The following is a 102,989-nucleotide window of genomic DNA, read 5'->3' on the forward strand; positions in this document are numbered from 1 at the left end:
AAGCTGGTGGGGCCTAGTGTGGAACTGCCTCAGGGTCTCTGGACATGAGGGTTAGAGGCCCAAGCCCAAAGGGAGGCCAGGGCCTCCAGTAAGCAGCCACCCCCCACTTCCTGGACTTGACGGTCTCCTACTCCAGTCTGACCTGCCTTGGCTTACTTCTTGAGGTGCAGGCCAGTTCTTGGGGTGCAGCCGCCACATGCCCTCACATTTACACCTGTGATTCCAGGAAGACCTAGGCAGGCGCAGCAGTCGGGAGGCAGCCCTCCCAGAACCGGTTTCATAGATGACCAGGCTGCTACAACAGGGCTCCTGGCCTGTTACCACTGGTGCCTGCTGCAAAGGCCTAGCCATGGCAGGAGCTGGATGCACGGCCACAGCCAGGGCGGAAGAGGTCCTCCAGAGGCTGGGAAAAAGCACACAAGCACTTGGAATTTCAGAAGACGGTTTTATCCAAACCAGATCCTCTCAAACAGAACACAGAGGAAGTTACGCACCAGTTATTAAAATACACACTCACCGATGATTTGACGTCAGAACACAGCAGGGAGCAGGAAATATGAGGCAGTATGGCCCATCAACCACAGGGCCAAAGTCAGACCCTGCCCCCAACACTGCCCTGCTGGGCCAGAGACTGTGGGAGGGCACCCAGATGCTGGCAAAGCTGACTGCCCGCCTCCCATCCATTGCCTGCCCACCGCTCCTTCTGCAGGCACCAGGGCATGGGCTGGGTATGGGGCATCCTGGAGCAATAGTGACCCAGCAGGCCACTGCAGGCAGGCAGGGCCCCCTGGCCAGTCCAGGGACCAGAGAAAAAAGGCAGCTGTAGGCAGGCCAGCCAGGAGGCCCTCAGCACATATAGGGGCCCCTCTGCCCTCATGCCAACCCTCACCCTGTTGGACATCAGTGGGCACAGCAGAAGCTGCCAGGGCAGTGTGGTAGGCTCAGAGCAAGGCCCCAGGAGACGAGACCACACTGGTCCAAACCTCTGAGAAGACACCAGCCAGTAGAAGATCCAAGGGAAATGAACCCCGGAGGTGCACACCAAGCACGGTGGGGCATGAAGAGGCAGCTTGGAACGCAGTGTTGGCACAAGGGAGCCAGCATGTTTCAGGTCCATGGCTCCAGTAGCTGCCCTGCGGGAAGGGCACCCCTACAGCTACATGTGACCACAGGTGAGTACAGGAGCTCCAACTGCAGGTGCTGAAGGCAAGACCCATGGGCTCAGACCCCCATGGCAGCCACAGTAGCTCCAAGAGCAGCTGCTGCTCCTTCTATATGCCAGTCCAAAGTCAAGTCCAAGTCAAGGCAGCTGAATGCACCTGTGGTGAGATCGCCCCTTGAGAGACAACCCCAGCCGACCATGTCCCGCTCCAGGGCTGACAACGGAACTCCCCATCCCCTAAGAACACATCTGAGGTCTGGATGAGGCCCTCAGCACACGCAGGCCCGGGTGCTGGCCCCTGGCAAGGCTCCAGCTACCATGCTCGGCTGCCTCACCCCTACAACGGCTTTCACAGGCATTGAGACTCAGCCCCGTCCCCAGCCCATCCCAGGATGCTCCTGCCCCCCACCCCACTTCCCGCAGAGTTAGTGTTATTAATGCACAAATGAAATGCAGACATTCCCGGATCAAACAAGAGCTGGCCCTGGACGTCATGGGCAGCCGAGAACCAGCCCTTCAGGATCTGCAGGAGCCACTCAGTTTATGGTTTCATTTGCCCAAAATACACCATGAGGGACCTCAATTCTCCCCGCCACAGAAAAACCCACCAGACATGTGAATGAATGTTTCCCACCCTTCCACCTTCCCTTGGGTCCTTTTGGAAACTCCAGAAAAACAATGGCCAGGCTGCCATGACGCAGCCTCTCCCAGGCCGTCTTGTCCCATCCGGGCTGTGGTCCTGACGTGCTGAAGGCGGGATCCAGCACGGCCGCGTGCTGCGTCACATGATGGCACAGCACGAATTCTGCTTCCGGGCCTTGAAAGAAACAAGAGGAGCTGCTGAAGGGCCCCGTCCTTTCCCACCCACCCCATCAGTGCACTCAACATGAGTACAGCTCCTGCTGCGCCAGTCCTCAGCCACTCACCCTGACACCACCTGCGCTGCCTACTCCCGTAAGGCGGTTTCCACACGACAGACATGCCTGCCCAGGGCTGCAGGGCAGCTACCACCTCCTCTCCCCTTTCTGGTCAGACTCTCCTTTTCACCCCACCTAGCCACCTTGTTCTGACTCACACACAAAAGCTGCTGTGTAGAAACAAACAGGGTCTGTGGTCCCCACCAACAGCCAACAACAAACACAGGTGAACACTGGCCCAAGATGGGGCAGCAGGCAGGAAGCTCTGCGCCAAGGTAAACAGGAAGTTAACTGAAGGTCTGAGGGCCTTTCTAAATAGAAAGGTGAACAGCCGGCATCGTAAGCCAAATACTCACAGACAGAAAAACAGGGGTGAACCCTGATGATTAGACCTTAACTCAACCTTGCCTACCTGGGGCAGGGGAGTGCTGGTGGACTCCATGTCTGCCAGATAAAGTGGCAGGCCTGGGGCTGGGCTGGGGGAGGGCTGGAGCAGGGCTGGGGGAGGGCTGGGGGAGGGCTGGGGCTGGGCTGGAGCAGGGCTGGGGGAGGGCTGGGGCTGGGCTGGGGCTCAGTTGGCACAGGGTTAGCGGAGGGAGGCTTCTCACAGCTCAGGCGGGCCTGAGTGAAGCAATCTCATTGTGTGGGTCTGGGCTTTGGTCTCCACTGCATGAGCAGGGCAGCTCACCTCCCCTGACACAAAGCTGGGAGGATCTGTGTGCAGCACCCTCTGGAGGCCAGCGCGGGACTCACAGTTTTGTAGAAGGCCTTGGACTGAGTTCCCAGCACTTCTGACTTGGACACTAGGTCATCGAGCTTCTCGCCTCGCTCCAGCAGCGATTCCATGGTGTTGTGCTGGACAGAGAGAGAACAGAACTGCTCACTCTGCTTGGTGACTGCTGACCCGAGCTGCTCGAAGCAGTTCCATGTCAGGGCAAGCACCCACACTGCTTCCTTCAAAAGAAATTACCTCTACAGGTCAGACCCACTCCCAGGAGGGCCAGCATCCCAGCAGGTGCAGGACTGAGGGCACTCCCACGACACAGCGCATGCCCTCGTACCTGTGCACTGCCCCTGATTTGGGAGTGTTGTGTGGTGTATGACAGTTTCTGGGAAGAGAAAGCTGCAGCCAAGCATGGCATGGCTATACTGGCCTACACAGTGGCTTCCCAAAATGCACAGCCATCCAGAACCCATAAATGTGACCTTATGCAAATGAAACCTGAGGACAGAGACACAGCCCCACGTGGTGACGGGAGAACAGGAGGGAGGCCCGGGACTTGGGGACGAGCTTCCCAACCCCGGTTTCACCCGCGGCGGCCTCCAGCCTGCGAGGAAGCTGGTGCTGTGTCAGTCACCAAGGGCATGAGTGCCTGGGCATGGCCACATGAAGCCAATGCAGTGGGTGCTCAGCCGTGACCAAGAGTACACCCAAACATGTCAGGCGCAAATATGTTGGGCTTCAGACACTGAGATCCAGCACATGGCAAGCACCAGGACTTCAATACCACCTACCACGGTGAGAAGACCACAGGAGACACAGCAGGCCAGATGCAATCCCATTATTTTCCCTTTACTGTGTTGGATTATGGTTGCTACAAAATTTAGTCTCTCTCTCTCTCTCTCTCTCTCTCTCTCTCTCTCTCTCTCTCACACACACACACACACACTCAAGCGTGTGCCACACTGATACGGACAGCACTGTCTCTGCTTCCCTATGGGGCTCCAGCCTAAGCACTAGTGCCACTAGTCCCAAGCCTGGGCTCAGGGTGGAGGCCTGAGGAAAGTTCCACTGTCAGAGTCGGGGTGGCAGTGGCAGCTCACAGCTACCCCTGGGCGGCCAGGCCAGAGCAGCTGCTCCTGGGTAAAATGGCACAGAAGTAGTTACCCTCGAATGGGGGGCTTCCATGTCCAGCGTGAAGTGAACCAGGTAAGAGACATTCGGGCAGAGTCTCCTGCGGCAGTGAGGCCACGCTGCCAGCCGGCACCAACGCTCACCTGGTGCTAAGGCAGGGCCAGGGCCTGAGCTGCTCACAGCCACACTGCAGCAGCAGACACAGGCCGGGGCCTGGGCAGAACACGCGCAGTCACAGCACCCCAGCGGCCAAGAGCTCCTCAGGTATGGAGGAGACAGACACAGCAGCTCAGCACTGTCCCTTCTGCTGTTTGCTCCTAAGTCACACCGTTCAGGCAAGGTCCGCAGACCTCAGGGTAGATGCCCGAGAAGCTTCTGCAGCATGCAGACTCCCAGGCCCCACCTCAGGAGTGCGGACGCACACAGGGTCCTCTCCTGCTTACCAGAATGATTTTGGTCTCATCGAGTTCAGCTTGCACCTTAGTCATAGGGTCTGCTTCTCGAGGGTTCTAGAAAAGAGCCAAGAATAACAAAGTCAGACCTGGAGTGGCTCCCTGGAAACAAGGCTCACACCCAGGACGCCAGTCAGGCCTGCATGGAGCCCGGCTCCCAGACCTGAGGAAGGCAGACTTGGCTCTCTGCACCCAGGGTTCAAGGGCAAACACTGGCCTGAGGACGTCCCGAGCAGGCAGCCCACTGTCCAGTCTCCCTACCTGGTATTTGCTCAGGTGAGCATCCAGCGCTGTGTATTCTATTGTGGCAGGGGACCCCACCGGCCATTGGATCCTCTCGACCTCCTTGGAGAATTCATCCAGTACCTGCAAGACAAAGGGGCCTCTGGCATCTGAGTCACTTGGACAGCTCTGCTAGGGGCCCTCACTTGGCCAATGAGAAAGGTGCTTCCATTTTAAACTAGCTTGACCAGAGAAAGGGTGCTGGCTGGTTAATGTTCCCAAGTCGTTCTTCCCCAAGGGGACGGGTCCTGTGAATTTAAGTGCCACCCACCCTCCTGCCAAGGCTCTAGTGCCTCAGGGCAGGTGGAAGCCTGCCTTGGACCAGCTTTTATCAGCTGCACAAGGAGGACCTAATGACACATAGACACTGAGCCCACGGCATGCCAGGCCACGGCTGGGAGCTGCAGCACTTGGGGAGGGGCCATCCCAGAAGGGAAGCTGCAGCTGACAGCCTGGACACAGGTGTAAGGGCCACAACCGCTCTGGACAGGGAGCCCAGGGACAAGGATGACAGCCAGGGCCTCAGGCACTGTGCACTAAGTCCCAGGCTCGCCTTCAGGGCCAAACTGGCCAAAGCACACACTCACCTTCTCCAGCAAGGTGAAGGCTACCCGAGACGGGTACTCACTGTCAGCAATGACCACCCCCGCAAGACTGTCACTCCGCACATAGACATGACACAGGTACTCTGAAGACAGAATAGTACACACAGATCAAAGTGTCACATAGCGGCTCTTGCCTATGGAAACAAAGTCACCACAAAGCTCCAAAAGCACCAAGTGAGGCCGGCCACTGGCACCCTGGCACAGTACCAGGAAGTACTCGGCAGTCTCACATACATGCCAGTTCCAGAGCTACAGAAGGCACAGCCTACAGCATGACCTTGAGAGCAGCACGGCACCATGCCCTGGAGCTCCAGTCAAGCCTGGCCCCAGCCTCCTTCCCCAATGGGGCAGACCCTGGGCAGGCTGGGCAGCCTCCCAGGCCTCTGCGTAGCCCACTCCACCCTGGGCAGGGGACCAGGAAGGCAGGTCCTGGGTGCCAGGGCCTCGTTCCTAAGGACCAAGGTCTCAGCATGACCTAGATGCCGCGGCTGTCAGTCATCAGCCAGGAGGGGCTGCACCAGGGCACATGATGCTGTGTGGTGGCGCAGCGGCTAACACCGCCACCTGCAACAGTAGTAACATACAGGGGCACTGCTTCATGTCCCAGCTGCTCCACTTCTAATCCAGCTTTCTGCTAATGTGCCTGGGAAAAAACAAGTGACCCAAACATCTGGGCTCCTGCCACTCATGTGGGAGACTTGGAAGAAACTCCTGGCTCCAGTTTGGCCAGGCCCCAACTACTGTGCCCATCTGGGGAGTAAACCAACCAGCAGATGGAAACTTTTTCTGTCTCTTCCTCTCCCTGTACTTCCTCAAATAAAAAACAACCCTTTAGGGGCTGGTGCGAAGGCTCAAACGGATAATCCTCCACCTTTAAGTGCTGCATCCAACACGGGTGCTGGTTTATGTTTACGTTCTGACTACACCACTTCCAACCCAGCTCCCTGCTTGTGGCCTGGGAGGGCAGCAGAAGATGGGCCCAGGTCCTTGGGCCCCTGCACCCACGTGGGAGACCTCAAGGAGGCTCCTGGCTGTGGATCAGAGCCAAATGGAGAGTGAACGAGTAGATGGAAGATCCTTCTGTCTATCCACCTGTCTCTGTAAATCTGCCTTTCCAATGAAAATTAACTAAAAGCAACAAAAAGCCTTTAAAACAACTCTTACACAGAACCTAAATTATGAAAAATAGAACACAGTGGGTGTTGAGGTTTCTGGTCAGAACCCCAAGCAGCTCAGCATGCAGCCTCCTGTCTGTAGGCCCACTGCTCCGCAGGGGCTGGGACCAGGGTGACACACGGACTGTGCCTGCACCTCGAGACAGGGACCCTCTTCTGCATGAAGCCATCCCCCTCCAAGCTGAGCTTCAGGGGCTCTGTGGGGCACAGACTCCTGTACAGGGAGGACAACAGAGCGGCCAGCAGCCAGGGCGGGGTGGGGCGACGACAACCATGACCTACCTTGTTCCTTGACGGAAGCTCTGCTGCCTGGGGCCGAGCGCTCCACAATCAGCTGACTCGTGAAGGTCATGAATTCCTGAACACTGAGGAGACAGCACAGTCACTCTCTTCTCCTGCGACCTCGTCCCCAACAATGGAAGGTGACTGCTTCAACACCAAGAAGCCACTGCCGCCGCTTTCCTTCCTTTCGCTCCCAAGCCCAGTCTCTCCTGCACACACACCTTGCATGAACACAAACTCAGAACATCTCAAACCGCAGCAACACACAGGCCTGCCTATGGCCCGGCACACCCGACAAGCACTCGCAGACTTTTGGGGCGTGTTCTGCAGGCTTGGAGCAAGTGAGCTCTTGGTTAACGAAGCACAATGTGGCTCCTTCCCTTAGGGACCCATTAACTTCCCAAACTGCACTAGACAGACACAGCAGCATGGCCAGGGACAACGGTGCCCCACAACAGGCACTGTGGTATCATACAGCTGCCCATGGGGAGCCAGGCCTGCTCTGCAGCTCCTCCTGGGATGAGGAGTAGAAGGGAAAGGGCTGGCCATGGTAAGACGGTGGGAGGCAGCTCAATGGCTGAGGGAGACAGGAACGTGTGTCCCAGGGATCTAGAGGGAGGGAACTGGCTCGGGAGCAGCCCAGGAGAGGGACAGGGGCGCCCCAGCTGGCCTTGACAGCCCACACGGGCTCCTGTGGAGCCTTGGGGAGGTCTGGCCCAAGGCTGGGAACCATCCTGCTGCCCAGGACCACGGGGGAACGTAGAACATCACTCATGGCCAGATAAGAGCATCATCATCTGCAGAGACCTGCTGAAGGTTTACTGAATTCCCACTCGTGCCTGCGGTTGCCTTGGCAGGGCCAGGCTACAAGACTTCATGGCAATTACAGCCACAGGCCAGCGTACCCCACCCACGCCTTACAAGGCATGTGAGGGCACCACACAGAGTGCACTCAGAGCACTCTGCTCTGTGCTCAAGGGTAAAATCAGGACTCCGTGGCAGTTCAAGGAGTTAGTACCCAAAGAGCACTCGGCATAACACTTGGCACACTGCTCTTACGAAGTAATATTCCCTTACAAAAAAAACCTTTTTGTAAAATCAGACAGGCCACACTCATAGCAGGGCCGTCATTAAACCAAGAGAGAACTGTGGTAAACCCTGGGCAGGCTGCCCATCCAGGGCAGGGAGGACAGAGTGAGGGGTTTGTGTGAGATGGCCCTCAGCAGTGAACCTGCATGGCTGCGCCCAGCAGCAGAGGGCCTAGGCCACGGAAAGCCCAGGGAATCTCCAGGCCGAACAAAGAGGAAGTGGATCTAAGTCAGTCGGCACCTCTGCCAAGTTCCAGCACAGAAAAACACTGGCTTGGGGACCCGACCCAAGGCCACCCCGCAAGTGTTGAGAAGGACCTGTAGGGAGCCAAGAAATGATGCAACAGGTCCAGCAGTGACAAAGCAGTGGGGTTCTGAGGTGGCATGCACACCACACCCAGGCACAGGTGTTGCCCCCGCCAGCAGTGTGGGAGAAACAGAACACTGTATAGGCAATAGCAGAATCAGGAGGCACAAAGTTCTGCATGTGGGACAGCATGGAAAACCCTGAGGACAACTGTGTCACTGAAAGGCGCCAGGCCCTGTAGAATTCACTGAGCCAAGTCCCTCGGGCAGTCAGCTTTGCAGAGGAGGAGGGAGCGGGAGGGAGCTCCAATGCCGCTGAATGCGGACTTAGAAACAGTTAACATATCCACCTCTTACTGTGTGCACTTTACCACAGTAGAAAATTAACAAAAAGGAGCAGAAAGTTCCAACACGACAATGGCTACTTGCACAGATGCAGCCAGCAGTGCCAACAGTCCCAGGGCTCAGTCCTCCAGCCCTGGAAGATCCTGCACCAGCTCACGAGGTGATGCCTCCACCGCTGGGCTTCCGGGAGCGACGCTCCAAGACAAGTGAGATGATTTTGTTGTCTAGTCCAAGGGGCAATTTCTTGCCATAAGCAAGAAGCACCCCGACTGAAATAATCGTGGGGTTTTATAGTAAAAGAATCAAAAGCTACATGACAGTAAGCAAGTACATGATTGGGGCTAGCAGTGACACAAAACAGAAAGCATGTGACAGGAATTTACAATGTATAGGCTTGGGGGTCTTGATCTTATCACTTCAACACACACAGTAACAAAATAGTATCCCTGGAAAGTTATGTTTTCCCGAAAATCCAAAAACTCAAAGGTTTTCCCTGTCTCCTGCCTGCCTCCCGGTCTTTCAGGAAGCAGGATGCAGGTGTCTCTTTGGAGATTCCAGACTTCCAGGACTACAGCCACCTGTACAGGTAACCCTGACACCATCCTCACTGCCAAGCCTGGCAGGAGCCACATCCCCCGGGGGCTCAGGATCAGGTGCTCTTGGACTCTCAGGATTTAAGTCCTGGTGGCTACAGTGTCACCTCTTGGGGCCTCAAGGATGTGGTTTATGGAAGCCACTACACCCCAATGGCCCTCACCGTCCACTGCGGAGTGGCAGCCATGGTGGCCAACAAGGTGTGGCTTTACACACGTTTGTGGACCTCCGCCCACTGGGTCAGAGCATCTGACTAAACACACTACGGACGATGGGCACCAACAATGAGGACCCCAAACAGGGCAGGGCCATGCTCTAGGACCAAACAGGAAGAGGCCTGGGCTGGGGGAAGGGGCTGAGCTCCGGATTAGGACCCTGGGCCACGAGAACCCTCACCTGCCCCCTGCCACTTGCCCCTCAGGGCCCGCCACCTCCCTGTCCCTCCCCTCCGCGCCCACCACCCACTACCCCCTCACTGCCCGCCGACCCCGTCCTTCCTGGACCCCCGCCCCTCCCGGACCCCCGTCCTTCCTGGACCCCTGTCCCTCCTGGACCCCCGTCCTTCCTGGACCCCTGTCCCTCTCCTGCCCCCTGCCTCTCCCCATCCCTGCCCCTGCCGCCCCTCCCAGACCCCCGTCCCTCCTGGACCCCCGCTCCGCCCCTCCCGGCCCTCTTCCAGAGCTGGCGGCATCCCCAAGACCTCCAGCACCCGGGTCCCGGCTTCTCCGCGTAGCCGGTGGTCGGCCCGCTCACCTGGACCTCTGGAAGAAGCTGAAGGAGGACACGTCGTACGCAGCTTTGAGCAGCACCACCTTAGGCGCGCCTTTATACAGGACGCTGAGGCTGTACAGCTTCATGGCGGCGCGGCCGCAGGGCCGGCTCCCACGGAGCCGTGCGGCCACCCCCGGCCTGCCCGCCCCCGGCCTGCCCGCCGCCCACCACGGCCAGCTGCTGTCCGAGCCGTCGCCGCCGCTTCCGCCTCCGGGATCAGGCCGCTTCCGGTTCCGGGCAGGGACCGTGCCGCAGCCCCGCAGGCGGAGGCCAGCGGGGCGGGTACCTGTACCCCGGATGCAGAACGCCGCGGCCGGAAATGCGACGTAGCGAAAGGAGCCGCGGGGCCCATGGGAGCACTTCCGGCGCGGTAGGCAGTCGGCCACCCTCATCCCCGGGAGCCACGTGGGCGCCAGCACCGCCCAAGCTCCGCCCGCGTTGCCCCGGCCGCCTCCGCTCCCTTCTAGCTCATCCCGCGTCGCAGGGCCTGGGGCCAGCTTCCTGCCAGGTGGCAGGGATGGCTCAGGTGTGGGAGACCCGACGTGAGCTGCGGGTGCCCGGCGGCGGGCAACGGAGTAGGAAGCAGCAGGGGAAGTGTGGCACACAGGCCAGGTTTGAGAAGACACTGTGGGTGCTTTAGGCAAGAAAAACCTGGGGCGGGAGTGGGGAGGCAGCACCCCGGGCCGGGCTTCCACCGGAGGCCTTGGGGAGAACCAAACCGTTGCCCTAAGCACTCCCGCAGCCACAGCCGCTGCGACCACCTGCGGGCTTCGTGGGCGTTCCCAAGAGCAGAGGATGGAAGGAGATTCCCCTTCTGTCTTGGTGGTACCCAGGCCACGTACGGGACAGGGGAGAACCGTTTCTGAGGGTAACCTCAGGGACAACATGCGGTCAGCTGGCTGTCCCTCACACCTGGCACGGCCTCTGGCCTGCCTCCTTCAGGCCCCCTGAGCCAGGGGCAGGTGGCGCCAGCACTTCACACATAGGCTTCAGATGTCTGCAGCGGTCTCCTGCGGCTCAGACCGCAAGACCTGTCGCCCAAGGTGCACTCAGCCTCGCAAACCACAGAAGAGGGAAAGTCCTGACCTTCTCAATCCGGCCGTGTAGCTTTCCCCCAGGCATGCGGCTGAGATTGATCCAGCACAGTGTATGGCTCAGGCCATTGTCACAGGGACAGTCCGTGCTGAGACGGGATCCTCTTGCGGTGAAGGCAGGGAGGGGGAGTTGCAGCTGTGCTGAGAGCTAAGTGTGCACCACTGGACAAGGCTCCAGCAGACCCCAGGGACCAAGGGCAGAACCAAGGAGTCCTGGTCCAGGTGGGAGCTTGGCCACCTGTGTCACTGTAAACCGTGGGCCTCCACAGTTGCCATGGGAATGAGGACCTGAAAATGGCCATCAACATGATGGTTGGTCCCCAAGCCTCAGGTACAGATGTGGTGCTATGGCAGAGTATCTCCACAGCCCCCCTGCCGGGCCCAGTTCCCATGGGGTTCTCCAGGCCCCCCCCCATGATTCACCAGCCCTCAGATGAGTGGGGACTGGCTCCCTGCAGGGCATCCCAGAAGCTGTGATGATTTTAGCTAGGGGCGGATACATACCTGGAGCAGGCTGGGACAGGTGGCCCTTGGGCTGATGGCTTTTCCTGTTCATGACTGCCCTGCACAGAAGGTAGGAGGTCTGTGGAGTAGGCAAAGAGGGATCGAGGGGACTAGGGGTGTCCCTGCTCCAACCCCTCGTCCCCACCCTGCCCAGTCATCTCCCATGGCCATGTGAGGGCAGAAAGGGAGAAGGGTGAGAACTGCCGGAGAAGCCTGACAAACCGTGCGGTGGCTACCAAGGCAAGTCCTTGCAAGGAGCGTGTGCTGGACACCAGGACCCGCCTCCCAGCTGACAAAAGCAGCATGCTGGAGCATCCAGGCCTGGACTGATCAAGCAGCACCTTTATTGCTGCAGCCCTTGGTTCACAGATGATAGTAGCTTCAGCCAGTCAGCACTGGTCATTCAGCAAGCCGTCCAATCAGGACAAAACCCAGGAAAGAAGCGTAGTGACAGTGTGATTGGCAGAAAGCTAAGGAAGTCAGCAAGCCCCAGACAGGACCAGTACAAACTGGGTCCATCGTGGAGCAGTGTGGATGATTGTGTAGGTGAACTCCCTCTGCCCCTCCCCTTTGGCGGAAGGGTTGAAACAGGAGGCGACCTGCGCCCCCAATTCTCCGGCAAAGCCCGGAGTGTTTTCTTGGACACTAGTTACAATGACCCCTGTCCCTTCTCCGAACGAATGTGGTGCTGGTGGAGAAAGTTGCAGCACCTGAGGCAGAGGCAGGCCAAGTGCCACGTTGCTTTGGCATCAGATTGTTCCCGATAGGCAGAGGAGGAGCCCTGCAGACCCGTAGCATGGAACGGCGAAGAGGGAGCAGACACACAGCTAGATGCAGGAATGAAATAGAAGACAAAAATCATAAGGCGGGGCTGGAAGAAGCCAGTGGAGCTCTTCTCGGCAGTTCTTGTTTTCTTATTCAGGGTGTCAGGTTGCCCTGCTGACGTGGCCATCTCTGCTGCTAGGCAGCCGCTGAGGCCGGCAGGAGGGAGGTGACAGCAGGCTTCCTCCGTGAGCACCCCAGTTCCTGAGCTGGCCATCTTAGGGCCGATGTCTGCAGCCTCGGACAGCTGCCTTGTGCACAGACCGCCCAGTTCCCTAAAGCTTCTTCCAGACTTGATGACCACCCCAAACGTCTTGGGCAGAGCCCAAACCATGGCCCTTGTCTCCCCACCCTGCAGCTTAGAAGGGAGTACCCCAGAGGAAAAGGGGCGTGATGCATGGGAGCCCACTGCAGCTGCAGCCATCTCCCCACCCACCAACGGAAGGGTTGGGATTCTCCCATCCATCTCAGCAGAACCTGGGGCCAACCAGGAGCTCCCCCAGGCTCCCAGCAGACCATGATGGGTGGGAGGTGGCCTGCATGCCTCACCCATCCGTCTGTCTCCTTGTGGCCACAGTATCACAGTGTCCTGACTCAGCCGGGACACTCTGGTCTGGCTCACAGGCACCCAGAGCAGAACCTTCACTTTACCATGGAGAAATCCAGCAGTGGAATACAAATTGGGTGTGTGGTGCATGTTACAGATTGGGGAAAAGAGCAGGGTGCCTGGCGAGCAGCCCCGCGAGACTCATGCCTCGTGCTATACCTGGTAACCAGCGTCAGGATCCCGAGCGCATCAGCGTGGCCGGGGGGCAGGTGAGGACAGGTGTGCCATGGGGAAGGGGGGCTGAGTGCACCAAACAGTCCCAGGAAGGTAGAGACCAGGGAACAGATCAGGTACTTGGAGTCGGGGAAGAGGGATATTAGAAGGAAATGTGGGAGAACAGTTTTACAATTTTGGAGTGAAATAATTTTATTGAGATTCCCAAAGCAAGAAAGTAAAATGAAATTCATAGAAGTAGAATTTCTGTTTGATGAAGGGAGCTGTTATCAAGTCTTTAAAAAAAAAAAGGTTTATTTATTTTTATTGGAAAATCAGATATAAAGAGATGAAGAGAGACAAAGAGGAAGATCCGTCCACTGGTTCACTCCCCAAGCTGCCGCAATGGCCAGTGCTGAGCCAATCAGAAGCCAGGAGTCAGGAACCTCCTCCAGGTCTCCCATGCAGGTACAGGGTCCCAAGGCTTTGGACTGTCCTTGACTGCTTTCCAGACTACAAGCAGGGAGCTGGATGGGAAGCAGGGCCACCAGGATTAGAACAGGTGCATATGGGATCCCAGCATTTGCAAGGCAATGACTTTAGCTGCTAGGCTATCAAGCCGGGCCCATCTACAAATCTATATGTAGAGAAGAGTTTAATGGAAACAATTGTAGCAGTTAAGAAGAAAGGCAGCAAACCATACACATGAGGAAAAGTGTGTGGTACAATCCAAACAGCACTAAAAAGATCTATGAGCCATGCCACGACGCTCCAGCTCCGGGACTGGACAGGAGGCCACCAGGACCTAACAGTGACAAGGTGTCAGGGCCGGCATTGCGGTGCAGTAGATTCACTGTGGCTGGTGTCATCGGCACCCTAGAAGAGAATGTCAGCCCAGCTCCGGCCACGAGAGTGCCGGTCCAGCTCTGCTGATGTGCCCGGGGAAGCAGCTGACAATGGCCCAAAGGCTTGGGCCCCTGGCACCAACATGGGAGACCCAGATGGAGTTCCAGGCTCCTGGCTCCAACCTGGGCCAGTCCCACCTGTTGTGGCCATTTCGTGAGTGGACTGGCAGATGCAGGATTATGTGTATATGTGTGTCCTCTCTGTCACTCTGCCTTTGAGTCTTTTTAAAAACAGAAATCAGGAGATGTGATTACATTGGTGAAGCTGTCTGAGGAGGCAGCACCACCTGTAAGCTGTGTGCAGCACTGGCCCTGGCAGAGCAGCCTGCAGATGCCCCTTATGTTCCCTTGCCCAGGGGCGGCCGTCCCCACCACAGCTGTGCTGGCAAGGGTCAAATGGGAAACTGCCTCAGTGAGAGCAGCGTGTGGTGTGTCCATTTGGAGCAGCTCACAGGTGCTTCTCGCTCCGTGGGCTGGACCCTGCGATCCCGGGGCCCACGGCTGCCTTCAGAGCCCTCCTCGTTCCGCACTAATCCCAGCCCGTCTGGTGGTCGCCAGCCATGCTATAAAGGTACCAGTCCCAACTGAGAAGTGCTGTGAGTGTGAGACACCATCCCTTCCCCCCGCCCTGAGCCAGCTCCACTGTCTGCAGGGTCTCCCCAACCCAAGAGTGTGGGTGGCTGTGCAATCCCATCCCAGAGCAGGAACAGCTGGCCCCCTCAAGCCCCTGGTCTACATGTTGGTCTCAGCGTGGGCTCCAGGAGGAAGGCCCACTCTGTCCATGCGGGGTGTGAAGCAGCAGGAAGGGTGCTGGTAGTCTTGCCCCTACCCCCACCCCCGCCGCCGTGGCGACCCTAGTGACCCAGCCGTCTACTCCTCTGTTCCCGGAATGTCTGCTCCACTCTGAGACAACAGCCTTGAAGCTGAGCAGGTGGCAAGGTCTAATAGGCTGCCGGGAAGCAGGTGCAGTTGCGGTCGTCTTGGCGATGGGGCTGGAGGCCTGGGCATCAACTCTGGCTTTCCGCATGGCAGCGCTAATGACAGGAGGGTCACCATGGCAGCCGCAGGCCCTCTCAGGAGCACAGAGGCCGTGGCAGGCGCGTTCCCCACTCCATACCTGCTTGGAGCAGGAAGTGTGGAACGTGACAGTACCCAGGAAGCAGGCCGGGCGTAAGGGACACAGTGGCCCGCAGCCTCATTACTCAGGAGCCATTGTGCACCCCGGGAGGGAAGAGGACCCTGGTGGCTGGGTGTGCTCCCCCGGCTACGTAGAAGCCAGCAGGCGACTGGTGCTGCAGACACTGTCCCCTCCCCCTTCCCAGAGCTGCCATGGCCCCAGCCGCAGGACACCCGGCCTGATGGGCCTCAGGAGAACGATGAAAAGAAGGAAACCGTGACTGACTGGACCCCGGACTGCAACACAGCCTCAGCCGGTCCACAGCCTCCGAGGGCCCGCACCGGCCGTGACCCCAGTGGGGAGAGCCTGGGGCTCAGGGGTCCCAGTGCCGGGTGACAGGCTGCTGTGCAGATGCTGGACAACAGAGCCAGGATGGAGGCCGCCAAGAAGGAGAAGGTAACCATGTCCTGGGTTTGCAGCTGCCACCTCACGTCTGGGGAGAAGCTGTGGGCAGGGGACCTGGGGACAACCCTTGATGGATGGATGTCAGGTGGGTCACAGATGCAGGGAGTGCAGGCATGGGGAAGAGAGGCTGTGACTTTCTCCCTAAACAGCGTCATGCAAGTATGCTCAGAGCCAGCCGTGGCCAGCAGTGAGCCAGGAAAGGGCTGGAGATGGGTTGGGGGCCAGGGCATGCCCACACCTCTTTCTTGTGGAGTACCCTGAAGGCAGCAAGGCTTCTGGGGTGGTGGGGATTTGGGGCAGCAGGGGTTTGGGGGCACCAGGGCACATGTTCCCTTTGCCTCTTCCATCTGTGTGAAGTGCGAGCTCAGCACAAATGCCAGCTTATCTGAGCTGGGCATGGCTAATGGTTTTGGAAAGAGAGCAGCCAGCCTGAGTCAGAGGGTGTATGTGCCTGTCTCTGGTGCTGTGGCTGACAGGTCCTGCCTGAGGGTCACTTCAGGCATCCTGGGAGACGGCCACTGGTGTCCTGAGAGACATAAGCAGACAGATGTCCAGAAAGCCGAAAAGGGGTCATGTGGGCTGCAACCACGCAGATGAAGCTGGAGGTGTGAGGTGTGCCTGTGTGAGCACATGCACATATGTACGCATGCATGTGTGTGTACATAGCCAGGGGTCACTTCAGTGAAAGCTGAGCTGGGGTTCCCAAGCCGCTGTGCTCACAGCAGGCTTGGACTCCTAGCCACATCAGGGCCCAAACAGAGGCAAGGGATGCGGCTAGCCTGGCTACCACAGATAGCTCTGTGTCCCCTGGAAGGCACTGCCTCTCTTGAGCCAGGTCTGACTTTGGAGCCCAGGCAGGTGGGTCAGCTACCCACTCACTGACCGTGGCCTTGGCCGTGCAGACTTCTGGGGGAGCAGACTCCTTTGTGCTCTGGCTGTGCTATGCAGAAGGGATGCTGGTTTGCTGGTGTCTTTTGGCGGCAGGTAAGCACAGTCCCCCGCCTGTGCCAGCTTTCCAGATCTCACTGGGGGGCTGGCTCCAGGATCCATAGGAGCTCTGTCCCAGGTCCAGGCTTCCTCTGGTCTGGGTACCCCAACCCCCTGCGAGCAAGACCAGGTCCATGGGCAGCACCCTCTGTCCCCTGCCATGGCCCCCTCCTACTGGCGGGGGCTCCCAGGCATCCCCCCAGGGCTGACCCACCCCTCCAGTATAGAGTTCTGCCCCCTGGGTGGGCCCTGGGCACCTTTCCCTCATGATGCTTCTTCTGCTGTCCAGTAAACAATCAATGGGGCTTACTCCGCTCACGGAGCACCTGGTGCACAGAGGCTGTAGCCGCAGCAGGTGTCGTGAGCTTTGGCCTAGTGGCCGGTGAGCGCCATTCCTAAAGGGGGCAGGGAGGGCAGGCTTGCAGGTGCAGTCTGGGTCATGGCAGACAGACACTGGGAAGTGCAGCCCCAGGTGCTGGCCAGGCTCCGGCTGGGCTCTTCCCACTGCATCTTCTAGGTGGCAAGCCGCTGGCCCAAGCTCTCTGGTGTAGGTTCTCCTGAGTGAGCTGCTCCCACACTGCAGCTCCACCCTCTCTCCCCCCCAGCGTAACTAACTGATCTAAACCGGTCACTACTGGCATAGTGCGGGATTAGAACTTCTGCGCAGGACACCAGAGAGGGCAGCCCGGGGGCATTGGACTCCACCCAGTGCCTTAGCTGTCCTGGGCACCTTGGCCCACTGAAAGTAGTGCGTGAGGTTGCAGGATCAACATTTTCCAGTTTGCGTGGGGCACGGCAGCTGGGGCCACCCAAGCAAGTGGGCCAGGGACCAAACAGAATGGGGAGGAACAGGTGGGTCCTGAGCCTTGAAGGAGAAGAGGGTGGAGGTGGCCTGTGGGTTCTGGACCATGGCCACTCTCATCAGAAACTGCAGCAGTGTTGGGCAGGCGAAAGGCCACGCTAGGCAGGGCAGGCTGGGCAGAGAGGAAGAGCTGGCCCTTGGTTCGTGTTCTCAGCAGCCTGTAAGGGAGGAGTGCTCAAAGAGTGTCTCACTAGGGAACATGTCCCTAAGGAGGCCCCAGAGCAGGCACAGGTGTGGAGACAGAGACAGGAGCGAGAAGTGTGTGCCGCTGATAGGGAGCTGCAGGGAGGGGTGTCCGTCCCTGGGCCGAGAAGGGATGAGGGAGGAGCAGGGCCAGAAAGCAGGGGTGGGGTGAAGAGGAATGCTGCCATGCTGCAGAGGAGCCCACGGGAGCGCCAGGGCCGCCTGCCCAGGCTGCCGCTCTTCTCAGCCTAGGCGTGAGACTCCAAGCTGTGGCTCTCCCAGAGCCCTCAGGCCAGCGTGTTCCTGGCCAGCCTTGCACACCATCTCGGACCCCTCCTGCCCTGCACTGGCCTTAAGGCCAAACTCACCAGTGCCCTATAGCCCTCTCCGTGTGCCTCCATATGCGTTCTTCAGGTCCCACTAGGGCCTGCCGTGGGTCTGCCCATGAGATCCGAGAAACTGTCGTGGCCCTTGACCCCTGCCATCACTGCTGATGCCCCATCTGCCCATGGGCTTCAGCTTTGTGAAGGCACGGAGTGGTGACATTATGTGACAGGGGAGAGAGGCTGTGGCAGCAAGAAGGGTGTTTATGCTCGATGAGCCTGGGGTCTGGGCCCACACTGCTTGGCGGCAAGCAGGCATGACCCGGCAGCATCACATGGAGGCAGGACACACAGTGCTGCCCCGCCCTTCCATACAGGGTAGTTAGAGGTGACAGAGCACTGCCCACCACGTCCATGGTGAGTCCTGTCGAACATGAGCACGTGACCTTATATAAGCCGCCTAGGACAGACAGCCAGGTCTGGCAGGGGCGGAGGTCAGGCTAAGCGCTTAAGTCATCACCTACTATCTCCCAGGAAACATCAGCAGGAAGCTGGATCCGAAGCAGAGCAGCTGCGTGGGTTTGAAATTCTTGTTGGTAAAAGGTTTTTCTAGGCTGTTGTGACCTATCTTAAGTCTTCCTCTCTTCCTGAAGCGATTTGGATCATCACCTACCTGCTCCGGGTTTCTGAGTGATGTGCAGGGGATTCTTAGCTGTAACGGGCTCTGGTCTGTGTCCAGGTCCTTTCTCATTTCTGAGTTGTTCATCAGTGGCTTGGTGTCATCACCAAGCGTTGGTCTGCTGCCGTGGTCTTTTTGAAGAGCCAGGTTTGGGATTATTCAACACGTTTACTATTGTCGGGTTTGGATGCTTTCTGCACGATTGGTTTCCGTTTTCCTTGTCACCAAGTCCGTTATTCTGATTCCACTTGGTCGCCAGCACGGGCTGCCTTCGCACCTGGAGATGGACGCGCTGTTCCCTGGCTTCCCCTTACTCCTTAGGAGGTGTCTGGGGGTGGAACATGCCCCTATGTACTGCTCCGGCCGCTAAGCCAAGCCCGTTTTCTCTCAGCCCCCAGTGCAGTTTACAGCATTTTCCCTCCCGAGTGGACAGAGTGGCTGCTCGCTGTAGCCTCCAGCCCTGACACGTGCAGGCAAACCCTCCGTGCACCTCGTTCGGAGCCACTTGAGTATTTGTTTCTCTGACCCACTCTGTCCTGAGCCAGGCCCCAGGAAGGGCAGGAGTGGGGGAAAGCAGCTCCGGCTGTGGGTTCAGCTGGCTGGCTGCCTGTTTCTGTGCTCTGTTACTGACGAGTCACTGTCCTTCGTGGGGGAGGGGACAAGGGCAGACATCCTCGTAGAATGTCCTGCTTGGGAAGAGGAAGGATGGAAAACAACGGTGGCTGGTCTGTGGTGCTGACCAAATCTTGCCCAGCAGGAACCGTGCTTTCTTTGCTGGGAGCGTGCACCTGCATAGGGCCCTGGGGTGACAGCATCACCCGCTGTGCCTCATGCTTCCGAGGACCCTTCCTTGGCCACCATCCAAGTAGGCTCCCGAAACTGCCTCCCACACACAGGGCCCTCTGCTTCTGCAAGGCTGGCTACTGGAATTTCTCCTTATAAACCTTGGGGACCTCTCCCAGAGTTGCAGAGGCGCCAGGTCATCTGCTGCCCATGGCATTTGTATCTGCTTTCTGTGGATCAGTTTATTGGAGAGAGACAAATACAGAGAGCGCTCCCGTCCACTGGTTCCCTCCGCACACTGCCCACGCTGACCTGGGATGGGGCAGGGGGGAAGCTTAGTCCTGGTTCCCCACGCAGATCAGCAAGCCAGTCACTTGGACAACATCACTACCTGCTGCCATCTGTTTGCAGCAGCCTGACCTGGGGATGGAGCCGGCGCTCTGAGGGGATCGCAGGCATTCTTGCATGCCTCCCGCCCTACTTCCCTCCTCCTTCCCTCTCTCCATCCTTCCTTCCCTCCTCCCTCCCTGTTTCCCTCCTTCTCTTCCTCCTTCCTTTCTTCCTCTCCTTTTCCCTCCCTCCCTCCCTTCCTGCATCCCTCTTTACACTGTCTCCCTCCTACCAGTTAGGACTTAGGAACACCAAAAACAGCAGTCCCGCCGGGCCGGGTGAACCTGTGCCCCGTCCGTCTATTGAGATGTCTAGATGGTCTTGGGGGACTCCGCTTTGCTCGGCCACTTTGGAGGAGCCTGAACTGTGCGTAGCTTCTCCAGCGCTGTGTGTAGTCAGTGTGGTGCCCAGCCTGATGTCTGCCATTGAGCAGGACACCTGCTGGAAAGAGTGTCATGGGAATGGATGCATGGGCGTGGCTGGGCGGCGATTGCCTTTAAGAAAGAAAGCTTGCTTTTTCTTTTTACCATGAAAATAGATGAGTTTGTCAGTTGCTCTTTCTTTCCACCATGGCCCAATATGTCGGAGGTAAAGTTGGTCATTTCTACCACTGGTATAGGTGCAAGGCAGTGGCGGTGTTTCCAACCCCCAGCCCCAGGCACCCATTGTCTGTTTCCAAAGCCTTTCTGTCACCTGGTCAGAAACTCGTAGCGCTGTGTCCCACTCAGACCTGCTTTTCTTCCTGTCTCTGTAAATTGTGCTGTTTTGATATTTAATGTAAGTAGGATTATCCGTATTTGTTCTTGTATGTAGGGACTCCCTTACTGTGTGGTCAGGGTTTGTTCACGTGTCATCTGTGACGCAGTAGCAGCATTTTCTTGAGGACGGCGTGTCTGAAGTAGAGCGACGCGCTGACTGCCGCTATCTGCCCGTCGGCTCCTCTCGCTTGGCTGGCACTCGGCTGCAGCAGTGGCTGCTCAGTGGCGCAGTGGCTTTTCAAAACTACTTTTGCTTTCTGCATTCTGCATTTGATGTGACACAAGTTTCTCTTCTTTGGTCTCTGCAAGAGCCTGTGACCCTAAAGAGAAACCCTTAAATGTGTCAATCAAAAACAACCAGGGCCCGGCACGGTGGCCTAGCGGCTAAAGTCCTTGCCTTGCATGCCTGGGATGCCATATGGGTGCCGGTTCATGTCCCACCTGCCTCACTTCCTATCTAGCGCCATGCTTGTGGCCTGGGAAGGCAGTCAGGGATGGCCCAAAACTTTGGGACCCCACGCCAGTATGGGGGACCCGGAGAAAGCTCCTGATTTGGGATTGGCTCAGCTCTGGCCATTGCGGCCACTTGGGGGGTGAGTCGGCGGACAGAAGATCTCTGTCTCTCCTTCTGTCTGCAAACCCGACTTTCCAATAAATAAATAACAACCAAAAAACAACTAACCCCCCAAAGTCCAGCGGGCATGCTTCTCTAAATGTCCAGAGATGCCACCAACGGGGCTGCTGGAGCTGGAAGGAGCACCTGTCCTGGGTCTCCAGGGAGCAACTAGCTCAACCAAAACCCACAGCCACAGTGGACCTGCCTTTTCCCCACTCATGCTGCAGCCAGCTGCTCTAGGACTTTAGGCATCTGTCCCAGGGCCCAGCGACGGCTGGGGAAGGATGGGACCCTTCACCAAGCACTCCTGTATGTGCCTGGGCAGGTTGCAACAGCAGGTCCAGGCAGGTTCTTGCTTGTTTTTATTGCTTTTTTTAAAAAAAAAAAAAGATTTATTTATTGTTATTTGAAAGGTAGTTTTGATAGATCTTGCACTACTGAGTCACTCGCCAAATGGTGCAACAGCCAGAGCTGAGTTGATCTGAAACCGGGATCTAGGAGCTTCTTCCAGATCTCCCATGTAGGGAAAGACCTAAGCACTTGGGCCATCCTCCACGGTTTTCCTAGGTGCATTAGATGGGAGCTGGACGGGAAGTACAGCAGCAGAGACACAAACTGTTACCCATATGGAATGTTGCCGTTGCAGACAGTGGCTTACACCACTACACCACAACACCGGCCCCCAGGTTCCAGAGTTCTGAAGTAGTTGCTTCTCAGGGTTTCTCCCCTAACTTCCTGAACAGTTGAGTAGAGAGGGCCCAGCAATGGAGCTTTCTGCTCTCCCATGTTGCATCATTCCCCAGTCATCCTGGACAAAAGCTTCATTGACTCAGTGCAGGACTCATGCCTGTAGGTGAGGCTGTGCTGCCTGATCTTTCTCCTTAGAATGTTCTGGAATAGTCAGCAGGCTCTGGGGTAGGATTCTGACATTGTACCTGCCATGGATTAAAGGCTTGGGCAGCCTGAGTGCCGACTGCCCCCTCCTCCCCTAGAGCAGGTCTGTCTTTGGATGCCGACTGGGATCTCGCATTACCTAGGGGTGTGCAATCCTGGGTCTCTACGGGTCCTAGCTGACCCTCTGCCCCTACCCCTTTCTCAGCCAGTCCTCGGATTCACAGTGCCCCTCAGCCAATCTCAGCGCTTGTCCCCCACCTGGGGCTGCCTTCACCCTGACGTTGCCTCAGGCCTCCAGCCCTGTCTGCTGTTGAAGTCAAACATAGGAGCAGAGCAGGCAGAAACAGAGGCACTCCGTGTGCAGGCAGGAGCCAGAGGCTCTGGCATCTCCAGCAGCAAAGCAGCTGCGGAAGATGCTTCCGGCTCCCAGCACCTACCTGGTCCTGCACTCTCAGGAACAACCCGGAGGCAGCAGCCCTGGTGGATCCCAACCACCTCCCCAGGTGCAATCGCATCCTCCAAAGTCCCCTCTCCTGAGGGCCTCCCCCACCTCACAGGCCGGTCGCCACCAGTGACGGGTCTGACCCGGGTACATGCCAGCTGTTGCAACCGGCTCTGGCATGCTCCACTGCCCCTCCACTCTCATTCACTGTGTCCCTGGCCTGCCGCCTAGCATGAGGGCACAGCCAGTCTGGAGTCCATCCTGCAGTGAGCAAACACTTGCAACACCAAGCTGGCCTCCGGAGCCATTGCATCAGCAGACCCGCACCTGGCCAGGAACAGGCTGGGGGTGGTGGTGGCATGGTGCTGCCAGGGGCTCTCTGGCCTCCTGCGCCCACTGGTTTCCCACCTGCACTGGGGTCTCCAGAATTGCCCACTGAAACGTGGACCTTCATCTTGGGGGTCCAGGCTTTGGGGCTTCTGTGTAAGAAAAGCGGAGAACTCCCTTTGCGATTTTTTTTAACTTGAATTTGAGAAATTTCTACATGAATTCATAGTTCATTACATAAGAATGTAGGAGACGGAAAAGCACAAAGAGACATGTTAAAATCACTCAAGTTTCTACCACTGAGGTCATCACTGCCCTAGGTGGGTAGATCTGGCTCACAGATGCCTCTCTTGGACAAAAGAGGCTATGTTGGGTTTCCTAGCTGTGTCCCCTGGGCCACTGCTGCGGCCCCACTGCCTTGAATCCTAGTGGCTCCTATCAACAAAGCTTTTCTTTCTTGTACACTTTGGGCAGGGCAGTGGAGTGGTCTGAGACAGTTGTCCAACAGAGAAGACTAGGGAGGAAGACCTGGCGTTTCTGGGGTGGTCACCCACCTGCGTGGCCAGCGGGAGTTGTCCACTGGTGGGAGGACCTTCCTGGGATGTCAGGCAGTTGGCGTTCCCCAGGGGGAGTCACCCAAGTGAACACAGGCTGGAAGCTATCATGTCCTGAGCAGCCTGGCCTCCACAGCCAGCCTCCCTTGGGCCCGGCATCCTGCACCATGTCCATATGGCGGCCCTTACTGACCCAGGAGCTGCGTGTGTGGGCAACATCCCAGCTTGTGCTATTGGAGTGGGCAAATACCCAACACTGGTACCTTGTCTTAAGCTTGTCCCTCAGCCCATGAGTGGCAACGGACACAGAGCAGCCTCTTCTCCTGCTCCATTATCTCCCCTTCCTCTGGGTGCTCGCCGTGCTGAGCCACCCTGCCGTCGGTGCGCTGGTCAGAGTGCACATCCTCACATCTTCCTTGGGCCACCCTGGAGACCCGGGCATGTCCTGGTCGCCCCTCCCTTCCTGCTCCCGCCCTGAACAATTTTAGTACCAAAGAGCCCGTGAGGGCAGGAACGGTCCTTGCTTGCTGCCATTGGCTTGCAGTGTGTGCTGGCCCAGCGCAGAAGGCATTGAGGCAGGACCAGGTGGTGTGGGGTATCAGGGATGCTGGACCCCTCTCTGCCTCACAGGTGCCAGTAGGGGGCAAGGAATAGCCCCCAGGAAAAGGCACCTGGGAATCAGCCTGAGGGGAAGGAAGGGCAATGTGACCAAGGCAGCCTGCTCTACACCCTGCACGCCCACCTCCCACAGAGCAGGAATGCAGGGTGCAGGTCATCCCTGTGGGTGCCGCATGAGGCCAGCAGAAGTGAAACCCAGGGACAGCTGCCGCTTGGCCTGGCTGGTCCTGGAGTCCAACCCCAGCACAAACCCACCCCCATGAGCAAACAGGGTTCCAGAGCCAGGGCTGGGTGGCCTGTGGCCAGTGGCCAGTCACCGGGACTCTGGTGAGGCCATCTTTGCTCTATTTTGAGAAAGAGATTGATTGGATCCAGGCCTTCCTCGGGTTGATAATCAGGCCAGTGGTGCTGACATGACCCCCACAGACCCTGACCTGCCTCCAGTTCGGGCTAATTTTAGCAGAGTTTGGCAGGGACAAGCTGGCCCAGCCCACATCAGGGTCACTCCCAGGTGAGCCCAAACTTGGGCCTGGGAAGATGTTAGCTGCCTCGTAGTTGTACGCAGGCACACCGACTTCCGGGCCTGTGTGGCCTTGCATGGCTGCCGTGATGGGCAGTTGAAGAATCCCAGCTGGGAGATGGGCTGCTGCTCAGCTGTGTCTCTGTGTGGCCTACTGGGGGGTGCTCTGCACTGGCCTGAGCAGTCTGAGTCCCTTGGCCCCGTGCCCCCCACATCCAGCCCCCTCACGGGCCAACTTCTGTGGAAGCCCTAGACCTGGCCTTCCAGCCACTGGCCTGCCCCTCATCCCCAAGCATTGTGCAGGTGCCCAACTCCAGGAAAGGCAGGGCATTCCCCCAGCTGCATGGCTACCAGGAACCCCTGTCGGCATTGGTACAGGCTGGGCCCCTCAGACAGCCCCTCTGTGTTTCCCTGAGCATGCCTGCCTCCAATACAGCTCTTGGCACTCCACCTTCCCTCACGAGTACAGGATGACTAGGCTACCCGCTGCCCCTTCTGCCCTCAGGAAGCGATGCCCAACCTGTGCTAGGAGGGCACAGTAGCCTGCCCTTGGCCCTGACCCTTCTGGCCCCTCCCACCCCATAGCAGTGAGCACAGCTCTTTTAGCAGCCACTTGCTGGCCCTTGGCACACAAGCCCTGGGCTGCCCACTGCGGGTGACTGGGGGCCAGGCCTTACCTACATTGGTGACCACGGGCAGGAGCATCTTTCTCCCTTCTGCTGCACCCAGAAGTATGACCATGGATGCCACCAGTGGGCAGGCCCAGTCCACTGCAACTCTGGTGAGGCTTCCCCTACCACCCCAGGAACCCTGAGTGGGCAAACCCCAGGTTTTACGGAGTCCAAGGTTAGGGGTGGGGATGACAAGCGGACACTAAGGCGCTGCATCACTGGGGGGTCCTGGCTAAGGCAGTGGGGCCTGTGCTGGCTACTCTCCCCACCCGTACCCCCGCTCCTGCCCTTATGGTGCTGCGGCTTACCCCGGTGCAACCCTGGGGCCCAGAGTGCCCAGCTTAGTGCCTTAGTCCCTGAGGATGTTGCATCTCCTGGCTCTCAGGCCACTCCACTCTGGGTGAGTCAGAAGTTTTCCCCATGGGCCCGGTGCGGTGGTGCAGTGGTTAAGGTCCTCGCCTTGCACTCCCGGGATCCCATATGGGCGCCGGTTCTAATCCCGGCAGCTCCACTTCCCCTCCAGCTCCCTGCCTGTGGCCCGGGAAAGCAGTTGAGGACGGCCCAAAGCTTTGGGACCCTGCACCCACGTGGGAGACCCGGAAGAGGCTCCTGGCTTCGGATTGGCATAATATCGGCCGTTGCGCTCACTTGGGGAGTGAGTCATCAGATGGAAGATCTTCCTCTCTGTCTCTCCTCTGTATATCCGCCTTTCCAATAAAAAAAAAATAATAATAAAAATAAATCTTTTAAAATCTTTAAAAAAAAAAAAAAAAGAAGTCTTCCCCAGTAGCTGGTGGGCAGCCAGGGTCACTCAGACAGTGGCAGGACTTATGGCTCTGGGGCAGGCAGCTCTGGCCCTTGGCCATGTCCTTTGGGGGCTACTGGGAAGCTCATTCAGGCCAACTGTAGTCAGCTTGTCTTGGGGGCATGGCCCTCGGCGCCCTGCCTGTTGACTGCTCTGGACAAGGGTTGGGAGGCCTGCTCAAAGGAGCACTGCCTGCCTGGCTAGCCAGGCCCCACCTGAACGATGACATCAGCCAGGCCTGTGGCCTCTAAGGAGGTCTCTTTCTTGACAGGTTCCAAAGCTGGCAGTGTGGCACCCTACTCTGCCCCCTTTCCTCCCCACTCTACCATCAGTTCCCCTCTCTGCCCCCTCACTGGTCATACTATATCTTTGTGAATGCATGGAACCACCTGGCCAAGAGCTCAGCCTTCTAGCCTTCCTGCCTGCCCTCCTGGGCTCATCTCCTCACCTGTCCTGTCTCCTGTGTGACTCTATTCTCCCCACCACTCCTGGGATTGGGACCTGGCTGCCTGCCTCCTACAAGCCACACGGCGCCAGGCTTACAGAGTGTGGGGCCTCAGCAGGTCTCGTTGTGTCCATGGGTCCCGATGATGTGACCCTGGTCAAGGTCTGCGGGGAAGAAGGTCCCTGAGCCCCAGGTTGGGGGCTCCTGTGAGGTCGGCAGCTTCCTGGGGGGCAGCACCTCCCTTTTCCAGGCTGCTGGGGAGGTTGACAAGGTTAGCACGAAAAAGCCATAAATGTCGCTCAGTTGTGTCTCTGAACAAATGCATCTTGGAAAACCCCCATCAGCAGCATGTAGGTTGTGTGCACCTGCACACCGGGCTCCTGTAAACCTCACAGCAGGTGCGGCTGCTTCCTCCCCAGCATGGCCGGGAGAGGGCTGTGTACCCCTGGAGAAGTTCCAGCTCACGGCAGGACAACCAGGGCTGAGCCCATGCTCACTGTCTCACCTGCTAGGACATGGCTGCTGTGGAGGACATTGCTGCTGTTTGAGGTCAGCCTGCACCTGGGCAGGGCCGTGTACCCCCAGGTCACCATGGGGCCATTGTATTGTTCATTTCTGTCTTGTGACACACCAGCCCTCCCACTGTCTGACTTTACTGGGTTTACATTTTAAGTCTGTGGCCTCATTAAGAATTGGCTCTCCACTAAGGATCTGTTTGTTGGGATGCTTTGGGCTGCAGGAGGTGATGCCACAACATGGCCTTGGGTGGTGAGGAGTGCTCCTCGGCCATCGTGTGTGTGTATGTGTGTGTGTGTAGCTGGGGGTCTAGCATTGACCCCTCTTCCCTACCCCAGCCTGTCTGAAGCCTGTGGAACACTTAAGGGCCTTCCTCGTGTTAATGTCAGCTTTCCATAGAGCAGCTCCATGGCATAGTGATCAAGCCACTGTCTGCAAAGCCAGCGTCCCACATGGGTGGCGGTTTAAGTCCCGGCTGCTTCACTTCCTTGCTAATGTGCCTGTGGAAAGCAGTGGGGGATGGCTTAAGTCCTTGGACCACTGCACCTCTGTGGGGGACCAGGAAGAAGCTCCAGGCTCCTGGCTTCAGACTGGCCCAGCTCTTGCCTTTGCAGCCACTTGGGGAGTGAGCTAGTGCTTGAAAGATTCTCAGTCTCTATGTAATTGCCTTTCATATAAAATAAATATTTTAAAAAGTTTTTTTAATACAAAAGTTAAGTCAGGCAATGAGAACTATCTCCCCTGCTCTTTCTAAAGCGATCACTGACAAATGTCAGAGTCTGGCTCGGGCCAGGCTGGGCTCAACATGCAGATTCTAAAAACCGAGGGAAAAAGGGCAAGTGTTGCTGCCACCCAGCTGGAGTTGAAAGCTTGTGTGCGGCATGGAGTAACAACAGTCTGCATGATCGTGTCTGTTGGAGCGGCGGAGAGCGAGCGCACGGTCCTCTCCCCCACACTGCTCCACTTCCCAGGCCCAAGCTGGAGCCCAGCCAGGAGCTGGGAGCTCAAGGCACATCCATACCTGGGCTGCAGGTGCTTGGCCCCGGCCTCCCAGAGCCTGCAGTAGCCACCACCGAGTCTCTCCAGCCCAGGCCCTCAGGTGTGAGACTCGGTCTCAGGATGTGGCTTCTGTAGAGATCAGACCCATGGTGTTTCTCGGTCTGTCTTCCTCCTTTATGGTTCACTATTAAAAGAGAGGACACAATGTCAAAATGACATGCATGTTTTCCACAAGGGACAGACATACTGCTGGACAGATGCAGGGTCCAGTTCCCTGAGGCTACTTGGCCTGAGCCGAGTCCTCATGCCACTGAGATTGGGGGACAGTGACCACACCACAGGCCACCTCTGTGCCCAGGAGCGGATCAATGGAACTCAAGCTGCAGGTGTGCAGGCTCCTGGGCCACATTCACCTGCTTCCCATGTGGCCCACACCTCTGCTCTAAGAGTCCTGCCTTGGGCCAGATAGCCAGTCACCATCAAGGTCACCTCTGAGAGCCCTGGACATGGCTCCTGCCATGCACACAGGCACAAGCTGGCTCAAGGAGCTCTGCCTGTGACATCCCAGAAGCGGAATGACCAGGTGTTCACACAGCGATGCCACTGCTTGCTGCCTTGCACTGCCTCCAGTCAGCATCGCCCACCTCCCCTTGCCCAGTCTGAGGGACCACGGGCAAATACACCAGACAGCGCCACAGAGGCATCCTCTGGGACCAAGGCCCCTGTCCCTGCCACACCCGTGCCAGCCCAGCACGCTTTGCTAACTGTTCAAAGTCTGGGCTGGAGCTCATCTAAATCATGCATAGGAGTCTGACACAGCAGCTACCCTGGACTCTGGGTATACCAGGAGCCCCTGGTGACAGCGCCTCCTGCCCCATTCAGGTGGAGCAGATCCTGGCGGAATTCCAGCTGCAGGAGGAGGACCTGAAGAAGGTGATGCGGCGCATGCAGAAGGAAATGGCCCGAGGCCTGAGGCTGGAGACCCATGAGGAGGCCAGCGTGAAGATGCTGCCCACCTACGTGCGCTCCACCCCTGAAGGCTCGGGTAAGCAGGCCCGTAGGGGCTGCCTCCCGCCCTGGGAAAGCTGTGGGTCATGTGTAGCCCAGAGCAGCACCCACTCTGGGCTCAGCAGCTTCCACTGCCTGGGGCAGGGTGCCCTAGGCAGCAAGAAGTCCCTGCCCAGCGGGGTGGCAATCACTCTGGCTCCCCTGGCCCACCCTGGAGTCCTCAAGCCCCAGGAGAACTGGCATCCCTTCATCTCACAGTCCTGACCTTTTTCACCAGCCCACTCAGGAGGCCCAAGCCCAGCCATGAGTCTGTCCCTTGACCCTGGAACTCAATTGCTCCTTGGGCTCTGGGTGACCTTGCCAAGGCAGGCTCTCCCATAAGTTCCTCAGGTCATTTTAGCCTATCGCAGAACTCACTAAGGTGTCCCGCAACAACATCTGAGCAGTGTCAAGAACTGAGGGTTTCTCCCCGTCTCTGCAGAAGTCGGGGACTTCCTCTCCCTGGACCTGGGTGGCACCAACTTCCGGGTGATGCTGGTGAAGGTGGGGGAGGGCGAAGTGGGGCAGTGGAGCGTGAAGACCAAGCACCAGATGTACTCCATCCCCGAAGATGCCATGACTGGCACCGCTGAGATGGTGAGCAGCCAGGCCGGCTGGGTAAGGTGCGGCCTCCCAGATCCAGGGGCTCAGCAGGTCCCAATTGGAGGGCCCACCTGCCCAGCACCCTAGGCCTGCCAGGAAGCAAGGCCCCTTGCGAGAAATGGGGGGTTGAGGGGGACACAGCAGCAGCAAGGGCCCTGGAGGCAGCTGGCAAAGCTGGAGCTCCTAGACCCAGCCAGGCAGAGGCCGCTGGCCTCCAGGACCTGGGGCAGGGGACAGTGGCCCTCACCACATCTGTTGCTTGCTGTCTGCTTTGCTTCATGATGGGGGTGGGACTTGGGACACCTTCCCTGGGCCCCGGTGCTCACCACAGGACTCTGACCAATGCCCAGCATGTGGACAGGACAGCCAGGACACCTGCAAGTCAGAGATAACAGGTGCCAGTTAAGGCCAGGGGCATGGGGCATGCCTCTGTCCACAGTCTGAGCTGGACCCTAGTGGGCTGGAGCATAGCTCCAAGGGCTGCACCAGCAGGTCAGGGAGTCCAGGGGAGGCCAGGCTGGATGCAGGGTGGCTGGGACCATGTGGCCTGTGGCCAGCCCTGTGCTTGCCTCCCAGCTCTTTGACTACATTTCCGAGTGCATCTCTGACTTCCTGGATAAGCATCAGCTCAAGCACAAGAAGCTGCCACTAGGCTTCACCTTCTCCTTTCCTGTCCGGCACGAAGACATCGACAAGGTGGGCAGGGCGGGGAAGTGTCCCCGTCGGAGCTCTGCTTCTGCTGCCCTGCAGTAGGCCCCAGCCATGAGGGGAATGGCCATGTCCGTGGATGGGAATGATGGCGAAATGGCAGCCGACTCCTTTGTGCCTGAGTGCCCCCCACCCCCCACTAGATATGCTGCCACTCGCTGCCCGGGGTGTCTGAGGGGCCCCAGCTGACCACAGACTCCCTCCTGCCAGGAGCTTGCAGGTTAGCCAGCAGCTACAGTTGCACAGGTAAACTACACACAAACAAGTGGCACGGCAGTTAGGATGGCCTGGGGATGCCTGCGCCTCGTGCGCAAGCCTTGGGCTGGAGCTTCCACTCTGCTGCAGGTTTCACTTCCCACTCATTAGCGCCCTGGAAGGCAGCAGGGATGGCTTGGCCCCCTGCTACCCCATGGGAGAGCCGGACTGAGTGTCCAGCTCCTGGCTCGGGCCTGGCATTTGGAGAGCAAGCCAACAGGTGGGAGCGCTCAGTTGGGTGCTTTTCAGATAGAGGAAATGTGCGCATCAAGTTTGAGTGCTCTGGGTGAGGTGCAGTGCCAGTTCATAGCTCAAGGTGGCGGCAGCCTGGCAGGGAGGCCATGCGGGGCCTTGAGGCAGCTGCTGGTCAGGGCTGCTGTGCAGGAGGCCTGGCCTGTCTCTGGGCTTCGCAGCACCAACACTGTCAGGCTGGTGGGGATCCAGCACCACTCTGCTCCACTCACAAAGCCATGTGGCTGCTGGGGCCCTGGCCAGCATGCTGTCTCCACAGGGCATCCTCCTCAACTGGACCAAGGGCTTCAAGGCCTCAGGGGCAGAAGGGAACAACATCGTGGGCCTCCTAAGAGATGCCATCAAGCGGAGAGGGGTGAGCGCCCAGCCCCAGCTGCCCTTTCCCACAGCTACTCACAGCCCCTGACACGACCCTGTGCTTCTCCACAGGACTTTGAGATGGACGTGGTGGCAATGGTGAATGACACAGTGGCCACCATGATCTCCTGCTACTATGAGGACCGCCAGTGTGAGGTTGGCATGATTGTAGGTAAGGCTCCCATGGGCCAGGGTCATGGCTGGACAGACGGGCCCAGACAAAAATGAATGACAGTGATTGAGTCATTGCTTCCAGGAAGACTCTAGGGAGGGTCTGCCTGGGTCCCAGCTCCCCAGTGCCTACCCAGGCCCTACCCTGCCCTGAGTGGGAGTGGCAGGCCCTCCAAGTGGAACTCCCCATCAGCCTTTCCAGCCTTTCTCAGAAGTCACTGGGGTGGTCATGAGCCGACCAGCTCAGCCATGTGCAGTGCACACAGGATGGGAGGCCTGGTCACCAGGGAGTCATGTCATGGTTCTCTGGCTGTATAGCGTATGGAAGGCCACACGTATGTGCTCCTGGCTCCCATCTGATTACACCCCCGGGACAGCATGGACATGCACACATCCCAGGCCTGACAAAGAGGCACCCAGCCTGTCATGTGTGTTCCAGCTCCAGCCCAGCCTTGCAGGTCCCTTTCACCTCCTCACCTGCATGGTTGGGGGTTGGACTGCCTTCAAGTTCAACTTCTGGATAGGGCCACAGCCCCATTCCCCTGCCAGGGAGTCCCGGCAGGCTGCCCCTTGCCAGCAGGGATGGCCAGCAGCTCACTGCTGCTCACTGACGTGGGCCTCTGTACAATATGTGGCACTGTCAATCACCAGATCTGGACATGGAGAATACTCATAGGCTAGTTTTCCACCTTTTCAGAAAAACTGGGTAGCTGATGGACGCCAGCCATGTACCTGCACCCCTCGGTGCACAGCCTGGGCAGTGTCCCCTACAGGATGCCAGCTGTGGCCCCACTCACATGTCAAGGACGTCATGTTGCTCTTCCCCCAGGCCTACATGTCAGAAGTTCTGCAGTGTGCAGTAGCGTCTGGCCTGCTCCAAGGCCCACACGGACTTTGCTAATTTTGGGATGCCCCCAAACACTGCCCAGGACAAGACACTAAAACATGAGCTTGGAAAGGGCCAGAAAATATAGACAATGCACAGACAAGACCAAACACCCCACAGCCATCTCACTAACAGCCCACTCTAACATAATTGATTCTTCCCACCACCCAGTCATGGGTTGGGGTGCTGTCACTATCCCCTCTTCGAGAGGAGGACAACCCCAAGACTTGCCCTTCCAGCCAGCGCAGCCTACTTAGCCTGGGGGAGCAGCGCAGGAAACCACCCCCCCTGGCCTGGGAGGCCTCCTGTGCGGGGGGCACCTGCTGGGGCTCCCTGGAGATTGCCTGTCCCTGGTAGGAGCTGACCCCCACCCTGTGTCTTCCCCAGGCACCGGCTGCAACGCCTGTTACATGGAGGAGATGCAAAATGTGGAGCTGGTGGAAGGAGACGAGGGCCGCATGTGCGTCAACACCGAGTGGGGTGCCTTCGGGGACTCGGGCGAGCTGGACGAGTTCCTGCTGGAGTACGACCGCATGGTGGACGAGAGCTCCGCGAACCCCGGTCAGCAGCTGTAAGGATGTGCCCCCGGCTGCCTCGGGCTGCTCTCACCAGGGTGCCCGGCCCGCCCACAATTTTCGGGCTGTGTGCAGACAACACGGGGGAGAAGTTCAGTATGACCCTGTGTCCTGGGGCCCCCAGGGAACAGGTGAATGCGGGGTGTGTCGGCAACTGTGCTTAGAGAATGTGGTCTTCCCTTTCCCATGAGCAAGCACAGCCCCTAGACGCCCCCGGCATAGCCCCTAGACGCTCCTGGCACAGCCCTGGACCCCCCCTCCCGGCACAGCCCCTAGACGCTCCTGGCACAGCCCTAGACCGCCCCCCCGGCACAGCCCCTAGACGCTCCTGGCATAGTCCCTAGACACCCCTGGCATAGCACCTAGATGCCTCTGGCTAAGTGCAAGCTGTGCTTGTGCAGAGTGGACAGTGGCATTTTGTGGGACACTGGGGGTGATCGTCAGCCACAGCTGTCGTGGGTCAGCACTGGTGACTTCACTTCCTGCGGCACTGCAGCTCACGGCACTGTCGGTGAGAAGTGGGCAGGACTCACAGGGCGTAGTAACTGTGGGGCCAGCAGCTCAGAAGGCTTATCCTCCCCTGGCTGAGCTGAACATACAAGTTCCCAATGCTCCCTGTTCCTGGGGTCCCAAAGGCTGCCAGCACTGCCCCGCGGTCTTCCAGTGACCAGAGCGGGGCAGTTCAGCCTCCCTTGTGGTGGGCCAACCTGTGTGACTGGGGCGCCTGGTGTTCAGGTACGAAAAGCTCATCAGTGGCAAGTACATGGGCGAGCTGGTGCGGCTGGTGCTGCTCAGGCTGGTGGACGAAAACCTGCTCTTCAGCGGGGAGGCGTCGGAACAGCTGCGGACGCGTGGTGCCTTCGAGACACGCTTCGTGTCGCAGGTGGAGAGGTGTGCAGGGCGCATGGGTGGGGGCGGGGCTGCCGTGGGCCTCACCGTGCCTCAAGGCACCATCCCCGGTGCTCCCGGGAGGGCAGACACCCTGCTCTTGGAGGGGGCTGACGTGGGCAGGAGGCTGCTGGCCTCTGGCGCAGACGGGCTGCGACCCGCTCCGCTCCAGAGGCCAAGCCCCCCAAACCCTGCCTTGGGCAACCCTCAGCTGCCCTCCCACCCCGCAGCGACTCCGGCGACCGTAAGCAGACTTACAACATCTTGAGCACGCTCGGTCTGCGGCCTTCAGCCACCGACTGCGACATTGTGCGCCGAGCCTGTGAGAGCGTCTCCACACGCGCTGCGCACATGTGCTCGGCTGGGCTGGCAGGCGTCATCAACCGCATGCGCGAAAGCCGCTGTGTGGACGTGATGCGCATCACCGTGGGCGTGGACGGTTCAGTGTACAAACTGCACCCGAGGTGAGTCCCCCATCCCGCCACCTGTGCCTGATCCTGGAGTTGTTGTCCTGGGTAGGGGGACACCATGGGCACAAGGAGCCATGCAGACCTGCTTCTGGCCTTGCAGCTTCAAGGAGCGGTTCCACGCCAGCGTGCGCAGGCTGACGCCCAGCTGCGAGATCACATTCATTGAGTCGGAGGAGGGCAGTGGCCGGGGCGCAGCGCTGATCTCAGCTGTGGCCTGTAAAAAGGCCTGCATGCTGGGCCATTGAGGACGGCAGTGTGTGCAAGGCACCCCTGGCTCGGTAGGGGACAGTTCTCCCAGCAAGAGACCTGGCCTGGAGAGGCCCCAGCCCCCCACAACTAGCCTGGGGGGATGCAGTATATGTCCGGTGGAGTCCATTGGAGGGGCAGCCGAGAGGCCCTGCCACATCAAGGAGTGTGGCTCTCCCAGGACCTCATCAGTACACTGCCTGCCTCCCACAGCAGGGAGCTCACCCTACGTGGGCACCAGGTCCAGCGGCTGATCACAGAGTGGCTCTGGGGCCAGCTGAGGCTTGTGTGGGGTTTAAGCTGCTGGGAAGGGCAGGGGGAGGGTGGTGGTACTCCCTAGAGGATACTCCCAGGCGTCACCCTGAGTAGCTGTGTTCTAGAATGGACGTGTGGGGGCAATGCCTGGGGGAAGGGCCTACCTGCTCCCCCAGGCAGGATGGCCCGGGACTCAGCACCCTCCCCTGCCCTGGAACCATCCAAGCCCCTCTCCAGAGCCCCCTGCCCTTTCCATGCCCATTGTGGGGCTGTGTGGAGTTTTTAATTAAAAATGTGAAAGACTGGGACTTGGCCTGGGCACTGTTCTTTGGCTACTGCGCATCAGGACAATATGGGAAGAGCCAACACTGCGTGCCCTCAGATGCCCCTGCAGGCCCTGTACGTCCGAGCACATCTGGCCTTTGCAAAGAGCATGAAGAGTGACGGAACGACCATGGGAACAGGATGCAGTGATGTGGCGAGGGGCAGAGGCAATGGCAGGACACAGGAAGGCCTGGGTGCACACAAGAAGCAGAGGAGAAGTGGCATGCCAGGCACTGCTCTGCTGGGGGTGGGGGCGCTCTCTCAGAAGGGTCCTCTCCCCCAGAGCCACTTGGGAGGTGGTAGTCAGTGGGGGTCAGGGACTGGAGGCCCCGTCCGTGAGGCAGCCCTAGAGCCCATGCTGGCTGTGCGTCGCATCTCCCATGGGAATCAAAAGCAACGCTGTGGCTCCCCTTGGTTCAGGTGCTTCTCCCATGGGATTACTTGGGATGTCTGCTTAGCTCATCGGAACTGAGTGTTCGCGTGGTAGACACTTCAGTGTCAGTGGCTTCCCCCTTTACATGGTAGTGTGGAGCACTGCACTGATTGGTGAAGATGTGTGGGTAGGGCCAGCACTGAGCCCTGGCAGGTTAAACCACTGTCCGTGACATTGGCATCTCACATGGGGAGTGCTGGTTTGAGTCCTGGCTATTTCTGCTTCCTATCCAGCTTCCTTGTATGGGTCTGGGGAGGCAGTGGCCAAAGGCCTCAAGTGCTTAGTCCCCTGCCCGCTCATGTGGGAGACCCAGGTGGAGGTGCAGGCTCCTGGCTTTAACCTGGCTCCCACCTGACTGTTGTGACCATTTCTGGAGTGAATTAACAAATGGAAGATCCCCGTCTGTCTGTCTGTCTCTCCCTATCACTCTGCCTTTCAAATGTATAATAAAAACACAATTCCTCGGGCCCAGCGTGGTAGCCTAGAGGCTGAAGTCCTCACCTTGCATGCACTGGGATCCCATATGGACACCAGTTCGTGTCCCTGCTGCTTCATTTCCCACCCAGCTCCCTTCTTGTGGCCTGGGAAAGCAGTAAATGACAGCCTAAAGCCTTGGGATCCTGCACCCGCATAGGAGACCCGAAGGAAGCTCCTGGCTCCTGGCTTTGGATTGGCTCAGTTCCGACTGTTACAGCTACTTGGGGAGTGAATCATTGGATGGAAGATCTTTCTGTCTGTCTCTCCTCTCTGTATAATCTGACTTTCCAATAAAAATAAATCTTTAAAAAACAAAACCACCACAATTCCTGGTGGGTTACACATCTGAATGGAATGATCTCCATCTGCAACCAGTAAAGATGTTACAAAACACCACACAAGGGGCCTGGCAGCGTGGCCTAGTGGCTAAAGTCCTCACCTTGAACACGCCAGGATCCCATATGGGCACCGGTTCTAATCCCTGCAGCTCCACTTCCCATCCAGCTTCCTGCTTGTGGCCTGGGAAAGCAGTTGAGGACGGCCAAAAGCTTTGGGACCCTGCACCCATGTGGGAAACCTGGAAGAAGTTCCTGGATCCTGGCTTCGGGTCGGCATAGCATTGGCTGTTGCACTCACTTGGGGAGTGAATCATTGGACGGAAGATCTTCCTGTCTGTCTCTCCTCCTCCTCTCTGTATATCTGACTTTGTAATAAAAATAAATAAATCTTAAAAAACACACACACAGAATAAGGCTGGGGTCTGAGGGGTACAGGCACTGATGCCCCCCACCAGGGATCCCCCCACTGCCTGCCCTGCTTCTCAGCCCTCTGCCTAGCCAGATTGCCTAGCCCCGAGGTTGCTGCTCTGAGACACCTGAGGGCCCTGGGCTCCCCCACGGTCCAGAGGCACCCAAGGGCTCCAGGACCCAACTGGGGTGGTTCCTTGGGATACTTGGAGCCTGGGCACCATGCTCCATGGCTCCATGCAAACAGCATCACAGGTTGCAGGTGTCCAGAGGCCATCCTCAGAACCACTGCCTCCACCTAGAGGGCCCTGGGCCGGCCTTCACCCAGTCATCCTGGTGGGCCAGCCAGATTGTACCACATGGGCACAGCCACAGGGGGTGACACGTACCCTTGGTTCAGCACTTTGGGCTGGGCTGCTCTGCTCAGGGAGGCAGAGCTTGGCTCTGCAGGCCAGGCAGGCCCCAAGGTGTCATACACTGGGCGGAGGGGAAGAGCACCAGGAATGTGGCTGGAATCTGCTGGGCCCCTCATTCTCTCCCAGCTCCAGCGGGGGCTGCCAAGTTTGGGCCTGTCCTCTGGACCTCGCCTTATTTGGAACTCCAGGTGATAAGGCTGGGACATAAAGGGGGCTGGGCCCTGCAGCTGGGGGAACAGCCGTATCCCCTGAGCGAGGATGGTGAGTGCCTGGCCCCGGGGTCAGGGCCTTGGGGTGGGGGTGGGGTTCTCCTGGGAATGCAGAAGACAGAATGGGAACCCCCCCACACACACCCCTATGGCGTTGCAGGCCAGCAGGAAGGCGAGCACCCGAGGCAAGGCCGCGGCCACCAAGCAAGCCCAACGTGGCTCCTCCAATGTTTTCTCCATGTTTGAGCAAGCACAGATCCAGGAGTTCAAGGAAGTGAGTGTCATGGGCACTGCCACCTATTCCCGCAAGTCCCCTGCTCTGTGCCCTCACAGTGCCCCCCGCCATCCACCTGTTGTCCTTGGGCTGGGAACTGTCCCTACTGAAGGTCCCTTCCTCACAGGCCTTTAGCTGCATCGACCAGAACCGCGACGGCATCATCTGCAAGTCAGACCTGAGGGAGACCTACTCGCAGCTGGGTGAGCGCAGCCCCTCCGTGCCCCCATCCTAGCTTCCACCTCCCCTGCCCCTGCTCTGGGCTCTCTGTTCCCTGTGCTCACCACCTCTGCCCCCCACCCCCAGGGAAGGTGAATGTCCCTGATGAGGAGCTGGACGCCATGCTGCAGGAGGGGAAGGGCCCCATCAACTTTACTGTCTTCCTCTCGCTCTTCGGGGAGAAGCTCAACGGTGAGCCTGGGCCCGGTCTGGGCTGCCTTAGCCAGGTGGCCAGTGTGCACCACAGGGACCCCCTGCCCCAGCACACACCCCCTGTATCCCACAGATGCCCAGTGTGCACCACAGGGACCCCCTGCCCCAGCACGCACCCCCTGTATCCCACAGATGCCCAGTGTGCACCACAGGGACCCCCTGCCCCAGCACGCACCCCTTCATCCCACAGATGCCCAGTGTGCACCACAGGGACCCCCTGCCCCAGCACGCACCCCTTCATCCCACAGATGCCCAGTGTGCACCACAGGGACCCCCTGCCCCAGCACGTACCCCTTCATCCCACAGATGCCCAGTGTGCACCACAGGGACCCCCTGCCCCAGCACGTACCCCTTCATCCCACAGATGGCCAGTGTGTACCACAGGGACCCCCTGCCCCAGCACGCACCCCTTCATCCCACAGATGGCCAGTGTGTACCACAGGGACCCCCTGCCCCAGCACGCACCCCCTGCACTAGGCCTAGCCCACCCAGAGCACATGGACTACCCCTGTACATTATGCTCATATGGGGTCCAGGAAAATATCCCCTCCAAAACACCCATTCCCAGTATCTTAGCCAGGCCCCCCTGGAGGACAGCAAGGAGTGCCCCCACTCCCGCCCCAGGACAAGTGTCAGGGTTCACTCTGGGTGGGCCTAGTAGGCTGGCTCACCGGGTTGCCTGTGCCTCCCCAGGGACAGACCCCGAGGAAGCCATCCTGAGTGCCTTCCGCATGTTCGACCCCAGCGGCCAAGGGGTGGTGAACAAAGACGAGTGAGTGTGAATCCCCGCCCAGGCAGTGTGCTGGGGTGGGGTGCAGCCCTTGGGGAGCCCCCATCTGCTCACACACCCCTGAACCCCAGGTTCACGCAGCTTCTCCTGACGCAGGCGGACAAGTTCTCCCCGGCCGAGGTGAGGCTCCCTGGCAATCCATCAACACTGACCCTGGCACCTTGTCTGGGACCTGCCCTGACCCCCAGTGAAAGGGTGTGAGGGTACACACAAGGCCCCATGCTCAGGGCTGCACGTGTCCCTCGACCCCGGCCCTCTTCCAGACCACTCTCCAGGGTGTTAGGGCCTGGGGCTGAACAGGTGGAGGGCGCGCAGCTGGAAGGCCCCGGAGCCAAGTCTCAGCAAGCTGCTACCTCTCCAGGTGGAGCAGATGTTTGCGCTGACACCCATGGACCTGGCCGGCAACATCGACTACAAGTCCCTGTGCTACATCATCACCCACGGCGATGAGAAGGAGGAGTAGGGCTCATGCTCAATAAACAGCTGCTGAACCACAGCTGTGTGCTGGCTCCTTTGGGACAGGTGGGCTGGGAACGGGAGAGGTGGCCAGGGGCCCAGTGCGGGGCTCATCCCATGCTGACCCCACAGAGCCCCAGGGAGGGTGAGTGCCTTCTTTTGCCAGGCCAACCCCTGTTCCACCTCTACCTGGCCCAGGGACAAGTACAAGGTAGGCACAGCCCAGCTCCTCAGGGCCATGCAGAGAGGCCCAGCTGCCCACCTGGTGGTCCTAGGGACCCTGCCGGCACAGCCTCCACTTCCCTGGCACGTGGGCTCAGGGGACCTGCACTCCAGCCTGCAGTTTGCTGGGTTCTGCGTGAAGAGCCTGTCTGAAGAACACCCAGACTTCATGCTGGAAGTCCAGGCAGGGACCGGTTCTGAGGACAGTGGACCCTAGAGGTGGCCAGAGCAGGTGCCCCTGTTCAGCCTTGTGGGTGGAGGGGAGGGAATTGTCCCTGTCCCGTTCATGGCTCACCTGCAGAAACCTGGGCTGATGAGGAGGGGCCCCATCCTGAGAACTGAGGGGCACAGAGGAGCCCTGAGAGTGACAGAGAGAAGGGGCCAGACCACACACCCTACTCCTTCCTCACAAGGGCCGTGGGGATGCAGTCACAGCCACTGCGGAGTGGGAGGCGCAGAGGCCCCTTCCTGGAGGTCCCAGAGCAGGTTCAGTGCGGGTGCTTGTGATTCAACCATCTGATGCTTGCATCGACATCAGGTCTTGTAAGGGAACGCATCAGGCTCCCATCCCAATGGCGGCCAACGCAGCCCCTCTGGTAGGAAGTGTGAGGCTGTGGCTGTCACACATCCGCACATCAGGCCCATAGCAGCCACATGGCTGCTGGCTCTGCAGCCTGCACCAGGAAAAGAACCAGCTGACCCACAAACACTTGTACCTGGACTCACGTGACCACAGGTGTGAAGGGTGGGGGATGCTGGAGCCAGCCGCAGCACCTTCACTCCTCTGAGCTGCAGACTAGGCAGGGAAGCAGTGGCCTCAGTGACACTGGGGCCAGTGCCTGCCACCTACCATGGGCATGCTGGCTGTCCCTTTCCCAGGGCCCAGCCCACCCTGCACCCACCAAACTTGCCTGTCCTGACTACACCCGCTCCCTCAACAAGCACAACATCCTGCTGGTTCCCACAGCAGTCAGCAAAATCAATAAAGCCTTTGATGAGTGTTCCGTAGTATTTGTATGTGAGTCAAGATTCTGCTTTTTTAGAATTTCCTTTCACACTTCCAGTAGAGTTAGCTGGTGAGGCTGGACCTGTCTGTGCCCACACTGCCTGTGTTGGTGTTAGGTTGGGGGTAAAGCAAGGACCATGCATGTAAAATGCAGTGTGTGGTATATGTGGTATGTGCAGTGTGCATGGCATGTAGCACGTGGTATATGTGGATGTCCGTGTGGCAACAGAGAAATGGACCAAGATGGGGACTTGGGAGATCCTACTGAGGCAGCCACCTACTCCTGTGGCTCCAGGAATCCTAGGCTCCTGGTGTGACTTGGGTTATGAGGCAAGTGTGTCATGCACACCCAATCTTGAAGATTTAGTACAAAGCTGCAACACTTCATTAATAACATTCATATTGAATATATGGTGAAACAATATATTTTTGAGAGTGGATTAAGGTATTGCTAAATAAAACAACATGGCTTTGGATGTGAACTACTGCTAAAATTAATTTCATCTACTTTTTTCCCTTTCAAACGCGGTGAGCAGGGAGTTTTGAATTCCTGGGAGTCCCATGTGGCCCAGGCTAGATCTCATGAGCCTGTCCATGGACACAGCGCTCGGGCCACTCAGGGTCCCACCTTAGCCTGGAAAGTTTCCGTGAGGATGTGGGGGTCAGCATCTCTACCCTGGGGTGCTGAGTGCCAGAGTGTTGCTTACTTCCCCCTTTGGGGAAAAGCAGTCAGCAGGCCCAGGTGGCCACCCTGAGCATGTTGTCACCAGACTTCCCTGGAGAATGGGGTGGCAGAGGCAGAGCACGCACGTCCAGGCCAAGACAGGCTGCCTGCGACATACTCCACAGCCTGCTCAGCCAGTGCTGTTGCTAGCCCTTCTCCCTTCCTAGAAAGGATGGCTGGGCTGGTGGGAGCTTGTACAAATGGGGCCTCATCTTCCCTCCTGTGGACTCCCAGCCCTGTAACACCAACAGCCCCCAGCATGGCAGTGGTCCTGCCCTACCCCCATCCTGCATTCTTTTCTTCTCGGAGCTGATAAGAGAGCAGACAGGCGCCCCTCCCCGGCTCCTGCTTGGCATGAGGAGCATGCAACCCTGAGGCTCTGGTGGGGTGAAGTGGGGCAGAGGGGAGGCGTCCCAGGCACAGCCTGTGCTCCGGCTTGGGTTTCCCTGCACAGAAGCACAGGCTCCAGTCCTGCTGGGGGTGGGGAGGAAGGTCCTGCAGCCCTGGGAGGTTGCTGGGCTGCAAACTGCCCCTGCACGCTCAAAAGCTCAGTCGGGGCTTGAGCCCAGACTTAGCCTTCAGCCGCACTCACCTGCAGGTACAGCCCTGGTGTGGTAGTTTTCCCTTAAGAGACAAATGTCACACTGCCCTTCGCTCTGCCGCCTGCCGCACGTCCCCCTGGGACTATGAGGGGGGATACGGCTCAGTGCATGCGGGCCTCGCACACCACCCCCCTCCTCTGTCCACTTGGGTTGCACCTGCAGCAGCCACTGTTTGCAGCCTTGCATTCTCACAGCAGAACACAGTCCTAACCTGTGACTGCCAGGACCACCACCCGGCCACCAGATGGGCAGGAGGCGGCAGAGCAGTGCACAGGCTTCAGGAGCCCAAGTGTGGTTAGATGCCCTCTCCTGCCAATGCTTCCCCCACTCCTGCAGGGCTCCCAGCCCAGTCTCTGCCACCCTGGGCGCCTAGAACGACCTCTCCACTCTGTGGCTCATCCTCCAGGATGCGCCGCTGACATGCAAAGCCAAGCGGCTCCAAAATAGACCCTTATCTCCCCTCTTGCCCTTTCTCCGTCAGCAGCACCCTCCCCACCCTTCCGCCAGGAGCCCCTGACCTCCTACCCTCCACCACACTCTGACACACTCTCTCGGCATCCTCTGCATCTCTGCCCCTCCCAGCCGTCAGGTCGGCATGCATGGCCTGGTTGCCCCCGCCTCAGGGCAGCCATAGGTAGCTGCCTGAGGACCACACCCCTGCCAGTGGCCCAGCATAGGCTGTCATCAGCTGAGAGTCCTGCACATACCAAACTGTCCTTTTGAAGTAAGCACAAAGAGAATCCCAGGCCCTGACTTACAGACCCGCCCTATACAAGAGGCTATCATGTGCTTGTGGACAAGATGGGCTTGGCAGACCCAGGGAACTGCGGCTCATGGCCAGGGGAGCTGCCAGTATGTCAGAAGTCCCTGGGGGTGAAATTCTTGGGTGGTATTATTCTCCCAACACCCCACAACACAGACACTGATGTAAAATTAGTAACACTGCCAGAAAAGCCAGTGAACAGCCAATGATTTTATTTTACAAGATAAAGAGAATGAAAACAAAGGCACTGCTTAGTATACATATACACACAGACGCGAGGGCATTCCTCACGTAAGGGCTCTGCTCCGGACAGCTGTCTTGTGCTGTGAGTGGCCCCTATCCTACTCCGTCTCCAGCGAACACCTCACCTGACCCTGGTCCTCCGCCTCCGGGGGTGACCTGCACCTTTGCTCTGGAACAGTCCGGCTGTTCCGCTGCCCACCAGCCGTGGTCAGGGACACAGCACTATAACAGAAGAGCAGTGCTAAGCGGTCTCCTGCTTGCCACATCTGTTCTTCTCACCTCCTCTGGGGAGTGCTGGCCCAGGTCGGTCACCCAAGCCAACCCTGGCCGCCGATTCAGAGGCACCAGTCTCCCTGGGCTGGATGAAAACACGCTGGCTGCAGGCTGAAGTGTCAGCAGAACATGGAGTCACAGGAAGAGGCCAACATCTCACGAGAGGACAGCTGTGTGATGGCCAGCATCACTCCCGGCCCTAATTCCTGGACGCATAAGTGCTGGCCACAGGAGACAACACTGGCTGGAAGCATACACAGCCTTCTGGAGGACCCTGCCCAGCCGGCGCCGTAACTGAAAGCTGCTGGCTGGTGAGGCTGTCACGTCTGTAAACTGTGACACGAGTTTCCTGCTCACATGCTGCTGGGTGGAGTGACGTGGCGCCGTTAAGTCCACAGAAGGCAGGTCTGGGAAATCGGTGCCTGGGTGAGGGAGGAGAGTTGCAGCAGAATGCTCTTCCGGGAAGGACCAAATGCTGTGCACCCACGGCGAGGGCAGCCCAAAGGACACAGCTACCCACAGGGCGCTGAATGCTCACCTCGGGCAGTGGTGCTGGTCTCTGCTGCTGGCAGGCTGGGCACACAGCACTGGCTTGGTCAGATATGTCTTTGTTAAAGAAGCCCTTACAGCTGAGCCCACACACAACCTCTGTCTCAGCCAAGACGACTTCCTCCAGGCAATGACATGGGTGATTAGAGTGACAGATGCCTACAACAGGTCACTGAGGTCACCCTTGGTGGGCGTCCACACGTGATACAGACATCGTTATGTCCTCTGCCCACTTGGAGAGTTCACCCACAACACCTCCTGCCCTAACTGACCATTAAGTTTCCAATCTTGTTCCAAGTCCCTGACCAGCTGAGCTGCTGGCCACAGTTCACCGGCTGACGCTCAAGCACACATCCGGCTATTCTTGGGTACACCGGCCTGCAGCTGGCCCTGTCCTTCAGGGATGTCCCAGAGGGGCTGCCTGTGAGGTACCCCTCTCTAGGATGCAGAACCCCAGGTGCAACTGTACATCCTTCCATTTCCTGCTCTGCTCAATCAGGACAAGAACTGCAGGGAAAACGAGACCCTGCAAGCTGCCGTGACACGGGCCAGGGAGCGGGTACACCCCTCAGGCAGGACAGTGAAGGCGTACCACTGGCCTTGCCAGGCAACAGGAGATGCTCAAGGAGCAAACTGTGTCAGGTACAGCAATTCCTACTGCAATCACCACAGTTCATAAAAGTTCCAGATAACCCACTGTCATTCTCCAGGTCAGACAGGAGAACTGAATGGCGAGCGAGTGTGGGGACAGCCCTGCTGCCTGCGTATTCCAAGTTCACTTTTACAGCCCCTACAGGCATGCAGCTCTGGTTCCAGGCTACCGGCAGCAATCCTGCCAGCCGCTCGGCCTGTCCCGTCATGCTAGGCTCACACCACAAGTGAGCAGACCGACAGAGGGATTCTGCCAGCTGCAATTACACCTGTTCCAGGAACGCATCCCGGCATCCGGCAAATGGTCACAGAGCAGTGGAGGGCACTGCTACCACGAGGCAGACCTGAGCTGAAATCTTCTCATCCCATGGCCCTCGCACTAACTGAAGGCCACAGCAACTTTTTGGGTCTCCAGAAAGCGACGTCAGCTCAGAGCCAGAGCTGAGTCCCCGGAGGAGTTGACCACTGCCTTCTCCGTGCACTTAGTCTGGTTCAAGGCCGCAGGTCCCTTTGCAGGAAGGACAGAAGGATTATCATCATGTTTTCAGCATTGATCTGGGAGGACCTGCCTCAAACGGCCAGGCCTACTCTCCATTCTCTCCATTCGGTTTTAGGAACTGCTAAGGGCTATGTTTTCATGACCCAAGAGAGTCTTTTGTTTACTTGACCTGAAAAAGTTTTCTGCTTAGATTAAGATACAATCTGGGCTCTTTCTGGAACATCATGATCTATCTACACACAACAACGCTGACTGCTTCTTTGTCTCTACTGCTTATAGTGGCAGCTATACCCAGCTGGGGCTCCACACGGCCCAGGGCAAGCTGGTGGCCCCTGGCACGTCACAGCATGCCCACGGCGCTCAGGCTTTCCAGCTGTGCGATGGCAGTTCCCACAGTGAGGCCCGGCCCGCAGAGCAGAGCCACCACACAGCTCTTCAGGGACGCGGGGGCCGCCCTCACGAAGCGCTTTCTCACAGCAGCGCTCAGGAGCGCATCTTCGGGCCCCTCCCAGGGGAGGGGAGTCGAGCGTAAGTGACAAAGCCACTCGACCATTCCGATCTCCCTCAGCCTCTGGATGCCCTCCTCCACGGTGAGCCACGGGAGGTCGGGCATCTCCAGCTCACTGGCCGTGGGCCACCTCTTGACCCACGCCTCGGCCAACCAGCCAAACAAACTGTCAGAGCCCTTCTTGACGTCCTGGGCGGCGGCGTTGAAAGCAGGATCTTGGCTTAGGGCGCCCATGTCCACAAACTCGGCACGTGTCAAGTGGACGTCTTTCCCACCGCTCTCCCACACCCTGAGCATCCACTCCCAGGCTGGCTCCTCAGACTTCTGCTTGTACCCATCAGAAAGCTCCAGCAAGTCCTGGGGGCTGCGGCCTCCCAGCTCCGGGCTCACACTGTCGGCCTCCACCTCTGGGGCCAGCTGCGAAATGCGTCTGGCCACTGGTCTGGCCACTGGTCTGGCCGGAGAGACGGGTGCCGCTGGGGGGTCTGGAGGGGCGTCGCCCGAGCCCTGCCTGACCCCCGCTGCCCGGAAGGCCGGGACCACCTCCTCGGGGGAAGTGGAGTGAAGCTCCCGTGACAGAGGCGGGAAGGCCCACAGGGGCACAGTCGGGGAACCCGTGAGCGGGAACACAGCTGTCGCCGTCCCGTGGCCAGTGGGGATGATTCTGGGGGGCGGGAGGCCCATTTCCAGGGACACTCCGGCCTCGTCGAAGTTCAGGAGCTCGGCGTCCCCTGCTCCGGGGTCCTCCCACACGTCCCCGTCCCAGCTCGCCGGATCCCACTCTTTGCCGACCAGCGACCTCACCTTGGCCGCGGACACCCTGCGCGGCCGGGCGCTCAGCTTCCGCTGCAGCTCGGCCAAGCGAATGGCCAGGGCCTGTGTCTGGTTTTCGGCCACCTCGGCCCTGCGGCTGCACGCGAGCAGACTCTCCCCCAGGACGCTCTTGGAGACGCGGAGGTCGCTGAGGCGCAGCTGCAGCCGGGCCACCATCTCGCGGAGCTCCTCTTTCTCCTTCAGCACCTTGTCCAGGGACGCCAGGAGCAGCCAGCCGGCTTCGCTGTGCTCCCTGCTCCTGCACAAGTGCTCGAACGTGCCGTGGACGGAGTCACCCACGTCCTTGCCTCTCACGAGGGGCGAGTCGGGAGCATCGAACGCGTTGATCTTGCAAATCTCTGAGAACAGCTCCTGCCACGGGCTCCTGGGGCCTTCGGCACTCCCGGAAGTAGAGTCCTTAACACTTTTAGGTGTTGTCACCGGAAAAAGCCAAGTCCAGAGACCCCAAAACCAGTTAAGGAAACCCATGCTGAAAATTCGGGTTCCCCTAGAGCCCGTGGTACCAAAACGGATGTTGCGGCTCTGCAGAGAGAGCGAAACAGCAGCCGGCGCAGGTGCTGGGAGGAGACCGCCCAGCACGCGGACTCACGTGGAGGCGGCAGCCGGCACTCAAGGTCTGCAGGCCTGGGCTCTGAGCTCAAGGCCGGAGGCCTGAGGGCGGGGGAGGGGGCTGCGAGAGCCCCAAGGTCGGCGGGCTGGAGTTCTGGAGTCCCACGCAGCAGCCCTGGGGGATGGAGGGAGGGAGAGGAGTCGGCGCGTGTCCAGCGCTGGCGCCCCACCGATCGGCCAGGGCCACGCCGGGGGCGACCCTTCCCCACTGGAGGTCCACCCGGACTCACGCCAGCTCCTCTGAAACTTCCGCGCTCACCCCCCCATAGACGCCTCACCAAGGCATTCCCCAAGGAGCCCTAGCGGACGCCTGAACCACCACCACGACCTTCCAAGAGCCCGCCATGGCTCCGGGCAGGGGCTGGCGGGAGAAGCCGAAGGGATGGACCCTGCACCACGCCTCTCGCCCAGCTCGCCACCGCCCCACAGAGCAACCGCCCCGTTCCAGACCCTCCTCACTTTACCGTCGCCTGGGCTCCGGTGAGCCGGTCTGCACAGACGCCAGGGAGTCAGTCGCGCGCCTCTCCAGCACTACGACCTGCCCGGGGACCAGCACGCTGCCCAACGTGCACGGGGTCGCTCCGGCTCCCGGGCCCAGCCCCCTTCCGGGTTTCCAGGCATGCGCACGGGGTAAACTCGGGCCCGTCCCGCCCTTCCCCGCCTCGCGTTGCCCGGGAAACTGGCGGGGGCGTGGCTTCGCGTGGCTCCCGGGGCGTGAAGCGCGGGGACCGGCGGGATCCGGCGCACGATGACGCACGGACCCGGGCGAGAGGCGATTGGAGAACGGGGCGGAGCTGGCGGCGATTGGCGGGACACGCCAGGGGCGGGGTGGGCGCGCGGGGATCGGCGGGATGCGGCGCGCGGCGCGAGGAGCGCGTCCGGCGGGGTCGTGGCGGCCGTGAGGGAGGGTCGCGCTCGTGATCCCAAGGGTCGGAGTGTCCCGCCGCTGCCGCGTGGGGCTGCCGCGTGGGGCTGCGCTCGGAGCCGGCCGCGGGAGTTCTGAGCCCGCGGGCAGAAAGCGCAAGCAGACGGGAGGACGCCGTGAGTAGCCGGGGGACCTCACTGCGGCCCTCGGCCGTGGGCGCCTCGTCCTCCGAGAATCGGCGGGGCTGCGCGCGGGAGCCCGCCCGAGCTCACGGCCTGGGCAGAGGAGACGCGCGGGAAGCCACAGCTCACGGCCGTGGGCGACGTCCCCAGACGCCGCGGTGGGCGGCGGAGAGGCCAGATCTGAAGTGGGGCGCGGAAGGGAACCCCAGGCAGGGAGCTGTCAGCCCTGGGCGCTCTGCTCCACGGGGTGGGGTGACGTGGAGACCTGCAAAGTCCTGAGCAGCTCAGTGGGGACCCCAGGCAGGGAGCCGGCGGCCTTGGGCGCTCCGTGGGGTGACGTGAGACCTGGCCGGTTCGCTCTACTGTGGTTTTGGCTTTGATTACTTAGCAGAAGTTGACACTCTTACGATAGGCTCATTGCTTAAAGAAAGGCTGCTCTAGTGCCAGACAAGGGACAGGTGCAGGGGAGGTGGGGGGCCTGGGGCTCCCCTTTGCATTCCCCTTCTCTCCCCTTTGAGGGCACCGTGGCAGGGATCCCTCTGTGTGCCCACAGTGCCCTCCACCGCTGGCCAGACGCAGCCATGTTTTCCGAGCAGGCCGCCCAGCGTGCCCACACTCTGCTGGCCCCTCCATCGGCCTCCAATGCCACCTTCGCCCGTGTGCCTGTGGCCACCTACACCAATGCCTCACAGCCCTTCCGGCTGGGCGAGCGCAGCTTCGGCCGGCAGTACGCCCACATCTATGCCACGCGCCTTGGTCAGATGAGACCCTTTCTGGTGGCACGGGCGCGCCAGCATTGGGGTGAGTGAGTGGGGGGTGCCCCGGCTCAGCTACCCTGGCAGCCTGACCACTGCCCACGTAGGGCTTTCCTGTGTGTGGCAAGGGACACTGGAGTCATCTGTGGGTTTCCTGGACGCTGCCCACTGCTGCAATGACAGAGTGGCCCTCCTTGTCCTCTTGCGGGTTACCCCATCTTTTGGCCGGGGGGCAGGCATGGTTCGCGAGCACCCCTCTGTTGCTGCTGCCTTCTTCCTGTATTGGGGCTGTGAACCTGCTGTCCCCAGGCAGTGCAGGCCACTGTCTTGTCCCCGTCTTCCTGTGGTCCCAACTGCAGTTAGACACTGTGAGGTGTGCAGTGGGACCCCCGTGTCCTCCTGGTAGCACTGGGTGATCCCCCATGTTCTAGCCTTGGGATTTGTACACAGGGCCTTTCCATGTTGGGTTTATTTAAGATTTGTTTATTTGTTTGAAAGTCAGAGTCACAGAAGAGCGTGCAGTTCATTCCGCAATGGCTGTAACAGCTAGGGTGGAGCCAGACCCAAGCAGGGTCCGGCAGTTTCTGCCGGGTCTCCCATGTGTGCGGGGACCCAAGTCCTTGGTTCATCTGCTGCTTTCCCAGACCTTGAATAAGGAGCTGGGTGAGAATTGGAGCAGCCAGGACTCCAGCTGACCCTCACGGCGTGCTGACACCGCAGATGGAGGCTTGATGTGCTGCACCTTAGCGCCAGCCCTTCCAACCCTCTAGTCATTTTTTAATTCCTCTCCTGCCTGTCCCATTGCCTAGTGAGGTTGTTGTCGCTGAAGCTTAGCTTACTCACTGGCCCCTGTCCAAGCACCAGGCAGGTGGAGCTCAGCGCAGCTTTCACATTGGTACCCCCTCCTGGGGGCTCTAGGGGCTCTCGGCCCACCCACTCCATCCCAGGCTAGTGTCTGAAGCCTGCCTTGGGACCTGAGGGAGCAGAGCTGGCATACCACAGGGATCGACTGGCAGTGGGTGCACACGAAGCTGGAGTGGGGTGTTTTCATGAAGCATGTGGGGGAGGAAGGAGGGGGAGTGTGTCACAGACCGGTGTCAGAGCACAGGCCAGAGACTGGCACTCTGCATCAGTCCCCATCGGGGGAGCCACCCTGCTCCCTGCTCAGCCTGCACCCCCATCCTCCTCCTCTGGCCTTCATGGGCCTCCCCCGTTCCCAGTCTCCCATGGCCTCTCATGAGCAACTCGGCAGCCAGAGCTCCCTCCCCGGCCTGCTGCCCGCTCTCAGTCTGCGCCCCTCCCGGGCCTGCTCCCCACTCAGCCTGCCCCTCTCCCAGGCCTGCTCCTCACTCTCACCCTGTCCCTCTCCCCTGCCTGCTGCCCGCTCTCAGCCTTCCCCTCTCCCGGGCCTGCTCCCTGCTCTCAGCCTGCGACCCTCCCCGCTCTCAGTCTGCGCCCCTCCCGGGCCTGCTCCCCACTCAGCCTGCCCCTCTCCCAGGCCTGCTCCTCACTCTCACCCTGTCCCTCTCCCCTGCCTGCTGCCCGCTCTCAGCCTTCCCCTCTCCCGGGCCTGCTCCCTGCTCTCAGCCTGCGACCCTCCCCGGCCTGCTGCCCGCTCTCAGTCTGCGTCCCTCCCCAGCCTGCTCCCTGCTCTCAGCCTGCGTCCCTCCCCGGCCTGCTGCCCGCTCTCAGTCTGCCTCCCTTGCACACAGGCAGCAGTGTAGTAGTGAAGAAGTTGTGTGAGCTGCAGGCGGGGGAGAAGTGCTGTGTGGTGGGCACTCTGTTCAAGGCCATGCCCTTGCAACCCTCCATTCTGCGCGAGATCAGCGAGGAGGTGAGACAACGGAGCCAAGCAGTGCCCACAGCTGGGCCAAGGATGCTTCCCCAGGGCTACCCACTAGCCACCTACGTCAGTCCCGGGCCGGCAGCCCTGCGTTCATCTTCTGTCCCTGTGTTCTAGCACAACCTGCTCCCGCAGCCTCCTCGGAGCAAGTACATCCACCCGGACGACGAGCTGGTGCTGGAGGATGAGCTGCAGCGCCTCAAGCTGAAAGGCAGCCTGGATGTGTCACGGTTGGTCACAGGTGGGGAGCCCCTGGCTGGGGGTGGCTCATGGGGCAGCCTGTTCCCACCTGGGGGCAGTAGTCCCAGGCAGCAGGCGTCAGAACTAGAGTTCGGTGAGAGCCTTCCTGCAAGGCTGAGGGGAGCCCACTGCTGTCGTCCCTCTGGGTGAGATGCTGACACCCCTGCTCCCCAGGGACGGTCCTGGCGGTGCTGGGCTCCGTGAGCGATGATGGCAAGTTTATGGTGGAGGACCACTGCTTTGCCGACCTGGCTCCACAGCAGCCCGTGCCTACACTTGACACAGACAGGTGAGGGGCAGCCCTGGGAGGAGGCCCGGCCCAAAGAGAGGCTGCCTCCATCCTGGTGCCCTGCAGGACCCTGCCTTCCACAGGTTTGTGCTGTTGGTGTCTGGGCTGGGGCTGGGCGGAGGCGGTGGAGAGAGCCTGCTGGGCACCCAGCTGCTGGTGGACGTAGTGACTGGGCAGCTTGGAGACGAAGGGGAGCAGTGCAGCGCCGCCCACGTGTCCCGAGTCATCCTGGCTGGCAACCTCCTGAGCCACAACACACAGAGCAGGGATTCCATCAACAAGGTGCAGCACCTGCCTGGCTGCTGCGGGCCAGGAGGGCCTGCCTGGATGTTGGGTGCTGGGAGGGTCCAGGCCTAGCTCCCTGGGGATGAGGGCAGAGTGTACGGGGTCTGTGGACTGATTCAGCCACATCCCACTGGTGAGCTCTGGGTGTCCCTTAGACCCAAATCCCACTCAGGTGCCAAGTGGCCTCTTGGCTTTTACTTTAGGCCAAGTACCTCACCAAGAAAACCCAGGCAGCCAGCGTGGAGGCAGTCAAAATGCTGGATGAGATCCTCCTGCAGCTGAGCGTGAGCAGCTTGGGGGCCTGTGGGATCAGGAAGAGGAGGGATGGCCAGAGCAGGCCCAACCACCCTTGGGCTCCACGAGCTCCCTGCCCTGTGCCCTGCAGGCCTCCGTACCCGTGGATGTGATGCCGGGAGAATTTGATCCAACCAACTACACGCTCCCCCAGCAGCCCCTGCACCCCTGCATGTTCCCATTGGCCACTGCATACTCCACGTTGCAGCTGGTCACCAACCCCTACCAGGCCACCATTGACGGAGTCAGGTAACCAACTCAGTGACCACGGGCTTATCCTGGGCAGAGCGGGGGCAGGGCCGCCCGGAGCTTGCCGGTCCTCCACCCTTCCCTCCCGGGCAGCACCCCCTCTCTGGACTGGGAGTCAGCCGAGCCCTCCCTTGCAGATTCCTGGGGACTTCTGGTCAGAATGTGAGTGACATTTTCCGGCATAGCAGCATGGAGGACCACCTAGAAATCTTGGAGTGGACCCTGCGGGTCCGTCACATCAGCCCCACAGCCCCTGACACCCTAGGTAACAGCACTTCGATTCTGGGAGCCCAGGGTGCCATGGGGTTCCCCGCATGGATCTGTGTTGCTCCATTCTTGTTCTGGCTACTTTGGAATCTTGTTTTCCCAGCCAGGGCCTACTCAGGACTGAGGGCCCTACACGGTTCCCAGCACTGTGGGTACGGGCAGCAGGGATGTGTCAGCCTGGTCCCAAGGCAGTGTTACTGCCGCCAGGGTCTCTGCTGCTGGCCTCCAGCGGCTCCAGCACGAGCTCGTGCAGAGACCAGAGCCCTGCTGAGCCATCAGCTCCCCCACAGGTTGCTACCCCTTCTACAAGGCTGACCCGTTCATCTTCCCGGAGTGCCCACACGTCTACTTCTGTGGCAACGCCCCCAGTTTTGGCTCCAAAGTTGTCAGGGGTAAGTTCTATCTTCTGGGAGCAAGGTCCCTTGGGGAATGGACAGCCTGGAACCTATAAACATCTGTGTCCTCACCATGGGGGCCCGCTGGCTGGTGGACTGAGGGTGTGGGCCGCTGAAGGCATGACTGCCCCTGTGCCCACTGGGAGTCACTTGATGTGCCCCCAGGCCTGAGGGGTCTCCTGTGGCTGCTTTGTAGGCCCTGAGGACCAGGCGGTGCTGCTGGTGGCCGTCCCCGACTTCAGCACCACACAGACGGCTTGCTTGGTGAACCTGCGCAGCCTGGCCTGCGAGCCCATCAGCTTCACTGGCTTCGGGGCGGAGGACGATGACCTGTGCGGCCTGGGGCTGGGCCCCTGACCCTGTCATGGAAATAAAGCCTGTGTTTGCTCCTGGGATGTGAGCCTCGGGGACTGTGGGCTGCGCTTGTTCTCCTCCAAGGATACGGCAGGCAGTGCCACGAGCTGGTTTTATTGGTGTGACGTGGGCTCCCCATGGTGTGGCAGGAGTCCCTGCACGGGCCCTTGGCTGCTCCCTGGGCCCAGGCCAGGCCTGGGAGGCTCTCAGAAGTCCCCAAAGTTCACGGTGTACGTCTCCACAGTGGAGAAGGGGAATGTGGGGCCAGTGGCCTCCTCCTCTCCCCACTCCTCTGGCTCCAGCTCCTCCAGCTCTGTCACCACTTCTGTGTAGGTCTCGGTCTCTGTCTCCTCCCAGCCTGCTGAGGTCGGAGGCAGCAAGTCCCAGGGCGCCAGGGTGGGGATGGGGGTAGGGGTAGGGATGGTGCCTGTGGTTGGCATAGGGGTCGTTGGGGTCACAGGGCCTGCTGTGGTCTGGAGGCGTTGCCGTCTCATTTGCTCCCGCAGACGCAGGCGCTGCTGCAGGCGCTGCCTCTGCATACGCCGCTGCTGGGGGGTCATGGGGCGCGAGGGGTCGATGCGCAGGATGGGCCGGTTTCCGTTCATGGCCATGATCTCCCGGATGCGCTTCCAGTTGGAGCGGGCCAGCACGAAGTTGCACTGGGTGGCCCCGATGTCGTAGTCCACATTGCAGGTCTTGGAACTGGCTGTGTAGCCGTCTGCGTGCGCCGTCACGCGGTACTCCCCCGGGTTCAGGATGCGCCAGTAGTCGCCTCCGCTGGCTGCCATGGGAGGGAGGAAGGACTGGGTGGGCTGCCCCCTGCCTCTCACCTGGGGAAGGCAGGCAAAGGTGTGACCCTCGTACCTGTCTTCACCCCGTGGTTGATACCACTCACAGAGATGGTGGCATTGGCAATGGGGATGCCTTGCTCATCTGTCACTACCCCCTTGATGCCGCGGTGCACCTACAGAAAGAAGAGCTAGGTGTGTGTGGAGGGCCCACGCCCAGGCCAGGGTTCAGGTGTCCCCCCATAGCCCCACGTGGCCTGGCCCCACCTGCTCCATGAAGGTGAGCAGTGCCTCCTTGTTGTTCTCCCACTCACGGGGCAGCTCACTTTCGTGGGGGAACTTGTCGCAGCCCAGGTAGATGGAGAGCTCCAGGCAGTTGGTGTGCAGGTAGCTGAAGTCATTGATGGCTGGACAGGGACAGGCAGACCTGTGTTGAATCCTGCCCTGAGCCATGACCCTCCTCCCGACCCCTCCGGCCGACTCACTGCCTGAGCGGGGTTTCCACTTGGCCCCATTGACGATGCCAGTGCCACTGGTGTAGTCCTGGGCCTGGCACCCACCCCGGTAGGGCTCCGTCATGGTGAGATGGGCAGAGGCAAAAGAAATGGCCAGCCAGCGGAAGATGGCATGGTCAGGGGTCTCCTGGGCCTCAGAGACCTCGTCATCATCTTCGCCCCGGGCGGCCGCCATGGCTGCAGCCAGCAGCTGCTCCTGGCTGGGCGTGCGAGCCATGTCGTACGGGTAGGACACGAGCCTCTCGCCTCCGTTCAGATTTGCTCCCAGCACAAAGGGGTTCTTCTCCATCCAGGCGATGATGGCCCGTACCTCCGTGGACACCTGAGGCAGCCAGGGTCATCGTGGCACCAGCACCACCACCCTCCCCTCTCATGCATGCCCCTCTGGCTCCCACAAGCAATGCCCAAGCCTGGCTGTCTGCCAGCCCCTGCCCTGTTAGCAGGTTGCAGCTATCTCACCGTGGCATCAGGGGACAGGTAGCGCTCGGGGATGGGCAGGTTATTGTTGGGGACCCGGTAGGGGACCCATTTCCTCTCCTCGGCTCCCCAGAGCACGGTGTTGAGATCTGGGAAGTCCTCAAAGATGTCAAACCCCTCCTCCGTCCACAGTCCCAGCGCCCAGTTCCCGAACTCGGAGCCCTGTGGACACAGCCGACTCAGCAGCAGACCTGGCGCTGACCACCCGCTTCCCGCCAGGTCCCCTGCCACCCACCATCTGTGCTGCCACCTCGTAGCCGTCGGGGTTGAGGGACGGCACCAGGTGGATGCGTGTGTCCTGCACCAGGCTGCGCACGCGGGGGTTGCCGTCGCGATACTCGCGGCACAGGTACTGCATCAGCAGCAGCAGCAGCTCGCGGCCCAGCACCTCATTGCCGTGGATCCCAGCTGTGTAGCGGAACTCGGGCTCCCCTGCAAGGGCAGGGGCCGTGGCAGCCACTTAGACAACTGAGGCCTGCTGAACACCACAGGACAGACCTGTGCCCCAGGTGGCCAACACCTCTCAGGGCTGGACCATTTACAGCGCCAGGGCCTTGTCTGAGCCCACAGTGGGGGAAGGAGGCACAAAGCCCTGTAGGGATGGGGTGGGAGGGAAGCCCTGGCACTGTCATGGCCATGTTTGCAGGCCTTACCCAGCTCGTGCTCCCCAGGGTTGTCTGAGATCTCCATGGCGTAGATCTTGAGGCCACGTGAGCTCTTGCCTAGGCTGTATGTGCGTGTGATGGTGGGGCACTCCTCATTCACCACCTTCATCAGCTGAGGGAGGATGCCAGGTCACTGCTGGGGCCCCTCCCCCTGCCTATCTCCTGCATGTGCAGGGACAGATAACCCCTGCCCATCCCAGGCCCTGTCCTACACAGGAAGGCCAAGTCCCTGGACCCAGCGGGCCTGGGACATGCACTCCCAACCTGGCGCATGTCCTTGTAGCTGTGGTGCCGGAAGTCCAAGTTGTCTGTGACCACTACCTCGTTCTGTGCATAGTAGCTGTAGACGGCTGCAGAAGGGTACAGGGCGGGGCCCTGAGCCAGCTGCTCAGCACCCCCCGCCAGCCCCAAGCCCTGCCCCACCAGGCCCCAGCACTCACGGGACACAGGGCAGCCCAGCACCTCGAGGCGCATGCACAGGCTGCCGTTCCAGGTGAGTGGGTAGACACGGATGAAGCGAGCCACCACTGGCTCCGGAAGTTCACTCAGCACGGGCGTGTCCTTGTCCACGTTGCCGTGGAAGGTCTGGGGAGAGCAGGCCTCAGAGCAGCCCTGCACCCCTCTGAGAACCCACCCTGCCAGGAAGAGGGCAGATGGAGGGCCTGGCACCCACCATCTCCTCATAGCCGTTGGTGTACATCACCCACGTCTGGCTGTCGTTGCTAAAGCCCAGGAAGAAGGTGGTCACAAAATCATCGCTGTGCGGGGGTAGGACATTGGTCAGCTGTAAGCCACAGGCACCCCCTGTGCCACCCCCAGCTGGGCCCCAAGGACCTGGAGGCCGTGGCTATGGCCATGACTTGTCCCTGACCTCTGGCCTGGCAGGCACGGGTAGGCCCCTCGCTGGCCTTCCTGGTATCCCACAAATCCCACCCACTTCCTTGGGGCCTGCCCTGGCCACATACTGAATGCTGGAGTCCCGGCCCTGTGTGATGACGCCCGTGAAGCGGGTTGTCCTCCTGGTGTCCACCTCAAGCCACTGAGTCTGTGACTCGTCCTCAGCACACCAGGCCCCGTCGTAGTAGTCATCTTCATTGGCACCGGCCTGTTGCGGGGTGGCAGGAGGCTGAGTCTGGGCCCAAGAGCTCCTCGCCCCACTGGGACGACAGCTAGGGTACCCACCTGCATGTTGAGCCGGCCACGCTGTGCCCCCAGGCCATGGCGGAGCATGGAAGAGGCACGGATCTGGTTGTCCTCGATGCGGTGGGACTCCATCCCAATGGGCGGGCACTCTGGGGACACACACATCCAGGCCGGAGCTCACAGCTCACCCCGCCAGACCCCAGGCAGCTGGGACTGCTCCAGGCATAGAGGTTCACACGGCATCCTCAGGACAGGGATGCCTGTGGTGGTGATAACACGCCTTGCTCCTCCCCTCTTGTCCCCTGGAGCAGGTGGCCGTGGGCCAGAACCAGGCTGCTATTTGATGTAGCTGCCCTGGACTCCAGGGACACCCCTCACCCCAGGACAGAAGTTACACAGCAAAAAGGGGCTCTGGACACCCCCACCCCTGCCTGGCTCCCACTCACTGATCTTCTCTGTGGGCGCCCATTCTTCCTCCAGCTCCTTGCCCTTCGAGGGCCCTGGGGGCACAGGACAGGAGGTGATGCCAACTCCAGGCAGAGGGAATCCCTGGCCTGCCACCCCCAGCCCAGTCCAACCATGCACCTTGGGCGTCCTTGCCCTTCTCCACAGTCCACTTGTCCTCTGTCTCCTCCTTGGGGCCGCCACCCTGCTTTTTGGGCTTTTCTGGAGGATACAAGGCAAGAGGCTGGTGATCCAGCCTTGGGACTCTGTGGGCGGGGTGCAGGGAGCAAGGGCCGGCCCACTGCAGGGAATACCACGTCCCACTCACTCCGCTCCTCCTTCTCCTCGTGGGTGTCCTGCTCAGCATCGGGCTCCGGGGCCGGTGGGGGCGGGAAGTAATAGTCCACTACGGGGAGACGGATGGCTGAGGTAACAGCCACAGAACCAGGGGTGCAGACAGCACAGCACAGAGAGGCGGGGCGTGTGCCCACCTGGCCCTCAGGAGGGGTGCAGGCAGGGAGAGGCCCCAGGGCTGAGAGGTGACGTGACAGCAAGCACCTGGGATGGGCCGGACAGGGGACTTGAGAGGCAGATATGGACCTGGGGGCAGGACCAGGTGAGGGCCTGGCAGCTGCTGCCTCGACAGTGGACAGGCCAGAGAGGGAGGGCTGGGCCTCAGGCGGGGCCAACGCTGAGCCAGACAGGCTGGGGCAAGGACAGCAGGAGGAGCGAGGCAGGCTCCTGCAGGCCCTGTCCTTGGATCACACGTGTCTCCCATGCGGTACTCACTGTCGTCATAGTTGGGGATCACAAAGCCATCCCCATAGTCAGGGGACAGCGGGGGCAGCAGAGGTTCTGCAGGGGGCTCTGGAAGAGGGGAATGCGGGAGTGAGGCACAGCCTGGCCCTGGCTGTGGCCCCCGCCCTGACCGCTGGCCCCATACCCTTCTCCTCGGCTTCCTTGGCCTTCTCTTCGGGACGCTGGGGCCACAGTCGCTCGGGCCTCTTCCTGCTGGGCGGCTTGGGCTTCTTTTGGCGCCGGATGTACTCAACTGCAGGCAGGCGGGCCCTGAGCTCGAGCCAACCCCCAGCTCCTGCACCCCCCGAGGCCCCGCCAGCCGGAACCCCAAGCCTGCTCACAGTCCTCGTAGTCTTCCCGCTCGATCTGGTCGTTGTAGTCCAGTGTGGGCACCTCCGTCTCCTCCTCCACCTCTGAGGGGACAGCACCAGCCTGATGACCAGGCCCGGCTCCTCAAGGAAGCCCCTCGTGGGCTGGGGCAGATGGCAGCCACTCACCCTGCCGTGGCTCTTGGGGTTGTCCACGGGCTGCCGACTCCTCCTCCTCAGGGCTCGGCCAGGCATGTGTGGGGGGCTCACCTGCAACAAGAGGCCCCACAAGGGGCAGGTAAGGGGCCCCATGGAGACAGCGCCCAGGGCACACGGCTGCTGTCTCTGGAGCACCCCCTCACCCTCGCTGCTCTACCCAAGTCCACAGGAGCCCGCACAGACCTGCCTCCCAGAGCCGCTCCTCCGGGCCCGGGCTGGGGGGCGGGGGCAGGGGCCACTCCGAGGGTTCTGAGATGGCTGGCACGGAGGGCCTCTTCCCTGCCAAGGGCCTCTTGGTGGCCTCAAGTGGCTTTTCCTTGGGCTTCTTGGTGGCCTTGGGCGGCTTCTCTTTGGGCTTCTTGGTGGCCTTGGGCAGCTTCTCCTTAGGTTTCTTGGTGGCCTTGGGCGGCTTCTCTTTGGGCTTCTTGGTGACTTTGGGCGGCTTGTCCTTGGGCACCTTGGGTGGCCTGGGAGATTCCTCCAGGGGCTGTTTGGTGGTCTTGGGGCCTCTGTCCTTCTTGCCTTTCTTCCCTTTGTCTTTGGCCTTTTCTGGAGGGGCTGGCCAAGACGCAGACAAGTTAGCAGAACTCTGCCCCAGGGTGGCCCTCCACCCAGGAGGCCTGGGGTGTCCCTCGCCCCTGGCTGGGACCTGAACCTGAGCTTGAGTCTGCCAGTCACAGGCTGTTAGCACCACGACTCGGTCCTCATGGACAGACCCTCACTCCCAACCAAAACCTCTAAAGGGGATCCCACAATCCACTCTGCCTGGGCGGGCACTTTCTATGCTAGACTCAGCACACCGATGTGAACCTTCCAGCCAGACCTGGGGGCAGGAGTCGGCCACGGGAGAGGGGGAGCTTCAGGGGTCGGGGGCATGAGGGCGCTTGGCAGCTAGAGAGGTGAAGACAGTCTGCATGGGCCGCCGACCCCACGAATGCCGGCACCTTTCGGTCTCCCGAGAACAGAATCACCAGACCCTTCGACACACTCGCTGCCAGGAAGACCGCCAAGATTTATGGACGCGGATTACGTAAGCGCCCCGCGTGCTTGGGCGATGCCTCACCTCGGTTATTCTGACGACCCCGACTGCCTCTGCCACCTGCATGCCTCCTGGGGCAGGGGTCCCCAGCAAGCCCTTCCCCACCTGCGCTCCTGGGCCCAGATGGACAAGCCAAGCACGAGCCCGTTGCGCTCCCCGCGTACGAGCGGAGCCCGCGGGGTGGTGACGGTTCACCCCACATGCACGTGTCCCGCAGGCGCCCAGCCCGGCGGGCCCCTCGGGTCCCGCCCCCGCTCACCTCCGGCGGCCGCCCCCGGCCTGGCCCCAGCCTGGGCTTTGCGGCCGCGCTGGGTGGGCTCGGGCGGCGCCGGGGCCTCCACGTCGTCCTCCGGCGGTGGCCCGGGCCCCAGCTCAGAGAGGAAGCCCTCGAGGAACTCCTCGATCTCGTCGTCGGTCAGCACCGTCTGCGGGCACCCTCCGGGGCACAGCGCCAGCAGCGCCAGGAGGCCGCCAAGCAGCGACGCGGTGCGCGCCACCGCCATGGCCGCAGAGGGCCCCCGGAGCGGCAGGGGAGCTTTCCCGAGGGGGCGCAAGGGGCTCCGGAGGGAGGAACCCACAGGGGTGCAGGGGAGGGAGGACCCGACGGGTGCAAAGGGCTCCGGAGAAGGGCTCCTCGCGGGGTGCCGAGTCTGCGTGCGGCTCTCCGGGGCCGACGGGGGACTGGGCGGTCCGGGCTCCGCGGCGCTGGCGGCGACTGTGCACTCCGGCCCCGCGTGGCGAGCTCCCGTCCTTTCCAAAGCGCTGGCTGCGGCCGGGGCGGGGGCGCCGGGGCTTCCGGAGTTGGCTCCCCACCCCCAGGGAGGAGGAGGAGGAGCCGGGCGCCGACGGAGGGGCTGGGGCTGGGGGGGCGGGGGAGCCGAGCCGGTCGGCGCCGCACTCTGGGTGCTGGGCGCTGGGCACAGTCCGAGCTGCAGCGATGTCTCAGGACCCGGAGACTGGTACCCAGGACACAGGGACTGGGGAGAAGAAAGGTAGGAGCCCCACGCCCCTACCTCATGGTGCCTGCCCATCCCCATTCCTCGCTTTTTGTGGGCCCTTGCCTGACAGGCCTGGGTGTCCTCTGCGCTGTCACACAGCCAGCCACTCAGGGCTGTGTGGCATTGTGCGACAGACAGCATCCCCCAGTCAGAGGCAGGTGCAAAAGTGCCCCCAGAGGTGCTGGCCCTGACAAAGCAGCTGGGCGAGGGTGCCCCCGACGTGAGCCAGTCTTGTCACAAGAGCTCTGGCCACTGTCCTGTGCTACAAGTGCCAGCGTGAGAAGTTGTGCCTGGCGTGGGCCGTGAGCTTCCCCGGGTGAGCCTGGGCCAGAGCTCCCAAGACCCCCTGTGGGAAGGAGGAAGCAAGAGGATGCAACGGAGCCCTGGGTCAAGGTCAGACGTGGTCAGCCAGAAGCCAGGGTGGTCCATGAGTCTCTGGGATGAGATCAGGTGACAGGATGGCTGACAGGGAAGCGCCAGGGAGGAAGAACAAGGCAGCTGTGCCAAGACCTGGTCCTGGTCACTGGGTCTCCCGGGCTTCAGGGTCTGCCCCTCCCCCAGCCCTGCCTTGTCGCTGGGCTCTCTGAGCAGCGCCCAGGGTCAGGTTCCCACACCCTGGCCCAGCTTGCACCCTTGCAAATGTCTGAATCATCGCCCCTGCCTGACTGTTCTGGGAACTCACTGTTGTCCCCATGGCTGAGGCAGGAGGGCGGTTGGTGAGGGCTCCCCGGGAATGGCTCCCACATCCTCTGCCAGGGAGAACAGAGAGGGACTGGAAGAGCCAGGCGGTGGAGCTGGGGCGGGGTCTGCCGGGTACAGGGGCACTGCAGAGCCCAGGGGACCCCTCCTCAGCCGAGGAGCACAGAGCTAAGCCACAGTGCCCAAGGGCACAGCCCAGGTCAGGATGAGGTGGTGGATTCTGCAGGCCTCCCTGGGGCAGGAGCCTGGGGCTGGCAGAAAGGGCCTGGAGCAGAGGGCTAACCACCGGGGGCTCAGGTGGTACTTCCCGGGCCCTCAGGCTGTGCTAGAGGGCAAGGGCTTTGGGCACAGCTGGCCTCCTAGCGCCTTGGGTAGGGGAGGGAATGCTGCCCGCCAGATGGGAGTCAGAACTTTGATTTCACCCAAGTCTGATCAGGAAATGCCAGGGAGGCCGTCGTACATCACCCTGTGGCCCTGACCCTGACCGCTATGGCGTGGCTGGTGGCCAGTGGCTGCTGCAGACAGTCTGTTTCTCGGGGCAGCTCTGGCCTGGCCTTGGGCGGCGTGAGGATTGGACCTGACCCTGCTGCTCACTTGCTGGTGACCCTTGACCCTGCCTGCTGCTCCTCCCGTATACATACACCATGGGGGCCCGTCATGTGAACCTGCTCCAAAAGCATTTGAGAGGGATTCAGGGGTCCTGGAAGACCCCTGCCGCTGTCTTGGGTTAGCCTCCAGCAACCAAAGGAAAAAGGTCCAGACCCCTAGGGGGGTTCTCTTTTCTGTGGCCTAGGACCTTGCCCTTAGTGGAGGGGTGGCGGAGGAGGTAGGGCGGTCTGGGCTCCTGCAGACGGTGTCTCATCAGCCCTGTGCCTGGCAGAGCCATCTCGTGGCTCTCGGCAGCCTGGAATCCACATGTGATTTTCCACAGGCCGGTGGCCGCGGCGAATTCCTTCCACTGACCGCAGGGCAGGCTGCGGGCCCAGCTGTGGGGAGCCATGCTGGGGTGGGGTCCACCGCAGCCAGGCGGGGGCCGGCGGCCAGCACCGATGAGTCATTCTGCAGCCCTGGGAGCTGGGATGCGGGAAGGGGGCATGTGACCGTGTGAAGTCAGAGGGCTCTGGTGGCAAACGGGGTCGGCCCTGCCCCACGCTTTCATCCAAATTAACTCCAGACGCCTGCCTGCCTCGGAGATGCCGGAAGGCAGCCAGCCGGCACACGCAGGCTGGGGAATCTCCCAACAAGCATGAAGGACTCGCGGGGATGCACATTGCACCCTCTGGGTTTCTCAGTACACTGGCACTGGAATGCAAAAGCAAGCAGCACTGAAGAAAAGGCTGGTGGGCCCCGGCTGGGAGAGCAAACACTGGGAGCCTCAGTGGTGCCAACGGCCTACCCTGCAGCTCAGACCAACCCACAGTGAGTCCCCTGGCTCCGCCGTGCACTGAGAGCTGAGCACGAAACGGGCAAGAATTTGCTGTGATGAGTCTGTACCATGGGGCCTGAGAAACAGCAGGTTTTTGATCAAGAGCAGCTGCTAAAGAGACTTTTTCCCATTTGTAAAGCTCATTCAGCTCCATTTCCACCTTTAAAGAGAGCTGAATGACCATCGGACAGACAACCCACGGAACAAACACGGGCGGCCGACGCAGGTGCAAGAGAGTTACTCCATGGACAGTTCCCCCCACACCTCTCTCTCACACACACACACACACTGAGCCGTGTGGGTGTTCAGTCCAGCAGCTAGGATCCCCACAGCCCACACGGAGTTCCAGCTCCAAGCTCAGGCTCCTGACTCAGCTTCCGCAGACTCTGGGAGGCAGCAGGTGGTGGCTCCAGGGGCTGGAGTCCTGCTGCCACCCATGAGACCTGGAATGAGCTCATGGCTGCATCCCATGCCCAGCTCTGGCCAATTTGGGAAGCAGACTAGCAGATGGAATGGGAGCTGTCTCTCCCTGCCTGTCTCCAAGTCCCTATCGAACTTCCAAAGCCTAAAGCCTCCGTGGTGGTGGCTGCGACTCTAGCCATCTGAGAGCTGCTGGAGGAAGGGACCGCAGCCTGCAGGGTCAGCCCCTTCCAGCTCAGCGTCATCCACCAGGAGCTGCCTCAGGCAGCTGAGCCCCTCAGCTGGCTGTCATCAATGGAAAGTCCCAGCACCCAGGACCTCATGCCTGCTCACATAAACAAGATTTAGAGGTTGGCTGGCACGGCAGCCCAACAGCCTCCAGAGATTCCGGCTGCTTCTGCTTTTGCAGCTCCCTCAGCGCCAGCACGTGGTGTCTGGCCTTCAGCATGAAATCCCAGGGAGTAGCACAAGTAAGTACCAACTCCAGGTCGGCCTAGTGGCACAGCAGCTTAAGATGCCAACTGCAATACTTGTATCCTACTGAGGCACTGGTTCAAATCCCAGCTGTTCCACTTTCCCTCTTGCTTCCTGCTTGTGGTCTGGGAAAGCAGCAGCAGATGACCCACATGCATGGGCCCCTGTACCCCTGTGGGAGACCCGGATGGAGTTTCTGGCACCTGGCTTCAACCTAGCCCATTTGCGGAATGAAACAGTGTATGACAGAGCTGTCCATGTATGGCCCCCTCTCTGTAACTCTGTCCTTCAAATAAATAAATCTTTAAAAGAGAGAGAGAAAGAGACCCATTCTTGGCGGCAGCGGTTGTGTTGCCAGCTGGCAAGTGAGGTATTCACATTCTCTCGTGTCTGCACACCGAGCCAGGAGCTCAGCCAAAGCAAACCAGAGGCAGGCAGCCATCCCGGGCCGCGGGGACCCTGGTGTGGCAGCTTGCACGCTGGAGAGGGTAGCACCACAGCTGGCCAGGCTCTGTTCCCAATCTCCTGCAGGCCAGGAGGGGTTCCCCTGCAAAGCCCCTGCTGTCTGCATCCCCCCTGATCCATCAGCTTTCTCTGCACCCTCGGCCCTGTAGCTGCCAGGGTCCGTCTGTGTCCCCGCTGGGCACTCATGAGCAGGGACCTCAAGAGAACCATTGTGCAGTGAGCCTGCAGGGCTGTGGGAGGTATGGCCAGCAGACAGGCCCACCCGGGTAGGGCGCCCTGCCTTGGTCGCAAGAAGCAGGCCCTTGTGCTCGGCATGAGGCGACATGCCAGTCCTGGGAGGTGGAGCCCATATGCCAGAGCCACAGGGAGGCCCCGGAGCCTCCTCTCCTGCTAAGACAGGTGGTTATGGCTTCCAGGGCTCCAGGGTGGAGTCCCTGCAGAGAGCAGGTGGCTTGCCCCAAGGCCCAGAGTCTGGGTGTGGATGGCCAACCTGTGCTCAGTTCTGGACTGGCTGTGGGAGCTCCATACTGCTGACAGAGGTCGGGGAGAAGCTGGGGGCCATCCCTAGATCTGGGGGTGAGGCTTGCGGGGAAGGCACCAGGGCAGACAGCAGGCAGGGGACTCCAGGAACAGGAACCCTGACCAAAGTCACCGTCAGCTGTCCCTCCAGGCGGTGGCAGTCTGGGCCCAGCATCTCCGTGGGCCCTGAATCTGGGCTTCACTGCAGAAAGTACAGAAGGCTAGGAGGTTGCTGTCAGCGAGCTTGGACCCCGGCCGGAGGGGGTGGTGAATGTTCTCTTACATAACCTGCTGGGCGCTCTGGGAGTCAGCTGCCCTCCAGATGGGCTGGCTCAGCTATGTTGCCGGCCCACCCTTCCCGGCACACCATCCCATCCCTGCAGGATGGGACATGAACGTTGCTCCCTGGGGATGAGGGAGTTGCCAGTGCCAAACATGGAGAGCAGCGTGATGGAGGGTGCCAGCTCAGACATGTGGGCACCACCCGCCACTCCCAGCCCCTCATGTTCCACATGGGCGTCCACACCTGCTTCTATCCTCCCAGGGATGTCTCATAGAACATTTCTAGAAGGAAAGTAAGAGCCCTTCCTGTCCTCTCCCCTATTTGGAAGTTTCAGTCACAGCTCCTAACCTGGGACACGGTGCTGAACTCTACCACCTGCCATAGTCCTCACGGACGACTGGCTTGAACCAGGATCCAGAGGAGGCTTCATTGCTGTGGCTGCATTGCCCACCTGCATCCCTAGCCACTGGCTTCCTCCATCTCACTTACCCTCGGTCTGGCCGTTTGTGAAAACCAGGTGGCCCCCACTTTTCCCAGGACGTGCATTTTGCAGAATGCATGACGACGTGTTCAGTCTCTGACTGCAGTGATTATATCTGCCTGGGACGTGAACCAGGTTCGCCAAGCTGACTGCCCCAGAGGCCTCTTGACCTCCCTCCCCCGGCGGTGACCACACAGTAAGGGTGCCTTCCACCTCTGCCCTGGTCTCCAGGACCTCAGCCCTGCAGGTCACAGGGCCTCAGCCCTGCAGGTCACGGCGCTGCATCCTTGTCTGATGGTAGAGCCACCATGAGCAGCGGGGGACATCCGGGTGCAGACGGGGTGGGCTCACGACCTCGGTGGAAGTCTGGTGCTGTGGCTCTGCAAACAAGGATTCAGGTCGCTTAGGGACTTGGCAGTCTGAGACAGGCGTTAAGCCATACCTGTAAAGAGACAGAGATGATGGATCACCTCCCACAGGCCCTTGGAAGGGGTTTGCCCCCATGCGCAGGGATCATGGTACACCCAGTGCTGACACCTCTTCTGAGGCCTCTGAGCTTGTTTCTCTACCACCTTCTACTCTACTACTGAGGTCTCCCGGTCCCCAGTCTCAGTGTCGGAATGCAGGGCTCTGGCGCGGGGCTCGGCTGCCTCTATTGAGCTGCACCTTGGGATCTGCCTGCCACACTGGCAGTCTGGTCTTGAGAGCCGCCTCCCTTGATTTCTCTGCAAACCTCATGCTGCCCCCTGCTGGCCGCCTCCGCCCCAGGCCGAAGAAAATCTCCCTGGCTCTCCTCTCCCAGCAGGTCCAGCCCACATTCCGGCCGGTCACCACCCCACTCGCCTGGGCTAGCCTGCTCTCGCCCCACCCCGCTAGGCCGAAAGGCCCCATCCTTGCCTCTGCACAAAAACCCCTCTCACTTGGAGTCAAGGCAAAGTGCTTCCGGGGCCACAGCCATGGGGACTGGGCCCTGCTTTTCAGTCCCTGTGGCTATAGCCTCTGGGTCCTCCTCTCTAGAGTCCACCAGGCGTGGCCTCACCTCCCTTTGCCCTGTGCCAGCGCCCACTGCATCAGGCCTCCTGTCCACGCAGTCTCTGCCACCCAGAGCCTGTTGTTACAGGCAAAGCCCACAGGAGGCACTATTGCCACTCCTTTCTCTGAATCACTGTGTGTCCCAGCCAAGTCCCCTTGGCCATCTGCCTGTGGTCTGACGTCGTGTGTCCCCCATGATGCACTCCTGCACTTCAAGCAAAGCTGGTCATCACAGGGATCTCCTTGAGCGAGCAGTGTGGCCCTGGCTTCTCATGTGTGCCTCCCCAGAGATCATATTCCTGGCTGTCCACTTTTCTCCTTGACCTTGACCCGCCGCTGTGTCAGGAGCCTGTGGTTGCCTGTGCAGCCTCTCAGGACTCTGTGCTCCACAGGCAGCAGGAAGCTTGCAGCCACGTCCTTGTCTGTGACCCGCAGGAAGCTGAGAGCCACATCCCTATCTATGATCAGCAGCAGGATGTGCAGACACCTAAAGAATGGGAAGGGCCCATTGTGCAAGAGCACAGCAGGGTTCCATTCTGCCATGATGCAAACGGAATCATCTGGAGCAGGGCACAGAAGGCTCAGCAGCTTGCAGGAGACCGGGTGCCCCCACCCACCAGGCCAATGGGAACACCTGCTGGGAACGCCAGGAAGGCTCCGAGTAAGGATGCAGCACCTGTGTGGATCCTCCAGCCCCAGCCCCGGGGGCGGAGCCACGGCCTTCTCTGCCCTCGCCCACACTCCAGACTTCCCACAGGGAGTCCTGAGGGCCTGCAGTTCCACACCCTGCTCCCACAAAGCCTGTCCTGACCAGAGCCGCTCATCCCCTTAGTAGGCCTTAGCAGGTGTGGCTTCCAGACCTGGCGACAGCAGACTTCCCACTGGAGCCCCAGGCTGTGATCCTTCGCTAGCCCAGCCACTACTCCAGGCTACCCTCACCACCAGCACCAAGCTGAGAGCAGAGGCGCCCACGCCAGTGCCCGGGGCCAGCAGCCTCGGCAGCCCAGGTCCAGCTGTGTCAGCAGCTTCCCCCCTCCCCTCCACTGCTGGCTCCAATGAACACTGACAGGCTGCCTGCGGGGACTGGGGGGTGGCCAGGCCCCAGAGCAGGGCGGAGTCCTGGCCCTGTGAGGACAGCACCAGGGTGGCCCTCCTGGCATGTTTGGTGGAGAGTGGCGCTTGGGAGTGACCCCCTGGTCTCTGACCTTGCCCGAGAAGGGGAACTGCCACATGTGGCTCACCTTGGAAACAAGCAAACTCAAGCGTCGAGGCTCATGGCAGGCCTCAGCAAAGGCTGTGGCAGCCAGAGGGCTCTGCGGGCACTGTAGTCTGCAGAGCACCAAGTCAGCTGGACGCCAGGCCGTGCAGGGGCCAGTGTCCTAGGGGGCCCGGGGCCGGGTGAGTTCCCTCGAGCCACCCACCCCAGCAGGCTCTGTGTCCCACAGGGCAGACAGCAACTTTGGGGAGGGGATGGCAGGGCAAGGGAGAGCTCCGCAGCTACCCTCTGGCTCAGGCCATGGCCCTGCCTCTCACCAAGCCTCCCTGGCCTGATCCTGGGGGCACTCAGGCCAGCAGAGCAGGTGCCTGGAACCCAACAAATGTTCTGCACTGAAAAAACTTATCTTTTAATTCCATTTTCATGAACTTTAAACTTACTCCAGGTCTCTCCCACGGGTGCAGGGTCCCAAGGCTTTGGGCCATCCTTGACTGCTTTCCCAGGCCACAAGCAGGGAGCTGGATGGGAAGTGGGGCTGCCGGGATTAGAACTGGCGCCCATATGGGATCCCGGGGCGTTCAAGGCAAGGACTTTAGCTGCTAGGCCAATGTGCTGGGCCCCACTCACTCTGATTTTTTACCCTGTCACAGGTTCAGCTCCAACCGCTGCAGCCACTTAGGGAGTGAACCAGCCAGGACGTGGACCAGTGCCCATATGGGGTTCCAGTGCTAACGAGGGGAGGTTTAGCCAATTAAGCCGTCGCACTGGGGCCCTGTTCTTTGAAATAACATTTGTACAAACAGAATGAAAAAGGTGTCTGTGCCACTTGTGGACCCAGGGTCCTGCAGACGCTTTCTTGGGCGGGAGGGCACCCTCTCTCCCACATCCCCAGTGCGTATGCCACAGGCGTTCGACAGACACAGCCCCACCTCACACTGGGAGGAGTCAGCAAGGACCACAAGGACGCCCCTCCTGCATGGCACCTGTTGGCTCCCAGGCAGGGCTGGGAGCACTCCTGGATCCCCCACATGGTGATGGGAACCCAGCTCGGCCCTGCGCAGACATCACCCCACAGCCTCCGTTAGAGGCCCGGCAAACCACCGCGGAGGCAGGCCGTGCAGAAAGGGCCACAATAGATGTGTCCATCCGTTCCATTTCCCTACCGCCCTCCTAACCCTGGAGCTGCTGAGGCAGCACGCGGGGGTTCTATCCTCCCCTCCTGGCCCATGGCTGCCAAATCAGCTTCCAGTGCCCTCAGCGCACGCCGGCTGGGAGCTGGGAGGCAGCTGGGTCTCTCAGGTGAAGGCGGAGCCGCTCTCGCTGCCCAGGCTTGGTGCCCACCTCCTACCTGCCCGCAGTTGTGCCAGTGCGCATGGCAGCCTGTGCTCCTCCCCTAGGGCCTCCAGCTCCCAAGGGCTTGTGTCACGCTTTCCTGGCAGTTTCCAAGCTGGCCATCACATTGAAATCAAGAAAACGCTGGTCGCCTTTCTGCCAGGCCGGTTTTGGTTTCTTTTCCGGGTTTAGACGCATCACTCGTCTGGAATTTATTTTGGTGTTAAGGGTACCAATTACCGTGGTTTTAAAAATGGCCGACCCCGCCGCCATTCGGCTGAAAACCCCTGACGTGGCCCCCCACGCAGGTGTGGGCGTTCAGGGGTCGACTGGTCGAGGGCGCGCAGACTGCACTGACCCCACACGTGAAGCCCATCACTCCGGGATCGGGACCAAGCCCCTCCCACGCCTCGGCCCCGCCTCCCCGGCTCTGGGCACGCCCCCATGCCCGTGCCCCGCCCCCGTGCTGGCCACGCCTCCCCAGCGCTTTTCTGGGCTACACAAGGCTTTCCGCGAGGGTAATTTACATAGGAGCGTGTCCGCCTGCGATATTTGCATAGAGGCGGGGCCCCCGGAGTGGCCGGGACACTACAGCGCTCTGATTGGTTCCAGGCTCGCCCTGAGGCTTCACTTGAACGGGGCGGGGCCCAGCGGGCGCTAGGCCCGGCTTCCGCCTTCCGCAGGCCTTGGTCCTCCCGGATGCTCCCAAAACGGCGGCGGGCGCGGGGCTCTTGTCCTGGGGGTTCCGCCGCTGCCGCTGCAGAGTGCCCCGTGCGTTTCCCCGATGTCGTCATCCACCTGGTGGAGTCGCGCATGGGTCGCAGTCGCCGGGCCTTCCTCACGCGCCTGGCGCGGTCCAAAGGTTTCCGCGTCCTGGAGACCTGCAGGTGCGCAGCCCCTGGGTGACCCCCAGCCCGTCCCCAGCCCCGCAGGGCGGCTCCCGCACTGCCCCGACCTGGCGGGATGGTGGGTGCCACCAAGGCAGTTCCAAGGGGCCGGAGTACAGTCAGCCTGGTGTCCCAGAAGGACAGAGGGCACTTGGCCAACAGGAAGGGCCTTGGGCCTCCCCTGCCTTCTCCCTGCCCAGCTCCGAGGTGACCCACGTGGTGATGGAGCAGATGTCCGCAGAAGAGGCTGGTCGCTGGCAGGAGTGCTGGGCAGCGGCCGCACCCCCGGGCTGCCCTTTCCCGGCCCTGCTGGATGTCAGCTGGTTCACAGACAGCATGACCGCGGGACAGCCTGTCCCCGTGGAGCAGAGGCACCGGCTGGAGGTGAGCTGGTACAGGGTAGCCTCCAGGGCAGGGCCGTCCCAGCTTGGGGCTGCAGGTTCTTTCAAGTCCATGGCCTCCGCGGCTCTCCCTGCTGGGCGGCGGGCTCTGCCCGTGTCCCCTGACTGTGCCCTGTGGCCCTGCCTGCCCAGAAGGGTGGATACCCCAGAGAGGCAGCAAAGACAGGCCTGTGGTGACCCGTGCATTCCTGCCCACAGGTGCCCAAGCCCAAGCCAGAGGAAGGACCCCAGGGGCCTCTGTGGCTGCCCGCCTATGCCTGCCAGCGGCCCACGCCCCTCCATCACCACAACACTATGCTGTCGGTGAGCTACCGCCGGGGAAGGGTGAGGTGTACCAGATCGGGGTGAAGTGCCCTGCCCTTACCAGCACGTCCCCTGCAGGAGGCCCTGGAGACCCTGGCAGAGGCAGCCAGCTTTGAGGGCAGTGAAGGCCGCTTCCTGTCCTTTCGCAGAGCGGCCTCGGTGCTCCGGGCCCTGCCCTGCCCCATCACAGCGCCGAGTCAGCTACAGGCACTGCCCCACTTCGGAGAACATTCCTCCAAAGTCGTCCAGGTAGGCACATGTCACCCTGGGCTGGAGGTGCCAGCACACTTGGAGTTTCCTGGCTGGTGTCGCCTGCATCAGGATGGGCCGGCCAGCCACTAATGCTCCCAGGTGGCCCTGAGTGGTCCATGAGTAGCTTTTTGCTTTCTTTGAAAGAAATGTTTATTTACTTGAAAGCCAGAGTTACACATAAAGAGGAAGAGAGAGATCTTGTATCCACTAGGTCACTGCCCAGATGGCCACAATGGCAGGGGTGGGCCAGGCTTTAGCCTGGAGCTTCTTCCAGGTCTCCCACCTGTGTGCAGGGCCCGCAAAACTTAAGCCATGCTCCACTGCTTTCCCAGGCTGTAAATGGGGAGCTGGGTCTGAAGTGGAGCAGTTGGGTGTTGAGCTGGTCCCCACTGGGATGCCAGTGCTGCAGGCAGCGACTTAAACCTCCATGCCACAGCACTGGCCCCTGTCAAGAGTTTTTGAGGACCCCACAAGGTGAGGTTCCCTTTTGTGCATCTTCATTGCTAGGACACATAGTGACAGGAGCTGCATGAAGCTGTGGCTTTAGAAAGCAGATATTTACGTTCCCCAGGGCTTGCTACTCAGCTTAGAGATAAGCCATGTTAGCCAGGACCCAGCTGCAGGGCTCCAGGCCCCCTGGGGCTCTGACCGGAGCCCTCCCCAGCTCTGGCAGCGACCGTCTCCTGACATAGGCTCCGCTTCCAAGTTCTGTTATCCTGACTTCGCCAACCCCCAGTTGCAGGACCTGGGGTGCCTGGCCCTCTTGGGTTCTGGTCTGTCCCCCATGTCCTTGGGCTTTGCCCTGTCTGACCTGGCTGCCCAGTGCTTGGCTGTGTCGCCTCCCACAGGAGCTGCTGGAACACGGGCTGTGTGAGGAGGTGGAGCGTGTGCGGGGCTCGGAGAGGTTCCGGACCATGAAGGTGTGTGGCTGGGCTTCAGGGGAGGATAGGCAGCCGAAGCCTGGGTTGCCAGATTCCAGCTTAAGCCGAGTTTGGAACTCACAAAGGGTGGGCGGAGTAGGTGTGAGAGAAAATAAATGGACCACTACAATTTCATGATTGTAATGGACAACACAAGAAAGGTGTCCCCTTTACTTATACAGAGGCAGTCACAAGCTCTGGCACAGGCGTTTTATGGCATGGGCAAGTATGTGTTTCCCAGGATAATTCTGCTGTTTATTTCACCGTAAAGCAGGATGTTACGGATCCTGACCCTGTGGTCAGGAAGTTCTCAATAGATGGTGCATATCAATCGGTAACACTTTCTACAGCTTCATCTTGAATCAGCTAGGCGAGGAAATGCATCACAGAAGGAGGGACCTACAGATCAAGGAAAGAAAACCCTAAACATTGATTCCCACGACACCCGTGGACTAACCAGCCTACATTAGCGTGTTTCACAATGTTAGTGTGAACATTCTCCAGCCCTCCCAGCCATGTGATCCATGGGGGCAGCAGAGACGGCAGGAACTGGAAAAGGCCCTTTGCCAGCAGCATCCCTCTGCTGCCTTCCAGCGGCATCAACTTCCAGGCTCACGTTGGTAGTAAAAACCCACACAGCCTTGGCGAACAACGCCTGCGTGGATTACAGAATTCTCAGTGGAGTGGTTTTGGTGTCCGTGTAGAGGGAGGTGCACCTGCCTGCAGGTGGTTGCAGAGACTCCACAGGGCCCTGCCATGCAGTGGAAAATTCCTCACGGCCTTGCCTGCAGGGGAACAGTTGACACACCCTTGTGTCCTCCACACCCACTGCACGGACCCCAGCACTGGGCCCCCTGGCACCATCTGCCTTACCTGACCGTGCATGTGCTCAGGCAGGCCTTGTGCTGCCCACACCTGAAGGGAAGCCTTTCTTGGTGTCAGCCGGCACTAGCCTGTCCTTGGTCATGGGTGCCACTTCCATGCCATGCCTGGATTCCTGCTACTCCTGGCCACCTCCTGCCTTAGTTCTGCTGGCTCTGATGCCATTTTGCCACTTGGCTCGTAGCTGGCTCAGTGGTCACCCCAGTTGGCATAGGTACAGCGTGGCCTTGGGGAGGGTATGCTGTCCGCCATTGATGAGGAGACCTCAGCAGAGGGCAGCTGAGCCCTGTGGGGCAGTGGCCTCTGGCAAGATGGAGGCCCCTTGTGTTCCTTGTGTTTAAGGCGTCCAGCAGGTCTGGGGTGCCTGTAATGCCCAGGCTGGCAGACCCTCGGGATGTGGCACCCTTGGCTCCCGGAGGTCCAGAAGGGAGGAGGTGTGGGCGGCCACCCCTTCCTGCTGCTCTGCAGAGCAGCCCCAGGCGCTGGCTACACAGCAGCCTTCTTTACTTCCAGGCAACCAGGCTCCCTCTGCTTCTTCCTGAGGGTCCGGGAGGGCTCAGAGTGGCCAGTCCAGGGCATGGGCTGTGGTACCTGTGGGAGCCCCTGTGTGGGGGCCTGGAGCCGGTGCCTGCAACTCACTGAGGCCCGGCAGGGCACACATAGTAGGGCCACAAGTCCAGTGTCCAGTCCAATGTCTGTGGGGCTGTGCCTGGGAGCCAAGGACACTGCCTGGGTGGCCCGGGTTCCGGATGTGGGTCTTGGCTGCCAGGGCAGTGTGCTCCCCCCACCAGAGCATTACCGCAGTGGGTTCTTTCCTCTCGCTCACAGCTCTTCACCCAGGTCTTCGGGGTAGGGGTGAAGACCGCTGACCGCTGGTATCAGGATGGCTTGCGAAGCTTGGATGACCTCCGTCAGCATCCCCGGACACTGACGTCACAGCAGAAGGCTGGTGAGCCCGAGGGAGGCTGGCCAGGGCTCCCAAGTCACCTGGGTGTGGAATGTGTGCAGTCCGGGGTCCTTAGCGCTGGTGCACAGCGGGTAGGGGTGCGCAGGTGCCTGGTGGCCGCTGGTAGGTGGGCTGCCTGGGGTCGGAAGAGTTGGGTGTTACTGTGGTCCTCTGCACTGTCTTCTGGTTAGACTGACCTGGGCCAGGGTCAGCTGGGGCCCACCTGAGGGTCGTGGTGCTGGCTGTAGGTCCGTGGAGGGGTCCAAGTCATGCTGCCATGACTGGGGGCCAATGTAAGTTCAAGGGTCATTAGACTGCAGTTGAATCTGTCACAAGGTGGGTGTCTTTGGCCTTGGAACCCACTTAGGCTCTGTGTGTCACTCACATCTCTGCTGTGTGGGGGAGCTGCTTTGAGCTGCCAGTGGCAGCTGTGTCCTCCAGGTGGCCGGCCTGTCCTGCCCTGCCCGAGGGCTCTGGGACAGGGCCCCTCAGACTTGCTGCCTGACTCAGCCGTGGGCAGAGCCTCGCGCTTCCTGTGCCACACCTCCCATGCCACAGGCAGCGGGAGTGCCAGCAGCGTTTTCCTGGAGCACCCACGGCAGTAGGTGCTATGTCCTATGGCTTGGGCGGCTGGTGGCAAAGCTGTCTTCCTCATGGTGGCATCTCGTGTCATGGCTGGGAAGACCACGACCTTAGAAGGGACAACCTGCGTGTTGACTGTCCCTGTCGGTATTGGGCCATCTGACCGCACCCCTATATCATGAGCTGCGGCCCAGGCGGGAGAAGCTGGAAGGTGGGGGTGCGGGGTCCGGGCACTCTGCTGTCCAGGGGTACACTGGAGCCCTGGAGCAGAAGGGGTGGGCCGTGCCTCCGCCTCCCTGCCCTGCGCTGCTGGGAGATGATGTATGGTGGGGTGCCAGGACCAGCCATGTGAGGCTAGCCTCTGCTTCTCACAGGGCTCCAGTACCACCAGGACCTGAGCTGCCCAGTCCAGCGGCCAGATGCCGAGGCCCTGCAGTGCTTGCTGGAGGTGGCTGTGGGGCAGGCCCAGCCTGGGGCTACTGTCACACTGGCCGGAGGCTTTCGGAGGTAAGGGGAACCTCACACGCCCTCGTGGCTTGGCTCCCGGCCTCTCCCCAGCGCTGGGACCTCTCTGGAAGGACTCGCCCCAAGCCCGGTGTCACCAAGCTCTCTCAGGGGGAAGTTGCTGGGCCACGATGTGGACTTCCTCATCTCGCACCCCACGGAGGGCCGGGAGGCTGGGCTGCTGTCCACAGTGATGCAAAGCCTGCAGGACCAGGTGAGGGCCTACTGCCAGCTTCTGCCCAAGTCCCCTCCCCACACCTTGCCCAGCCTGGCCACACAAGCCTGCCTCCCTGGCAGGGCCTGGTTCTGTACCACCAACACCAGCCCAGCCGCTGCGGGGACTCCAGGCACCTGCTCTGGCAGAGCCACACCATGGATGCCTTCGAGAGGAGCCTGTGCATCCTGCGCCTGCTGCAACCGCAGAGAGCTGCCGCTGGGAGCCCCTCGGGGCCCGGCCCAGCCTGGAAGGCCGTGCGGGTGGACCTGGTGGTGGCCCCCAGCAGTCAGTTCGCCTTTGCTCTGCTGGGCTGGACTGGCTCCCAGGTGGGTCGGGCTCCCAGGAAGGGGTATGAGAGGAACCCGGGGCTGGGCCAGCCCTGCTCAGGGCAGTCTCCCTCCTGCCCCGCAGCTGTTTGAGCGGGAGCTTCGCCGTTTCAGCAGGAAGGAGAAGGGGCTCTGGCTCAACAGCCACGGGCTATTCGACCCCGAGAAGGTATGTCCTGATCCCTCCACTGGGGTCCTGCAGTGCCTCCACGCTCTGCGCCATCCCTCAGCCTGGTCTGGGCAAGGCAGCTGATGTCAGCTCCTATTGCAGAGAGCCTGCCTGCCCGCGGCCACCGAGGAAGACATCTTCTGCCACCTGGGCCTCCGTTATCTGCCCCCAGAAGAGAGGAATGCCTGAGCCTGCCCTGGTGACCTGAGCACGCCCCACCTGCTGTGTGTGCGGAGGGGGGGAGTCCCTGCAGAGCCAGCCTCACTCCTGGCCCTTGGGCTCCTGCTTTGGTGACCCTGAGCACTCCCCACCTGTTGTGGGGGACCCCACAGAGCCAGCCTCACTCCCGGCCCTTGGGCTTCTGCCCTGGCCAGGGACCAGGTCGGCTCCTGGAGCACAGCGAGTGGCCCCTGTGGCTGGCGTCCCCACCTGGGCTCTGCTGTTCTTGGCACAAGCCACCTCTTGTCCCCACCTGCTCGCCGTGGCAGTTCCTAGCTAGGAGCCTCATGAGCCTGCTCGTTTCTGCCCAGCCTGTGGCCTCATCTGCAGCTTGCTTGGGTGTAGGGGATTGCCCCCCGAACCAGACCACCGGATGCCTGAGAGACCCGAGTCACGTTCTGGGCAGACTGAATGCTGCCAGGAAGCAGTCTTCCTGCTGGGACTGCGACGACCTCGCTGGCCAAGCATGATTGGGACGCGTAACACCTCACCGCCTCTTAGTGCTGGTGGCCCGGCGTGTCTGAGTACTGAGATTCTGAGATGTTCCTTTTCTTGTTCATCTGTTTGTTTACCATATCAGTTTCTGTAACTCATGTTTGCTGTACTGTTACCATAAAGCCTGGTGATTTTTGCCCAACTTCCTTGTGATCTATCTTACAGGGGCTGTGTGCTAGTCTAGTTAATAAGTAGCTTACCTGCCTGCCCTGCAAAAGTTTTAGTGTAAAAGTGCTTAGGAGGGCCTGGTGCAGTGGCCTAGCAGCTAAAGTTCTCGCCTTGAATGTGCCCCGGGATCCCATATGGGTGCCGGTTCTAATTCTGGTAGTCCCACTTCCCATCCAGCTCCCTGCTTGTGGCCTAGGAAAGTAGTCCAGGACAGTGCAAAGCCTTGGGACCTACACCCACGTGGGAGACTCAGAACTAGTTCCTGGCTCCTGGCTTCGGATCGGTGCAGCACCAGGTATTGTCACTTGGGGAGTGAATCATCAGACAGAAGATCTCTGTCTCTCCTCTCTGCATATCTGACTGTGCAATAAGCATAAATCCATCTTTTTTAAAAGTGCTTAGAGAAACTCAATGGAATGTGCACTGGTTCACTTGCCTTTGCAACCCCTGTGCCCTGATTCTTCTTGGCATGGTCGTCATACTTTGGGTCCAGGTTCTCCAAGAGGGACACCCCAGCACTTGGGTAAAGCCCCAGCTAAGGCTGCTTCCTGTCCTAAGGCTTTGGGCCATTTTCTATTGCTTTCCTAGGCCACAAGCAGGAAGCTGGCTGGGAAGCGGGGCTGCCAGGACTAGAACTGGCGTCCATATGGCATCCTGGCTCATGCAAGGAGAGGACTTTAGCTACTAGGCTACTGCACCAGGCCCAAGTTCTGTTTGTTTTTAATTGTTTATTGCTGGCACACAAAACCACAATTCTTGGGGCTAGTGTGATGGCTCAGTTGGCTAAATCCTCCCTTTGCAAGCACCAGGACTCCATATGGCCACCAGTTTGTGACCGAGCCGCTCTGCTTTCTGTCCAGCTGCCTGCCTGTGGCCTTGGAAAGCAGTAGAGGATGGTTTAAAGCCTTGGGCTCCTGCACCCATATAGAAGAGCTAGAAGACGCTCCTGGCTCCTGATTGGCTAAATCTGGCCATTGAGGCCATCTGGGGGTAAACAAACAAATGAAGATCTGTCTCTTCTCTCTGTAAATCTGCCTTTCCAACAAAAAAATAAGTCTTAAAGACAAATGAACAAAAGACCAGGCTCAGGGGCTGCATTGTGGTGGTAGACGAGGCCACTGCCTGTAAGACTGGCATCCTACGTGGGCACCAGTTCATGTCCGGCTGCTCCATTTCCAGTCCAGCTCTCTATAATGCTCCTGGGAAAGCAGCAGAGGATGGCCCCACACTTGAGAACCCCGAGTCCAACTCTCAGGTCCTTCCAGTGCAGCCCTAGCAGGCACCATGGCGACCTGTGGAGACCTGCCCTGAGCACCAGCTCTGGTGGCAGCCCCAGGCCAGTCCCAGAGGCTGGGGGCTTTACAGTGGGAACTCTTGGTTTGCATCTGTCTAGTTTTTAAAGAGGAAGTTCAACTCTGATCCCCTCTTCCAAGGTGCCAAGAAAGGAGGAGCAGTGTTGGCACCCGGAAAGGCCATGGCCACGTGTGACCTGTTGGGCAGGTGAATACTCCATTTATGCCCAAGGCCGTTAGGAAGCCTGTCAGTTGAAGCAGGGTATGGGCCACCGCTGCCAGGAAGCATCGCTTACAGACCTGCTATGTTGATGAGCAGTGCTTATCACAAGGCAGCCAGGATCTGCCCTTGAAGCTCATAGGAACAGGTCTGGAGCCAAGTCTGGCACAGGAGGAAAGTTGTGCTCTGTTGTGGGCGTCTACTTGGCAGCAGTGGGCCAGCACTGCTCTGTGGACAGGTGGGCAGGCACATACACACACATAACTCGTGCACAGCAAACATGCACACATGTGTACAAGGCACATGTGCATGTAACTTACTGCACAGACCTATATGCACATATGTAACCCTGGCACACACATGCCCCCTTTCCCGACACCGGGCTTGTCCTGGCTGTTAGGAGTGGCAGCTATGCTTGCTTCCATGCTGCGGGAACCATACAGCTGGGACAGATGGAATGAGGGTCACAAGGCCAGGAGTTGCTCTGGCTGCCTAGCACGGCCGGGCAGGATGTCTCTAATCACCTCATTGCTGCCTCACCCCATTGTATGGGCAGTCCATCACCTCTCTGCTAGTTCATGGAATTACTGGTATGACACCTGAAACTGATTATTTTCAATCATGTTATGGGAAAAGGGTCGTTGGCAACTTAAGACAATGACACACAGCTAGAAGCATGCAATAGTACAATTGAGTGCACATTGTTCCCAAACCTCTTATTATGTGCCCACCTTTGTCCTGGAACTTACCCTAAAATGCATGATGTCCTCCTTAAGAAATGGCTTGGCAACAGTTGACAATAATGGAAGCACAAGTAGTTTTTTTACCGTGCAGCTTCGAACTGCTGCATTACACGGAATGACGCATTTTGGCTTCCCACCACAAAAAGCAGAAAGTATACGGGGCATCTTCTAAAGGCAGACAAATGCTGTGAGCCCCTAGAGGAAAATGGTTTGAAACTTATACCTTATATTGCCACTTATATTTAGGGAAAGGAAATAGTTGAAAAAGATAAGTTTCTTGTGAAGGTCTTCCATTCAGAGAAAGGCTGAACTGCCCTGATCCTGCCCACTGTCCTTCAACAAAACAAAAACAACTGAATCAGTACTAGGTGAGGTAACCAGTGATTGATTGTGAGATTTAATAAAGAATCTATGACATATGCCTTTATAATCTCTTCACTTATAAGTTTCCTTTTGAATTCTTGATATTATTAGTTTAGATTCAGTGAAAATTGACTTTGGATGTAAGTAAACCACCCGTCACTATGTAACCGCATGTACTGCCAACCGTGGAGCTCCTGGCTTCAGCCGGGTGTCTGCAGGTCTGCAAGAGTAATGGCTTGCTGAGAATGTTTTCTTTGAAGTGAAATAATTTTTTTAGGATTGTTTTTGTATTCTTTTAACCATGAAGTAAAAATGAAACAACTGGATGTTGTGCAAAGGCTTGTGATGACTTCTGCATAAATAAAGAAGGCAACTTTTCTGAGTTGTCCATTATGAGCATCATGCTCTAGTGGTCCACGTGTCTTGTCTGCCTTCTCGCCGATCCGCACATCCTCCTCGAGCTCTGAAGTCAGCTGAGCTGGTCTTTGGCACTGTGCCTCTGCCTGCTAGGGAGGGCTGAGGGGGCTGTGGCAGTGGCGTGAGCTCCTGGTTCAGGGAGCCCTGGAGCACCCCCTCCCCCAGGCCTGACTTCTGCCTGGCCTTGCTCTGAGGCCCCACACAGTCCAGGCTGTCACTGGAGCCTGAGCTGGGCTATTTTAGGTTTAGCTTTTAGGCCTGCTGCCACCCGTTCTGCTACTGGCTACCTCCCACCGCCTGTCTCTCCTGGAATGCTGATTGGCAGTTGGCTGGGTGGGGGCAGGGCATGGACTGTTATAAAGCCAGGGGTGCTGCCGAGGTGCTGTCCTGGTCCACAGCCCCGTGTCCACCACTACCGCCATGGCCACCCACCGTCTAGTGATGGTCCGCCACGGTGAGAGCACCTGGAACCAGGAGAACCGCTTCTGCGGCTGGTTTGACGCAGAGCTCAGCGAGAAGGGGGCTGAGGAGGCCAAGCGGGGGGCTGTGGCCATTAAGGATGCCAAGATGGAGTTTGACATCTGCTACACATCAGTGCTGAAGCGGGCCATCCGCACACTCTGGACCATCCTGGACGGCACGGACCAGATGTGGCTGCCCGTCGTACGCACCTGGCGCCTCAATGAGCGCCACTACGGGGGCCTCACAGGCCTCAACAAGGCAGAGACGGCTGCCAAGCACGGGGAGGAACAGGTGAAGATCTGGCGGCGCTCCTTCGACATCCCACCACCCCCCATGGATGAGAAGCACCCCTACTATGCTGTCATCAGTAAGGTGAGCCTGGGGTTGTGTTGGGGAGTTCCCAGGGTGGGGCAAGGGGGTGGGGCTGGCGTCCAGGGAGGGGACAGCAGTGTCCCTGTACTCCCCAGGAACGCAGGTACGCGGGGCTGACACCCGGGGAGCTGCCCACCTGTGAGAGCCTCAAGGACACCATTGCCCGTGCTTTGCCCTTCTGGAACCAAGAGATTGCCCCGCAGATCAAAGCTGGCAAGCGGGTGCTCATCGCGGCCCATGGCAACAGCCTGCGGGGCATCGTCAAGCATCTGGAAGGTGAGAGGCCAACTGGGGCGGTGTTTACAAGTCATGCATGCACCAGGATGCGGGGCAGACACCCCAAAGGTCCTGGGCGCAAAGCTGCCCACTGCTAATTACTGCTCCAAAGCTCAGGCCCCTGCAAGCTTCAGAGTGGCTTCCTGCCAAGGGCACCCAGCCGGGCAGGGCAGAGACTGGCCCCTGGGTCCTTCAAGTGTAAGTGCAGAAGCAGAGGTGGGTCTGTGGTGAGGCCATCAGATACAGCAGGGTGGGGACCATGCTGACACACTGGCCTGAGGCCCAAGGGGGAGCAGCCATCTCTAGACCTCCTTTTCAGGGGCCTCTCCTGGCCTGGTGAGGGAAGAGGCAGCACAGCGGCAAGGGGGTGCACGACTCAGCAGAGAACACTCTGGACCATGCTATGCAGCAGAGGGTGGGGCAGCACTGCCAGCAAAGGTCGCGCTGCTATTCCCGGCCGGCAGGGGCCCTGGAGCAGATGGGGTTGGGTTTCCTTCACCCCAGTGGCTGGGAGCTCCGGGCTTGCTTGGCTCCCAGCATGCAGGGTGAGCTGTGGATGGCACCGTTGCAGGTCTTGGTTTCAGCACACTATTCCTGTAGCTGCTAGCCTGGCTTGTCTGTGACCTTTAGGCACGGGGCTGGTGCCACAGAGGAACTGACAGATGTTATACCTTGGTCCAGGGATGTCAGACCAGGCCATCATGGAGCTGAACCTGCCCACGGGGATCCCCATCGTGTACGAGCTGGACCAGGCACTGAAGCCCACCAAGCCCATGCGCTTCCTGGGAGACGAGGAGACGGTGCGCAAAGCTATGGAAGCTGTGGCAGCCCAGGGCAAGGCCAAGTGAGGGTGGGCACCGGCAATAAAGCCAGCTTTTCCCCCTGCTTCAAGGTGTGTGGCCAGATGTGCCAGGCTCACGGCCTGCCCAGCTTGGTCCAGCACGAACAGTTCAGTGTGAGCCATGGGGCGACGATGTGCTTGGCCCAGATGAAGGCAGGCCTCCCTGCAGGGAGCAAGGTGTGCTCCTCCAGAAGGGGGTGGTCCTGTTTTCCCTGCCCTGAGTCCCACCTCCCTGCTGCAGACATGCCATGTAAGTCTGGGGGCTTCCCTACCACGGTACGCCCCCCACTTGGGGGAGGACATCTGCAGGGGAGGTTGGGAAGTGGCCTGGAGCACAGCACCACCTGAGCGGAGGGGCCAGGTGCTGCCCTAGGCCACAGGCTGGATGGCTGAACCTCTCCCAGAGCCACCGACACACAGCGAGATGCCAGCTGTCATTTATGCTCTTCCAGGTGGCTCGTCACTGGCCCGAGGGTGCAGCCCTGGCACAGCGCACACCCCCGGGAGGTACTTTCCCACGGGAACTTTCAGGGCACAGCAGAGCCAGAAACCCATCAAATAAGTGATTGGCAGATTCGTTCTTCAGATAGACAGGCTGGGACACAATGGCAGGCGTGCAGGCCATTCCAGCACACCTCAGATGTCAGTAGCGGCCCGCGCTGTGGGGGCAGCCACAGGGGAGCCTGGCAAGGACCCCTCTCACAGCCCCAGCCCATCCTCAGGGTCAGCCCTCACCGAGATTGGCTCCGACTTGGTTTGGATGTCACCAAAGACCATTCTCCTGAGGGTAAGCGTCAACCTAGGCAGCTGTGGTCACACCCCGAGAAACAGAGCAGGAGAAAAGGCAGGTGCACAGGCAGCTCCGCCCAGCCAGGGCTGCAGGAACCGCTGGGGAGTCACCAGGTTACATCTGGGGTGACAGGGAGTCCCCAGGCTTCAGCGCTCAGCTGTGTCCCTGGCTGCAGAGGGGAAGATGGCCTTGGCCTCACTCGATGAGCTCCACGTAGTTGGCGGGGAACATGCCGAAGTGGCCGTCCGGCCCGTAGCCACGCCACCAGCCCTCATCGATCACCTCGATGCCCGTGATGAGGTTCTCGGGGTCGAAGGAGATCTCGGTCTCGTCCGCTGCAAGGGGGCAGGCCCGAGGCTGCAGCAGGGGCTCTGTGTGGCCGAGTGACACCCACAAGCCCCTCCCCAGAGCCACCGCCGGGCGCCCCCAGGATGGCGAGCAGCACTAACACTGGGCGGGATGGGAGGTCATCCCTGCTACAGGGGTTCTGCCTCCCACTCTCCGTCCACTGGCACCCCATACCCCGGTGCCAGACCTGCAAGGTGTGGTGGCCCACTGGGAGCCTTACCTGCCTGGTAATCATACAGGGCTCGGGCACACAGCCCCTGCCCGCTGAGGTCCTGGCCCTGCACGTAGTGCTCTGCGCCAGCTCCCTGATGCATCTGCCGGACGTGAGAGTGACAAGGGACCTCAGGGCCAGCCGGCACGCCCAGGGCTGGTCCCTGACAGCCGGCCCAGTGTGTGCACCATAGGAAACCCAGGCATGCCTGAGCCCTCCCATGAGTGAACCCACCAGCGGGGGCTCCTCGTAAAGGTCCTCTGGCTGCGGGGGTTCCTCGTACACAGCCTCCTCTTGCTCCTGCTCAAGGCCTGGAGGGCTACGGGGTGCTGGCTCCTCGGGGCCACCTGCAGCAGAGGCCATGATAGGGCTGATCCCCCCTGTAGCGCCAGCACCCCTGTACTCCACCAGTGCCCCCTGCAGGCCCTGGGAGGATGCACGCCTTGCCTGCGGTGGGTCTGGAGACAGTAGGAGTTGGCTCCCGGCTGAAGGGGACCTCGGGCTGCGTGAGCTGCTTCTGCAGGAAGGGACTCTTCAGCTTGCCTGCAGACACAGCAGAGATGCCCGTAAGAAAGCCACACACACACACACACACACACACGACCCATCAGTGCTCCTGGCCTCCTGCCCTCCCGCCCCTCTGCACATATCATACACTCGGGGCTCCGAGGAGGCCCCAGGCTGGAGGACTACCTGGCTGAGGGCTGGAGATGGAGGTGGTGGACAAGGCCCGCTCCTTCTGCTTGAAGATTTCCCGCGGGTGCACGGCTTGTGCTCCGGCTGACTCCTGGTGCAGGGCGGGGCAGACATACATGTGCCCTGCCCAGGGAGCAGGAACCCAGGCCTTGGCCCACTGCGTCTCTCCCAAGGCAGCCCCTCAGGGCTGTGCATGTGTGATCTGGAGGCTTGGGGCCCGGCCACAGCCTTGTTGGCACTGCTGCCCTTGCTTCTCCGCTCTCTCTGATGCCTCAGCTGGCCTTGGGTGCCCTCCATGGAGGAGAGCAAGCCTGGGTCAGGGGCAGCCCTAGGGACCATGGGGGTGTGAACCTGTGAGTGCCCAGGCCCTCTGGGGGCGAGGGGCATCCGCCTTACCCACTCCTCTCTGTTTCTTGAAGCCATGTCCTGCTGCTCACTCGTCCTGCAGGCAAGGCCAGCATGGCAGCTGAGGTGCAGCACGGGGCACCCGGTCCCCACTCTGCACCTGGGGAAGGTTGGGCTCACCTGGCGGGGCTGGCTGCAAGCTGCTGTGCCTGGTAGCGCTGCTCCCGGAGCTCTGCCTCGCGCAGCTCCCTCTCCCTGCGCTCCTCCTCCAGCCGCTGCCGCTCCTCCTCTGCCCGCCGCTTCTCTTCCAGCCGGCGGTTCTCCTCCTCCTTCTGTCAGGGGGGCCTGCCCGCTTAGCAGACCTCCCTTTGGCCTTGGGCCCAGCCTCAGACCAGCTCCCACAGGTGTGTGGGGGAGCGGAGCCACCACTGTCTAGCCCAGGCACAACCCATGTACATTCCAGTAGGGCTGATGGGTATTCCCCACAGAAGCAAACAGCCTATCCCCCATCCCCCCCAAGCCCAGGCCGGGCAAGCAGCTCATCTGTCCTACCTAGCAGCACCTACCTCAGCTTTGGCCCAGAAACTGTCTTTGCCAACCCTCTTGATCTCAGACACGGCATTGGTCTTCTGGTACACAGAACCCTGTGGGGTGAGGGTGTGTGCTGGCACTGAGGCCTTGAGTCAGGCCACAGGCAGAGTCATGAGGCTGTGGCAAAGGCAGCCAGCATCCCAAGGGCAGACCGCATAGGCAGAGAAAGCCCCCAGCGCCACCTGCTACCCCATAGTGACTGGCACAGCAATGAGCAAGGAGCCGGCATATACTGCTGGCTGAGGCAGTGGCTCCTGGCCTTGCCCCGCCTGTTGCCAAGGCTACAGGGTCACTGGAGCGGGAGTCCCCACATCATGGTGGCTATGGTTTTGGGCTTCATCCCAATACCACACAAAGCTTCTGGCATGGGGAACCGTGGACTAAGGGTGGCAGGATGACCAGAGGGCTGTGTCCCCTCAGAGCCAGTTCCAGATTAAGGCTTGGGACTGGCGGTCAGTCACCCCCAGGCAGGCCCCAGGACTTAGGCAGGGATGGGGGGGCAGCCTCACCACGGGGGCCTGGGGCCCTGTGTCCTGGAAGCGGTTGCTTTCCCTGTGGAAACTGTAGTTGGCCCCTGAGGCCTTGGCCACCTTCTCCATGATGCATGCGGGCTCCACGTCCTCCTCTGCCCGTGCATTGATGGTCACGTGAGCCCCCTGTGGTGAGAGCAGTGGGTGCCTCCCTCAGCTGAGGCCAAGGGTGGGTCCCAGCCCCCTTACTGAGGGTTCTGAAGCAAGGGCTTCCCTCAAGGGTCCCACCAACCAGCCGGGGGCAAACCCTGGCACCTGTGCTGCTGCGGAGAGCCCTGCCCACTCCCCAGGGCAGATAGCCCTGCTGTAGTTCACCAAAGGCCTCCTTGGGGCTAGGCGGCACGCCGCTGAGACAACAGTGGGAAGCCACCTTGTCCTGCGAAGAGAGCCTCCTTCCTGAGAAGCCGCACCCCTGCCAGCGTCCTGTTACTCTGGACCCAATCGCAACCAAAGCAAAATGGGAAAAACTAAAGAATTGGCAGGACCAAATTCGAAGTCTGAGGTTTCCTTGCCAGTAATCAAAATGCCAGTCAGGGGCTGGCACAGCAGCACAGGAAGCTAAGTCTCTGCTTATGGCACTGCAATCCCATACAGACACTGGTTCTAGTCCAGGTTGCTCTACTCATGATCCAGCTCCCTGCTGTCTGGGAAAGCAGCAGAGGATGGCCCAAGTGCTGGGCGTCCTGTACCCACGCAGGGAGTGGAATCCTCTGGTCTTGGCCCAATGACCAGAGGGGACGGCGGTCGTGGGGGAGCTCCTGGCCCAGTACCCGGACAGCTGGGGAGCGGAAGGCTTGCCCGTTACTGCAGCAGGACCGGCTTGGCCCTCACCTTCAGGAAGCTGGCCATGGTGCTAACATGGTTGGCGCAAACTCCTTTCCGCGCATCATTCACACCCTCGCCCGTCTGCAACACAAGCACAGCCAGCATGACCCAGGGCACTCTCAGAGCCACCGCCCCCTCCCCAGGCCCCCAGGGAGAAACTTTCAACCCCCAAAGCAGAGGCTAGTCTCCTGAGCATGTCCCATAGACCCCTCGAGGTGCCCAGAGTGTGCTCTGCAGAGCAGTGCTGCCTCCCACCACGGGGCCTTTCCTGGGGTGTCCTGCCCTCAACAAGCCCCGGCCCTCTACCCCATTCCTACTCCAGCTCATAGGAATGTCTCTGGGCTTGAAGGCTGCACTGCGCGCAATGAAGCAGCCATGGCCAAGTGAGGTCTCTGCCGGCCTGGCGGCATCCACAAGGCCAACCCCCACGTACCCAGTTGATGAGGACAAACTTGGGCAGGCCGGAGTTGGGGTCCTTCACCCGGCAGAAGGCGTACATCACCTTCCCGCTGCTGAGTTCCTCCACCAGCTCCTCGAGGCCGCCCTCTGCAGTGCCACACGGACAGTTAGAGGCAGCCTGTGCCCCAGCCCACCCCAGTGGCCAGGACCACCTATACACCAGGCCTTCCCACTCCCTCTGGCTGCTGAACTGCCCTGGGTCCTGCCCCCCCTGGCCGAGTACCTATGGTACTGTTCTCACCCACACTAGCCTAAAGGCTATGCCTCTAAACCCCTGGGGACCTCTGGAATAAGAAAACAAAGGCCATCTCCACTGAGAGAGGCCAGGAGCTCCCACAGCAGGCCTCTGTACCAGCAGCTGGCTGCCTGGGCCCCCATGAAGGCCCCTGGACAGCAGGGTTGGGCTGCGGGTCACTTGATGTCAGCTCAGGCTGCAGGGTCTCAGAGGGGCAGAAGAAGGAGTGGGGAGGGTGCCCTAAAGCATTCACCCCAACACTGAGCCTTGGTCTCCCTGTAAGGAGCAGCAGCAGCTCAGGACACAGCCAGGCCACGTGTTGGGAAGGCACGGTTCTGCTTTCCCATGGCCCTGTCCTGGAGGCTGCAGGGCCACGCCACCTGCTGTCCCGGGTGAAGGAGGCCACAGAGGAATACTTCCACTTACTAACTGCCTGGGGCTGGCCTATGAGGGGCAGTGGGGCAGGGAGCCCCCGCACGGCTTATGCAGGAGGCCCGGAGCTGTCGCTGCAGCCGAGCCATACTTGGGGACCTCCAAGGGCCCCGGCGCTCCTTCTGCTCTGACGGCTGCAGGCTGCAATCGCCTCCCCTCTGCACACTTCCCTGCTTCCCTGCAGGGCTCGGGGAGCCCGCCTGAGGCCACACTCACCGCCCGTGCCGGCCACACGGATGTCATTGCTGTTGCCTTCATAGGTGAAGAGCGCCCTGGAAGAAGACACGCACGGGTTCTGTGGCCGGCACCCAGGCACGCCCCACCTTTCTGCACTCAGGGCCTGGTGGATACGCCCCACCCCACCCTGCTGCGACCTGCCTGGCAGGTTCTTTCAGGCGGCCAGGTGACCTGCAGCTCAACCTGTAGCTAGCCCTCTCAGCCCAGAGATAGGGAACACAAGTCCACCCAGGAAAGTATAAGCTGTGGCGTCGGATGACCTGCCACATGCTCACGGGTGAAGTCCTCATCTGGTAACCAGATACACGGCTTTAAAGAGACAAAAGATGTTTATGCATTCCTGCACCCAGAAGCTGCTGCCAAGCAGCGAGTGCCATGGGTAGATGCCACACAGAGCAGGGAGAACAAGCCATCCCAGGCCCTGGCCAGGAGGAGGGCAGGAAGCAGACCCAAGATGGAGAGCCAGGGCTGGGCCCTGCCCGTGCCTGTCCAGGGCCTGGGCCGAGGCTACACGCTGTGTGACCCACCACACTGGACAGCACCTCTTCCTCTGTGCCTGGGCCCCCAGATGACTTTCCCTGTAGGCTATCAGTCCAGAGAAGCAGGGACACTCCAACCCTTCCAGCGGAGGTACAACACGTGTCCCACCGCTTCCGATCCAAGTCAACCAGAGATGGCGGGGAGGCTCCCTCCCCGGACCGAGAGGCTGGAGCGCCACCTGGGCTGGCAAGAGGAAGGGTGCCGCAGAGCAGAGGGGCTAAGAGGAACCAGCCTCAGGTTTGAGGAAGAGAGATCTTCCGTGCGGCGACAAGCAGGTGTGGCCACAGTGCAAGCATGATGGCCGGGCGCAGAAGCCGTGTCACCCAGAGCCAGTGGCTGGAGCGGGCATGGGCCTCTACTACCGCAAAGCTATCAGTGAGGAAGTGACACGGCTGAGCTGTTTTCTCAGGCAGCACGTAGGGAAAGGCCACTATCTGCTAATTGAGTGGCTGTGACCAGGGGGTGGAAGACCGGGACAGGGCTGCCCATGCTGGGGGAGGGGGAAGGTGGGGGGTGACACCTGCCTGGGAAGAAGCCCCAGGTGAAGAACAGGGAGCTGACCGCCTCACCCCAAGCCAGATGCCTCCCAGGAAGGCGGGCATGGGGATGGACTGGAAGTGGGGCTAGGAGTCACCCAGGGAGTCAGTGCAGGTTAACCCGGGTGGCCAAGAGCCCCCCTCCGTGGCCAAAGCAGGTGGCTGCACGTGGATGGGGAAAGGAGAATTGGGCTTGGGGTGCAGATTCTGCTGACGGGATCTGAGGCAGGTGGGGGAGGCGGGTCAAGTATTCTGAGGGGCACCGTTGGGAACGGCAGACGCCTGAGCAAAGTGGGCAAAGCTGTCTCGCAGAATGAGGGCCGCAGGATAACCCTGGCCCAGGGAGGGGTTGCCTCCCAACCGCCTGGGCGACCCAGGCCCCGAGTTGGGGCCTCGGGAAGGGTCCCGCCTGGGACTCGCGCAGCTTCCCCGCACATCCGCACATCCAGGGCGGGAGGCGGACAGCTCGTCCCGGGTGCGGTGCCCAGCCAAGAGCCTTCTCTTGGTTCACCTGGCTAGGTTCGGCCTGGCCAAGAGCAAGGCAGGATCGCAAGCCCACGCTCACGGCCTTGGACGCCCCCCACCCCCGCCCAGACCCCAGGGCGCTGTCAGGGGAGCCCGGGGCGTGGCTTCCGCCTTCTCGCAGCAGGCTGCGGCGGAGCCCTCCTCTGCCCCAGGATCGTCCCCCGGGCAGCAGGCACCCGACAGCCCCCCAAAGGCAGCACGGCCAGGCCGGGAGCCCAGTCCCTGGCCGGTCCCGGGCGGTGGGCGCGCAGCCGCGCCCGGCGCGCACAGACCCGCCGCGTCGCGCACCAGTCGGTCGGGGACTTCTCCGTGACCACCCGCACGTAGGCCTCCTGCAGCGCAGGCCCGTTCCGGCTCAGGTTCGCCGCCATGCCCGCCGCGCTGCCCGCGCCGCCTCCGCCGCCGCCGCCCCGCCGCCTTGCGATGCCCGCAGCCGCGCCGCCGCCGGCCGGAAGCCCCGCCCCAAGGCCGGAAGCGGAAGTGGGGCGGGGCGCCGGGGCCGACGGGCGCAGGTGGACCCGGGATGGCGGCGGGCAGTGGTCCCTCGGGGACCCTCGCACTTCATTCTGTGCCGACCCGCCGCAGGCACTGCTCGGTGAGGCTCGGCAACTGCAGGCGTGCCGCCTCCTCCCACCTGCGCCTTCTGCGGTGTGGTCCGGAGGGGAAGGTGAGGAAGGAGGAGAATCCACCTTGAGCTTCGACTCCACGCCCGTCCCGGGGGTCGTCCTGCCTGCAAAGGAGGAGGCCACGAGATATGGGCGCTGCTGTGGGTGGACTTACCGCCCGCCAGGAAAAGACAAGGCCAGGTAGCTCCCAGCTTCTTTCCCAGCCTCTCCTACCGCCTTAGCATAAAGACCCACAGGCAGCAGGTGTACAGGGTAAGCCCCTTCTGCAGTGCGGGCGTCTCAGATGCACCCTGCACTGTCGTTTAGATGTGAATTATTTCCCTAAATTCAGTCTCCCAAGTTTGACATGTATGGTTCTAAGAGACCGGAGATGATTCTGGCTCTGCGCCCTGGCCAGGGGACTGCACTGTAGCATCAAATCCTGCAGAAGCAGCTGGTGGGTCCCGCGTTGCCCTGCAGCGCTGTCAGAAGGTCCTGGCCAGGTGAAGCCTGAGACCTGGTACCTCCAAGAGCCTGGCCTGGGGCCCATGGACATGACCGCCTCAGTTGTCAGAGCGATGGAAGGGCGTGGGGGGGAAGGGTTATACTGTGGACTCCTGTTGCCCTCGGCAGCAGGAGCAGGGCCCGCCCCTGGTCCGCAAACCCCTTGGTTCTGTGGCAGTGCTGTGTCTGAACGGTGGGCTCAGGCAGGCGTGGCAGGCCCGATCTTGCCGCTGAGCAAGGCTTCAGTTAACCAAGCTGTCAGAGGGCTGGGACTGGTGCTGGCTGTTTGTATTCGGGCTCACATCAGGGTTGCGTATTGGCCTGGTTGGCTGTGCTCCTGTAACAGAATACGCCCTGTGCGCCTTGCCAGAGGACACGGGTCATCTTCCCAGGGAAGTCCAGGCCACGGCCCGGACAAAGTGGGGGCTTGCTGTCCATGCGGGGACAGTGCAGGGTCAAGAAAGGGAGCGGGGCGAGAGGCACCCCCCCCACCTTGGTCGCAGGGGCCAGAGTGCAGTGCGTGGACAGGGAGGACCCCAACTCGAGGAAGTGCCAGGCGCGCCTGCCAGCTGTGCCCCCCCGGTCCTGCTGTTCCCTAGGCAGGCCTTCCTGCTTCTCCTTCCTCAGCCCAACCTCCCCCACCCCTTGTGAGCTTCTGTTCCCAGCCTGGTTCCCTCCTGGGGAACTCAGCCCTTGGTCTCCAGCTCTTTTGCATGTCTGGAGGCCTGGTGTCTTCCCTCTCAGTGAGGCTGTTTCAACCCCTCCCAGTGCTGGTTTTGCCCCTCCGGAGGCTTGCAACCACTTGCTCTTCAGTTCGGTCAGCACCAGCTCTGGTTTCCTCTGCTACACTCAAGTGTACAGTAGGATGCCCTGGGGCCAGATTAGCCAGGTCCCATGCTATCTTGGTTGTGCAGGCCCAGGGAGCAGGTCTCTGTGCTTGGAGCCGGATCAGCTGGTGACTGGCTCATCCCTTCCAGGAGAGAAGAGCAGGCCAGGGCTGTGAGGAGGGTTCTCCTGGGGCACAGGAAGCTCCTGTAGGAAATGCAGATGGGAGTGCACCTGAGGATGTGCGGTCTTGGCAGTGGGAGACGGGGTAGGGAAGGCCCTGGGTTTTATTGTGGGTGTAGCAGGTTTTCAAGAGGGAAGTGATCTGCCGCCCACAGCCCGTCTCCACTGTGGGTCTCTCCCAGTCCTACTGGGGAGGGAGGAGCCCTGTGTGTTGGAGCAGCTTGGGATTCCCTACAGCCGCTCACTTTTAAGTACAGCCCATCCATGGGGAAGACCAGGGTGGGAATGACGAAGCTAGGAGACTGGCTCTAGAGAGGGCACGAGCCTCGCTCTCATCAGCAGCCCTGGGTGAGGGAGCAGGCCTGGGGACGGCGCTGCTGCTCCCGCCCTGGTCGGTGCTGGCAAAGGCGCAGGTCACAGGTGCAGAGCCCACAGGTGTGGGCCGAGGTAGGATGGGGCAAGCGGGTCTGCTGGCTCGGAGCTGACCTCTGTCCCTCTGGAAGGCAGGTGAGCACAGGCTGGGTGCGGTGCACAGCCGCCAGGAAGCCCCTTCTCTGACAGAGACCTCGGCTGCGAGCTTCTAGGCCTGTGGACATGTGTGCTGGGGAGACGACCTTTGTTCTGTCAAAGTGGCTGTGGTGGGGGGTGGGGAATGACAGGAGGTTCAGATTGTGTCTGGGGGGCAGTGTTGTGGAACATAGGGTAGTCACCTGCAATGCTGGCAGTGCCGGCAGTGCACGTGAGCACCACTTGCAATGCAGCTGCTTGCTAATGGCCTGGGAATGGCTAGGGAAGATAGCCAGCATCCCGGCCCCTGGTGCCACAGGGGAGCCCTGGAGGGTGCTCCGTGTGGCTCAGCCCTCGCTGTTGCAGCTGTCTGGGGAGTGAACCAGCGGATGGAAATCTGTCTCTCCCTCTCTCTCTCTCTCTCTCTAATTCAAGTAAATAAATACATCCTCAAGAAAAAAAATAGAGATGCATCTTGCCCCCGCCCCCAACCGTGTAGCTCAGAACCCTGCCTCCTTTGCCAGTGCCAGCTTCTGCCACCATGTCCCCTGGGAGGCAGCAGGTAATGGCTTGTGGACTGGGGTCCCTACCACCTGCAGGATTTCAGATTTTGGCCTGGCCCAGCCCAGGGATGGGATAACTCCACCTGTTTCTATTGCTCTGTCAATCTACATTGCAAAGAAATAAACGTTTCAAAAAGTCCTAAAATAAAGCCAAGTGCTACAGTGCATAAACATGATTCTAATCTAGTCAATGAAAAGCATTTTTGCCTATTATCAGGAAACTTAAGGTTAGAAATCATGACATCCATGAAGCTCTCAGAATTACAAGTTGGAGGGCCCGGCACAGTAGCCTAGTGGCTAAGGTCCTTTCCTTGCATGCGTCAGCATCCTATATGGGTGCCAGTTCTAAACCTGACGACCCGGCTTCCCGTCCAGCTCCCTGCTTGTGGCCTGGGAAAGCAGTGGAGGACGGCCCAAAGCCAGGGACAGCCGCCTGCTCTGGGTCTGCTCATCCAGGCAGTCAGTACCGGGACACACGCACATGCACACACAATATCCACGAGCCACTCTTCTCTTTGGACATAGTCAGCACTAAACTATAGGGACTGCACGATGTTGGGGCAGATGCTGCCGTTGCTGTTGATACTGGGGTGATGAAAGCAACCTGATAAGTCAGAGGAGTTACAGGGGCAGCTGGAGAATGAAGCAGCATAGAAGTGGCATGCTCGGGTCTGGGTACTTAGTGCTTGGTGCCTGGTGGTCAGTGCTCGGTGCTTGGTGCTCAGTGCTTGGTGCCTGGTCTGGCCCTTGGTGAGCTGACCCCCACCACACACCCTGACAGGACACAGCACGGGTGATTGTTGCAGAAGTCACTTGGGCCGCCGCTGCTGGATGCTCCTTCCCAGAACAGTGGATAATACTCGGGGCACAGCTCTGGTTAGGGCTACAGTGGGGGACAGAGTTGCCAAGGGCAAGAGACAAAGCCCGCTTGCCACGTGCTTAGTTCACAGCCTAGACAAGACTGCAAACTTCAGCCAGCTCAGTGCTGCCAGGCGTGTCACCTGCGGCAAGCCCAGCCTTCCCATCCCTGTTTGTGAGACCCGGTGTCTTCCTAAATTTCAAACGTGAGGACGCACAGGTAGCCAAAGCTACAGTGCCTCCAGGTGGTTGGGTGCAGGGCTGCGACTGGGTGTGGCTGTCCACAGGGAAGGGCTGGGCGCCCAGAGGCTGAAATTCCCAGGAGGCACTGACGCCAGGAAACGGTGACTGACGTCCAATCCAGTAGCAACTCCCTTCCTGCACACACCTTGGGCCTGACGACCCCAAACATGCCAGCACCTGCCCATCTGTTCCTGTGAAAGAGGCAAGGGCGTCCCAGCTGATAGTCATCTGGTTCTGGAAGATCCTGTGAGGAGGGTGCTGGCCCCTGGGGACTGGGCCCAGCTCAGGGCCACCACCAGGGCAGCCTTGGCAGTGCGACCTTGTCAGTAGCCCGTCCCCCAGCCTGGCCTTGCACTGTACAGGGCTTGGTTCTGATGTCCTGCAAAGCTGCACCCGGGGGTGGTAGGGTGACAGCTGCCAGGCCGCCCTGGGGACAGTTCCCCTTCCCTGGGGCAAACATCCAGGGAGCTGGGGGCTTCACCTCTGGGACCCTGAAAGCGTGGTCAGTGGGTAAGTGGACGCTCATCAAGAAAGTGCCTCCACGGTAAGGACTGTCCAGCTGCACGGATGAGACAAAGATCAGCGGCTAGGTGGGCACAAGAGCCAGGGGCACACTAGCATATGACCTACAGGCCCAGGGTGGTGGCCTGCCAGTGGAACACTGCACAAAAGAGAGAGCATGTGAGGCCCCTGCTGACACCTGCTGTGAGTCCTGGGCAGCTGTCCACATAGGCCAGCTCTCATTGCAATGACCGTAGGGTGCTCTGAGCCACCCTCAGGATGGGTAGCTCACAGCACCTCTGCAAGTTTCCCGGCACAGCTGTGCTCATGGCCGGGATTCACCATGGGGACAGTCACACAGCCTGTCCCCTCGGCAGGGTCCCTCATACCTCTGTCCTCCCAGGCTTGCAGGACAAGCTGGTCTCTGGTGGTCCTCATGCAGCTCCATGCACCTGTGCTCACCCCCTGTCCCCTTCCCATGTGGGGCTGCCTTCCCCATCCAGAAACATGCTGGGCGTGGGACTGGCCCAAAGTTTCAGGCTGATCCTGAGCTGGCTTCCTGCTGGAGTACCCGGGCATGGGAGGGCACAGCGCAGGGCTGCTCCTCCAGAAAGCGGAAGTAGAGACAGCAGTGGCCCTGGGCCCTCAGGACTAGCTCTGGAACATTCACACCTGCACCCTGTGACCAGAGGCCCTGCCTGGATGTCCATGTGACCATGACCCTGAACGGGCCCCAGGGAGGGAGGGTGCCAGGTGGCAGAGCCAGTCCCCTCTGAGCACCCACAGAGTAGCCCTGTTGGGCAGTGGTTGGCAGAGACAACGCGCGTGCGCGCACACACACACACACACACACACACAGCCACCCAGTGGCCACCATGGCAGTCACACACAGAGGGGTACCCAGCAGCCACCATGGTGGTTATGGCAATTGCAAGGAGATTCCTGTATCAGAGGAGACGGATGTCTACCCTGAAATGGCTGAAACTCAGGCGTGGCTATACTGTCCTGAAACCTGTAGTTCTGCATAGCAGTTTCCACAGTCACAACCAAAAATGAAGTTAACTCGTCTTTTAGAAGGTGAAGTAAAGTTTAAGCAATCATTGAAAATAAGGGAACAACATGAGACCTTATTGTGACACAATGTGGGATGTGCCACGTGGCTACAATAATCAGAGAAACACCAGGCACAAAGCAAACCACACGGTCACCACAGCGACATGACAGGGCCAGTGACAGCTTTCTGAACACACACAGACTTGGTATTTCTCAATTTTTGTTTTTACTTTTTTAAAAAAAGATTTATTTATTTATTGAAAAGTCAGATTAACAGAGAGGAGGAGAGACAGAGGAAGATCTTCTGTCCGATGATTCACTGCCCAAGTGAGTGCAATGACCGGTACTATGCCGATCTGAAGCCAGGAGCCAGGAGCCTCTTCCGGGTCTCCCACGTGGGTGCAGGGTCCCAAAGCTTTGGGCCGTCCTCTGCTGCTTTCCCAGGCCACAAGCAGGGAGCTGAATGGGAAGTGGAGCTGCAGAGATTAGAACCGGTGCCCATATGGGATCCCGGGGCGTTCAAGGCGAGGACTTTAGCTGCTAGGCCACACCGCTGGGCCCTGTTTTTACTTTTAAAATTTTACTTATTATTATCATTTTATGATACAGTTTCATAGACCTGGGATTTCCCTTTTGCCTTCCCCAGGTCCTCCCCCATCACTGAGTCCCCCTATAGGATTGCTATAGTATTGTTCTTCATACACAGTCAGATGTCCATCATTGGACATATGGCAGAGTCCAGCATCCTATTGTCAAGATATAGTAAACAGTTTCACTGGGAGTCCAAGTATTTCTCAATTTTTTAAAAAAGTGCATGCATTGCTTTAAAAGTGCATGAAAACTGACCTCAATATTACAACAAATGAAATTTTGCTACATAGAGATCTTGCCCATTCATTTAGAAATGCTGTGCTGGAGGCATGATGGCTCAATGGCTCAATCCTTCCAAGTGCTGGGATCCCATATGGGCACCAGTTCATGTCCTGACTGCTCCACTTCCCGTCCAGCTCCCTGCTTGTGCCCTGGGAAAGCAGTGGAGGGCAGCCCAAAGCCTTGGGACCCTGCACCTTCGTGGGAGACCCGGAGAAAGCTCCTGGCTTCAGATCGGCTCAGTCTCCTATATGGGATGGAGAAGCAGGGAGGGGCAGAGGGCTGCTCTCAGCCGCCAAACTATATGAGCTCCTGAGAGTGGGGATGCAGATATCTACTTTACGTCATCTTAGAAACCTCAAGGCGGAGAAGAATGTTGCAAGGGTATTGCTTGAGTGGTTCTGAGAGTTCTGAGACACTATTGCTTTTATTGCTTAAAGGTTGAGAAAATCTTTCCAGGTTCCATTGGCTGACAGAGTCCCCCCAGTGCTCCACTTGTGCACTGGGGCAGAGTCCAGTATCCTATTGTCAAGATATAGTAAACAGCTGTCCATGGCACAGGCATCAGCAATGGAGGAGGTGCGGTCCTGAAACATGCATGTCAAAGCTGGACCACAAACTCAACACGTCTCCCTGTGGCTGGAGTTTTGAGTCCAGTGGTCCAGTTGGGGATCCCCCAAGGAATCTCTCCTGGGGTGACCCCAGATCTGACTTGTGCATGTGCCAGCCAGCACAGGGTCCAGTGCGGTCCACCACCTGCATCAGCCTACACACACACTGGGGATTGTGGCTGCCTGGTCAGTTTCATCCCCAGCCCCATGTCCCATGCAAACCTGCGTTTTTATCTACAAGGATAATTACTGCCCACATTTTAAAAACTTATTTATTTTCTTAATTTGTTTGAAAGGTAGAGAGACAGATATCTTCCACCCACTTGTTCATTCCCCAAATGCCTCAAATAGCTAGGGCTCTACCAGGCAAAGCCAAGAGGCAGGAACTTAACCCGGGTCTCCTATGTGGGTGGCAGAGAGTGGCACACCCAAACACTGCTGCCTCCCAGGGTGCATGTTAGCAGGGAGTTGTATCCGAAGGCGCCTCAAATCCAGGCACCCTGAAAAAGGGCATGCTAATTGCCATTCTGAAAGCCTATTTCTGTCACACCTTTTCATAAAATATCTGTATTGGAAAAAGCAGACTTACAGAGAGAAGGAGAAACAAAGAGAAAGATCTTCCGTCCAATGATTCACTCCCTAAGTAGTCACAGCTGCCTGAGCTGAACCAATCTGAAGCCAGGAGCATCTTCCAGGTCTCCCACGTGGGTCAGGGTCCCAGGGCTCTGGGCCATCCTCTACTGCTCTCCCAGGCCACAAGCAGGGAGCTGGATGGGAAGTGGAGCAGCCAGGACACAAACCGGTGCCCATATGGGATTCAGGCGCATGCAAGGTGAGGATTTAGCCATTGGGCCATTGTGTTGGGCCCGGTCTACCCTTCTTACAATAAAGTAAGTACTGGAGGCAATACTAAAGTCCAAACACAGGGGCTGGTTAAACACACATCCAGTGGAACACTAGGACGTCGTGTTAATAAGGATTTTTGGTTTCAGTAAAGTTATATTCATGTAAGCCATACAAGTGAGCTTTAAAAGATTATTTGAGAAGAGACGGCGAGAGGAACTCCTCCCTTAAGTTCACTCCCTTCAGTGCCCACAGTGGCCAGGGGATGGACTAGGACCAGCATCAGCAGCGAGGAAGGAGTGGCTAGGACCCAGGACAGCAAGCTGCCATCGGGCACGGGAGCCTACGCAAAGGGAAACAGGGCCCCAGACCCCACCACCTGCCCCCAGGTGGGGCCCTGGCTTGTCCACTGTCAGGAATACACCGAGGGCTGCCCCTTCCCCAACGCCCCCTTCTCTCACTTCGGGGATCACAGTCCCCTGGGCGTGACTTCCAGCCGGAGTGGTCACAGGCACAGAGACATCCTGCCCTGGTCTTCTGAACGCAGGGCAGCCACAGGAGCCGCACACCCCGCGCGAGGCGCCGTGTGGATTTTTGCTCAGTCGCGGGAAGGTGCGGGGGGCCGGGCTCCAGCCCAGGTATTCCGGCTAAGAGCAACAATCGCTGCTGTTCACCACGGCACAGAAACGTGGCCAGCCACGGCTGCTGGGCCCGGAGCGCGTGTCCACGCACTCCTCAACTCGGCCGCACAGATATGGGGACTCACCTGGCCCACGGCAACGTGCCGCTCGGCTCCCGCGCCCCGGCCGCGGGGAAGGCTTTTTTTCGGAAACTTAACCGCAAACTGCGGGGATGTCTCGCAGCTGGCCGCTGCGTAGACGTCCTGGACAGGTGGGCGGGCAGGGAGGCCCGGCCCGGCCCGGCTCCGTCGGCCGCTCCGAGCTGACCCCGGGGCGTCCCCAGGCCGCCCAGCCCTGCCCGAAGCGCCCTCAGGCCCGCCCCCGCCGCGCCCCGGGCCGCCGCTCTCTCGCCGCCTGGAGCGCGGCCCTGCACGGCGCGCGGAGCCGCCGGGAGCGGCGCGGGGCGGGCGGGCGCGAGGCCCCTCCCCGGCCGGGCCGCGGAGCAGCGCAGGCGGCGGCGGCGCGGCCCGCTCATGGCGTCGCCCGGGTGAGTGGTGCCGCGGGCTGCGCCGACTCGGGGGGCGGTGGGCGGCCCGGAGCGCCGGCGCCCCCGCCTCGCCCCGCCCGGGCCTCCGTGCGACCCCGACTCCGACCCCGGCCTCTGCCCCGATCGCGCCCTGCGGCCTCTCCGGCGACCTTGGGCGGCCGCGCGCCGGGCCCCGCCGGCTCGGAGTCTCTGCGCCGGTCGGCGGGCGGGGATCGGTCGAGGAGCGCGGCGGCGCGGCGACAGGGGGTCCCGGTGTGGGGTACCGGGGGAACGGGTTCCTGGAAGACCCTGCGGCCTAGGGTTGCGGCCGGGTGCGGTTGCGTGGCCTGGGGGTGGGGTGCGGGGCTGAGGCCCGGGACGCCTTCGGGTGTTGGGGGACCCCGAGGCCGCAGAGACCGGGGAGCCCTCCCACCCCCACCCCGGGCTTGCCCTGGAGCCCGGTTCCGGGTTGTCAGCCAGATGAGGGGAGGCGGCCCCGCCCGGAGCAGGGAAAGCGGCTTGGGCAGGCCCTTGCCCAGACTCCTCTTTCCCAGCTTTGGATCTTAGGAAATGATGGTGACACACACGGTGCATCATTTTTGGAGCGATTTCTCACTTGACAGTAATAATAACGATTCATTATTATACTTCTTTTTTTTTTGTCCTGTTGCTGGTCATGCAATCCGAGAGTGGCAGCTCTTGCCAACACTTGGGCTTTGCAGGGTCACAGGGTGAACTTCAAGGTCACCACTCTGGTCCATAAACTCTGGGCTGCTCAGGGCCTCACAGGGTCTCAGTGGGTGGCAGCAATTCCCACGGGGCTCCAGGGTGATGAGGGTCTCCGTGCTTCCCCCAGCCCACCCACCCCATCATGCCTGAACTGTGCCCAGCAGTAGCTGGCTCAGGTCAGTGGGCTGAGCAGAAGCTGGGTTCGAACCCCAAGCCCAGCAGATGGGGAGTGAGAGGGGAGGGGGTGGCTGTCTTCTTTGGGACCAGTCTTGCTGAGGATACAGTACTTTGAGCTCATTAATATGGCAAGCAGAGGCCAGGCAGGAGCTGAGGCTGACTGAAGGCGGGGTCAAGGTCCCACTGCATTTCTGCCTCATTCCTCAGCAAAGGGTGAGGCCCCGGAGGTGGCTGGGCCCAGACCCCAGGAGGCTTTGAGCCACTTGATGAGTGCATCTCTGGGGTTTGGTGGTATGTTGTGTGTTATGCTGCTTGTTAAGGTGGACCTAACCCTGTGCCAGACATGAACTGCCTGCAGCTCAGCGGCTCGCAAGTGACCCAGGGTCTGGGGTCATCTGTGGTTTTCTACGGGGTGTCAGTCGCGGCGTGCTGGTCACAAAACTGCAGCACACCTGGTTTCATGTGATGGGGAGACCATCACCTGTCTATGCAAAGTGGGGGCTCAGCTGTATCCCTAGGTTCCCCTGGGAGACCCGGCTGCTGAGATCCCTCCTGGGGGCCACTCAGTCTACTGACTCCATGCCTGAAAGCCACCACACCAGGTGCCAGGTGGCAGGCAGGGCGAGGGGAGCTCCTGCCCGGGTCTTAGCACCTGGTGTGTGTGTTGGAGGAAGTGGCGGGGATGGCAGCATCAGGGCATGACCTGGGACCTGCAGTGTAGGAGGCTGAGCACGGGCTTGGCCGGGGGCGACCGTGGTCTCACTGGTACGCTCACCACCCATCCCTTGCTGAAGGCTGTTTCTGTTTGAGGAACAGCAGTCGGGTTGTGGCTCTAGGATTAGGGTGATGCCAGTGTTGTGCTGTGGGGGACTCCTAACCCACCTGCTCTCACCTCTCCTCTTGGCCCTTGGTCTGGCTCTCACGGCACCCCAGCCCCCTTTCTTACCGGCAGTACCTTCCCTACCTGCCCTTACTTTTTTTTTTTTTTTTAAGATTTATTTACTTTTATTGGAAAGGTGGATATACAGAGAGGAGGAGAGACAGAGAGGAAGATCTTCTGTCTGATGATTCACTCCCCAAGTGACCGCAACGGCCAGAGCTGAGCCAATCTGAAGCCAGGAGCTGGGAGCTCCTCCGGGTCTCCCACGCGGGTGCAGGATCCCAAGGCCTTGGGCTGTCCTCGACTGCTTTCCCAGGGCAGGCTGGGTGGGAATCAGAGCTGACAGGGTTAGAACCGGTGCCCATATGTGATCCCAGAGTGTTCAAGGCGAGGACCTTAACCACTGCGCTATCGTGTTGGGCCCTGCCCTTACTGTTTTAATGCTTGTTAATTTACTTGGAAGGTAGAACTAGAGCAAGAGATTCCATCTGCTGGGTTGCTCTAAATTCCTGCAACAGCCAGGGCTGGGCCAGGATGGGATCAGGAGCCCAGAACTCCATCTGGGTCTCCTGTGGGGTGACAGGGGCCCAAGCCCTTGAACCAACATCCACAGCCTCCTAGGATGCATTAGTGGGAAGCTGGATTGGAGTAGGGTAGCCAGCACTGTGGCATACCAAGTGGGCATTCCAGCTGGCTGGAAAACTCCCATGGTGGTGGGCAAGGCCCAAGGACTTGGGCTGTCTTCTGCTCTTTCTCAGATAGGATAGCAAGGAGCTGGATTGGAAGTGGAGTAGCTGGGAATAGAACTGGCACTCTAATGTGGGATGTTACTATTGTACATGACAGCTTAGTCTGCTGCCCATTTATTTATTTTTATTGCAAAGTCAGATAATACAGAGAGGAGGAGACAGAGAGGAAGATCTTCTGTCTGATGATTCACTCCTCAAGTGGCCTCAATGGCCAGAGCTGTATTGATATGAAGCCAGGAGCCAGGAACTAGTTCCGGGTCTCCCACGTGGGTGCAGGGTTGGGCTGTCCTGGACTGCTTTCCCAGGCCACAAGCAGGGAGCTGGATGGGAAGCGGGGCTGCTGGGATTAGAACTTGCACCTGCATGGGATGCTGGAGCTTTCAAGGTGAGGACTTTAGCCGCTAGGCCACTGCGCCAGTGCCGGTTATGAAGTTTTAATTTACAAATTAGATAGCAGGAGAGATAACACTGCCTAGTGAAAGAGAGTGTTTCTGACAGTGTGCTGCACTGAAAGCTTATGCTTTGGGCTGTCCTTAAATAAAGTCACAATTGCTTGAAAACGAGCACTGTGAGCAGCACAGGTACCCCTCCCCGAGGCAGTGACTGCTGATTCACATCCAGGCCTGGATGCAGAGGGTGAGCTGGGGCCTCCAGCGCAGCTCAGAACAGCCCCCCCTTAGAAAGCCCCGCAGTTAATGTATTTCCGGAATTTTCCTTGTAACGTTTTTGGACTGTGGTTGACCACAGGTAACTGAAACCATACAAAACCAAACCACAGGTAAGGGGAGGACTGCACACCGAAACAGCCTTGGGCCCGGGATGACGGCTCAATGGCCAACTCCTCACCTTGCAAGCACCAGGATCCCACGTGGGTGCCAGTTCATGTCCTGGCTGTTCTACTTCCCATCCAGTTCCCTGCCTGTGGCCGTACTGAAGGTCGGCCCAAAGCCTGGGGACCCTGCACCCACATGGGAGACGTGGAAGAAGCTCCTGGCTTCAGATCAGCACAGCTCTGGCCATTGCGGCTACAAAAGGCAACAATCTTGGGAGAACTGATGTGTGGCCTGTATCCCCTGCCGTGTAGCCCCCATACTTGGCAGGTGCTCCCTGTGCTCTGGCTTTTCCGTAAAGTGCATGGTGCCCTGCTGCAGCTTACCTCCTCCAACGAGCCACGGCTGAAACTCAGACCGTGAGAATGGGGAGATCTCGCCTACCTCTGCGAGCCATGTGACAGTCTGCTGCATGGTGGCTTCGTCTACAGGGTTTCCAGTTGTCCCTAAGACTGTGCTGTGTGTGTCATTCCACGATGGGCATTCCATCTCCCTGGTGAAGTCCCTGTGGCACTGAGGCCACTCCTGGCTGGGTCAAGGGCAGCAGATGAGAAGGCTCGGGTTGAGGATGGAGGGATCCTGAAGGGGCCTGAGCGGCCTGGGACCACCTAGGTTCCCAGAAGTGGAGCTCCTGTGGTGGGGCAGGGGCCTCAGGGCCACTCCAGAAGGAGGGGACAGGGCTGGGAATAGCTCCTATGGCTCACGTCTGGGAGGGACCCAGGGGACCGCAGCTTGTTAGGAGGCAGTGGGGCCCCTGCCAGCCGGAGGGAGGCTTTGCATGGCTCCCCTGTGGGTGTGTGGTGTGTGGCTGTGCAGCCTGCAGCCCCAGCAGGTCCCCACCCTGGGTGTGCTTGGAGTTTAGGATGGGGTGGGTTCTGTAGGGCCCATCCCAAAACATCATTCACCCTGAGACAGATGGCAAAGCCCACCCCAGCTCAGGTGCCCTCCTACCCAGGTCATGAGGGCCAGGGACTTTCCAGTGCTTTCCTCATAGCCTGTGTGTGGTCAGCCTGTCCCACGTGCCCTGCCATGTAGGAGTGGCTTCACCTGTCCTGAAGTCCTGGGCTGTGGCCTTTGTCACCATCCCCATTACCAATGAGAGGAGACTAGGGCCCTGTGAAGCCGTGGAAAGTGAACCCCGAGGCCATGTGTCCCATCATGTGATCAAGGCAGGTGTAGGGTTGCTGGCCCAGATACTAGATGCTGTGGCTTCTGGCTGCTGTGGGAGGCAGTCAGCAGCACCAAGCAATAGTCAGGGCTTTTTTTTTTTATTAAAGATTTTTTTTTTTTTATTGGAAAGTCAGATATACAGAGAGGAGGAGAGACAGAGAGGAAGATCCTCCGTCCGATGATTCACTTCCCAAGTGAGCGCAACAGCCGATGCTATGCCGATCCGAAGCCAGGATCCAGGAAATTCTTCCAGGTCTCCCACACTGGTGCAGGGTCCCAAGGCTTTGGGCCGTCCTTGACTGCTTTCCCAGGCCACAAGCAGGGAGCTGGATGGGAAGTGGAGCTGCAGGGATTAGAACCGGCGCCCATATGGGATCCTGGGGCATTCAAGGTGAGGACTTTAGCTGCTAGACCACTGCGCCGAGCCCTAGTCAGGGTGTTACAAAGATGCCTGAGATAGAATAGTCTAGAAGTTGGAGACGACCTGCTCACCGGGACAGTCAGGCTTTTGTGCTGATTCTCTGCATTGCTAGTGGTTTTCTAAGATAGTTGTTTCATTTCCTTTTCTTTTTTTAAAGATCGATTTTATTTTTATTGGAAAGTCAGATGTATAGAGAGGAGGAGACAGAGAGGAAGATCTTCTGATGATTCACTCCTCAAGTGGCCGCAATGGCCAGAGCTGTGCCAATATGAAGTCAGGAGCCAGGAACTAGTTCCGGGTCTCCCATGTGGGTGCAGGGTCCCCAGGCTTTGGGCCGTCCTGGACTGTTATCCCAGGCCACAAGCAGGGAGCTGGATGGGAAGTGGGGCTGCTGGGATTAGAGCCAGTGCCCATATGGGATCCTGGTGCGTGCAAGGCAAGGACATTAGCCACTAGACTACTGAGCCGGGTCCAGTTGCTTCATTTCTGAAATGAAGTGCCCCATGCACAGGGTACCCAGGTGGAAGTTAGGGCCCCTCCATCCTCTACCTGATCTTGGAGCAGCTTCTGTCATGACATCCTGATATACAGGCTAGGAGGCGATCTCCTCCTTGTTGGATCCTGAACAGAAGCCAGCTGAGAGGCGAGCCCTCGCGTGCTGGTTTCAGGGCTGACTGGGCTGCTGCCCTGGCAGGTCTTTGCTCCTGCAGGGAAATGAACCCCGCGTCTGCACAGCACTTTCCCTCACTCATGTTGACTTTGTATTGCAGGGAGCTGTT

At 59.9% G+C, this 102,989-nt stretch overlaps 10 protein-coding genes across 17 annotated transcripts in view; 6 read left to right on the forward strand and 4 right to left on the reverse strand.

Moving 5' to 3' along the window:
- Positions 1-425: 425 nt before the first annotated feature.
- YKT6 (YKT6 v-SNARE homolog) lies at positions 426-11,718 on the reverse strand. Of its 3 annotated transcripts, XM_040964825.1 has the most exons (8): positions 11,711-11,718; positions 9,817-9,942; positions 6,731-6,813; positions 5,256-5,356; positions 4,648-4,752; positions 4,378-4,443; positions 2,833-2,934; positions 426-1,979 (listed from the first exon to the last, which is right to left on the reverse strand). In XM_040964825.1, the coding sequence occupies exons 2-8, from the start codon at positions 9,918-9,920 to the stop codon at positions 1,944-1,946; spliced, it is 597 nt and encodes a 198-aa protein (XP_040820759.1). In that variant the 5' UTR covers positions 9,921-9,942; positions 11,711-11,718; the 3' UTR covers positions 426-1,943. The 3 variants fall into 3 exon arrangements, with proteins under 3 accessions (XP_040820759.1, XP_040820758.1, XP_040820761.1); XM_040964824.1 differs by lacking the exon at positions 11,711-11,718 and having other exon boundaries at positions 9,817-9,984; XM_040964827.1 differs by lacking the exons at positions 2,833-2,934; positions 11,711-11,718 and having other exon boundaries at positions 9,817-9,985.
- Positions 11,719-15,257: 3,539 nt separating this feature from the next.
- Positions 15,258-34,349, forward strand: GCK (glucokinase). Of its 2 annotated transcripts, none has more exons than XM_040964781.1 (10): positions 15,258-15,492; positions 28,756-28,918; positions 29,363-29,517; positions 30,100-30,219; positions 30,998-31,093; positions 31,168-31,267; positions 32,540-32,723; positions 33,463-33,618; positions 33,846-34,079; positions 34,186-34,349. In XM_040964781.1, exons 1-10 carry the CDS (start codon positions 15,448-15,450, stop codon positions 34,328-34,330), a joined length of 1,398 nt encoding a protein of 465 aa, XP_040820715.1. In that variant the 5' UTR covers positions 15,258-15,447; the 3' UTR covers positions 34,331-34,349. The 2 variants fall into 2 exon arrangements, with proteins under 2 accessions (XP_040820715.1, XP_040820716.1); XM_040964782.1 differs by lacking the exon at positions 15,258-15,492 and adding an exon at positions 25,171-25,218.
- Positions 34,350-37,209: 2,860 nt separating this feature from the next.
- On the forward strand, positions 37,210-39,178 carry MYL7 (myosin light chain 7). Its single transcript, XM_040964847.1, has 7 exons — positions 37,210-37,243; positions 37,352-37,465; positions 37,593-37,668; positions 37,772-37,876; positions 38,591-38,669; positions 38,759-38,807; positions 39,049-39,178. The coding sequence occupies exons 1-7, from the start codon at positions 37,241-37,243 to the stop codon at positions 39,148-39,150; spliced, it is 528 nt and encodes a 175-aa protein (XP_040820781.1). The 5' UTR covers positions 37,210-37,240; the 3' UTR covers positions 39,151-39,178.
- Positions 39,179-43,018: 3,840 nt separating this feature from the next.
- LOC121145747 (Friend virus susceptibility protein 1-like) lies at positions 43,019-46,756 on the reverse strand. The gene has a single exon (XM_040964845.1). It carries the CDS (start codon positions 46,483-46,485, stop codon positions 45,016-45,018), a length of 1,470 nt encoding a protein of 489 aa, XP_040820779.1. The 5' UTR covers positions 46,486-46,756; the 3' UTR covers positions 43,019-45,015.
- A 783-nt stretch (positions 46,757-47,539) lies between these two features.
- POLD2 (DNA polymerase delta 2, accessory subunit) lies at positions 47,540-52,678 on the forward strand. The gene is made up of 11 exons (XM_040964846.1): positions 47,540-47,667; positions 48,227-48,474; positions 50,141-50,262; positions 50,389-50,512; positions 50,686-50,800; positions 50,884-51,082; positions 51,289-51,369; positions 51,471-51,628; positions 51,766-51,893; positions 52,186-52,287; positions 52,487-52,678. The coding sequence occupies exons 2-11, from the start codon at positions 48,255-48,257 to the stop codon at positions 52,645-52,647; spliced, it is 1,410 nt and encodes a 469-aa protein (XP_040820780.1). The 5' UTR covers positions 47,540-47,667; positions 48,227-48,254; the 3' UTR covers positions 52,648-52,678.
- Positions 52,679-52,815: 137 nt separating this feature from the next.
- Positions 52,816-59,794, reverse strand: AEBP1 (AE binding protein 1). The gene is made up of 22 exons (XM_040964717.1): positions 59,300-59,794; positions 58,459-58,559; positions 58,185-58,425; positions 57,972-58,052; positions 57,816-57,887; positions 57,620-57,727; positions 57,466-57,543; positions 57,005-57,082; positions 56,818-56,898; positions 56,679-56,732; positions 56,272-56,381; positions 56,055-56,194; positions 55,763-55,847; positions 55,530-55,674; positions 55,354-55,439; positions 55,078-55,201; positions 54,660-54,856; positions 54,407-54,586; positions 53,918-54,269; positions 53,700-53,839; positions 53,509-53,608; positions 52,816-53,425 (listed from the first exon to the last, which is right to left on the reverse strand). Exons 1-22 carry the CDS (start codon positions 59,541-59,543, stop codon positions 52,851-52,853), a joined length of 3,372 nt encoding a protein of 1,123 aa, XP_040820651.1. The 5' UTR covers positions 59,544-59,794; the 3' UTR covers positions 52,816-52,850.
- A 9,289-nt stretch (positions 59,795-69,083) lies between these two features.
- Positions 69,084-75,630, forward strand: POLM (DNA polymerase mu). Of its 3 annotated transcripts, none has more exons than XM_040964941.1 (11): positions 69,084-69,272; positions 69,473-69,671; positions 69,893-69,976; positions 70,055-70,225; positions 71,077-71,148; positions 72,859-72,979; positions 73,933-74,065; positions 74,174-74,276; positions 74,360-74,605; positions 74,691-74,774; positions 74,877-75,630. In XM_040964941.1, exons 1-11 carry the CDS (start codon positions 69,085-69,087, stop codon positions 74,961-74,963), a joined length of 1,488 nt encoding a protein of 495 aa, XP_040820875.1. In that variant the 5' UTR covers position 69,084; the 3' UTR covers positions 74,964-75,630. The 3 variants fall into 3 exon arrangements, with proteins under 3 accessions (XP_040820875.1, XP_040820874.1, XP_040820876.1); XM_040964940.1 differs by having other exon boundaries at positions 69,473-69,656; positions 69,872-69,976; XM_040964942.1 differs by lacking the exon at positions 74,174-74,276 and having other exon boundaries at positions 73,941-74,065.
- Positions 75,631-79,075: 3,445 nt separating this feature from the next.
- Positions 79,076-80,684, forward strand: PGAM2 (phosphoglycerate mutase 2). The gene is made up of 3 exons (XM_040964709.1): positions 79,076-79,525; positions 79,621-79,801; positions 80,483-80,684. Exons 1-3 carry the CDS (start codon positions 79,112-79,114, stop codon positions 80,647-80,649), a joined length of 762 nt encoding a protein of 253 aa, XP_040820643.1. The 5' UTR covers positions 79,076-79,111; the 3' UTR covers positions 80,650-80,684.
- Positions 80,685-81,201: 517 nt separating this feature from the next.
- Positions 81,202-88,346, reverse strand: DBNL (drebrin like). 3 transcript variants are annotated; one of them, XM_040964708.1, is made up of 13 exons: positions 88,231-88,346; positions 86,321-86,376; positions 85,412-85,524; positions 84,985-85,059; positions 84,133-84,279; positions 83,599-83,676; positions 83,234-83,364; positions 83,084-83,153; positions 82,685-82,778; positions 82,439-82,534; positions 82,226-82,338; positions 82,001-82,094; positions 81,202-81,767 (listed from the first exon to the last, which is right to left on the reverse strand). In XM_040964708.1, exons 1-13 carry the CDS (start codon positions 88,311-88,313, stop codon positions 81,628-81,630), a joined length of 1,290 nt encoding a protein of 429 aa, XP_040820642.1. In that variant the 5' UTR covers positions 88,314-88,346; the 3' UTR covers positions 81,202-81,627. The 3 variants fall into 3 exon arrangements, with proteins under 3 accessions (XP_040820642.1, XP_040820640.1, XP_040820641.1); XM_040964706.1 differs by having other exon boundaries at positions 83,084-83,129; positions 83,213-83,364; XM_040964707.1 differs by having other exon boundaries at positions 82,001-82,070; positions 82,190-82,338; positions 83,084-83,129; positions 83,213-83,364.
- Positions 88,347-97,246: 8,900 nt separating this feature from the next.
- The window catches only part of LOC121145762 (up-regulator of cell proliferation-like), a 12,311-nt gene continuing 6,568 nt past the window's right edge, over positions 97,247-102,989 (forward strand). The window contains exon 1 of the mRNA XM_040964859.1: positions 97,247-97,275. Within this exon, the coding sequence (XP_040820793.1) occupies positions 97,262-97,275 (14 nt within the window). The 5' untranslated portion in view covers positions 97,247-97,261. The remainder of the gene's footprint in view (positions 97,276-102,989) is intronic.

The sequence above is a fragment of the Ochotona curzoniae genome, unplaced genomic scaffold (genome assembly GCF_017591425.1).
Source record: "Ochotona curzoniae isolate NIBS_2020 unplaced genomic scaffold, NIBS_Ocur_1.0 scaffold_3835, whole genome shotgun sequence".
Taxonomy (NCBI): Eukaryota; Metazoa; Chordata; class Mammalia; order Lagomorpha; family Ochotonidae; genus Ochotona; species Ochotona curzoniae.

Bases quoted from the DNA above. Each gene is read 5' to 3' on its own strand.
- YKT6 (XM_040964825.1), bottom strand. From the start codon at position 9,920: ATGAAGCTGTACAGCCTCAGCGTCCTGTATAAAGGCGCGCCTAAGGTG. The intron at 6,814-9,816 runs GTGAGCGGGCCG...CTGTCTCCTCAG, and splicing joins AGCTTCTTCCAGAGGTCCAG to TGTTCAGGAATTCATGACCT. The intron at 1,980-2,832 runs GTGAGTCCCGCG...GTTTCTTTCAAG, and splicing joins CCAAGGCCTTCTACAAAACT to GCCCGGAAGCAGAATTCGTG.
- GCK (XM_040964782.1), top strand. From the start codon at position 25,171: ATGACCATGGATGCCACCAGTGGGCAGGCCCAGTCCACTGCAACTCTG. The intron at 29,518-30,099 runs GTGAGCAGCCAG...CTTGCCTCCCAG, and splicing joins TGACTGGCACCGCTGAGATG to CTCTTTGACTACATTTCCGA. The intron at 31,094-31,167 runs GTGAGCGCCCAG...GCTTCTCCACAG, and splicing joins ATGCCATCAAGCGGAGAGGG to GACTTTGAGATGGACGTGGT.
- MYL7 (XM_040964847.1), top strand. The intron at 37,466-37,592 runs GTGAGTGTCATG...CCTTCCTCACAG, and splicing joins AGATCCAGGAGTTCAAGGAA to GCCTTTAGCTGCATCGACCA. The intron at 38,808-39,048 runs GTGAGGCTCCCT...CTACCTCTCCAG, and splicing joins ACAAGTTCTCCCCGGCCGAG to GTGGAGCAGATGTTTGCGCT.
- LOC121145747 (XM_040964845.1), bottom strand. From the start codon at position 46,485: ATGGGTTTCCTTAACTGGTTTTGGGGTCTCTGGACTTGGCTTTTTCCG.
- POLD2 (XM_040964846.1), top strand. From the start codon at position 48,255: ATGTTTTCCGAGCAGGCCGCCCAGCGTGCCCACACTCTGCTGGCCCCT. The intron at 51,370-51,470 runs GTGAGCAGCTTG...TGTGCCCTGCAG, and splicing joins AGATCCTCCTGCAGCTGAGC to GCCTCCGTACCCGTGGATGT. The intron at 51,629-51,765 runs GTAACCAACTCA...CCTCCCTTGCAG, and splicing joins GCCACCATTGACGGAGTCAG to ATTCCTGGGGACTTCTGGTC.
- AEBP1 (XM_040964717.1), bottom strand. From the start codon at position 59,543: ATGGCGGTGGCGCGCACCGCGTCGCTGCTTGGCGGCCTCCTGGCGCTG. The intron at 57,888-57,971 runs GTGAGTGGCTGC...CTGTCCCCTCAG, and splicing joins ACCCCAAGAGCCACGGCAGG to AGGTGGAGGAGGAGACGGAG. The intron at 55,848-56,054 runs GTATGTGGCCAG...ACCCCCGCACAG, and splicing joins GGCCGGGACTCCAGCATTCA to CGATGATTTTGTGACCACCT.
- POLM (XM_040964940.1), top strand. From the start codon at position 69,085: ATGCTCCCAAAACGGCGGCGGGCGCGGGGCTCTTGTCCTGGGGGTTCC. The intron at 71,149-72,858 runs GTGTGTGGCTGG...TCTCGCTCACAG, and splicing joins AGAGGTTCCGGACCATGAAG to CTCTTCACCCAGGTCTTCGG. The intron at 72,980-73,932 runs GTGAGCCCGAGG...TGCTTCTCACAG, and splicing joins GACGTCACAGCAGAAGGCTG to GGCTCCAGTACCACCAGGAC.
- PGAM2 (XM_040964709.1), top strand. From the start codon at position 79,112: ATGGCCACCCACCGTCTAGTGATGGTCCGCCACGGTGAGAGCACCTGG. The intron at 79,526-79,620 runs GTGAGCCTGGGG...TGTACTCCCCAG, and splicing joins ACTATGCTGTCATCAGTAAG to GAACGCAGGTACGCGGGGCT. The intron at 79,802-80,482 runs GTGAGAGGCCAA...ACCTTGGTCCAG, and splicing joins CATCGTCAAGCATCTGGAAG to GGATGTCAGACCAGGCCATC.
- DBNL (XM_040964707.1), bottom strand. From the start codon at position 88,313: ATGGCGGCGAACCTGAGCCGGAACGGGCCTGCGCTGCAGGAGGCCTAC. The intron at 86,377-88,230 runs GTGCGCGACGCG...GTCTTCTTCCAG, and splicing joins GAGAAGTCCCCGACCGACTG to GGCGCTCTTCACCTATGAAG. The intron at 83,130-83,212 runs GTGAGCCCAACC...CCTTGCCTGCAG, and splicing joins CTTGCAGCCAGCCCCGCCAG to GACGAGTGAGCAGCAGGACA.